Genomic DNA, 121,933 nt, shown 5'->3' on the forward strand with positions numbered 1-121,933 from the left:
GCCTGGCAAGGAAATGTTGATGTGATTGTATGGCATTTGGTTTTATCGTAAGCCCCAAATGCCAACACCTGGCAAGGCAATGTTGATGTGATTGTATGGCATTTGGTTTTATCGTAAGCCCCAAATGCCAACGCCTGGCAAGGCAATGTTTATGTGATTGTATGGCATTTTGTTATTATTGTCAAGCCCCAAATGCAAACACCTGGCAAGGTAATGTTGATGTGATTGTATAGCATTTGTTTTTATTGTTAAGCCCCAAATGCAAACACCTGGCAAGGTAATGTTGATGTGATTGTATGGCATTTGGTTTTATTGTAAGCCCCAAATGCAAACGCCTGGCAAGGTAATGTTGATGTGATTGTATAGCATTTGGTTTTATTGTAAGCCCCAATTGCAAACACCTGGCAAGGTAATGTTGATGTGATTGTATGGCATTTGGTTTTATCGTAAGCCCCAAATGCCAACACCTGGCAAGGCAATGTTGATGTGATTGTATAGCATTTGGTTTTATAGTTAAGCCCCAAATGTCAACGCCTGGCAAGGCAATGTTGATGTGATTGTATGGCATTTGGTTTTATCGTAAGCCCCAAATGCCAACGCCTGGCAAGGCAATGTTTATGTGATTGTATGGCATTTTGTTATTATTGTCAAGCCCCAAATGCAAACACCTGGCAAGGTAATGTTGATGTGATTGTATAGCATTTGTTTTTATTGTTAAGCCCCAAATGCAAACACCTGGCAAGGTAATGTTGATGTGATTGTATGGCATTTGGTTTTATTGTAAGCCCCAAATGCAAACGCCTGGCAAGGTAATGTTGATGTGATTGTATAGCATTTGGTTTTATTGTAAGCCCCAAATGCAAACACCTGGCAAGGTAATGTTGATGTGATTGTATGGCATTTGGTTTTATCGTAAGCCCCAAATACAAACACCTGGCAAGGCAATGTTGATGTGATTGTATGGCATTTGTTTTTATTGTTAAGCCCCAAATGCAAACGCCTGGCAAGGTAATGTTGATGTGATTGTATGGCATTTGTTTTTATTGTTAAGCCCCAAATGCAAACACCTGGCAAGGTAATGTTGATGTGATTGTATGGCATTTGTTTTTATTGTTAAGCCCCAAATGCAAACACCTGGCAAGGTAATGTTGATGTGATTGTATGGCATTTGGTTTTATCGTAAGCCCCAAATGCAAACACCTGGCAAGGTAATGTTGATGTGATTGTATGGCATTTGGTTTTATCGTAAGCGCCAAATGCAAACACCTGGCAAGGTAATGTTGATGTGATTGTATAGCATTTGGTTTTATCGTAAGCCCCAAATGCAAACGCCTGGCAAGGTAATGTCGATGTGATTGTATAGCATTTTGTTTTTATTGTAAGCCCCAAATGCAAACGCCTGGCAAGGCAATGTTGATGTGATTGTATAGCATTTTGTTTTTATTGTAAGCCCCAAATGCAAACACCTGGCAAGGTAATGTTGATGTGATTGTATAGCATTTTGTTTTTATTGTAAGCCCCAAATGCAAACACCTGGCAAGGTAATGTTGATGTGATTGTATGGCATTTGGTTTTATCGTAAGCCCCAAATGCAAACACCTGGCAAGGTAATGTTGATGTGATTGTATGGCATTTGGTTTTTATTGTAAGCCCCAAATACAAACACCTGGCAAGGTAATGTTGATGTGATTGTATGGCATTTGGTTTTATTGTAAGCCCCAAATGCAAACGCCTGGCAAGGCAATGTTGATGTGATTGTATGGCATTTTGTTTTTATTGTAAGCCCCAAATACAAACACCTGGCAAGGTGATGTTGATGTGATTGTATAGCATTTTGTTTTTATTGTAAGCGCAAAATGCAAACGCCTGGCAAGGTAATGTTGATGTGATTGTATGGCATTTGGTTTTATTGTAAGCCCCAAATGCAAACGCCTGGCAAGGTAATGTTGATGTGATTGTATGGCATTTGGTTTTTATTGTAAGCCCCAAATACAAACACCTGGCAAGGTAATGTTGATGTGATTGTATGGCATTTGGTTTTTATTGTAAGCCCCAAATGCAAACGCCTGGCAAGGTAATGTTGATGTGATTGTATGGCATTTGGTTTTATTGTAAGCCCCAAATGCAAACACCTGGCAAGGTAATGTTGATGTGATTGTATAGCATTTTGTTTTTATTGTTAAGTCCCAAATGCAAACACCTGGCAAGGTAATGTTGATGTGATTGTATGGCATTCGGTTTTTATTGTAAGCCCCAAATGCAAACGCCTGGCAAGGTAATGTTGATGTGATTGTATGGCATTTGGTTTTATTGTAAGCCCCAAATGCAAACGCCTGGCAAGGCAAGGCAATGTTGATGTGATTGTATAGCATTTTGTTTTTATTGTAAGCCCCAAATGCAAACGCCTGGCAAGGTAATGTTGATGTGATTGTATAGCATTTTGTTTTTATTGTAAGCCCCAAATGCAAACGCCTGGCAAGGTAATGTTGATGTGATTGTATAGCATTTGGTTTTATTGTAAGCCCCAAATGCAAACACCTGGCAAGGTAATGTTGATGTGATTGTATGGCACTTGGTTTTATTGTAAGCCCCAAATGCAAACGCCTGGCAAGGAAATGTTGATGTGATTGTATGGCATTTGGTTTTATCGTAAGCCCCAAATGCCAACACCTGGCAAGGCAATGTTGATGTGATTGTATGGCATTTGGTTTTATCGTAAGCCCCAAATGCCAACGCCTGGCAAGGCAATGTTTATGTGATTGTATGGCATTTTGTTATTATTGTCAAGCCCCAAATGCAAACACCTGGCAAGGTAATGTTGATGTGATTGTATAGCATTTGTTTTTATTGTTAAGCCCCAAATGCAAACACCTGGCAAGGTAATGTTGATGTGATTGTATGGCATTTGGTTTTATTGTAAGCCCCAAATGCAAACGCCTGGCAAGGTAATGTTGATGTGATTGTATTGCATTTGGTTTTATTGTAAGCCCCAATTGCAAACACCTGGCAAGGTAATGTTGATGTGATTGTATGGCATTTGGTTTTATCGTAAGCCCCAAATGCCAACACCTGGCAAGGCAATGTTGATGTGATTGTATAGCATTTGGTTTTATAGTTAAGCCCCAAATGTCAACGCCTGGCAAGGCAATGTTGATGTGATTGTATGGCATTTGGTTTTATCGTAAGCCCCAAATGCCAACGCCTGGCAAGGCAATGTTTATGTGATTGTATGGCATTTTGTTATTATTGTCAAGCCCCAAATGCAAACACCTGGCAAGGTAATGTTGATGTGATTGTATAGCATTTGTTTTTATTGTTAAGCCCCAAATGCAAACACCTGGCAAGGTAATGTTGATGTGATTGTATGGCATTTGGTTTTATTGTAAGCCCCAAATGCAAACGCCTGGCAAGGTAATGTTGATGTGATTGTATAGCATTTGGTTTTATTGTAAGCCCCAAATGCAAACACCTGGCAAGGTAATGTTGATGTGATTGTATGGCATTTGGTTTTATCGTAAGCCCCAAATACAAACACCTGGCAAGGCAATGTTGATGTGATTGTATGGCATTTGTTTTTATTGTTAAGCCCCAAATGCAAACGCCTGGCAAGGTAATGTTGATGTGATTGTATGGCATTTGTTTTTATTGTTAAGCCCCAAATGCAAACACCTGGCAAGGTAATGTTGATGTGATTGTATGGCATTTGGTTTTATCGTAAGCCCCAAATGCAAACACCTGGCAAGGTAATGTTGATGTGATTGTATGGCATTTGGTTTTATCGTAAGCGCCAAATGCAAACACCTGGCAAGGTAATGTTGATGTGATTGTATAGCATTTGGTTTTATCGTAAGCCCCAAATGCAAACGCCTGGCAAGGTAATGTCGATGTGATTGTATAGCATTTTGTTTTTATTGTAAGCCCCAAATGCAAACGCCTGGCAAGGCAATGTTGATGTGATTGTATAGCATTTTGTTTTTATTGTAAGCCCCAAATGCAAACACCTGGCAAGGTAATGTTGATGTGATTGTATAGCATTTTGTTTTTATTGTAAGCCCCAAATGCAAACACCTGGCAAGGTAATGTTGATGTGATTGTATGGCATTTGGTTTTATCGTAAGCCCCAAATGCAAACACCTGGCAAGGTAATGTTGATGTGATTGTATGGCATTTGGTTTTATTGTAAGCCCCAAATACAAACGCCTGGCAAGGTAATGTTGATGTGATTGTATGGCATTTGGTTTTATTGTAAGCCCCAAATACAAACGCCTGGCAAGGTAATGTTGATGTGATTGTATAGCATTTTGTTTTTATTGTTAAGCCCCAAATGCAAACACATGGCAAGGTAATGTTGATGTGATTGTATAGCATTTGGTTTTATTGTAAGCCCCAAATGCAAACACCTGGCAAGGTAATGTTGATGTGATTGTATGGCATTTGGTTTTATTGTAAGCCCCAAATGCAAACACCTGCCAAGGTAATGTTGATGTGATTGTATAGCATTTGGTTTTTATTGTTGAGTCCCAAATGCAAACACCTGGCAAGGTAATGTTGATGTGATTGTATAGCATTTTGTTTTTATTGTTATGTCCCAAATGCAAACACCTGGCAAGGTAATGTTGATGTGATTGTATGACATTTTGTTTTTATTGTAAGGCCCAAATACAAACGCCTGGCAAGGCAATGTTGATGTGATTGTATGACATTTTGTTTTATTGTTAAGCCCCAAATGCAAACGCCTGGCAAGGTGATGTTGATGGGATTGTATAGCATTTTGTTTTTATTGTAAGCCCCAAATGCAAACGCCTGGCAAGGCAATGTTGATGTGATTGTATAGCATTTTGTTTTTATTGTAAGCCCCAAATGCAAACACCTGGCAAGGTAATGTTGATGTGATTGTATAGCATTTTGTTTTTATCGTAAGCCCCAAATGCAAACACCTGGCAAGGTAATGTTGATGTGATTGTATGGCATTTGGTTTTATCGTAAGCCCCAAATGCAAACACCTGGCAAGGTAATGTTGATGTGATTGTATGGCATTTGGTTTTATTGTAAGCCCCAAATACAAACGCCTGGCAAGGTAATGTTGATGTGATTGTATGGCATTTGGTTTTATTGTAAGCCCCAAATACAAACGCCTGGCAAGGTAATGTTGATGTGATTGTATAGCATTTTGTTTTTATTGTTAAGCCCCAAATGCAAACACCTGGCAAGGTAATGTTGATGTGATTGTATAGCATTTGGTTTTATTGTAAGCCCCAAATGCAAACGCCTGGCAAGGTAATGTTGATGTGATTGTATGGCATTTGGTTTTATTGTAAGCCCCAAATGCAAACACCTGCCAAGGTAATGTTGATGTGATTGTATAGCATTTGGTTTTTATTGTTGAGTCCCAAATGCAAACACCTGGCAAGGTAATGTTGATGTGATTGTATAGCATTTTGTTTTTATTGTTATGTCCCAAATGCAAACACCTGGCAGGGTAATGTTGATGTGATTGTATGACATTTTGTTTTTATTGTAAGGCCCAAATACAAACGCCTGGCAAGGCAATGTTGATGTGATTGTATGACATTTTGTTTTATTGTTAAGCCCCAAATGCAAACGCCTGGCAAGGTGATGTTGATGTGATTGTATAGCATTTGGTTTTATCGTACGCCCCAAATGCAAACACCTGGCAAGGCAATGTTGATGTGATTGTATAGCATTTGGTTTTATCGTAAGCCCCAAATACAAACGCCTGGCAAGGCAATGTTGATGTGATTGTATGACATTTTGTTTTTATTGTTAAGTCCCAAATGCAAACGCCTGGCAAGGCAATGTTGATGTGATTGTATAGCATTTGGTTTTATCGTAAGCCCCAAATGCCAACGCCTGGCAAGGTAATGTTGATATGATTGTATAGCATTTGGTTTTATCGTAAGCCCCAAATGCAAACGCCTGGCAAGGCAATGTTGATGTGATTGTATAGCATTTGGTTTTATCGTAAACCCCAAATGCCAACGCCTGGCAAGGTAATGTTGATGTGATTGTATAGCATTTGACTTTATCGTAAGCCCCAAATGCCAACGCCTGGCAAGGTAATGTTGATGTGATTGTATAGCATTTGGTTTTATCGTAAGCCCCAAATGCAAACGCCTGGCAAGGCAATGTTGATGTGATTGTATAGCATTTGGTTTTATCGTAAGCCCCAAATGCAAACGCCTGGCAAGGCAATGTTGATGTGATTGTATAGCATTTGGTTTTATTGTAAGTCCCAAATGCAAACGCCTGGCAAGGTAATGTATATGTGATTGTATAGCATTTGGTTTTATCGTAAGCCCCAAATGCAAACGCCTGGCAAGGCAATGTTGATGTGATTGTATAGCATTTGGTTTTATTGTAAGCCCCAAATGCCAACGCCTGGCAAGGCAATGTTGATGTGATTGTATAGCATTTGGTTTTATCGTAAGCCCCAAATGCAAACGCCTGGCAAGGCAATGTTGATGTGATTGTATAGCATTTGGTTTTATTGTAAGCCCCAAATGCAAACGCCTGGCAAGGCAATGTTGATGTGATTGTATAGCATTTGGTTTTATCGTAAGCCCCAAATGCAAACGCCTGGCAAGGCAATGTTGATGTGATTGTATGGCATTTGGTTTTATCGTAAGCCCCAAATGCAAACACCTGGCAAGGTAATGTTGATGTGATTGTATGGCATTTGGTTTTATTGTAAGCCCCAAATACAAACGCCTGGCAAGGTAATGTTGATGTGATTGTATGGCATTTGGTTTTATTGTAAGCCCCAAATACAAACGCCTGGCAAGGTAATGTTGATGTGATTGTATAGCATTTTGTTTTTATTGTTAAGCCCCAAATGCAAACACCTGGCAAGGTAATGTTGATGTGATTGTATAGCATTTGGTTTTATTGTAAGCCCCAAATGCAAACGCCTGGCAAGGTAATGTTGATGTGATTGTATGGCATTTGGTTTTATTGTAAGCCCCAAATGCAAACACCTGCCAAGGTAATGTTGATGTGATTGTATAGCATTTGGTTTTTATTGTTGAGTCCCAAATGCAAACACCTGGCAAGGTAATGTTGATGTGATTGTATAGCATTTTGTTTTTATTGTTATGTCCCAAATGCAAACACCTGGCAAGGTAATGTTGATGTGATTGTATGACATTTTGTTTTTATTGTAAGGCCCAAATACAAACGCCTGGCAAGGCAATGTTGATGTGATTGTATGACATTTTGTTTTATTGTTAAGCCCCAAATGCAAACGCCTGGCAAGGTGATGTTGATGTGATTGTATAGCATTTGGTTTTATCGTACGCCCCAAATGCAAACACCTGGCAAGGCAATGTTGATGTGATTGTATAGCATTTGGTTTTATCGTAAGCCCCAAATACAAACGCCTGGCAAGGCAATGTTGATGTGATTGTATGACATTTTGTTTTTATTGTTAAGTCCCAAATGCAAACGCCTGGCAAGGCAATGTTGATGTGATTGTATAGCATTTGGTTTTATCGTAAGCCCCAAATGCCAACGCCTGGCAAGGTAATGTTGATATGATTGTATAGCATTTGGTTTTATCGTAAGCCCCAAATGCAAACGCCTGGCAAGGCAATGTTGATGTGATTGTATAGCATTTGGTTTTATCGTAAACCCCAAATGCCAACGCCTGGCAAGGTAATGTTGATGTGATTGTATAGCATTTGACTTTATCGTAAGCCCCAAATGCCAACGCCTGGCAAGGTAATGTTGATGTGATTGTATAGCATTTGGTTTTATCGTAAGCCCCAAATGCAAACGCCTAGCAAGGCAATGTTGATGTGATTGTATAGCATTTGGTTTTATCGTAAGCCCCAAATGCAAACGCCTGGCAAGGCAATGTTGATGTGATTGTATAGCATTTGGTTTTATTGTAAGTCCCAAATGCAAACGCCTGGCAAGGTAATGTATATGTGATTGTATAGCATTTGGTTTTATCGTAAGCCCCAAATGCAAACGCCTGGCAAGGCAATGTTGATGTGATTGTATAGCATTTGGTTTTATTGTAAGCCCCAAATGCCAACGCCTGGCAAGGCAATGTTGATGTGATTGTATAGCATTTGGTTTTATTGTAAGCCCCAAATGCAAACGCCTGGCAAGGCAATGTTGATGTGATTGTATAGCATTTGGTTTTATTGTAAGCCCCAAATGCAAACGCCTGGCAAGGCAATGTTGATGTGATTGTATAGCATTTGGTTTTATTGTAAGCCCCAAATGCAAACGCCTGGCAAGGTAATGTATATGTGATTGTATAGCATTTGGTTTTATCGTAAGCCCCAAATGCAAACGCCTGGCAAGGCAATGTTGATGTGATTGTATAGCATTTGGTTTTATTGTATGCCCCAAATGCAAACGCCTGGCAAGGCAATGTTGATGTGATTGTATAGCATTTGGTTTTATCGTAAGCCCCAAATGCAAACGCCTGGCAAGGTGATGTTGATGTGATTGTATAGCATTTGGTTTTATCGTAAGCCCCAAATACAAACGCCTGGCAAGGCAATGTTGATGTGATTGTATAGCATTTGGTTTTATCGTAAGCCCCAAATGCAAACGCCTGGCAAGGTGATGTTGATGTGATTGTATAGCATTTGGTTTTATCGTAAGCCCCAAATGCAAACGCCTGGAAAGGCAATGTTGATGTGATTGTATGACATTTTGGTTTTATCGTACGCCCCAAATACAAACGCCTGGCAAGGCAATGTTGATGTGATTGTATAGCATTTTGTTTTATTGTTAAGCCCCAAATGCAAACGCCTGGCAAGGTAATGTTGATGTGATTGTATGGCATTTGGTTTTATCGTAAGCCCCAAATGCAAACACCTGGCAAGGCAATGTTGATGTGATTGTATGGCATTTGGTTTTATTGTAAGCCCCAAATACAAACGCCTGGCAAGGCAATGTTGATGCGATTGTATGACATTTTGGTTTTATCGTAAGCCCCAAATGCAAACGCCTGGCAAGGTGATGTTGATGTGATTGTATAGCATTTGGTTTTATCGTAAGCCCCAAATGCAAACGCCTGGCAAGGTGATGTTGATGTGATTGTATGACATTTGGTTTTATCGTAAGCCCCAAATACAAACGCCTGGCAAGGCAATGTTGATGTGATTGTATGACATTTGGTTTTATCGTAAGCCCCAAATACAAACGCCTGGCAAGGCATTGTTGATGTGATTGTATGACATTTGGTTTTATCGTTAAGCCCCAAATACAAACGCCTGGCAAGGTGATGTTGATGTGATTGTATAGCATTTGGTTTTATTGTAAGCCCCAAATACAAACGCCTGGCAAGGCAATGTTGATGTGATTGTATGACATTTGATTTTATCGTACGCCCCAAATACAAACGCCTGGCAAGGCAATGTTGATGTGATTGTATAGCATTTTGGTTTTATCGTACGCCCCAAATACAAACGCCTGGCAAGGCAATGTTGATGTGATTGTATGACATTTTGGTTTTATCGTAAGCCCCAAATACAAACGCCTGGCAAGGCAATGTTGATGTGATTGTATGACATTTGGTTTTATCGTTAAGCCCCAAATGCAAACGCCTGGCAAGGTGATGTTGATGTGATTGTATAGCATTTGGTTTTATCGTAAGCCCCAAATGCAAACGCCTGGCAAGGTGATGTTGATGTGATTGTATGACATTTGGTTTTATCGTAAGCCCCAAATACAAACGCCTGGCAAGGCAATGTTGATGTGATTGTATGACATTTGGTTTTATTGTAAGCCCCAAATACAAACGCCTGGCAAGGCATTGTTGATGTGATTGTATGACATTTGGTTTTATCGTTAAGCCCCAAATACAAACGCCTGGCAAGGTGATGTTGATGTGATTGTATAGCATTTGGTTTTATCGTAAGCCCCAAATACAAACGCCTGGCAAGGCAATGTTGATGTGATTGTATGACATTTGGTTTTATCGTAAGCCCCAAATACAAACGCCTGGCAAGGTAATGTTGATGTGATTGTATAGCATTTGGTTTTATTGTAAGCCCCAAATGCCAACGCCTGGCAAGGCAATGTTGATGTGATTGTATGACGTTTGGTTTTATCGTTAAGCCCCAAATACAAACGCCTGGCAAGGTGATGTTGACGTGATTGTATAGCATTTGGTTTTATTGTAAGCCCCAAATACAAACGCCTGGCAAGGTGATGTTGATGTGATTGTATAGCATTTTGTTTTTATTGTAAGCCCCAAATACAAACGCCTGGCAAGGCAATGTTGATGTGATTGTATGACATTTGGTTTTATCGTTAAGCCCCAAATACAAACGCCTGGCAAGGTGATGTTGATGTGATTGTATAGCATTTTGTTTTTATTGTAAGCCCCAAATGCAAACGCCTGGCAAGGCAATGTTGATGTGATTGTATGACATTTTGGTTTTATCGTAAGCTCCAAATGCAAACGCCTGGCAAGGTGATGTTGATGTGATTGTATAGCATTTGGTTTTATCGTAAGCCCCAAATGCAAACGCCTGGCAAGGCAATGTTGATGTGATTGTATGACATTTGGTTTTATCATAAGCCCCAAATACAAACGCCTGACTAGGCAATGTTGATGATACAACTAGACAACAGAAAGCTGTTTCTGTATTTAATCGCATGCCATGTACATTCAAGATTCCTGGCATTGAGTTTTCGTAAGAAAATAATTATGTTGTCTATTATCATGAGACTCTGAATAATATACTAGTGAATCGGTCTGGAGCGGACAGGACAGTCTATGCACGAGAGTTCTCATGGTAATGTACTGAAGTTGTAGAGACAGCCAATCAGGAAAGACACAGAATTCTGTGACATCTACGTATTTACATAGAATTCATCAGACTGTTCTAGAGTGCACTGGGAAGAACACTCTGACAGGCTATTTCATAACTAGTAACTGGCACAAACTCATAACTTTTTTTTTTTAATTTGCCAATTTTAGTCAGACCCTGTGAGGTACAAGAAACAATACAAAGACCAAACTGATTTGTGCATGCAATGTATACGTCTTCCTGGCTCCCATACTGCACCTGTGACAAAAAAAACTTCATGGCCTTGCAACATTCTAAGTTCATGATCGGTTTTATTGCTGACCCACAGTAACAACTTTATTTCACATTCTAGTCATGTGATGTGATCACTAAGATACAACTCACACTGTTACTGTACAGTTAAGTGCAAGCGTAACTAAACATTAAACTAGGATTAGTTGGCTCAATTTGCTTTCAAAATCATATATAAATTGCACAAAGCAATCTATCTAATATAAGTCTTGTATTATTTAACACAGGGAAATACTACAAGTAATAAGTTGAATACTGTTTTTAGGAAAAACATTACAGCCAAATCAAGAATTAATATTACATTCTCATTGTACCGCAGGTCATACAATTTCACCAAATGAAATAGTGGTGATTCGATTTACTTTCTTGACAACTATTAACATTTTAGGAAAACCATCGCAACGGTTAATTGCAACAAGGAAAGATGCATCTGTTCCAATTGTAACAGAAATAACTAAAAGGACATCATATTTAAGAGAGAAGGTGGTAGTTTATTTAACATTTAAAAGTAAATTGACCTTAATACCTCACAGTAAACTTACATGATTAAATATATAAAGGGTAACAAAATACATGATTTCATGATTCCCAGCTTTGCTTTTAAATTCACAACCCCACTGTTTTGAACAGCAAAATTACAGACTGGTTTGGTATCTGTTTCTGAAGATTATTACAGGATTACAACCAAGTCAAAGCATTTTTTATGAGCATGTGCCGTTCAGCTAAATATGTGAACTTGCCAGCATTACGTGTTCACTAGACACACCAGCGACTGTGATCTGATGTTTTAGACTGCCTCAGTAAATACATTTTGTTTGAATAACTTGCCAATCATCATATCACAATTTATTCGATTGAATAAATAAATTGAAAGGCAATTGCTTATTTTATTTATATGCAATGTGTCCCTCAGAATTACTTTGATGTCTCCTGTTGAGGTTTGTTTTACACCTTGTTCTAGTAGAGCATTGATCTTGAGATGTGCATAACAAACCAGTCAGCATCTTAACTTAACTTGGGATGTTGTCATTCTGCTGCTGCGATATGTCAATGAAAGTAAAAGCAGATAAACTATATATCAATTTTAAAAGGTGTTGGATCATTAACCTGAACATAATTTGTGAAAAATATACTTTAATTCACTCTACTCATTGCGTATACTGTAATCTTTTGAATGTCATAGGTTTTGCCACCAACATTTTAGTGTCATATTTTGCACATTTTTGAACTAGATTGACATACCAACAGTATGCCTTGATTAAAACTTTTGAAAACAAATCTGAAAACCATTTTGAAGGTTAAAGGTGACAAATGTTGACCTTGGCATTCAAAAAGTTAACTGGAATGATTTAGCCATATTTTTTTTCCAATAATTAAAGATATATAGAAACCCATATCAAACTCACTTAGATGTATATGTATATAGATATAGATATAAAGTGTACAGTACAGTACAGTGCAAGCAAAACATTACATGAAGCAAGTTTTCAACAGACCTCGAGCTAGCTTAGATTTCTTTCTATACACTACCATATCTAAAAACTAACTGTAAATATTGTAAGTTTTCATGAAAAATGCGAGGAAAGACGAGTGCCAACACAGAGTAGAAAGTTGCACTCAGACTGCACTGTATGTTCTAAGATAGACATTCTATTGAAAAGTCATTGAACATTGAAACTATTTACATAAAATGATAAAAACAATTTTGGGCAAACTCTTCACCTCGAGCTCAAAAATCAGTGCCCTTTTTACCTCCATTACTTAAATGGTGAAAAACTAATATATGATACAAGTTTTGAGCTGGCTGCTTTAGTGTAAAATGCACAAGACAGTGTTAATTAGACGCATAACTCCCCTATTTGGACAATGACATATTTTTTGTTATGCAAATTTATCTGTATCATTTGTAATATTCTTAGGCCAGACAAAAAAAAATCTTGTTTTTTTTTTGCAAAAAAGTAAATCCTTCTAATATTGCAAACAGCATCAGCTACAGTCAAGCGTTCTGATTTTTTTGGAAAACCAAAATGTGATTTAGAAGGTTTAATCTAATGAACAAGGAAATGTTTTTTTTGTCTGACTTTATTTACAAGCGAGTCAAACAATTAAATTCCTCAGTACTGTGCTAAAGATATGTCACATGCTGCCTGATTCAAAACATAATTTGTACCAATTCATATCGCCAGCAAATTGAAAATTACTGTTCATTTTTTTTTTACAATTTCATGATTTTCACTGATGAAAATGTTTTTGTTTTAAAGTTAGTTTTGCAAGCGTTGTTCTTGACATTCACTGTTCCACTTGTGTGCAATGACACTTTCTGAAACTATGTTGTCTATATTTGCAAATTCCAGATTACGGTAAAATACTTTATTTTAGCTAGAATTAATTTTTGCTGAAAATACATTTTGGATGTTTTGTATGGAATTTATTTTCACTGATTTTTGATAAGTTGAATGTCAAATATAGGAGAAAAGGTATATTCACATTTTATTTTCACTGAATCATTCCTTTAGCGAAAATTAATTCCAAGTGAAAATAAAGTATTCTACTGTATTAAAATACAACAGAAATGGACAGAATACTTTTGAGTGAAGCAAAGCAAACAGCGCCATCTAGTGTTCCATGTCAGCCATAGAGGGCAGTAGACAGTCATTTTGAGATGAATTTAAACATTAGCAACATCAATATATCACTCATTAGAAAACTAAGACAAAAATTATCACACAATTTTTTGTTATATATATCTTAAATATGAATTATGTTCTCATAATGCTGCAATTGACAAGTTGTACATGGTATTAATATGGTATTAATATGTCTGATTATGTCAGCAACTTGGCTTGTTCGCAGTTGGTTCATGAAAAGCACAGCAACTTAAAAACAACTGTGTCAGGATTTCTTGGTGTTTCAAGGTAAATATTTACCTGCCATGCAGTGGTGTCTTAGATTGATATTTGGAGGATGATTTCAGTGATTCCTGCATGACTGGCTACAAATGAGACAGCGTATTCAGACAAAAGCATACCATGTGACACTGATACCAGCAAGGCGTATATTAAATCTCACTGAACACAGCAACATTTCAATAACGCAAATTTGTTAAATCATCATTTCGAGTCAAAATGCTTTCATTGATTTTTTTTTCATTGTTGCAAGAGTAATACAATTAGAATCATAATTTTATCTATGTTATAGTTAGGTTTTTTTCTAGAAATAACATTTTAAGAGGGAGCACACCTCTGTTACTATTGGTAACACTCAACAATAATCTCCTGGCTGTTCCAGGTTTTGTAAGAGGGGGGAGGGCAAGGGGGATAGCTGGTACAGGTTACAGGAAATTAAAAAAAGCATTTTACAGAAAATAAAATATAAGGTTCATTTACAGTAAAAAATAAGTTTTTACACTTTACAGATAAAGCTAATTCCTAATTACATTTCACATTTTTATAATATATTTGATAATTTGTGTCTAAGAAACAAAATTGGAAATTGCGTACGAATTACGACATTTAATGTGAAAATGCTTTATACGCTTACAAAAAATAAGATCGTTGTACAAATTACGAACAAATAAAATAGCTGATTACATTTTACACCTTGTCCATGTCTACGAATTTACAATTCTTAGTTATTTGAATTACAATATTACGAAAATAAAAACAATTGATTACAGGTTATGAAAATACTTCTTGCCTCTGCTAAGAGGGCGCTGTGCCCGGTATGAGGGCGCTGCACCCCTGTTACTCTGTCTCAAAGAACCTGTTATAGCATTGCAAACATGAAACATTTGTATCTAATACTGTAAAATACTTTATTTTTGATTGGAATTAATTTTCGATGAACGAATGATTCAGTGAAAATAATATCCAGCGAATACGGGTATACCCTTTTTCCTATATTTTACATTCAACTCATCAAAAATCAGTGAAAATTAATTCCATACAAAACACCCAAAAAGTCTTTTCAGCGAAAATTAATTCCAGCTAAAATAAAATATTGTACAGTAGATTTATGATAGTTCATAGTTAACATATTTATAATTACATCTATTGTAGAAATAGAAATAAGAAGCTGAGTACAAATGTACTGCTTTCATAGTCCAGTTGAAAATGTTCAGTTACATATGCAACATTGCCACACAAACACGACAAATTTTGTCACAATCAATTTTGATTGTTGACCTTTTCACCACCAGATTTTCTTGCCCAAATTATTCTGCACTTTTTTTTTTATATTCTTCAATATTTTTTGGAAATGAACCCTAATTTTGGAGCCAACAGACAAAATTTTAGTCAATTTTCAGTTTTTACTCAAAAAAGTTAGCTATTGTTGTTCCAATCTTCGCAAGGAAAGTGCAGACTATAAATAGGACTATTTTGTCAATTTGTGATGAAAAGAGGGAACAGGTGGTGATATGAACATATCCAGCAGTCTAGTTGAATAATACTTTTTTCCGCAAAGTAAACTGCGGAGCCGGCATCTGTTTGTAGTTTTCATCACCTTTTTCAGCGACACCCTTGTTGACGAGGATCAATATATCCAGGAGATGTTTGGTTGAAGCGTATTTCTCCAGGCTTTCAACGAGCTTACTGATGTACCAGGATCCCCTTGATGGATCCGGATCACGGTATGCCTCATACCCAGGCACGGTGCAAAAACCATATAGGAAATCTGCTTCATTAGGAATCGATGGTAATGATTCGTCGCTGCTCTGCAGACTATGCTGTATTGGAGCCGAGGAATACTGGAAAGGTATGGCGTCTCTTTGTGGGGTACTACTCGGCTGTGCAATTCCTTGTTGTGACTGCTCCCCTTGACAAGCTTGAATGAAGAACATCTTTGGTTTTCCTACACAGTAGAAATTGATCAAATGAAAGTATATATTTTTAATAACTTTTAATTCCTTGTTATGAGCTGGGTCTATTATTATATCCACCTCAATTCTAGACACCCTATCCTAGTTCTTACAGCTTATTAGGATAATGGTTTAGTCTACAGTGATCACCTTTATATAAACACCACCTGCCTATAGTGACTACCTTTATATAAAGACTCCCTGCCTATAGTAACCACCTTTATATAAAGACTCCCTGCCTATAGTGACCACCTTTATATAAAGACCACCTGTCTATAGCGACCACCTCCATATAAAGACCACCTGCATATAGTGATCATCTCTATATAAAGACCACCTGTATACAGTGATCACCTCTATATAAAAGACCTGCCTATAGTAATCACCTCTATATAAAGACCACCTGCCTATAGTGACCACCTCTATATAAAGACCACCTGCATATAGTGATCACCTCTATATAAAGACCACCTGTATACAGTGATCACCTCCATATAAAGACCACCTGCATATAGTGATCATCTTTATATAAAGACCACCTGCCTATAGTGACCACCTGTATATAAAGACCACATACTTATAGTGACCACCTGTATATAAAGACCACATGCCTATAGTGACCACCTGTATATAAAGACCACCTGTCTATAGTGACCACATGCCTATAGTGACCACGTGTATATAAAGACCACATGCCTATAGTGACCACCTGTATATAAAAACCACATGCCTACAGTGACCACCTCTATATAAAGACCACCTGTCTAGAGTGACCACCTTTATATAAAGACCACCTGTCTACAGTGATCACCTCTATATAAAGACCACCTGTATACAGTGATCACCTATATATAAAGACCACCTGCATATAGTGATCACCTGTATATAGTGACCACCTCTATATAAAGACCACCTCCCTAGTGACCACCTCTATATAAAGACCACCTGTATACAGCGATCACCTCTATATAAAGACCACCTGTATACAGTGATCACCTATATATAAAGACCACCTGCATATAGTGATCACCTGTATATAGTGACCACCTCTATATAAAAGACCTGCATATAGTGATCACCTCTATATAAAAGACCTGCCTATAGTAATCACCTCTATATAAAGACCACCTGCCTATAGTGACCACCTCTATATAAAGACCACCTGCATATAGTGATCACCTCTATATAAAGACCACCTGTATACAGTGATCACCTCCATATAAAGACCACCTGCATATAGTGATCATCTCTATATAAAGACCACCTGTATACAGTGATCACCTCTATATAAAGACCACCTGTATACAGTAATCACCTCTATATAAAGACCACCTGCATATAGTGATCACCTATATATAAAGACCACCTGCATATAGTGATCACCTGTATATAGTGACCACCTCTATATAAAAGACCTGCATATAGTGATCACCTCTATATAAAGACCACCTGTATACAGTGATCACCTCTATATAAAGACCACCTGCATATAGTGATCACCTCTATATAAAGACCACTTGTATACAGTGATCACTGATACGTTTTTGCAGTATGTGGAACTTCACCGCTAACCTACAACCCGTTAACTTGTGCATCTCCCTCTTTATTCTGATACGCGAATTTTCACGTAATTAAGTTTACTTCGTAGCAACGAGCTACAAAATATAGTCACATAAAATTCTATTTTTTGCGTGAAAACCGATCTCCCAAGTAGTCAACAAGCTGACTCGACTTGAATTTAGGGATTTCATTTTGACTCAGGATCCCTACAAAATTAACCCTGTTAGAGGGCATACGAGTGAATATGTTCTTATAGCATGTACACCTGAAATACTTACCAACCAGACCTTTACAATATTTAGGAGTGAAGGGCTTAGCGAGCTCCTGCAGCGTAATTGTAACACCATCACATCCACAGACTTTACCCAGTGTACCATGCGAGAGAATGCATACTATGAGGCAAGAGAATTGGCGATGGTCCATCAACCTGGTGGACCACAAGACATCTAACATGTCAGCGGCATTTAGGTCCTCATGTGGTAACACCATAAGGTCTAGCTTTTTCCACAGCGCACTTAGTTTAGCTGTAACAAGGTCAGAGGTCACACAGTCAGATGTATACTTCTCTCATGAATTGATGACTTATTGTTACCTATTTCTTTTAATAATAAAGATAATTTATTGCATCCTTAGAAATACAGTGTTTCCATCAGTTTATAGCAACAAAAGTAAGATATTAAAAAATAATATCTTTTAATAAGACTAATGAATCTTGAGACGTTAAGAAAAATTGTGTGATTAGTGTTTTTATTTTGCAGGCAGCACCCCTCCCTTCAAACAGCAACAATTCCAGCTAAGTTGGTTAGATTGAACCTCAGACTAGTAATACAACAGACTCGCAACGCGGCGTTTTCTTTTGAAGTAATGCGTGCCACGTTTGTTTAGATTATCAGTTCTTATCGTACCAAGTAAACGTTGCTGACTAACAAGATTTTCATTAGATCTCACAAAATAACGCGAGATCTATTCATATTACATTCAACTATAGCGATGCATCGCGAGACATAAAGACAGGAAGTGGCATAGATGACAGTAGTTGTCAGTGAACTTCGAAAATGGCATTTACGGAAAAATTTGACAAATCTGAGGACGATAATTACGAGTGGGAAGCTATTTTAGGAGAACATTTTGACGAAGATAAGTTGGTTAGGTTGAACCATGATCTTAATTTAGCTAAAGTGCCAACAATCTCATTGTGAAAATATACTTTATTTTAAATTAAATCTTGAATTAGCGAAATTACAGATTAGCTAAATTAGCTAAAATGACATGCTAGCTAAAAAGACACGTTTTACAGTATGTTCTGCACCTAGGCCTATTGCTGTTGAGAAAATCTGTGTTGAAATTTTCAGGGGAAAGATTATGCTCACATTAATACCCTTGATAACTAAAGTGAGCACACTAAAGTTTTTAGTATAACTTTTTTATATTGTATATTTAATATATTTGGGCTGTTATATTGGACAGCCTTTATAAGGTCCTCTGATGCATTGTTATTATTCACACAAAGACAAAATATTTTAAACTAATATTCACAAATTGTGTGAGTCAGTAAAAATCATATTCCTAGTTCATACCCACCATAGACTCCGGTCAGTCAAAATGACTATTTTGAACTGTAGGCATTAATCAGCGATTCTGCCGGTGACGGAGAGATAGAATCCAGGTCAGGGGAAGCCCCATGACCTCAAGATTCTTTTACCCCTTACGTCACGAACCCACAAGACCGAGGCCACCTGGCAACGCCACAGGTAGCCGTCCATCACTCTGGTTCCTTTCTCTCCGCCTCGAGGACTTAGACCAACGCGACGGAAAGAGTGGGGAGGTTGGGGGGGGACCCGGAGTCTATGGTGGGTATGAACTATGTGAATAGGCGGGTTCGAAGAACCCTCGCCTAAATTCACTACGTTCAATTACCCACCATAGACTCCGGTCAGTCAAAATGACTATTTTGAACTGTAGGCAGAGTCAGACACCGATAGGTGGCGGGTTTTTCCGAGCAAACAGAAAAAAGGATGATGAAAGACTTTCCCCCAGTCCGGGATGAAAAACAAACCCAAAGACCTAAGTTAAGACCCAAGAAGGGTGGTGTCTTACCTTGCCTGTGCTGTCCCAGAAGCAAGAAGCCAATGCTGCTGTGGTGACAGGGTTCGGTGTGCCCGAGAAAGCTAGACCCAAGCCGAACTCGGGGTGATAAGCTTGAAGTAGGACCGAAACAGTTCGCATGAGGGCGTAGGTCGACAGAAGCGAAACCTGGGAGCTTCCAGGAAGTGCTAGTGGAACAGACAATCTGCCCGCAAAAATGCAGAGACTGACTTATCGCCTATGCGCAGAGGCCCCTGCAGTCGTTCGGGCTGGGTCAGCAAACAAGGCCTGACCCGCTACGACGGGGCCTAACCTGAAGAGACCCTGCTCAATAGATTGGGTGTCTCCTAGGTAGTAGTTGATGAAGACGTTCTGCGTTCTCCAGAAGCCTGCCCTCAGAATGTGTTTGAGGGGGGGCACCTGACGCTAGCGCTAGTGAGTTAGCAATCGCACAGACCTCATGTTCTTGTACTTGGTGTCTCTGCAAGGTCTGTGTTGAGGAGGATAGTGTATTATAGACCTCCAGTACAGTCGCAGTAATCCACCTGGGGATGGAAGTCGGAGAAACCGGCTTATCCCGCTTGTCAGGGCCGTAACACAAAAACATGTGTTTGGTTCCCCATCTAGAAAACCTGGTACAGTTCTCGTAGCAACTCAGCGCTCGGACCGGGCAGAGAAGCAACTCCTCCTGATTTTCCGGACTGACAATATTTGCCAGCCGGGGGATGACGATCGGTTGAGTATCGTGTCCTGGGATTTGGTTCTTGGCGAGAACCCGATTCGTGTCTTAGTACAACTTGATCGCCCATAAAAGCGGCACAACCATCCGCAAAGGATAGTGCGCGCCTAGCTTTGACCGGCGCCTACCTGAGGCGAGGGCCAGTAGGAAGACTATTTTCCACCTCAAAAAATTGAGTGGTGCTGATTGGAGAGGCTCAAAAGGCGGTTTGCTTAAAGTGGATAACACAGCCGACAAGTCCCAGTTGGCAGTTCCCTTGCATGGGGTCTCAGCGTCTGGAAAGCAGTAAATAGTCTCCTAATAGTAGGACAATCGGTTAGTCTTGTTCCCGTACGTTTGAATGGTGGGGCACAAGGCCGACCTGTAGCCAACGATCGCTGCGTAGGACAAACCCACTTCGTCAAACAGGTGGACGAAGGAGCCTGCTACCTGGCCAATAGAGGGATGGTATCGATCAATCTCCCTTCTGCTACACTAACCAGTGTATGCTCGCAGCCTAGAAATCTAGGCTGCATTGGTGGAATCCCAGTTCGCTCTGGCCAGGACGTTGGCAGCCCGCTCAGATAAAGCTTTCGTATGGGCGGGTCTAATGAGAGCCTCTATGCGGGTAAGTGATACCCGCTGGGCTCGTGGTAGTGCGCCGTCTGGTTGGGACGGCATGTCCGGTAAGTCCGGAAGCACTGCTGGTGTTTCGACTATCGTTTCCGACAGAAGTGGAAACTAGGCCCTGTTCGGCCAATTGGGTGCAACCAATGATAATATGCAGGTGTGCACCTGTTGAAGTCTTCTCCGGTGCCCGGTGGACTAGCGGGAAGGGAGGAAAAGCGTACACAACTAAGTGGATCCGGGGGGTAGCAAAGCGACCCTGGCCCAGGCTCCTGGAGTCAGCAGGAGTGTTACGTACGTCGAGAGCTAGGTGTTCTGGGGTGCGGCAAATGGTCTAACCTTGGACCGTCCACAGCCGAAACAGCCTGGAGGCTACCCACTGGGGTATCAGCCACTCCGTGTTCTGGAGACGGAGTCGCCCTGAAAGGGCGTCGCCAGACTGTTCCTCACCCCTGGAAGGTGGTGTGCGGTTAGCTCCCCATTGTATTCCAGGCACCAAAGGAGGATTTTGCTCTGCTAGGACTGACAACGATGGGGAATGCATCCCCCCTCCTTCTTGAAGGAGACCACCGCTGCGTTGTCTGTGCGGAGCAGGACTCTGTGGTCTCGAACTACGGGTAGAAAGCGTGGTAGTGCTAATTGTACACTGCTCACAGTTCGAGCCGGTTGATATGGTGGTCCCAAAACTATGCGGGAGCCATATCCTTGGGCTTGTTCGTCCAATAGATGCGCTCCCCAACCCTGGGGGGAGGCATTTGTTACCAGAGTCATACCTGCAGCGAGCGGGTCCAAGGGGCCCCTCTGCCCGAGGTTGGTCAGTGACGACCACCAGGGCAGGGCTTCCTTCACTTGGTCCGAGATCGAAACCCGCCTATCTAGTTCCCATAGAAGAGCTCGGGCGGCTGCGTAGTGCGGCCTGGGGAACGACCCTTCGAACCGAGGTCATCATTCCGATGATCCGCATTAGTTCACGGAGGGACACCGAGGGAACGCTGACTAGGCATTCGGCTAGGCTGCTTAGCGCTAAGTAATATGCTTGAAATAGCTAAGCCAAGCTTACCTCTGTGTCAAAACTCCATGCCCAGGGACACCAACTGCGCGTTGGCTCGAGGTGGGACTTGTCGATTTACTAACGAGCCCGGCTGGTGAAGTAAATCCTGTGTTAGCCTGATGCGTTTGGCTATTACCCCTTGCCCGGGTTGTTGGTAACCAGTAGTCTGGGTACGGATTGAGGTGTACCGACATCTGGTGAAGCAGCAGCACTACCTGTTTCATCCCTCTGGTGAAACACGTAGGGCGCTGTGCCTAACCCGAACGGAGGGGGGGCACCGAAGTTTGAATACTTGGCCCAGCTGGGCGATTCGAAGGAGATGGCAACTCGCTAGGTGCATCGGTACGTGCAGGTAGGCCCCGCTTAAATCTAGCGGGGCTAGCCAGTCAAAACGGTGGATGGAGAGAAGAACCCTGTATGGGGTTTGCATGTGGAACCGATCGAGGGGCACGTACTGATTCAGTCTGTCTAGGTCCAAAACTGGACGCCTGCCACTTGTAGATTTGGTACTACGAACACATTTGGGTAGAAGCCTGGACTTAGTTCCGGCTGATGTACCCTGTGTATGGCGTCTTTCCCCAGCAAACTGCTACTTCCTGTCTGATTGCTTCCGCCTTGCGGGAGTCCCCTGGCAGTGCCCAACAGAGGAGACACTGACGGGGGGAAGTGGAGATTTCAGCGGTATGCCGTAAATGGATGTCACCACCTGGGAAGGTCTAGGGGTTGGTCACCCGCCGTCTCCAAACCGGACTACACCAGCGCAGTCTGTGTACGACAGGGATGTGTGGCCATGTGTTCGGCAGTTGCAAGGGGGGAGGGTGCTCCCTTCCCCCATGAGGCGAGTTCCCCAAGGCCTGAAGTAGTCACTAAGTTGTGACCTGGCCACTCACCGAACACGTGCCTGTCTCCCCCGGTTGCAGAGGTGAGCGTCAAACATGCTTCCCCTGCTGCCGGGTAGACATCCGCCCAGAGAGGGTGAGGAGCCACCACCTGGCTCTTACCTCCCTGGGGGCATGCCACTACCCTTCCCTCCCATGGAAGGGTATAAGCGCTTGCCTCCTGGCAGACTCTTGCTAGCGGGCAACGCCCTAGGGCGTTGTGTTTTCTGTGCTTGGGGTGCCCTCCGCTTGCCCATGGCAGGACCAACTGGCTAGCGGATTCAATCTGAACCCTCTGATTCATTGCACTCCGAAGCTCCAAGACTGTACCCGCCATTCCCTGAACAAAGAGGGTGGAGGGTATCCAGTCTGCGTCACTGAGGTGGGGACGTACCCCGGCTCAGCTTGTCGGCGAAAACACATGCGTCTAAGGCCGCGTCTCGTAGCACAGTAGTGGCCCTGGCCAAGCGAGCCAGGCAACACTAGGGGGTGTCGCACGTAGATGTGCGGTGGCCCACCAGTAAAAATGTCGCCTGGTCTAGGAGGCTGGTGCGTTCTGCCTCCAAGGTCACCAGAGTGCTGGGCACGCATAATAATGCGCTCAAGCAACTCTGCCCTCAGGGCTAGATGGGTCGTCCTCAATTGGCAAAGACACCCATGGAACGCGGCTATCCCCTTTGTCCGGTTTGCCAAATTCATGGTACCGGGGTCTGGGGAAGGAGCCTTGGAATCCGGTTGGGGGTGTTTTGGTCTCATCCCACGCTATGGGGTCTGATCCCGAAATACACCGACCGGGTAGCGTTTGGTCCAGTGGGAAATGTTGCCTAACGTTATCCCCACCCGGGGGCCTTAAGCATTACATCCTTCGCGGCTGACCAACGCTACCCATCAACACTGTTTGCATGCTCTGCGCCCCACTCCGCACTCAGACGGACAGGGGAGAGATGTGCCGACGGGGTTGCTTTGGATCCCGACGCCTGTGATCCCATAAGCGTTGAAGCAACCTTAGGTGGTCGCTTTAGGATCAAGGGTGGGGGTATATACATTGTATCACTGGGATCGATGATACTCCGCCTCACCCCAAAAGCGTGGCTCACCGAGTCATATAGATGGAAGACTCTGAGGGACCGCCCGGAGTACCGGCTGTATCCAACGCGAGTGAACTGCGTCTCCTCTAACTTAAAATATGTGAGAGGGAGCGTGTTCGACTGTGCGTCTCATGACAGGGTCGGTTCCCTCTGGGGACGCCCGTGGGCCGGTAAGAAAGGAGTCAAAACCCACAGCGGGGACCGGACACAAGAATAAATTTGTTACCGTTGTACCGTTACCGCGTGACGAACCCTAGCTGGCTGAAAGTGGGGGGGGGGGTCAACACGTGCCCTGCCCTGAAAGCCCTGCCCCGAGATCGGAGACTTGGCTGCCAGCACCCCATTGGCATTCAGTGCCCGCGGATCCAGAGAAGGACCGGTGCAATTAGCCTGAGCCTTGGCCACCCCCCAAAAATAGTGGGAGAGCCGTGACTGGGAACGGGGGTTCCCCGGAAGAGACGTGTTTGAATGCAAACATGCTTTCGTGTCTCTTCCTGCTTGCCCACCGAGGGGACACAGTGGAGACAGCTCGCTCCGACTGCGTCTGATCTACCCGGCCTGCCAGGGACGCAGTTGCCCCGACAGTCCTTCGACCAAAGCCCTCAACTCGGAGGCAAACCCGGTGCCGTGCGAGGAAGGGTCCACAAAGAGACCCGCAACGGGCCCCATAGGAGGAAAGCCTCCAGGGGCACAGCCTCGCTGCAGCCGGTAAAATCGGGTAAACCACCGCCTGAAAAAAACAGACTGTGAGGATGCCCTCCGATCAGCGGAGGAGACCGAGAAAAATATCGGTACCTCCACCGTCGGGCCTCTTACTCGACGTCCCGGTACATGAAGTACCGGTAGCCGAGCGTGAGGACTTTCCACTCATGGAAAACACGCAACTCACTTTAACCGATTTGTTTACTGAACGCGCGACCTTGCTGTGACGCGGTCATGCAGTCTCAGTGATCTTGATGGCTCTGAAAGAAAATCTCAGGCCTCAGAACTCCAGTGAAAAAAACACGCTTTCACGCAAAAAAAACGAAACCCGCACGTAGCTACGACAAAGTATCTCGAATGCGGTTTCTATGCTGGTAAATTCTGAATATAACCACTGCACGGTCGACTCGAAACACGAGGAGACCGGAAAGAAAAACGGCAGCGAGCCCTGGTGCTGTCATTACACCTAAATATTGCTAAATACATTAAAAATAAAAGACGACATGCATGAGGGAAACAAATTACAGTTGTAAAGGGTGCCGCCATGAAATCAACATGTGACTACATAGTGGCGCCGGATTTGATTTCTTTGCTGTGAAAAATACTACACACAAAGGGGAAAACGACACGAGGGTAAAAAAAGACAAGGAAAACTTATCCTACCAGCTACCATGTCGGATGCCGAGCAGCGGCAACAACCCAAGCTATAAATCCGGACAGGAAAAAAAAGCAGGCGATCCAGCAGAGCTCGCTAAATTTCATCTCCACTCGAGGCGGAGAGAAATTAAGAGTGATGGAGGCTACCTGTGGCGTTGCCAGGTGGCCTCGGTCACGTGGGTTCGTGACGTAAGGGGTAAAAGAATCTTGAGGTCATGGGGCTTCCCCTGACCTGGATTCTATCTCTCCGTCACCGGCAGAATCGCTGATTAATGCCTACAGTTCAAAATAGTCATTTTGACTGACCGGAGTCTATGGTGGGTAATTGAACGTAGTGAATTAACATGCTAGCTAAAAAGACATGTTTTATAGTATAACAACTTTTCACTGAGTCCTTCACTTTTAGTTTGACATCTCCTGTTGAGGTTCGTTGGTTTGACATAACTTGTTCTAATCATCTTGAGACGTGCATAGCAAACTTAGCTGGCATTGTTGCTGTATTGCTGTTTTGACTGATATATATATTCTCTTGTATTATTGCTATACATGTCTACACATCTAGACTTTTATCAGTGACATGTTTTAAAAAAAAAATCGTAGTCTTAAAATCATAGTTTTTGAATCCGAATATTGTAACACAAAGTGATTCAAATTTTGTGAGAAAATAATTCCATATTTTGGACTTAAAATTATTCAATTTTGCAAACTGTAAATTGACACAAAAATGTTGAGTAAAAACAAAACACCAAAAAAAAAAAAAAAAAACGAGAAAATAAATTGATAAATGTAATAATTAAATGAGAAATACCTGCATCAGTGTCAGTGCCTGCTCTGTCTGGTAGCTTTACACTCGAAGGAATGGCTGGGTTTCGATAAAATGTCTTGTTATTGAAAATCAAAGCTATACCACGAGGTTTCGTTGTCATCGGGTAGCAGTCGTAATCATCCATGTCCGCTAATGTGTTGGTATCGGGCATTTCAATATGTACATTTCGTCGTGGCATTTCAAGCCTACTATTTCCAACTGCAACAACTTGATGGCGCTCCAAATAATTACGAATATTTTGCAGACCACTTTCGCAGACGTATCCAGGAGGATCTGCTAGTGGATTGTCTCGACATTCGAAAGACTTCAACTTATCAAGCTTAGTGAACAAAGTCGAGGGTAATCGCTCAAGTTTATTTCTCTCTATGTTCAAAAACTCTAAGCAAACCAGCTTATCAATCTCATCGGGGATATCGCAAATCAAGTTATCATTAACTTTAAGAACGATCAGCTTTTCCAGCTTACCAACACTACATGGCAAAACTTTGATTCTGTTCCAGCCTAAAAACAGTTCTTGGAGGTGTAGCATTTTCGTCACTTCTTCCGGAAAGCTTTCAAACTTGTTATTAGAGAGCACAAGCCTCTTCAAATTCAAGAATTCTACACTCGATGGGAGACTATCTAACAAGTTATTAGACATGTCTAAAATCTGTAAATTTGTTATCTGACAAAGCACAAGGGGGAAAACATTAAAGGAATTATTGTTCAGGTACAGCTCACTCAACTTTTTATGTCGGGTAAAAGTGTGAGGTAAATACGTAAACTTGTTGTGCCACAACCACAGTCTTTGACATTTTTTTCTTCGACAAACATCATCAGGGATGATTCTAAGTCCTGAATTCATAAACTCGGTGGGATATGACATAATTACTATTTAATTCACTCAAAATACAAAACAAAAAATTGTATAATTAAGCAATAATTCAAAAACTAACTGAGATACACTGCAAACAGTGATTTGAACATGCCACCTAACTATATAACAAGTCTATTTGTCTTACTTCTGTCTAAGAAATGAACTAAGTAATTGACAACTAAGAAATGAACTACCATGAAATGGACAAGAAAGAAAGACTGCTTAGTTACTATTTTTAGATTCCTTTTAAGGAGTGTCTTTTAGATTTCAATAGTTTTATTCTTATGACTATACTTTTGAAGAAAATATCGTGGAGGTCTTTTTAAAAACATGATGTTATTTAAATAATTTTTACTTGACCTAAGCACAAAGATATCTGGTTTAAATTCAAACTCTTTTAAATTACAATATTATTGCAATAATTTTAAGCTCAAAAAAGCTTATTCAGATAAGAATACATGCACTATTATATACAACGCAATTCAGAGATATAAAGAACAGAAACTTTGCATTCAACTAAATAATTAGAGTTTTAAAATTTAATTAATTCATGATCAGAACACCAGTCAAAGATCATATTAATAATAATTAAATTTCCAGAATTTTAGTGATGTAGGATCAGGAAATTTTGAATAAAATTTGAATAATTGGCTCAGCAACCACACTGATTGGATATGCAAGAGGAAACAGTCAAATCTCTGTTATGTCACACTTGACACAATAATCGACTCTTTGCTGGAATGTCCTGTGGAGAAAAAACAGAAAAAAAAGAAAAGAGTTAAAAAACAGCGACAAACTTCTAAGGATACCAAGTTATTCTCTGGGCGGACATCCAGGCATTTTCACCACTACCATCACGGTGAAAACAAAAGCCGAAAACTCTCAGATATGGTACTTTGGGATGGTTGTTGAAACTCCTCTGAACAGTGTAACAAGATTAGCCCTGCGTGTGCAACATATATCAATTTGGTTGTTCAGAATTACTTCAAAGTTGAGTTTGTGTTGTTTTCTTGAATTTAGCTATTTTCACCGGCTCTTTGACCAGCGTTTTACAGCAGCTCGCGCAGTGCCCATAGAAATACATGGTACGGTGATGCGCGTCTTAGTAACGTGGAACGTCTTGTGACGTAGCTCTGTCCCCGAAGATTGTAATGATCAACATGTAATCATAATAATATTATTGCAGCCATATCACCTTGGTGATGACAGGTTTACAATAAACATACCATAGTTGTCTTGGTAAGTGCCCATGCCCAGGCAAACGCCCACCCATTGATTTTCATACATTAAAGAAATTGAGGTCATGGAGTCTTTTTCTACACTAAAAAATAACAATCAAATAAAGCTTATAAAGAACTCCCATCTACTGAGATTATTGGAAACACATTAAAAATTAATTCAAAATTACTTGTACTTGAGATATTGATGGTAATTAATATTGATATTGATCAGGTAATTAATATGAACAGATTTGGGTGTAAAACTAATAAGGACCGCACAATATAACAGGCCATCTATGTACCAAGTTTCAAATGCTATTAGAACCAAGAAATTATGAATTATTATGTTAATTAGAGAATTAATATGAACAGATTTTAACCCAAAACTAATCAGGTTTGTATACATTGTCCTAGAGCATCTATGTACCAAGTTTCATTAAAATAGAATAATTAGTACTTGTACATTAGAGTCATTGACAATGAAACCAATGTTGCAATATTGTAGCAACCCGTACCTTGGAGAGTGGTTGAAAGCATGTTGTTTTGGCTTTATAAAATATTTGGTAGCAGCTTGCGAATCCATAACTGGGACCAGCAATTTTGCAATGTCTACTGATCTACCGACCCTGTAGTAAGTCTTAACTCCACAATTAGACTAACTAAAGTACACTTAAGTTAATAAATATATTCACACGTCAAAATCCTTGACAGAATAATAACATCGCCAATATTCAAGAAAGAACATAACTTCTGTGAATTTAGCATGAGCATATCCCAAAACTGTGTTTACATCTTTAAAGTGACCCGACTTGTAGCTAAAACCTAATTGTGAAAATTTGTGGTATATAAATACTAATTAAGACAGTTTGCACATCTAGAAACAGCTTAAAACGGGATACACAATTTGGCGCAATCATGCCGTATTAAATGAGTAGTATTTATCTACATTCATTGTGATTTTCAGAGCGTTCGGTGTCTTGCATAGCATGAAAACCATATATTGATTTCCATATATGCCGAAAACATCGATCAAAACCATAGCTCAAAAATACTATTTACAACCGTTTTTAAATTTTTTATTATAACACTTGCAACTATCCACAAGTCATATATATATATATAATAATTAAATCATAATGTTTTATTTGCTGTAAAATTGACAAACTTTTTGTAGTAATGAATAATTCATGTACTTAAGGTAGCGAGAAGGGAAATTTTCACTTTTTTCTTGATTTTTCATAAATTGATAAAACGGTTACTTTAGACCTTGATACATCACCCCAGGTTTACAAAAGATCGAAATTGCGAAATAACGTTGCTCAAATTAGTGTTTTAAAACACTAGCAGAAAAGACTACAACTGCCGTTTCGTGGATATTTGCATAGTGTTTATCTTTGGAAGGAATTAAATGATAACATCTTATCCTTATACTCTGTTGTTGACGATTCTGATATAACGGGTGATAAGCTTCCAGTTGCAAACAATGCGTGTTTATCTAACGTCCATTGTCAGCATTATTGTCAGTCGAGACTTCGTCGGAGAAACATGGTCATACAGTACTCATTTCGCCCAACCTTCCGCTTTTACATCGACCGCTTATCGCTTAATTTCCGACCACGCGGTCTTGTCCGACCGGAAACCGACCGCATTTTAATCACGTTTTTTTTTTCGCTCGCTCGCTCATTGAAAACATTGACCGCTCGCCCAAACACTGAAAACTGGCACATGGGTGGTCGAAATGGTGGTTTTGATAGTAAAGTGTGAACATACAACTAGTATTAACTATTATTACATTCTGAACGACACTTCAAATCTAATAGCTGTATTACACTTGTATCGTGAAAGCAACTGAACTGGGACTTCTTGTTACGTGTTTTGGGTGCTTGTTCTAGATGTAATATTTTTATTTTTATTTTAATGAGACAGTTACGTGAAAAAAAGCCTAGGTAACTCCTTTTGACAGAGCAGAGAAACGAGGAAATGTTAGTGATTAATTCCAAAAATAACGATATCGAATCCACATCGGTCCACGTCTGGTAAAATTTGACATTCAATTTTTAAAATTAAGTCACGATCATTGAATGAGCTCGGTCTATACCGTATACGTACCGCAAAAGTGTTCCCACAAAAAATATTTTCGGCTAAAAACGGCCACATGCCCTGAAAAAATCGAACAGAGCTTGACATGTATGAATAATTTATTGGGCTTAAATGAAAAACGTGTCAAATTTAGTTATAGCCATAACTATTTGGTGGCCAGTCGATGAACAATTCAAAGTCCTTCAGGGCTGAAAATCATCGACGCTACTCTGGTTTACTTCATTTCACAACTTGCAGAGAAAACTGATTCGCGTGAGCTCTAATGTATCTTAGCCTAGTATTTTCTTTTTGAACTAAGGTCAAATTCCATCAGTTTGTCAAAATATATGTTTTTCAGCTAATAATTTTGAAGCCTGTCACAGCACAAACAACTATGTGAATCGACGCTGGTGATTGGATTGTACGACGACCCTTCAATTAGCGTCAAATATGCTTTGTTACAACATCATTGATTGGCTGAGAGTCACCTGATCGGAGTACGAACTGGGTCACAGAACCATATTTGTCCGTATTATCAACAGAACTTTGCAAAATAACCACACCCACATTTTCAATCCTTTTTAGCGCGGAAGTTGCCAACAAATGTAAAAAAAATCGTGAATTTCATGGATTTGAATAAAATAAAGCAAGCGATTGATAAGAATGATTATTAATATTTCCCCCGATGCTCTTCGAATTTTTATTTTTTTTATTTCAAGGTAAGAAATGGCTAGCTGAAGTTGCATCGTCTTCAATGCGGTTGTTTCACCGCGAACAACTCTAGCTCTGTTTTGGGCATGGTTTAGTTTTGCGATGTAAAATAAAATATATATTAAAATAATAATACTTGATTAATTATTTGGGGTTTCAGCCCACAAATTACGGACATGATCTCCATGAATTACGGTCAATGTTTGTCTTCTCTCGGCTGATTGTCACGGTGTTGATCGACGCCCTTCCTAAACTCAGTATGGAGAAACCAACGGGGATCGACATTCCAAACAATCAAAATTATCAACGAAAGACGAGATTTTTCTAGATATTTACAAACATACTGTCATGACAAACATATGTAAAATTAACAAATACACAAAGAGGTGTAATATTAGGTTTTATTTTAGGCTTAGAAATATTTTCTCTCACTCAGCCCATGCATGTAACTGCCATTTAGCTTTACGGTCCTTCAGCATCGGGGGAAAACAACAATAATTATACAAAACACATTGCGAAGACTCAACAATCAGGAAAGAAACCCCAGACAACCCTGTCATACTTGTGTTGAAATACATTTTGTATTTCACGTCAGAATATTGTTTAAAATAAAATATTCAGTCCAAGCCAAATCGAGGTCAAAGGGTCAGGTTGCGTGCATATAATTATATATAGTTAAAACAAAAAGTATTTGAACTTTTGTCAGCTGTTCAACATCTATAAAAACCAGAAAGACAATTATAAGACAATGTGAACCTCGGAAATTATTCTGTTAGTCCGAATTTTAAATGCGCGCGAGCGAGCAGGTGGGCGGTGATATTTCGGGGTTTGCGCGGTCGAAACAAAAACGAAAATTGTCCGGTCGAATTCAACAAGCGAGAGAAAAAAGCTGATTGGAAAGCGGAAGCGGGCGGGAGGTTGTGCGAAAGGAGTACTGTAACTTTGCACAACTTTCTTTTAAATCGTTTTATTTTCCAAGTCAATATTCTATTTTACTAATACATTTTTTTTCTAACGCAATGGCGAAGAAAAGAAAGAAAGCGTTGACAAACGAGGCAAAGAAAAATCTGCCACTCAGTGTCGCACTCTGACACAGCAATTTTTTTTCAAACATCGGCCATTTTATTTCACAATGAAAACCGTTTTATTAGATGTCTTATCTGAGACACTTGAAGGATTAGCTTGTTTGTAAACTGTCAGCGTGTACAGTGGGACAGTAATGTTTGTCAGAGGATTATCCCTCGTTGTTCGTTTGCATAACAATGGAAAATCCGAACGTTCCTGGAGTACGGACTCAAATGCCAGCAGTTTTCTTCATTTTTCGCGCTCGAGCTTGAAATTATTCATTATCTGACACTCTTTATGAGTTCTATGATATCAGTGGTTAATATGTTTGGCCATTTTTAGTGTATATTTATAATAATGCAGCAAATCTACAGTGTTTTATTAACCAAAACTGTTTTTCGCGTTTTTCTCGAGTTGAAGTTTTGATCGAGAACGACTCATTGGGACCGCCGCCAAATCAAGTGCGTTCGGACTAGGACATTCAAACTCGCAGTTATCGTTCAAAAGATAATGACGGTGCGAAATATGTCTGGGTTTTTAAAGAAAATGCTTTGTCACAGAATAATAGTCTGTTAAAGGTGCCAAGTATGAAATAATTTGGGGACAAAAAAAACAAACCTGCATAGAAATCGGAATAATAGGTCTTTTGATTATCGGAGACGCATTTCAATGGAGTTGATTACGGACAATGCATAACTTAAATTTCACCAGGAAATTCCGCAGTGTGCTCTCGCAATCGCGTACTTAGTCATTTTTACAAGGTTCGCCATTTTTGATGTCACGTGATAATTATGTAAACAATGTCTGTCCAGTTTGTGCGAACTTGCACCTCTATACTCAGTCTTTTGATATATATAACCTAAATTACTGTTCTGAACGAGACAACAGATAGAGAATGTTTTATTTAAAAACGTCACAAAACCTTCTCGCTACCTTAAGGTAGCGAGACTATTATTTGTGTTGAAAATTACGATTTTCACATTTATTTATTAATTGATGAAATGCACCATAAACTTTCATATGATAAAGTCAATATAACATAGAATGTCATGTAAGTTGGTTAAAATATAGATTTTCTGAAGGGAAGCAAGGCAGCCTCAGTAGTGTTTTCCAAAATCAACAACACAGGTTTAATCTGTGTGCCTATAAGTTTCAAAGATAAACTCAAGACAAAGCAATGTTAGGATGTGTTATCAGTAGCTATCTGACACACAATGAGTGTTTCCAAACATTTGAGTGGTTTGTCTCTGCCCCTGTTTGTTTCACAGATTAGTCATTTGCATATGAATGTGTCAGACACAAGGTCACACAGCCACTGAAAAAAAATCATTGATTTTGGTGTTTTCATATGCCGAATTTATCCAATTATAGCTATCCCATTCCTTTATTTTTTGGTTTCCAATAGCCTTACACATTTGGATGTCCCTACACATGGTAAAACAGACCTTGATGGGAAAACAAATTGATTGTGCCGATAAACAAGCTTGAAAATCTTTGCTGTTACTTCATGGACGTTTTCTAGAAGTTTATGTTTTTCAAAATACAAGGTCTTTAACAAAAAATAACGTATACTTATTGTCGTCGGATTAACACCAAATTTTCACAGCTTTAAGGTGACAATGAGAGGAACTTGAATGTGTCCAGACAAACTATTTCATCGATTATTTACCAACGAGTTGTGGTTTGAGTTGAGGGCAATGCGACTAAAACAGTAATTGAAATTCAGGACACTATTTTTTAAAACGCGTTGCTTGAATAAAACTAACCAGACACATTCAATTTACCAGACTATTGAACAACTAGGAAAAGTGAAAAAAATACTTCTTATCGCCAGCATAAATGCGTAATTATTTTTTTTACAGAAAAAGTAATTTTTCACCTTTGATTGAATAACGCGTCGTAGATTGGAGATACGGACATGCAACATACACTTGTGAAAAGCTTGAAGTCTGGCGATTCTAAAAATATATACTTTCCCAGGTCTATTTGTAGTCATTTAGTCACAATTAGAAGATGAAAACAAGTATGCAAATAATAGTCCCGCTACCTTAAATGAGGACATAAAGTAACCAATCGCGTCATGCAACTCACTGATGTAAACAATGTATTTAATTAACACTTTGCATACACATCGCACGGGACCCATATTGAACACGTCTCAACGACTGTGAGCGCTTTATCAATTTCCTTCAGATAACTTCAGGAAAAGCGGCCATCTTGCCTCAACAATACGAAGCATGATCCAGGTGAACGACGATTGCCATTCCGATACTCTGTGATGTCACAGTGATTTTATAAAAAAAAAACACGCCGAAGCTGTGTAACCATGAATGAGACACAACGACAGTCCATTTTTTAATGGACTATCGATAATTATATGTTGTCAGTCAGTACGAAAATTAACAACGAACAAAGGAACACTACATCGTGAAGAAGACTGGCAAGAGCAACACTGACAACTTATATAGAACTCCCGATCTACTGCAGCTTTGCAAAATAGACGATCATCAAGCAGTCTTTGAAATTCAATATACCTTATTTATCTGCCGCAATTTACCATAAATCGATGTATTTGCCCGTGTTAACAAATAAATCCATTCGTTCGACAAACTCCGCAAGTGAGAAGGCGTCCTTGAGCAGCGGTGAATGTTTAGGGGGTTTCCCGGAATTCGTAAAGCATCATGGGGGATGTGGGTTTACAACGATTTTTACACTAAACCCGTTTATTTGATAATTTGACGTTTTAAACTGCTTAGAACATAATTTAGTAGTGACTGACTTGAAGTGTACGACATCATACAAATCTTTTAATAAATCGAAGTGAAGCTATTTTTAGTAACACAAAATATTAACAAGCTAGGGGTTATGCTGCGTCTTTATACATACTTAAAGGGTCAAACAAAACGAGAAGATGGCTGCACGACTTCCAGCTCGAAGACCCAGCGAAAGTGGGTCAACAGTCCGAAAGAATGAGACAAATCTGCAAGTATTGATGAATATGGGATTTCCTAAACACAGAGTGTAAGTGTGCCTTTTATTCTAAATATTTCGCTGTATTTCGAAGGAAATGTAGTCTGCCAAAACCGCACCCCATACAACCAGGAAGTGACATTCACATCTGAGAGCACACTCAGTGACTCACTTGCTTTCTCGTTCTACGGAAACTGTTGTTTTTATCTTTCAACGTAAAACCCCTCGCCAACCAACACATTTTTGCTTTCCAGAGTTATGTGGGCTGTCATGTCACGTGAGTATCAGTTGACAGCGAAAAACTCATCAACATGTTTGTTTACAATCTCCGTGCACTGTAACACTAACATCAGCGAATCGGGAGTCATAGTTAGTACCTACAGTTTTGCATCTATTAAGTTTAATACAATCATATCATGATATTTAATGTTTAAGTTTCATAAGCTCAGAATGATTAATTACTAAATATTATCGCCAGTTAATTTGTTTTTGGGGAATGTCATGGTCATAAATCAGTCGGTTGTCAGGAAGTTTCTAAGTTAACAAGTCTTCAAAAGTGTGTCGTGAGATTGAGTCACGTATGTTCACCATGTGACCGGTGAGTCGTGATTCCACAGTGAATATTAATATTTACACTTACAACTGTGTATATAGAAGTGAAGTAAAATATTATAAAACAGTTTAACAGGATCAAACCTTTTGTAAACTTTAGCATTCCTCGTTTTATCTTTTGACGTGCGTAACACTGTAATGCAGTTTTATTTTTCTCAGCAAGAGTAGTAAATGTAAATGTACATAGTCCCTACAAAACTGAAAAGCCTATTAGTCCCCATGTACCATATATATATATATATATATATATATATATATATATATATATATATATATATATATATATATATATATATATTTATCATTATAATGCTACTTTTTGCAATTTAATGTACTGCACTGATGATACTGTATTTCCCACTGTTTGAAGAATTGTGAATAAATTTGAGGGATCAATCACCTATCTAGTTACCAACCCCATCAATATCTGGGCATATTTGGATCAATTTTGGTACATAGGAGTACCTTGGAGTAATGTGCGAGCATGATTAGTTTTAGAGCCATGACTGTGCATATTAAGTAGTTAATTTGCATATTGTCTCATATTTGCATATTTCTGTCTGTGTGCTTAGCATCTGCTGACTGATAATTCAACCTCTAATGCTCCTTCACTAACTGTTGGTAATTTTCATTTTCTAGATATTTTTTATAAAACAACAATGATTGCATATATTCTGTATTCACAAGTAAGCATGAGTTTAACTTTGATTATATATGTATAAGAACAATAGATGCAATTTCTTATTTACATGTACTTTTATCAGAGATCTTCTTCTCCATATCTTTTTAATAATAATAATAACTTTATTGCCTCCACGTAAAAAAAAAAAAATTACATAGTATAGTACAGCAAAAAGAGTTTTAAAATAATAACAAGATATATGTAAAAATATTATAACAAAAACAAAAGAACGTAACTAGTATTTAGATATTAAATAAATCTTTGTGTTGTGTAAATATATTAAAATGCCAAGTTTTATTAATTATGCCAGGATCTTTGTTTGAGATTATATATATATTTTATGACCATCCTTGAAAGTGGTCATGATAGGGTGCTTAGTTCCTCTTTCTATCTGTCTGCATGGGTGCTGCATATTAAAGTTAATGTTCATCTAAACAACACAACACTTGTCCTAGAATGTCAACAGCCCTTGGACCTAATGTAATTGTGTATCTTAGACATTCAAATTATATAAGCAAATATATGCAAATTACGGCAGCCAATTCCTTATTGGTGAGGTTATTTACTTGTTCTTTCATCAGAGCAATTGATGGCGAAACAATTATCACAATTGATTTGGAATACACTCTAAACTCACCAAAATTTTAAAAATCTAAACAAAAAGGTCCAATTTTATAGGTTAATGTCTCCGCTGACGAACAGATCTCTCTCCTCTATGTAGTTTGCGATAATGTCTCGCTGATATTCTTTGCAAAAAATGTCATGTTTTATAATGCAATCATTAAGAAAACTGCTATTACGATTGAATAATTCATTTGTTGTTGAAAGTGTCACGATCGCGTATCGTACAGTCAAAACAAACTTTGCGCAAGTCAAGGGTGACCCTACTATGGCGACTCCTGACCCTTTTCACGATTGGCCACGATAAAATGAACACGAAAGTTTAAGGTTTGCCATAATAATTGTAACATAACACTACAACCCATTATGGAGAACTTACTGTAAAACCATTTATTTTTAATTTCACTAAACATAATTACTAATTTGATGTTTTGAACAATTTCACTGGATTTAAAATTCACAAACTTGACAGAGAAACAATGAGTTCTATTGTTATTTTACATGTTCATGTGGATTTAAATTAGCAAATTTTACTTATCAGCAAAAATAACAACATTATAAACCTGTGAATTTACAGTATCTAAAGAATGACTACATAATCCCCAGGATTACATCTCTGAATCATGATTGAAAAATGTAATAATGAATCACCCGCCTATTATTTGCTATATACGAAGGTTACTGGAAATATTAATTTGCTGTGCTAGCACATTATATACACCATTGTCTGCCTTGAAATGACGTTTAATGATTTTGTGAAAGATGTTTTGATTTGGGTAAAAATCTGTGATTGATAGCCATTTTGAAGATGCTGGTTGTTTAAAACACACCTTCATGTTACCGTTAAATCTTACTTAACTAGTAAACTAATATCAAAGTTGTATTTTCAAATATTCGTCATCGTACATGTGTATTACAACAGTACTGTTTTGTATATTGAAAATATCACAGGGCATGTGATATGCCTACTGAAATCTGGTGCCATCTTTCCGTTTATATCCCTGGTTTAATACATTTACCGAAAGACAATTCAATGTTGACTCACTTTTCTGGGAAATTTTGAACAGCTTCCATGCTTTATCAAGTTGGTCTATATTTTTACCCCTTTTTTGCCAAAATGAAAGTATTTTTCCCCCTGTTTTGCCAAAAACAGTATCAAAACTTATAAAAAACATAATGAACACATACTAACAAGAGTAAAATTTTAAAACCGGCTAGCCTCAAACTTCAAACAGAGCAAAAAACCGTCTACATGCATGTAATTTTAGACTTATTTTTTAATAAATCTAGCTGTTGTAAAAACTCACAAAAAAGATTTTTGTCCGTTTCACCCAGTCCCAAACTGTACATGTATGCAACTATGAACATTGACAATAATTTAAGGCCATGATTATGATTATGTGGAGATTCCATCCACAAAAAGTCCAAAATAACACAAACAGGAAACATATCTACCCCTAATAAACTAGGGTTATTTTGTGACCTGGTCACTTAACGTTGTATATGAGGGTGCTTTGTTTCCTAAGGCTTGGGTAGTACGGGACAGAATGTCAGAATTCCCGCGAATTGTGGAAATATGTGCTTGTCTAAATGTTGTAATTACCGGTATCTCCGATTCCAATTGAATTATTTTATTGAATTTTAATTGCCAGTGATTTTTAATAATGGGTTGAGGTGTGAATTCACTTGTGTTTGAAATTGATATTGGCCACAGTAATTCGAAACAAAAGTGTATCTCTAGCAGTTATAAAATATTTCCGACAATTCGTGCGATTTCATCGTAATCGTCACAAGTGTGTTTTTTTAATTTCAAATTGAGGGCTGTGCAACTAAAAGATTAAAAAAAAAAAATTATAAATTCAGTGCACCGGTAAACTACAGGAAAAGAAACACTTAATAACTTGCCATGGAACTGAAACTTTTTGAATAATAAAAAAATTGAAAAATCTCGACTTGTCTTGATTATGGAGTAAAATGTGTTGTCACAAAGTGGTAATAATTAAACTGAGAAGGTCATGTGACCTTGTTCTGTTAACAAGGAAGAGCATAATTGCCCTCCACTTGCAGTCAGTTGTTGATCAGTCTGATACAGACATCGTTTCAGTACGGAGTGAATTCCTGTTCTTATATGCTGTTACTTGAGTGGCTTCCATTCACTGATGATGAGTACGATTCACAATATCAAGGCATTGTAAGTCTACTCCTATTTATTTAATAATTTTGGTGCAATTTTTTGTCTATTTTTAATTGTTTTTGATAATTTTGAACCAAATTGACATAATTAGGTCTAAGTCAAAATTAAACTGCTATCTGAATTGACATGTCAACTGTTCCTGTCTTTCCAACAATCTATATGATTTTTCCCCCAAAAATGTTGATCGTAATTTGTACAAGGTTTGAACTTAGAATCTCAAAGGTACCCAGTGTCACAATGAAAAGTTTTATAAGTTATTTTATTTTCACTTGGAATTTAATATTTATGCTAATTTTGCTAAAAGGATTAATCAGTGAAAATAAAAATCTACTTTTTTCCTAATGTTTTACTTTCAACTCAACTAAATTCATAAATAAAATAGCAAAAATGTCTTTTCATCAAAAATTGTATTTTTGTGTTTTATAGTATTTTGAAGGATGCAAATAGATAGGGCATGCAGAAAATTGCTTTTGATGTGTATTTCAGCAAATATGAAATTATGTCTATGTTTTGTTGAGTTGAAAAAGAAGTTAAACAAAAATATTTTAAAATGTCATCGATCGGGTAAAGGAGCTTTAACTGTTCAAACTGTTCATGTCCAGTACATAGTGTATTTTGGAGTACTTGAACTACGAATACCTTACTATTCTGTGTAATATAAGCCTGTATGGTATAAACGTTACCCTAATATTTTGCTAAAATCCAATTGAAAAATAATGAATTATTGGTGAACCCAGAAGTATCCCTTCAATTAAGGTGTACAACTTTTGTTTGCCATTCATCACCGTGCAAACATTTGAGATATGAGGAAATCTCTTTATCACGTACCTCCCAAATATTAACCTTGAAAAATTAGATAATTAGTATGGTCACCACAACTTTTTTGATAGCAAATAAAAAAATGGAAATTTGGATAATTATTTTTGGAGTCAGCAGAAGATTAACTATGATGATCGTTGTGATATTTTGAGTGTTTTTTTTTTTATGTCTACAAAGGATATTTAATTTTTAACCAAACTCATGTCACTATTCACTTTTGACATTTTGGCAATTGAAATGCTGCTCATTCAAGCCATAAGTTATAGAAAATACATACAAACAAACAAACAAATGCACAAAAAGTTTTAACAAAATTGAAAGATGATGGATTAATAAGATTAACTTGCAGTTGAGTCAGAGTGGTATATACATGGTAGAATTTGATACATCTATGTTAAAAAAAGTCTGTCAACAAATAAGCTGCTCTCTGATTGGTCTGATTGTTAGGTGTTTGGTTTGTGTAGCCAATCAGGAACACTTTAGTAGCTTCACGTTGAATCCTAATTCAGGTTGGCAGCCAATGATGTAATGTAAAGATTGCCCACTCTTACAGTGTTGTGGTTTCAGGTTTTTTTCTTATTTCCTGTAAAATACTTTATTTTAGCTGGAATTAATTTTCGCTGAAAAGACTTTTTGGGTGTTTTGTACAGAATTTATTTTCACTGATTTTTAACGAGTTGAATGAAAAATATAGGATAAAAGGTATATTTGCTGTATTTTATTTTCACTGAATCATACCTTCAGCGAAAATAGCGAAAATTATTCCAAGTGAAAATAAAGTATTTTACAGTAGTCGTGATTATCCACACCAATGAACAGATTATCAGTCCTCTATAGTAACATGTGAAACTTTTTTATGACTTGATTTTGATTGGCATCTAATTTGTTTGGCTTTTATTAGCTCCGCTGTCGACTTTGTCGAGCGGAGCTTATCATATGAGTGATTGTCCGTCGTCGTCGTCCGTGTCAATGTTTTACTTTTTCGACTTCTTCTTGAAAACTACAAGCCTGAATGCTTTGATACTTGGTGTATATGTACCTTGGGTAGACCTCTCTTAGGTTTGTTCATTTCATGTTGATATCTTCAATTCTCTAATTTTGGTGAATATTTTTATTCATTTTTGGTAAAAAGTGATATTTTCGACTTCTTGTTAAAAACAGCAAGTGCAATTGCATTGATATTACATATATAGGTACTACATGTGGACCTCTCTCAGATTTGTTCATTTTGTAACGATATCTTTAATTCTCTAATTTTGGTGAATATTTTTGTCATTTTTGGTAAAAAGTGATATTTTCGACTTCTTGTTAAAAACCAAAAGTTCAATTGCTTTGATATTACATATATAGATACTACATGTAGACCTTTCTTAGATTTGTTCATTTTGTGATGATATCTTCAATTCTCTAATTTTGGTAAATATTTTGGTCATTTTTGGTAGAAAGTGATATTTTCAACTTCTTGTTAAAAACTGTAAGTCCGATTGCTTTGATACTATACATATTGTTCATTTTCTAATGATGTCTTCAGTTCTTTAATTGAAATGTGCATTGCTAACAGCAGAGCTATCTCAGCCGATAGGCTGCTTGTGCTATTACTAGTAGTCTGTTTCACATATTTTATTGTTCTGGTTTTGTGCATTGTTGGAGATAATGTAAATAAAAACTGATTCCTGTTTTTATCGCACAAATTGATACTGTAATGGAATTCCACCACAAGCAAACTACTAGTATATATTAACACATATATGTTTTTTGTTTTTCCCAAAACAGAACTAAAATAAATACATAAAAAATTAGAACTTCAAATCATACTTGATTCATTCTACTGTAAAATATTGTGATAGTGTTACATATAGATCAAAACTTGGGAGATTAAAACTTAACGTAGTGACTTTTTTTCTGACGGGTCTTTTTACTAACTCTAACTTGTTATGGCTATTTAGTGGCTCTGTGCATCTTTGTTGTTACTCGAAACAGCAATTTTTTTTATTCGGGCTTGCAACATATTCAACATTTGACAACATATTTATTGAAAAAATACTAAATACCAGTATGATTCCATATTTGTGCGATAGTCTTACTGAATCTAAATGAATGATGTTTGTTTTTTGCTTTTTAGTCCCTGTTCGGACGTAGTCCGAAAACGGGGACTAATGGTTTGCCCTGTGTGAGTCCGTGCGTCCGTGATCACCTGTATCTCGAACATGCATGGACCGATTAAGTTCAAACTTCACTCATACATCATACATTATATGGGACATATGCACATGCATTTTTTTCATAATTCGATTAACGATAGCCGAATAGCGGCCATTTTAAGGCCGAAAATGCATCAAAATCGCACATTTTCACCATTCCAGACCCGGATCTCAGTTATGCATGGACAGATTTTGTTCAAATTTGGTACATACATTAAACATAATAGGACCTTGATACGCGTCTTTTTTTTTTTTTTTTTTTGGATCGGGTTTAAAATGGCCGACTGGCAGCCATTTTGTTTTAAAGAATTCAGTTCTGGATCAGTATCTGAGACATGTCTGGATTGATCGAGTTCAAACTTCACACACACAAGTTACATCATGTCACAAATATGTATGTGCATTTGTTTCATGATTTGTCTTCACAACTGCTGAGGAGACAAAACCCCATACCAGGAAGTGATGAAAAGTTATCACGACACAGCTCTTGTGTGGTTGCACAATTACAATACAGAGTGACACTGGATGACGTTTCTATTGTTGTATGTTGTACAGTGTTACTGTAATCATAGAGTTAATAAAGAAGACTGTATTATATAGACATGTTTGCCCGCAAAACATTTTTTTTTCTCACGATACATTATACTCACAAGATATCAAATACAAAAATTTAAACAAGCATAAAACCAGATAGTTAGGTTATCTATTAACATTGCCTTTTTCATAGTTAAACCTAAAAAAATGGTTTTGCTTCTTATTAACATAGTGTCAAAATTTCGAAAGTGTCAAAACATTGCCAAAATATCACTTACTATTCCCAAAATGTCACATGATATTCTCAAAATGTCGCTTAATTAATATTCCCAAAATGTCACATACTATTCCTGAAATGTCACTCACTATTGCAAAAATGCACATGCAATTCCCAAAATATGTCACTCACTATTACCAAAATGTCACATACAATTCCCAAAATATGTCACTTACTATTCCCAAAATGTCACATACTATTCCCAAAATGTCACATACTATTCCCAAAATATCACTTACTATTCCCAAAATGTCACACGATATTCTCAAAATGTCGCTTAATATTCCCAAAATGTCACATACTATTCCTGAAATGTCACTCACTATTGCAAAAATGCACATACAATTCCCAAAATATGTCACTCACTATTACCAAAATGTCACATACAATTCCCAAAATATGTCACTTACTATTCCCAAAATGTCACATACTATTCCCAAAATGTCACATACTATTCCCAAAATATCACTTACTATTCCCAAAATGTCACACGATATTCTCAAAATGTCGCTTAATATTCCCAAAATGTCACATACTATTCCTGAAATGTCACTCACTATTGCCAAAATGTCACATACAATTCCCAAAATATGTCACTCACTATTGCCAAAATGTCACATCCAATTCCCAAAATATGTCACTTACTATCCCCAAAATGTTGCATACTATTCCCAAAATGTCACATACTATTCCCAAAATGTCACATACAATTTCCAAAATGTTGCATACAATTCCCAAAATGTTGCATACTATTCCCAAAATGTCACATACAATTCCAAAAATGTTGCATACAATTCCCAAAATGTCACATACTATTCCCAAAATGTCAATTACTATTCCCAAAATGTCACTTACTATTCCCAAAATGTCACATACTATTCCCAAAATGTCACATACTATTCCCAAAATATCACTTACTATTCCCAAAATGTCACATGATATTCTCAAAATGTCGCTTAATATTCCCAAAATGTCACATACTATTCCCAAAATGTCACATACTATTGCCAAAATGTCACATACAATTCCCAAAATGTCACATACTATTCCCAAAATGTCACATACTATTCCCAAAATGTCACTTACTATCCCAAAATGTCACATACTATTACCAAAATGTCACATACAATTCCCAAAATGTCACATACAATTCCAAAAATGTTGCATACTATTCCCAAAATGTCACATACTATTCCCAAAATGTCGCATACTATTCCCAAAATGTCACATACTATTCCCAAAATATGTCACTTACTATTCCCAAAATGTAACATACTATTCCCAAAATATGTCACTTACTATTCCCAAAATGTCACTTACTATTCCCAAAATGTCACTTACTATTCCCAAAATGTCACATACTATTCCCAAAATGTCACATACTATTCCCAAAATGTCATTTACTATTCCCAAAATGTCACATACAATTCCCAAAATGTCACTTACTATTCCCAAAATGTCACATACAATTCCCAAAATGTTGCATACTATTCCCAAAATGTCACATGCTATTCCCAAAATGTTGCATACTATTTCCAAAATGTCACATACAATTCCCAAAATGTCACATACAATTCCCAAAATGTTACATACTATTCCCAAAATGTCACATTCTATTCCCAAAATGTTGCATACAATTCCCAAAATGTTGCATTCTATTCCCAAAATGTCACATACAATTCCCAAAATGTTGCATACTATTTCCAAAATGTCACATACAATTCCCAAAATGTCACATACAATTCCCAAAATGTTACGTACTATTCCCAAAATGTCACATTCTATTCCCAAAATGTTGCATACAATTCCCAAAATGTCACATACTATTCCCAAAATGTCACATACTATTCCCAAAATGTCACTCACTATTCCCATAATGTCACATACAATTCCCAAAATGTCACATACAATTCCCAAAATGTTGCATACTATTGCCAAAATGTCACATACTAGTGCCAAAATGTCACATACAATTCCCAAAATGTCACATACTATTCCCAAAATGTCACATACAATTCCCAAAATGTCACATACAATTCCCAAAATGTTGCATACTATTCCCAAAATGTCACATACTATTCCCAAAATGTCACAAACAATTCCCAAAATGTCGCATACTATTCCCAAAATGTCACTTACTATTCCCAAAATGTCACATACTATTCCCAAAATGTCACATGCTATCCCCAAAATGTTGCATACTATTTCCAAAATGTCACATACAATTCCCAAAATGTCACATACAGTTCCCAAAATGTTACATATGATTCCCAAAATGTCACATTCTATTCCCAAAATGTTGCATACAATTCCCAAAATGTTGCATTCTATTCCCAAAATGTCACATACAATTCCCAAAATGTTGCATACAATTCCCAAAATGTCACATACTATTCCCAAAATGTCACATACAATTCCCAAAATTTCACATACACCCAAAATGTCACATACAATTCCCAAAATGTTGCATACTATTCCCAAAATGTCACATACAATTCCCAAAATGTCACATACTATTCCCAAAATGTCACATACAATTCCCAAAATGTCACATACAATTCCCAAAATGTCACATACTATTCCCAAAATGTCACATACAATTCCCAAAATGTTGCATACTATTCCCAAAATGTCACATACAACTCCCAAAATGTCACATACTATTCCCAAAATGTCACATACTATTTCCAAAATGTCACATACAATTCCCAAAATGTTGCATACTATTCCCAAAATGTCACATACAATTCCCAAAATGTCACATACTATTCCCAAAATGTTGCATACTATTCCCATAATGTCACATACAATTCCCAAAATGTCATACTATTCCCAAAATGTTACATACAATTCCCAAAATGTTGCATACTATTCCCAAAATGTCACATACAATTCCCAAAATGTCACATACTATTCCCAAAATGTCACATACTATTCCCAAAATGTCACATACAATTCCCAAAATGTTGTATACTATTCCCAAAATGTTGCATACTATTCCCAAAATGTCACATACAATTCCCAAAATGTCACATACTATTCCCTAAATGTCACATACTATTCCCGAAATGTCACATACTATTCCCAAAATGTCACATACAATTCCCAAAATGTCACATACAATTCCCAAAATGTCACATACTATTCCCAAAATGTCACATACTATTCCCAAAATGTCACATACTATTTCCAAAATGTCACATACAATTCCCAAAATGTTGCATACTATTCCCAAATTGTCACATACAATTCCCAAAATGTCACATACTATTCCCAAAATGTTGCATACTATTCCCATAATGTCACATACAATTCCCAAAATGTCATACTATTCCCAAAATGTTACATACAATTCCCAAAATGTTGCATACTATTCCCAAAATGTCACATACAATTCCCAAAATGTCACATACTATTCCCAAAATGTCACATACTATTCCCAAAATGTCACATACAATTCCCAAAATGTTGTATACTATTCCCAAAATGTTGCATACTATTCCCAAAATGTCACATACTATTCCCAAAATGTCACATACTATTCCCTAAATGTCACATACTATTCCCGAAATGTCACATACTATTCCCAAAATGTCACATACAATTCCCAAAATGTCACATACAATTCCCAAAATGTCACATACTATTCCCAAAATGTCACTTACTATTCCCGAAATGTCACATACTATTCCCAAAATGTCACATACAATTCCCAAAATGTCACCTACTATTCCCAAAATGTCACATAAATTCCCAAAATGTTTGATACTATTCCCAAAATGTTGGATACTATTCCCAAAATGTCACATACTATTGCCAAAATGTCACATACAATTCCCAAAATGTTGCATACTATTCGCAAAATGTCACATACAATTCCCAAAATGTTGCATACTATTCCCAAAATGTCGCATACTATTCCCAAAATGTCACATACAATTCCCAAAATGTCACATACAATTCCCAAAATGTCACATACTATTCCCAAAATGTCACATACAATTCCCAAAATGTTGCATACTATTTGCAAAATGTCTCATGCTATTCCCAAAATATGTTACATACAATTCCCAAAATGTCACATACTATTCCCAAAATGTCACATACAATTCCCAAAATGTCACATACAATTCCCAAAATGTTGCATACTATTTGCAAAATGTCACATACTATTCCCAAAATATGTCACATACTATTCCCAAAATATGTCACTTACTATTCCCAAAATGTCACATACTATTCCTAAAATGTCACTTACTATTCCCAAAATGTCACATACAATTCCCAAAATGTCACGTACTATTCCCAAAATGTTACTATTCCCAAAATGTCACATACAATTCCCATAATGTTGTATACTATTCCCAAAATGTTGCATACAATTCCAAAAATGTTGCATACTATTCCCAAAATGTCACATACTATTCCCAAAATGTCGCATACTATTCCCAAAATGTCACATACTATTCCCAAAATATGTCACTTACTATTCCCAAAATGTAACATACTATTCCCAAAATATGTCACTTACTATTCACAAAATGTCACTTACTATTCCCAAAATGTCACTTACTATTCCCAAAATGTCACATACTATTCCCAAAATGTCACATACTATTCCCAAAATGTCATTTACTATTCCCAAAATGTCACATACAATTCCCAAAATGTCACTTTCTATTCCCAAAATGTCACATACAATTCCCAAAATGTTGCATACTATTCCCAAAATGTCACATGCTATTCCCAAAATGTTGCATACTATTTCCAAAATGTCACATACAATTCCCAAAATGTCACATACAATTCCCAATATGTTACATACTATTCCCAAAATGTCACATTCTATTCCCAAAATGTTGCATACAATTCCCAAAATGTTGCATTCTATTCCCAAAATGTCACATACAATTCCCAAAATGTTGCATACTATTTCCAAAATGTCACATACAATTCCCAAAATGTCACATACAATTCCCAAAATGTTACGTACTATTCCCAAAATGTCACATACTATTCCCAAAATGTCACTTACTATTCCCAAAATGTCACATACAATTCCCAAAATGTTACATACTATTCCCAAAATGTTGCATACTGTTTCTAAAATGTCGCATACAATTCCCAAAATGTCACATACTATTCCCAAAATGTCACATACTATTCCCGAAATGTCACATACTATTCCCAAAATGTCACATACAATTCCCAAAATGTCACATACAATTCCCAAAATGTCACATACTATTCCCGAAATGTCACTTACTATTCCCGAAATGTCACATACTATTCCCAAAATGTCACATACAATTCCCAAAATGTCACCTACTATTCCCAAAATGTCACATAAATTCCCAAAATGTTTGATACTATTCCCAAAATGTTGGATACTATTCCCAAAATGTCACATACTATTGCCAAAATGTCACATACAATTCCCAAAATGTTGCATACTATTCGCAAAATGTCACATACAATTCCCAAAATGTTGCATACTATTCCCAAAATGTCGCATACTATTCCCAAAATGTCACATACAATTCCCAAAATGTCACATACAATTCCCAAAATGTCACATACTATTCCCAAAATGTCACATACAATTCCCAAAATGTTGCATACTATTTGCAAAATGTCTCATGCTATTCCCAAAATATGTTACATACAATTCCCAAAATGTCACATACTATTCCCAAAATGTCACATACAATTCCCAAAATGTCACATACAATTCCCAAAATGTTGCATACTATTTGCAAAATGTCACATACTATTCCCAAAATATGTCACATACTATTCCCAAAATATGTCACTTACTATTCCCAAAATGTCACATACTATTCCTAAAATGTCACTTACTATTCCCAAAATGTCACATACAATTCCCAAAATGTCACGTACTATTCCCAAAATGTTACATATTATTCCCAAAATGTCACATACAATTCCCATAATGTTGTATACTATTCCCAAAATGTTGCATACAATTCCAAAAATGTTGCATACTATTCCCAAAATGTCACATACTATTCCCAAAATGTCGCATACTATTCCCAAAACGTCACATACTATTCCCAAAAAATGTTGCATACTATTCCCAAAATATGTCACTTACTATTCCCAAAATGTCACTTACTATTCCCAAAATGTCACATACTATTCCCAAAATGTCACATACTATTCCCAAAATGTCATTTACTATTCCCAAAATGTCACTTACTATTCCCAAAATGTCACATACAATTCCCAAAATGTTGCATAATATTCCCAAAATGTCACATGCTATTCCCAAAATGTTGCATACTATTTCCAAAATGTCACATACAATTCCCAAAATGTCACATACAATTCCCAAAATGTTACATACTATTCCCAAAATGTCACATTCTATTCCCAAAATGTTGCATACAATTCCCAAAATGTTGCATTCTATTCCCAAAATGTCACATACAATTCCCAAAATGTTGCATACTATTTCCAAAATGTCACATACAATTCCCAAAATGTCACATACAATTCCCAAAATGTTACGTACTATTCCCAAAATGTCACATTCTATTCCCAAAATGTTGCATACAATTCCCAAAATGTCACATACTATTCCCAAAATGTCACATACTATTCCCAAAATGTCACTCACTATTCCCATAATGTCACTCACTATTCCCATAATGTCACATACAATTCCCAAAATGTCACATACAATTCCCAAAATGTTGCATACTATTGCCAAAATGTCACATACTAGTGCCAAAATGTCACATACAATTCCCAAAATGTCACATACTATTCCCAAAATGTCACATGCAATTCCCAAAATGTCACATACAATTCCCAAAATGTTGCATACTATTCCCAAAATGTCACAAACAATTCCCAAAATGTCGCATACTATTCCCAAAATGTCACTTACTATTCCCAAAATGTCACACACTATTCCCAAAATGTCACATGCTATCCCCAAAATGTTGCATACTATTTCCAAAATGTCACATACAATTCCCAAAATGTCACATACAGTTCCCAAAATGTTACATACGATTCCCAAAATGTCACATTCTATTCCCAAAATGTTGCATACAATTCCCAAAATGTTGCATTCTATTCCCAAAATGTCACATACAATTCCCAAAATGTTGCATACAATTCCCAAAATGTCGCATACTATTCCCAAAATGTCACATACAATTCCCAAAATTTCACATACTATACCCAAAATGTGACATACAATTCCCAAAATGTTGCATACTATTCCCAAAATGTCACATACAATTCCCAAAATGTCACATACTATTCCCAAAATGTCACATACAATTCCCAAAATGTCACATACTATTCCCAAAATGTCACATACAATTCCCAAAATGTTGCATACTATTCCCAAAATGTCACATACAACTCCCAAAATGTCACATACTATTCCCAAAATGTCACATTCTATTCCCAAAATGTCACATACAATTCCCAAAATGTCACATACAATTCCCAAAATGTCACATACTATTCCCAAAATGTCACATACTATTCCCAAAATGTCACATACAATTCCCAAAATGTCACATACTATTCCCAAAATGTTGCATACTATTCCCATAATGTCACATACAATTCCCAAAATGTCACATACTATTCCCAAAATGTTACATACTATTCCCAAAATGTCACATACAACTCCCAAAATGTCACATACTATTCCCAAAATGTCACATTCTATTCCCAAAATGTCACATACAATTCCCAAAATGTCACATACAATTCCCAAAATGTCACATACTATTCCCAAAATGTCACATACTATTCCCAAAATGTCACATACAATTCCCAAAATGTCACATACTATTCCCAAAATGTTGCATACTATTCCCATAATGTCACATACAATTCCCAAAATGTCACATACTATTCCCAAAATGTTACATACTATTCCCAAAATGTCACATACTATTCCCAAAATGTTGCATACTATTCCCATAATGTCACATACAATTCCCAAAATGTCACATACTATTCCCAAAATGTCACATACTATTCCCAAAATGTCACATACAATTCCCAAAATGTCACATACTATTCCCAAAATGTTGCATACTATTCCCAAAATGTCACATACTATTCCCTAAATGTCACATACTATTCCCAAAATGTCACATACAATTCCCAAAATGTCACATACAATTCCCAAAATGTCACATACTATTCCCAAAATGTCACATACTATTCCCAAAATGTCACTTACTATTCCCAAAATGTCACATACAATTCCCAAAATGTTACATACTATTCCCAAAATGTTGCATACTATTTCCAAAATGTCACATACAATTCCCAAAATGTCACATACAATTCCCAAAATGTTACATACTATTCCCAAAATGTTGCATACTATTTCCAAAATGTCACATACAATTCCCAAAATGTCACATACTATTCCCAAAATGTCACATACTATTCCCGAAATGTCACATACAATTCCCAAAATGTCACATACAATTCCCAAAATGTCACATACTATTCCCGAAATGTCACTTACTATTCCCAAAATGTCACATACTATTCCCAAAATGTCACATACAATTCCCAAAATGTCACCTACTATTCCCAAAATGTCACATAAATTCCCAAAATGTTTGATACTATTCCCAAAATGTTGGATACTATTCCCAAAATGTCACATACTATTGCCAAAATGTCACATATAATTCCCAAAATGTTGCATACTATTCGCAAAATGTCACATACAATTCCCAAAATGTTGCATACTATTCCCAAAATGTCGCATACTATTCCCAAAATGTCACATACAATTCCCAAAATGTCACATACAATTCCCAAAATGTCACATACTATTCCCAAAATGTCACATACAATTCCCAAAATGTTGCATACTATTTGCAAAATGTCTCATGCTATTCCCAAAATATGTTACATACAATTCCCAAAATGTCACATACTATTCCCAAAATGTCACATACAATTCCCAAAATGTCACATACAATTCCCAAAATGTTGCATACTATTTGCAAAATGTCACATACTATTCCCAAAATATGTCACATACTATTCCCAAAATATGTCACTTACTATTCCCAAAATGTCACATATTATTCCCAAAATGTCACTTACTATTCCCAAAATGTCACATACAATTCCCAAAATGTCACGTACTATTCCCAAAATGTCACATACTATTCCCAAAATGTCACTTACTATTCCCAAAATGTCACATACAATTCCCAAAATGTCACTTACTATTCCCAAAATGTCACATACAATTCCCAAAATGTTGCATACTATTCCCAAAATTTCACATGCTATTCCCAAAATGTTGCATACTATTTCCAAAATGTCACATACAATTCCCAAAATGTCACATACAATTCCCAAAATGTTACATACTATTCCCAAAATGTCACATTCTATTCCCAAAATGTTGCATACAATTCCCAAAATGTTGCATTCTATTCCCAAAATGTCACATACAATTCCCAAAATGTTGCATACAATTCCCAAAATGTCACATACTATTCCCAAAATGTCACATACTATTCCCAAAATGTCACATACAATTCCCAAAATGTTGCATACTATTCACAAAATGTCACATACTATTCCCAACATGTCACATACTATTCCCAAAATGTCACATACAATTCCCAAAATGTCACATACTATTCCCAAAATGTTGCATACTATTCCCATAATGTCACATACAATTCCCAAAATGTCACATTCTATTCCCAAAATGTTACATACTATTCCCAAAATGTCACATACAATTCCCAAAATGTCACATACAATTCCCAAAATGTTACATACTATTCCCAAAATGTCACATACAATTCCCATAATGTTGTATACTATTCCCAAAATGTTGCATACTATTCACAAAATGTCACATACTATTCCCAAAATGTCACATACTATTCCCAAAATGTCATACTATTCCCTAAATGTCACATACTATTCCCAAAATGTCACATACAATTCCCAAAATGTCACATACTATTCCCAAAATGTCACATACAATTCCCAAAATGTTGCATACTATTTGCAAAATGTCACATACTATTCCGAAAATATGTTACATGCAATTCCCAAAATGTCACATACTATTCCCAAAATATGTCACTTACTATTCCCAAAATGTCACATAGTATTCCCAAAATTCACTTACTATTCACAAAATGGCACATACTATTGCCAAAATGTCACATACTATTCCCTAAATATGTCACATACTATTCCCAAAATATGTCACTTACTATTCCCAAAATATGTCACATACTATTCCCAAAATGTCACTTACTATTCCCAAAATGTCACATACAATTCCCAAAATGTTGCATACTATTCACAAAATGTCACATACTATTCCCAAAATGTCACATACTATTCCCAAAATATGTCACATACTATTCCCAAAATATGTCACTTACTATTCCCAAAATATGTCACATACTATTCCCAAAATTGCACTTACTATTCCCAAAATGTCACATACAATTCCCAAAATGTTGCATACTATTCACAAAATGTCACATACTATTCCCAAAATGTCACATACTATTCCCAAAATGTCACATAGTATTCCTAAAATGTCACTTATTATCCCCAAAATGTCACTTACTATCCCAAAATGTCACATACTATTACCAAAATGTCACATACTATTCACAAAATGTCACATACTATTCCCAAAATGTCACATACTATTCTCAAAATGTCACATAGTATTCCCAAAATTCACTTACTATCCCCAAAAATGTCACATACTATCCAAAAATGTCACATACTATTCCCAAAACATTATTTCAAATATATCCAAGATGAACATTAAATAGTGCAATTCTAACTAATCTAACTAATCTAATCAGTTTTTTTTTTCTGTAGTGAGAAAGCATTGGCTGCAACAGGAGACAGGGGAGTACAGTTGGCATCGGACTGGTAAGTTGTGTACTCCATTCTATTTATGATGTTTATACATGGATTTGACAAGCAATGCATACATTGCTACATATAGTGCTATAAAATTCTTTATTTTAAATATAGTTTATTTTCGATTGGAATTTATTTTTACTAAGATAATTCAGTGAAAATAAATCCAGTGAATATACCTTCTTTTCCTCTATTGTACATTCAACAGATCACAAATCAGTGAAAATAAATTCCATTCAAAACAACCAAAAAATCCTTTCCAGTGAAAGTTAATTCCAGCTAAAATAAAATATTTTACAGTGATATACTGTAAAACATGTCTTTTTCGCGAACATGTCTTTTTCGCGAATTTAGCGAGAGAACTGATTCGTTAATTCAAGATGTCGCTAATGACTTTACTCTATATCAATTCAAAATGGCTGCCAAACAAAGAAATCAACAATGACAAGAGAGATTCGTTAAATCAACATTTCGCTATTACGTCATTTTACCACAATTTGCTAAAATTACATGCTGCTTTTTCAACATGTTTCACAGTACAGTGTTTTACAATATCTTTGTAATGAATTTGGTTATTGATATACAGTCAAAACTATGTTAGTGACCTGGCTAAATTTACAGTCTCTATATGCTATACTGATCACCTCTATACAAAGACCACCTGCATATAGTGATCACCTCTATACAAAGACCACCTGCCAATAAAGACCATCTTTATATAAAGTTTACCTTGCTAAAGTGACCATTTCTGTATAAAGACTTATTTTATGTGACCAATGTTTACAGTTTAAAATAATAAAATTACAATTTTGTTGATAATGCATTTTTAGAATCCAAATTGTTTGACTTGATTTTCAATAACTCCAATGAATGTATCTGGTACATCAATACCATCTCCTTATTTTCTGGACAAATATGTCAAATGTAGTGATTATTAAATAATCCAATCACTATAAAGATTCAATGAAGTCAATGGAGGGGTCGCTATACGCAGGTTTGACTACATCTTCCTGATCCAACAGCTTGATGTACATTGCTGAGAACTGAGCAAGTTGATGGTATTTAGTACACCTCTCGATCATTGAAATATCAGGTGATCATTTAATATTTGGTATTTCTATTTCCTGATGAGGACAAAAGGTGAATGCCATGCGTTAAAAGTTTGGATTTATGGCATGCTGTAACCTATGTCTTTATAGTACTGTAAAATGACTAATTTTCACTGGGTTTAAATTTCGCTGATTTACCATTTCAGTCATATTCAGTGCGTTTTAAATTCACGGTTTTATCATTTAGATAATGTGTTCTATGCTCAATTTTACATATTCACTGGGTTTTAATTTAGCGCATTTACCAGTCAGCGAAATAAGCAAAATTAAAACCCAGTGAATAATTAACCCATATATAAAGACCATTTGCTTATAGTGACCAACTTTGGGCAGTCCCAATACAATTTACATGTAAAGTGACCTGTATATAAAGACCACCTGCCCAATACAATTTACAAGTCTTTATAATACTGTAAAATGACTAATTTTCACTGGGTTTAAATTTCGCTGATTTACCATTTCAGTCATATTTAGTTGGTTTTAAATTCAGCGAAATAAGCAAAATAAGTAAAACCCAGTGAATAATTAATCCCTTTACAGTAACTGCTATATAATAATATATTACTTACTTAGTAAGTATACAATTTGTCTGAATTATCCTGTTTTTAATTCCAATTGAAGTAGTTGCTTTAATAATTAACTTATATGTCACTGATAATAAGTAAATTAGAATGGAATAGTGACGGCAAATATATAAATGACCCACTTTAATGTGAATCAATATTATATAATAATCATGGTCACATGACTTCATTCTAACCAATCAGCATGGTAACTGTGATAATGCATAGCAATGAGCTTGCACACTTGAGGGAGCAGTCTGATTCATTTGAACTTCAAAATGAGTTGAAGCCCGCCTAATTTTATCAGAATAGAATTCACATGTAGGTCATATGAGTACTTCATTTTGAGGAAGTACTTAAAACAAAATAGCAAAGATACTATGGTTAAGATTTAACTATCATATTTATTCTGGATAGTCAAGAATGTCCTTGGGCTTTTTCCTAATAGTGAATATGTAATCAAATTTGGGAAAATATTTTTTTTTGTTCCTGGAATTTATTTTTGCCGACTGGGCAAGGTTAGGTGTTGCCAACAAGTTTTTGGGACAGGAATTTCTTAAACTTTGCTAAAATTTTCTATTGATTTTTTTTTTTAAATTCTGAAAAAAACTTTTGGGCACCTGAATTAGTTTTTATATCACATAATATGAATCTTTAGTGTCCAAACGTTAACTAATCAAAAGTGGCCACAGAAGGGGATTAAATGTTGTAGTTCACACACTAGAATTACCCCCCCCCCCCCAGAAAAATACACATAGATTGCAAGAAATAAATGCTAAAAATGAGAATTCCCAACATCCTAGTGACCTACTAGAATGATGGTTAGTGATGTCAATTTCACTATCTGATTAGGTGATTAGCCGAGCTGTTTCATTCATAATTAGCCAATTACGAACACATTAGAAATGAGGGCGCACTCCATTGACTGGAGTACTCAAAACAAGTGAATCGGAACACATGGGGCCAAAAATCATGTTACAACTCATCCACATACAGACTTATTTGAATCTACATGGAAATATAAACATCTTTGATAACAAAATTACATCGTTCAGCCTTAAAAGCTTTTGTCAGGCATTGATAATTTTGATTCAAATATTCCAATCTTTGGGCGTAATTACAATTTCATTTTTTAATTTTCTGTAGTTAGCATGTATTTTATTTGCTCTATTAGAAGCACATGTATATGAAATATGTTTATGGTAGAAATGATACACAGTTTAATTATCCAGTATATAATACATTTAATGGTTTGTGTATGCTTCTATTAGAGATGCTCGTCTAATAGAGCAAATATGGTACTAATAATAATATGAGGTTATTACGAGGATGCCGTAAAGTATGCACAAAAACAGTACAGCAGGAGTATAGATCGGTGTATAGTATAGTATATTATTATAGATTATAGATTGAAAATCTTTTGCATTTCTGAGACTTAATTTGAACTGAAATGGCTTGCATAATGGCATTTTAGATACAATAGGCATTTTTGAAACTTCAACATTTTTAATATTTTACTTCAAAAATGCTAAACTTGCCTTTCAAAAATGTAAAATGATGGTAACTATACTAACCAGAATGATTTCTATTGACAGGTTACTTTCACATGTGCATGACCCTTTATTAGACCAACACTTGCCAAGAGATTATGTGCTTTATGCTTGCCCATCAGGACAACTTGGACTCCAGCTCCAGGACTTCTGGGAAAAAACACTGGCACAGTGTGGTAGAAATGGTGCACATAATATATTTCCACACGTCACATTATGTTCATTCTTTCTGGTTAGTAAAGCTTATTATTTGTATGGTCAAACCTGTATTAGTAACAACTACTAAATACAATCCACCTGTTAATAGTGACTGATGTAAACTGACCTGTATATAAAGACCACCTGCTAATAGTGACTGATGTAAACTGACCTGTATATAAAGACCACCTGCTTATAGTGACCACCTTTGGGCAGTTCCAATACAATTTACTTGTAAAATGACCTGTATATAAAGACCACTTGCTTATAGTGACCAACTTTGGGCAGTTCCAATACAATTTACATGTAAAGTGACCTGTATATAAAGACCTACTATCTATATTGACCACCTTTGGGCAGTCACAAAGCTATTTACATGTAAACTGACCTATATATAGAGACCACCTGCCTATATTGACCACATTTTGGCAGTTCCAATACAATTTACTTGTAAAATGACCTGTATATAAAGACCACCTGCTTATAGTGGCCAACTTTGGGCACACCCAATACAATTTACATGTAAACTGACCTGTATGTAAAGACCACCTGTCTAATGCGACCACCTTTTGGCAGTCCCAATACAATTTACATGTAAAATGAGCTGTACATAAAGACCACCTGCTTATAGTGACCAATTTTTGGCAGTTCCAATACAATTTACATGTAAACTGACCTGTATATAAAGAGCACCTGTCTAATGTGACCACCTTTTGGCAGTTCCAATACAATTTACATATAAAGTGACCTGTATATAATGACCACCTGTCTATAGTGACCGCCTTCGGGCAGTCCCAATACAATTTACATTTAATGTGACCTGTATATAATGACCACCTGTGTATAGTGACCACCTTTGGGCAGTCCCAATAAAATTTACATATATTCTGACCTGTATATAAAGACCACCTGCCTATAGTGACCGTCTCTGGGCAGTTCCAATACAATTTACATGTAAACTGACCTGTATGTAAATACCTCCTGCCTATAGTGACCGCCTTTGGGCAGTCCTAATGCAATTTACGTATAAACTGACCTGTATATAAAAACCACCTGCCTATAGTGAATACATTTCGGCAGTTCCAATACAATTTACATGTAAAGTGACCTGTATATAAAGACCACCTGCTTATAGTGACCAACTTTGGGCAGTCCCAATACAATTTACATGTAAACTGACCTGTATATAAAGACCACTTGCTTATAGTGACCACCTTTTGGCAGTCCCAATACAATTTATATGTAAAGTGACCTGTATATAAAGACCACCTGTCTAATGTGAACGCCTTTTGGTAGTCCCAATACAATTTACATGTAAACTGACCTCTATATAATGACCACCTGCCTATAGTGACTGCCTTTGGGCAGTCCCAATACAATTTACAATATAAAGTGATCTGTATATAAAGACCACCTGCTTATAGTGACCTCCTTTGGGCAGTCCCAATACAATTTACATGTAAAGTGACCTGTATATAAAGACCACCTGCCTATTGTGACCGCCTTTGGGCAGTCCTAATACAATTTACATGTAAAGTGACCTGTATATAAAGACCACCTTCTTATAGTGACCAACTTTGAGCAGTCCCAATACAATTTATACGTGAAGTGACCTGTATATAAAGACCACCTGCTTATAGTGGCCAACTTTGAGCAGTCCCAATACAATTTATACGTAAAGTGACCTGTATATAAAGACCACCTGTCTAATGTGACTACCTTTGGGCAGTCCCAATACAATTTACATGTAAAGTGACCTGTATATAAAGACCACCTGCCTATTGTGACCGCCTTTGGGCAGTCCTAATACAATTTACATGTAAAGTGACCTGTATATAAAGACCACCTTCTTATAGTGACCAACTTTGAGCAGTCCCAATACAATTTATACGTGAAGTGACCTGTATATAAAGACCACCTTCTTATAGTGACCAACTTTGAGCAGTCCCAATACAATTTATACGTGAAGTGACCTGTATATAAAGACCACCTGCTTATAGTGGCCAACTTTGAGCAGTCCCAATACAATTTATACGTAAAGTGACCTGTATATAAAGACCACCTGTCTAATGTGACTACCTTTGGGCAGTCCCAATACAATTTACATGTAAAGTGACCTGTATATAAAGACCACCTGTCTAATGTGACTACCTTTGGGCAGTCCCAATACAATTTACATGTAAAGTGACCTGTATATAATGGCAGATTTGATACCATTATTGATGTGTGACTGTATTTATTTGTAGAAGTTGTATTCTAACTTACTAGACCTTCAATAACCTTCATTACTTGTTTTTTTATTAAAATCTTTATAGTGCAACGACAACAATGTGGCACACCTAGAACAAGCACTACAGAGAGCAGTTGAAATGAATCAGTCAATCAGTCCGGATACAATCAAATTAGAATACTTCGATTCTCCGAATTATCTGGGCTTGTTCGTTGATGATAAACACACTGCATTCATGAGAAAAGTTTGCCAGGATTTTGCTGTGGAAGCCACTAAATCAGCGAGTAAGTTTGGAATACTGTAGAATACTTTATTTTCGCTTGGAATTTATTTTCGCTATTTTCGCTGAAGGGATGATTCCGTGAAAATAAAATCCAGCGAATATACTATTTTCCCTATATTTCACATTCAACGCATCAAAAATCAGTGAAAATAAATTCCATAAAGAACGCCCCAAAAAAACTTTTCAGCAAAAATTAATTCCAGCGAAAATAAAGTATTCCACAGTATATACAATAGTTTTCATTTTCCACTGTTAGAATTGATGTACTGGGTAAGTAAGGGCCGTATGACTACAAGTCGAAGACAAGTAGTGATAGGGCTCTTATGCCACAAGTATGGTGCTTTCTTCTTCTGAATGAAGAACAGTATGAAGGGTTAATATTATTATCAACGGTCAGCAGGGTTTTTTTTCTTAAGCTGTAATCTTAGGTTAGTAAAGGGGGAAGGTTTATATATTAATTTATATTAATATTTACTTTACTTTACTAAATCAAAGCTTCGCAAACATTTCTTTGTTAAGTCACAATATATTAACTTTTACGTAGATGCACACATTTGATTAGTTTGGGCTAAAAATTTGTGCATATTACTTACCTAATTTGCATAACTGATATCACAAGTTCTAATCACAGCATTTCAATAAAACTTGATACATAGATATCATAGGACAAAGCCTGACTGGTTTCAGGTTAATATTTAAATATTAATTACTCAATTTGCATTAGTAATTACATGTAGTAAATTTTCAGTTTTTGATATTTTAAGTACTAATCATTACATTTCAATGAAACTTGTTACAAAGGTGATTTAGGACTATGCATGCACAGACCTGATTATTTTTGAGTAAAAATCCTATGCCATATTAATTCCCTAATTTGCAAATTTTTTAAAACTTTCCCGTCTTTATCTCAAGTACTAATCATCACATTTCAATGAAACTTGGTGCATATATGTCATAGCACAATGCAAAGACCTGACTAGTTTTAGATTAATAATATTTGCATATTAATTACCTAATTTGCATAATTAATCATTTTTCAGCTTTTCCATCTATATCTCAAGTATTTATCATCTTATATTAAGTATATATCTTGGTACATATATACTCTAAGACAATGCGATGATCTAATTAGTTTTGGGTTTGTATACATCTATAATAAATATCTAATTTGCATAATCATTTGTCATATTTAGGTTTTGACCAATTTTTTAATGATTAATCTTTACATTATAATGAAACTTGGTACATGTGTGCCCTGAAACAATACACAGACCTAAATGTATGCATAATAATTGATTAATTTGCATAATAATTCATTTGGTTCATTGGGGTAATCCACAGCCATGATTAGTTTTATGTTAAAAAACATGCATGTTGATTATCCAGTTATTATTAGTCTATTTCTGATATGTAAAAAAATCAGATTTAAATTGAATTCATCCCAGGGGTGCTCTGGAATTAATTAGACTAGAAATCACGAATGAAAAATAAAATGTATTTGTAAGTATTATAAATTTGTCATGTTGTCCATTTCAAATAGCAGACAAATACTAGTTGCTAAGCTTCTTCTTTTGAAAGTCTCATCTTTTAAAGTTTTGAATTAATTTTAATGTGTCTCCAATACTCTTGGCACACAGGAGTTTTTTTCTAAGCTTACTTTGACTTTTTTTTTGTTTCGAAACAACCCAAAAAACATTCCAGATCGGCCTTTAGACCAGACTTTTATTATCCCTTGTTTCGTGAACCCGCCGAATGAATAGGACCCGAAAATGAAAAAAAAAAAAAAAAAATTATTTCAGCGTAATTTCTTGTGAGTGCAAAAGTGCTGAAAAAAATTATTTTTATTTTCCTTTTTTTTTTTCGCCCGCTGTCTAACAAATCTAAGTTGCATTTTCATACGAGTACCAAGATCAAAGTACCGATGTCTCGCCAAGAAATATACTTTATGCGCGTTGGTTGACGGCGGCATGTTTTGTGGTGACACATCGTGTAAATCTGTCATCAAAAACCGAGGAATCCCTCATTAATTGCCAACCAGGTTATACATGGAATAAAATTTTCTTCTCTCCGATCAATGATCTCACTCACAATTCTTTGAGAATCACACAAATCTGATGGAAAAAAAGAATTAATTTTATTTTTTTTCCGCCCTCCTCAAAATTAATTTACTTATAAGAACTCTAGAAACAAGGAATAAAAAAAGTCTGGCCTTAGAACTGTCGCACAAGCAACCAGAAGCTAATCTATTTTTGTTATGACTTATGACCCATTAATTATATTTTGTATTTTAGAAGCGCAGATTGATCCTCACAAGAAACAGTTACATCTTACCCTTGCATATCAATTTCATGAAAGACATTATAAAGCATTGACATTGTTAGCAAAAGATATCAACCTCAAAACACCTGCTAGGTGGCAATTCAGACTCTATTCTCGTGATCCAAGAACTGTAAAAGCAGAGGTAAGGATTTATCTTGTACCTTTGTCTGACACATCCCATGGGTCATTTATCCAAAATTAGCCCTTCTTATGTGATATTTATTCAATATTAGCCCCTCACCCCATTGGTCATTTATCCAAATATAGCCCTTCTTATGTGATATTTATTCAATATTAGCTCCTCACCCAATGGGTCATTTATCTAAAATTAGCCCTTCTCATGTGATATTTATTCAATATTAGCTCCTCACCCAATAGGTCATTTATCTAAAATTAGCCCTTCTCATGTGATATTTATTCAATATTAGCCCCTCACCCCATGGGTCATTTATCTAAAATTAGCCATTCTTATGTGATATTTATTCAATATTAGCCCCTCACCCCATGGGTCATTTATCTAAAATTAGCCCTTCTCATGTGATATTTATTCAATATTAGCTCCTCACCCCATGGGTCATTTATCCAAAATTAGCCCTTCTCATGTGATATTTATTCAATATTAGCTCCTCACCCCATAGGTCATTTATCTAAAATTTGCCCTTCTTATGTGATATTTATTCAATATTAGCTCCTCACCCCATGGGTCATGTTTCTAAAATTAGCCCTTCTCATGTGATATTTATCAATATTAGCCCCTCACCCAATGGGTCATTTATCCAAAATTTGCCCTTCTTATGTGATATTTATTCAATATTAGCTCCTCGCCCCATTGATCATTTATCCAAAATTAGCCCTTCTCATGTGATATTTATTCAATATTAGCCCCTCACCCAATGGGTCATTTATCCAAAATTAGCCCTTCTTATGTGATATTTATTCAATATTAGCTCCTCACCCCATAGGTCATTTATCCAAAATTAGCCCTTCTCATGTGATATTTATCCAATATTAGCCCCTCACCCCATGGGTCATTTATCCAAATATAGCCCTTCTCATGTGATATTTATTCAATATTAGCCCCTCACCCCATGGGTCATTTATCCAAAATTAGCCCTTCTCATGTGATATTTATTCAATATTAGCCCCTCACCCAATGGGTCATTTATCCAAAATTAGCCCTTCTTATGTGATATTTATTCAATATTAGCTCCTCACCCCATGGGTCATTTATCCAAATATAGCCCTTCTCATGTGATATTTATCCAATATTAGCCCCTCACCCCATGGGTCATTTATCCAAATATAGCCCTTCTCATGTGATATTTATTCAATATTAGCCCCTCACCCCATGGGTCATTTATCCAAAATTAGCCCTTCTCATGTGATATTTATTCAATATTAGCCCCTCACCCAATGGGTCATTTATCCAAAATTAGCCATTCTCATGTGATATTTATTCAATATTAGCTCCTCACCCAATGGGTCATTTATCCAAAATTAGCCCTTCTCATGTGATATTTATTCAATATTAGCTCCTCACCCAATGGGTCATTTATCCAAAATTAGCCCTTCTCATGTGATATTTATTCAATATTAGCTCCTCACCCAATGGGTCATTTATCCAAAATTAGCCATTCTCATGTGATATTTATTCAATATTAGCTCCTCACCCAATGGGTCATTTTTCCAAAATTAGCCCTTCTCATGTGATATTTATTCAATATTAGCTCCTCACCCAATGGGTCATTTATCCAAAATTAGCCCTTCTCATGTGATATTTATTCAATATTAGCTCCTCACCCAATGGGTCATTTATCCAAAATTGGCCCTTCTCATGTGATATTTATCCAATATTAGCTCCTCACCCAATGGGTCATTTATCCAAAATTAGCCCTTCTCATGTGATATTTATTCAATATTAGCCCCTCATCCAATGGGTCATTTATCCAAAATTAGCCATTCTCATGTGATATTTATTCAATATTAGCCCCTCACCCAATGGGTCATTTATCCAAAATTAGCCCTTCTCATGTGATATTTATTCAATATTAGCTCCTCACCCAATGGGTCATTTATCCAAAATTAGCCCTTCTCATGTGATATTTATTCAATATTAGCCCCTCACCCAATGGGTCATTTATCCAAAATTAGCCATTCTCATGTGATATTTATTCAATATTAGCTCCTCACCCAATGGGTCATTTATCCAAAATTAGCCCTTCTCATGTGATATTTATTCAATATTAGCTCCTCACCCAATGGGTCATTTATCCAAAATTAGCCCTTCTCATGTGATATTTATTCAATATTAGCTCCTCACCCAATGGGTCATTTATCCAAAATTAGCCATTCTCATGTGATATTTATTCAATATTAGCTCCTCACCCAATGGGTCATTTTTCCAAAATTAGCCCTTCTCATGTGATATTTATTCAATATTAGCTCCTCACCCAATGGGTCATTTATCCAAAATTAGCCCTTCTCATGTGATATTTATTCAATATTAGCTCCTCACCCAATGGGTCATTTATCCAAAATTGGCCCTTCTCATGTGATATTTATCCAATATTAGCTCCTCACCCAATGGGTCATTTATCCAAAATTAGCCCTTCTCATGTGATATTTATTCAATATTAGCCCCTCATCCAATGGGTCATTTATCCAAAATTAGCCATTCTCATGTGATATTTATTCAATATTAGCTCCTCACCCAATGGGTCATTTATCCAAAATTAGCCCTTCTCATGTGATATTTATTCAATATTAGCTCCTCACCCAATGGGTCATTTATCCAAAATTAGCCCTTCTCATGTGATATTTATTCAATATTAGCTCCTCACCCAATGGGTCATTTATCCAAAATTGGCCCTTCTCATGTGATATTTATCCAATATTAGCTCCTCACCCAATGGGTCATTTATCCAAAATTAGCCCTTCTCATGTGATATTTATTCAATATTAGCTCCTCACCCAATGGGTCATTTATCCAAAATTAGCCCTTCTCATGTGATATTTATTCAATATTAGCTCCTCACCCAATGGGTCATTTATCCAAAATTAGCCATTCTCATGTGATATTTATTCAATATTAGCTCCTCACCCAATGGGTCATTTATCCAAAATTAGCCCTTCTTATGTGATATTTATTCAATATTAGCTCCTCACCCAATGGGTCATTTATCCAAAATTAGCCCTTCTTATGTGATATTTATTCAATATTAGCCCCTCACCCCATGTGACATTGTATTGATTTTGTTTGCCTAACAGTTCTTTGTGATGGTATTAATGAAGTATACAGTATAGTTTGTTTCTCTAGTAGAAACATGCATGAACTAAATATTGATTTATTGTATACTGAATTATTAAACTGAGACCTATTGGAACATAGACATATTCTGTCATTAACGTGAATATGTATACTACCAGTAAAGCAAGGATGATTACTTTGTTGCGGTTCTCATTAAACATAAAAAAACAACACTGTTTATTTTACAGGTACTAAGAGTTCTATACCCACATATGCCAAGAAATTCAGATGAGTTAGAGTTAATAAACGATGATTACATATTTATGTCAAGTGACGAATACACAAACAGCACAGATGGCTGGTTTAAAGGTACATCATGGTTAACAGGATGTTCAGGACTCTTTCCTGGTAACTACACTGAGAAGTCTTCACAGTCGGATACATGGACGTTGCACAGGTAAGATACGTATAGAGAATTTACATCTTATACTGATACTGCTGTCAGAATTATTGAATCGTTAGGGTTGTATAATCTTCATCTCATTTGTTTTATTTTCATGTTATATTACCTAGATATTTTTTGGATATTGGATATAATTATATAGCCTAAATGTACACGCAGTGTCTCCATTATGGACCAGTACTACACTGGACTGACATGGAGTGTTTCCATTATGGACCAGTACTACACTGGACTGACATGGAGTGTCTCCATTATGAACCAGTACTACACTGGACTGACTTGGAGTGTTTTCATTATGGACCAGTACTACAATAGAATAACATGGAGTGTCTCCATTATAGACCAGTACTGCACTGGACTGACATGGAGTTTCTCCATTATGGATCAGTACTACACTGGACTGATATGGAGTGTTTTCATTATGGATCAGTACTACACTGGACTGATATGGAGTGTTTTCATTATAGACCAGTACTACACTGGACTGACATGAAGTGTTTCCATTATGAACCAGTACTGCACTGGACTGACTTGGAGTGTCTCCATTATAGCCCAGTACAACACTGGACTGACATGGAGTGTCTCCATTATGGACCAGTACTACACTGGACTGACATGGAGTTTCTCCATTATAGACCAGTACTGCACTGGACTGACTTGGAGTGTCTCCATTATAGCCCAGTACAACACTGGACTGACATGGAGTGTCTCCATTATGGACCAGTACTACACTGGACTGACTTGGAGTGTCTCCATTATAGACCAGTACAACACTGGACTGACATGGAGTGTCTCCATTATGGGTCAGTACTGCACTGGACTGACATGGAGTGTCTCCATTATAGACCAGTACTACACTGGACTGACATGGAGTTTCTCCATTATGGATCAGTACTACACTGGACTGATATGGAGTGTCTCCATTATGAACCAGTACTACACTGGACTGATATGGAGTGTTTTCATTATGGATCAGTACTACACTGGACTGATATGGAGTGTTTTCATTATGGACCAGTACTACAATAGAATGACATGGAGTGTCTCCATTATAGACCAGTACTGCACTGGACTGACATGGAGTGTCTCCATTATAGACCAGTACAACACTGGACTGACATGGAGTGTCTCTATTATGGATCAGTACTACACTGGACTGACATGGAGTGTCTCCATTATAGTCTAGACCAGTACTACACTGGACTGACATGGAGTGTCTCCATTATAGTCTAGACCAGTACTACACTGGACTGACATGGAGTTTCTCCATTATGAACCAGTACTACACTGGACTGACATGGAGTTTCTCCATTATGAACCAGTACTACACTGGACTGATATGGAGTGTTTTCATTATGGATCAGTACTACATTGGACTGATATGGAGTGTTTTCATTATGGACCAGTACTGCAATATAATGACATGGAGTGTCTCCATTATAGACCAGTACAACACTGGACTGACATGGAGTGTCTCCATTATGGGTCAGTACTACACTGGACTGACATGGAGTGTCTCCATTATAGACCAGTACTACACTGGACTGACATGGAGTTTCTCCATTATGGATCAGTACTACACTGGACTGATATGGAGTGTCTCCATTATGAACCAGTACTACACTGGACTGATATGGAGTGTTTTCATTATGGATCAGTACTACACTGGACTGATATGGAGTGTTTTCATTATGGATCAGTACTACACTGGACTGATATGGAGTGTTTTCATTATGGACCAGTACTACAATAGAATGGCATGGAGTGTCTCCATTATAGACCAGTACTGCACTGGACTGACATGGAGTGTCTCCATTATAGACCAGTACAACACTGGACTGACATGGAGTGTCTCCATTATGGATCAGTACTACACTGGACTGACATGGAGTGTCTCCATTATGGAACAGTACTACACTGAACTGATATGGAGTGTTTTCATTATGGATCAGTACTACACTGGACTGATATGGAGTGTTTTCATTATGGACCAGTACTACAATAGAATGACATGGAGTGTCTCCATTATAGACCAGTACTACACTGGACTGACATGGAGTGTCTCCATTATAGACCAATACTACACTGGACTGACATGGAGTGGCTCCATTATAGACCAGTACTACACTGGACTGACATGGGGTGTATCCATTATGGACCAGTACTACACTGGACTGACATAGTGTCTCCATTATGGACCAGTACTACACTGGACTGACATGGGGTGTCTTCATTATGGTCCAGTACTACGCTGGACTGACATGGGGTGTCTCCATTATGGACCAGTACTACACTGGACTGACATGGAGTGTCTCCATTATGGACCAGTACTACACTGGACTGACATGGAGTGTGTCCATTATGGATCAGTACTACATTGGACTGACATGGAGTGTGTCCATTATGGACCAGTACTACACTGGACTGATATGGAGTGTGTCCATTATGGACCAGTACTACTCTGGACTGACATGGAGTGTGTCCATTATGGATCAGTACTACACTGGACTGACATGGAGTGCCTCCATTATGGACCAGTACTACACTGGACTGACATGGAGTGTGTCCATTATGGACCAGTACTACACTGAACTGACATGGAGTGCCTCCATTATGGACCAGTACTACACTGGATTGACATGGAGTGCCTCCATTATGGACCAGTACTACACTGGACTGACATGGAGTGCCTCCATTATGGACCAGTACTACACTGGACTGACATGGAGTGTGTCCATTATGACCAGTACTGCACTGGACTGATATGGAGTGTGTCCATTATGGACCAGTACTACTCTGGACTGACATGGAGTGTGTCCATTATGGATCAGTACTACACTGGACTGACATGGAGTGCCTCCATTATGGACCAGTACTACACTGGACTGACATGGAGTGTGTCCATTATGGACCAGTACTACACTGAACTGACATGGAGTGCCTCCATTATGGACCAGTACTACACTGGATTGACATGGAGTGCCTCCATTATGGACCAGTACTACACTGGACTGACATGGAGTGCCTCCATTATGGACCAGTACTACACTGGACTGACATGGAGTGTGTCCATTATGACCAGTACTGCACTGGACTGACATGGAGTGCCTCCATTATGGACCAGTACTACACTGGACTGACATGGAGTGCCTCCATTATGGACCAGTACTACACTGGACTGATATGGAGTGTGTCCATTATGGACCAGTACTACACTGGACTGACTGGAGTGCAATTATAAAATGCTATCAACATGTAGAGAACAGAACTAGTTTTTGCAATGTTCATCTGCTGAAATGAAGGTACATCAAATGGGTGTTGTTGTCTAACTCACTAAAATGTCATTTATTACATCTAACTTTTAGCTCCGCTGTCGACTTTGTCGAGCGGAGCTTATCATATGAGTGATTGTCCGTCGTCGTCCGTGTCAATGTTTTACTTTTTCGACTTCTTCTTGAAAACTACAAGCCTGAATGCTTTGATACTTGGTGTATATGTACCTTGGGTAGACCTCTCTCAGATTTGTTCATTTTGTAATAATATCTTTAATTCTCTAATTTTGGTGAAAATTGTTGTCATTTTTGGTAAAAAGTGATATTTTCAACTTCTTGTTAAAAACCGTAAGTCCAATTGCTTTGATATTACATATATAGGTACTACATGTGGACCTCTCTCAGATTTGTTCATTTTGTAATGATATCTTTAATTCTTTAATTTTGGTGAATATTTTTGTCATTTTTGGTAAAAAGTGATCTTTTCGACTTCTTGTTAAAAACGGTAAGTCCAATTGCTTTGATATTACATATATAGAAAATATATGTGGACCTCTCTCAGATTTGTTCATTTTGTAATGATATCTTCAATTCTCTAATTTTGCTTAATATTTTTGTCATTTTTGGTAAAAAGTGATATTTTCGACTTCTTGTTGAAAACCGCAAGTCTGATTGTTTTTATATTACATATATAGGTACTACATGTGGACCTCTTTCAGATTTGTTAATTCCGTGGCGATATCTTCAATTATCTAATTTTGATGATTATTTTTGTCATTGTTGGTGAAAAGTGATATTTTTGAATTCTTGTTGAAAACAGCAAGTCCCATTGCTTTTGATACTAGACATATTGTTCATTTTTTAATGATGTCTTCTGTTCTTTAATTGAAATGTACATTGCTAACAGCGGAGCTATCTCAGCCGACTGGCTGCTTGTTTATAGTATCATGTGTTTTTATTGTTCTTCAGATTCCTGCCTCTCACATGTACAAAATCACATGCTACAAACCAAACAAATCAATCATCAAGTAATCACATAGAAGATGCTCCGTTTGGCTCGGATGAATCAAGGGGTAGTAAATATGTATCTTCAGAAGGATTATTTAAACAAAATGAACCAATATATGCAAAAGTAAGACTTTTGATCACTTTCTCATGTCATATATCAGTTCTGTGAATTTTTAATGATCTGTGTTTTCATTTTTTTTAGCTCCACTGTCGACCTTGTCGAGCGGAGCTAATCATATGAGTGATTGTCCGTCGACGTCCGTCGTTCGTGTCAACTTTTTACCTTTTTGACTGAATGGGTTGATACTTGGTGTACATGTACCTTGGGTAGACCTCTATTAGATTTGTTCATTTCATGATGATATCTTCAATTCTCTAATTTTGGTGAATATTTTTGTCATTTTTGGTAAAAAGTGATATTTTCAACTTCTTGTTAGAAACCGTAAGTCCAATTGCTTTGATATTACATATATAGATGCTACACGTACATGTTGACCTTTCTGAGATTTGTTCATTTCGTGATGATATCTTTAATTCTCTAATTTTGATTAATATTTTTGCAATTTTTGGTAAAAAGTGATATTTTGACTTCTCGTTATTGTTCAAAAACCATGTCAACACTCATTTGAAAGTTTTAATTTTCTCTTATACAGGGTAAACTACGTCGCCAACATTTACACGTTCCAGGTTATTGACGTTACACTTTCCTTTGTTTACATTGTATGCAGAAGTGCCATAGTGCGTGGTAGAATCTTATAACTCACACAAAAGTTAGCGTAGCACAAAACATTTTTCATTATCATTTTATAATCTCTCCATAAATTATTTTAATAATAATAAAAAGTAGAAAGAAGATGTACATAAATGTATGATATTATTGTTATCACAAGAATACCACTAAGTATACAAGAAGGCAGTATCGGTTAGTTGCTATGATCACCATTCTGGTTTTCTGCCTACTTTATAGTATTCCCTGTGATAACTCCATAATACCTCTAATATATTCCTAGCTCTGTAACCGTTGGTACTAAGCACTAGAATAATTTTTATTATATTATACTTTGGTTGTCTTCTTTTTGACCCCATCGTTCAATATGCAAATGGAAGTTATAAAATTTTCTTTTTTTTTTGTCTCTTTGGATATAATTATAAGGTTATACACAAAATACCAGAGTTTACATCTGAGTGTATTAAATGCTAGTGTATTGTACAGTATCTTTGATGTACGATGCAATAATACGATGGACATAAATTTGTTTATTTTGTGAACAATTCTGTTATTATCAAGTAGAACCATGCCCTTAAATTTATCCACCCTTGCCTGTATATACTCATGGGGACTATGTATTTTATGCCAATAGGTAAATAAACAAAAGAAAGTGAATGCTGTAAGCACTTCTGAACCAACAAAGACAGAACCAAGGAACTTGTTTTTATTTCGTCATGCAGAACGAGTTGATGTGACATTCGGTCAGCAATGGCTGCAACTCTGTTTTGATGGAACAGGTACGTTATGTACTGTACTCTAATTTCACAAGAAATCAATTTTTCACAGTAAATATTTCACTGAAGTAACAATAAGCCATGTTGTCAGATTTTTTTTAAATCATAACAATTTAAGGTTTTAAATGTCAGTGTTAATATTTAAGTGCCATTTTTGCTCCCACCTAACGTTTTGTCAAATTTTTAATAACTCTTCTATAATTTGACAATTTTAGACCAAATTGACACAATTTTCTATTGCCGAAAAATCCTACCCCAAAATATTTAGCCTTCAAAAAACGTTTGTTAGTCACTGTCTGATGTAGTCTGAAACGTACTGTAAGATTCTTTATTTTAGCTCGAATTCATTGTTTCTGAAATGACATTTTGACTGTTTTGTTCGGAATTTATTTTTACTGATTTCAGATGAAATAAATACAGAAAGAAAAGCTATATTCACTGGATTTTATTTTCATTGAATCATCTTTCAGTAAAAATAAACTATTTTACACTGACGGGTTACTGACTCTATTTCATACAAAGGCAAGACATGAAGTTGTTCATATGCATATCAATTTTTTTGTTTCTATCAAATTTTCATTTGTATCCCAAATGTGTAATTCAGGCAAATACTAACAGGGACTATGTCATCAACAATGACTTGTATCTTTCATAGATGTTCGTCACTTTCCCAAATGTATAATTCAGGCAAATACTAACAGGGACTATGTCATCAACAATGACTTGTATCTTTCATAGATGTTCGTCACTTTCTTTTAATTAGGTAAATATATAAGGAAGAATTTAAACATGCCACAAACAGTGCCTAATAGACAAGGTGGTGTTAAGTCCTTCAGTCGGGATTCCCCCATAACAGAGATTGGTTTGTTCCAAGCAAGACTAACAGGTAATTTAATTATGTTGTAATTATCTCTTGTTCCTCTTGCATTGTTTATATGCGAGATTGGTTGTTATGAACCACACCACTCTTAGATAAATTAGGCATTGTATTCCTGCTAGGAAGTTGAGCCAAAATTGAAATTCAAATTTGGGTAAAAAATAATAATGTTCGCACACCCAATTAACATGATGACTGACACAAAGACATTAAATGCAAATAGAAACCAGGATGTGGTTGAAAGGGAGTAAGCACGAAGACTTGTTTTTGCGTTTTGCATCATGTCCATGCTTTCAAATACCATATACCGTATTTATCCGGGTATAAGCCCAGGGTCCTGAACATGGAAAATTGCCAAAAATAGGGGTGGGCGAAAACGAAACGAAAATTCACGAAAATTGACAACACGCAGATTAAACTGCGACAGGGAATAGAACGGCAAATGAAAACATGCAACGGAAATAAATGAATAATATGCAACATTAGAACTAAAACAAAACTAATGTATTGCTTATAAATGTGACAAACAAACCAGAAATAATAAAAATCGACAGTGAGAAATCATTTGAATTAGAATTTTCCCGCCAACAAACACGCCCAATAAGCGTGAACTCAAAATGAATTAAAATGTCAAGGGTTAAACTGCGTAAAATGATTTCCGGTCTCGACAAATTACGAATCAACTGTCATACAAGATGAATAATAATTTACAAATTTACACAGTAAAAATTAAAAAAATTCATAGCTGTTTGAAAAAGCTTCTCTTTATTTGTATGTTCATTGCCATCTTTGTCAAACTCAAAACGCTCAAAGTCCAGGTCGGCGTCACTGTAGCTGTCGAACAAAATCCCTACAACTTCTTCCTGAAGTTCGTCGATATCGTCCCAAACAATTTGGACTTAGCACTTTTAATCCACGGATTTCGCAGTCTGTCAGTTTGGCACTTATCATTCATGTCTAATCACAATAAAAAGACAAGAAAAATGAGGTCGCTCTGCTGCGATGGCACACGATGCTTTTGTTTACAGTTTGGCAATCATCTTTGACCTTCATGCATCTGCTTTACTGATTGGCTAAGAATGACATTACTAATAGTATTTCATCATAAAGGTCAAATCGTGACATTGCTTTCTTATCATACTCGATGCTTGTCAATCATGGTGAAAGTTATCATTCAGCAAGTTCCGGCGGTTGGAATGTCTCACTATATGGATATTGCGGTGGGCTTGATAGGAAGTTTTTTTTTATCCAATGACAGAAGAATATTTTTCATGACAGAAATGCAATAGCGGTAGATGGTAAAAAAATTGGCAGTCTTCGACGTGACATTGCAAAATTGCAGGCCCCAGTTATGGATTCCCTGAATGCGAAATACCTATTTTGCTGTCACAGCTATTTCGCGTTTGCCCCTTATTGTATGCAATTAACAATTATATTTAATGAATTTTTATAAGCATTACAACAGACTTAAAGAAAGTCGACTGTTAATACAACCACAGTCAACGAATAAAAAATAATTTTTTGTGTAGAAAAAGCCCCCCTGGGCGTGTGCTCGGATATGACCTCAACTTCTTTATTGTGTCAAGGGGGGGGGGGCATTTGCCTCGGCATTAAAATTACACGTATTCAAAAACCATATCTCAAATCCAGGTTACTGCCCCAAAGACAAGGTTGGTTGTTTTTAAGCAATATGAGCCACATATAGACCATGAGCTACTAAACCTGAGCTCTTCAGTTGTACCATGTGTGTCTTATTTTGTAGGTGAGGCAATGAAGGAGGAAGGCATCAAGATAACACATGTGTTTTCATCACCGGCACTTCGATGTGTACAGACGGCGGATGCCATTCTTCAAGGTAAGAATAAACGGACATATGCAAGTCATGTGATGCTAATAATGGATGGTGATAGAAGGAACCATGATATGAGTTGTTCCTATCTGCTGCATGCATGTCGTAAAACTGAGATGTCACATTTTCAAAGATATCCACTGAAGTGTACAGAATCTTTCTTTCATGTTTTGTCTTTGGAAGGACCCAAAGCTAGCAAGCAGATCTGTAGTTGAACTCTTTGCATGTTGATCTGAGTGAGAAATAAATAGAATTGAACTGATTGAGTCACTTTGCTTTCAGGAATGAGTGCTGAGAGCTCGCTTAAAATTCGAGTAGATCCTGGTCTGTTTGAGTGGTTGGCATGGAGTCCAGTTGGAGTCCCTAGTTGGATGACTCCTGCTGAGATGGCTGCCTTTGGACTTAGAGTCGATATAGATTACAAGCCTTTTGTTGCTGCAAAGCTGTTGGATCCGAAAGAGAAATGTGACCATTATTACAGACGAAGTCACACATTTACACAGAATGTTTTAAAACTTTGTGAGCATACGGGTAAGTGTGAAGTTTTAAAACAGTTTGAACAAACTAGAAAAAAACATCTGAAAAACATGATATATAGTAGATAATATTTGGTAATCGTGTCAGACTGAAACTGTTGTAGACATGTACATCATCTAATATGCCTAGCAACATGACTTCCAAAATTAATAAACAAATAAATTGTATTTACAAGGGGAATAAATATTCTTATTATACATCTGTCACCATAACGACATAAGTTACAGCGTGCCGTAATTTTGTGGTATTTTTACGGGTATTTACATCCTACCATATAAGGAAATGCGAATTCTAAATATGGAATGATTACGCACAACCAACGTTCTGTGATGTCCCCCCCCCCACCCAGAATAGAAAATTTAGTTCATTTATTTAAAAAAGTAAGAAGGATTATTAAAATGTTGTATTTATATTTTTCTAGGTGGTCATATTATGATGGTGGGACATGCAGGTACATTGGATGGATGTGGTAGGCAGTTACAAGGTCTATCACCGAGAAACCCAGCTGACTTTACAGGAATTGTACAAAAGGTAGATTTGAACCACCTCCTCCATTTGTAGCCTCACAAGGTCGATGATAATTACTGTGCCCCACTATGATCTCATTGAGAGAGAGGGGATAAGAAAGAGAGTCACAGGACTGTTTTTTTTTCCCCTCTCATGGCCATCTTTTCTCCCATCTTCCCGTTCACTGCTCCCCTGACCATGGTATTTAAAACAGTAGACTTGATGAATGGAAAAAATGGGACACCATTTGATGAGCAAAAAAAAAACAAGTCTTGTGGCTGTCCCACTGAGGCTGTCCCACTGTGGCTGTCCCATCAGCTTCTCAGCAGGCATTTGTGTATTTCTCAAGTCAAAGGATCCGGTAAATTTTGTGGCTGTATTTCATTTCAAATTTTTAACCTTTTCACTACCAAACTTTCTCGTCCAAATTTCTCTGCACTTTTTCTTTATATTCTTCAATATTTTTGAATATCAACCCTAATTTGGGAGTCCGCAGATAAAATTTGAGTCAAATTTCAGTTTTTACTCAAAAAATTTGGCTATTTTTGTCTCAAAATTCTGAAGGAAAGTGCAGACTATAAACAGAACTATTTTGTGAATTTGTGATGAAAAGAAAGAACTGGCAGTGAAAAGGTTGAAATCTTTACAAAATTTAATTCGCTTGAATAAATTCAAATTGTAAAACATATTAGCATAAAAAATAAACTGATTTATATTGTTATAAGGTTTTAGTAGAATATTAGATGTGTGTATGTCTTTTGGAAAACAAAAAGTATTTATTTTATGTTTCCAGGTTCCATATTGCGGTGTGTGTACCCTGGAAGAGATCAAGACAGCTGGTATATGGGATTTGGTCCAAACTCCTTTTCCTACGCTAACTCATGGTCCAAACCCAAGGTTTGACTGGCGCATACTCCAGAACTGATTCAACAACCTTGGAGTCAATGCAAAGCTTCTTACAGGTTTACGCCTGATTGGATACTCAACCCTAATGTCTAACATTCAGACCAATCAGAGGGCAGCTTGCTGATTGACAGGTTTTTTGATGATATCAAATTTTGAGTTGTATATGTGCTTTGACTCAACTGCAACTTTGCAGAGGTTTTACCCATAATCCTTTGCTTGAGAATCAAGATGGCTGATTACATAATACCGATGAAAAATTGAATATCTAGAGAATGAAAACTGATATATAAAAAAAACTGTAAATTGCATTCTCCTACATTTGTGGAGCTTTTTCTTTAGGGGTCATTATGTTGTTTGGACTGATGTTTCCTTTAATAAATATATACAACACTGTTTTTATGTAGTGCAATGGACAGAACAAGAAAATCATGCAGCAGTCACTTTAACAAATGATCTGACAAATGTCTCATTCTGGCACGTACTGTTCACAAACTCAATACAAGGGTGTAGATGTTTTATTTTGATAAGTACTGTTCATACCATTTGGCAGCATCTAGTTGTTGCCATGGTTTTACTAGATTTAGATATCTACCGACAAGGTTTCAACAGTTTTACTGTGGTTCTTTTAAAACAATTCAAGACATAGAATGTCACTTGTGAAACTCACTACATTTTAATAAGCAAAATGTAAACTAAATATATAGGACGTGTAGCCATGGAGACCATAATTCATGTTGGGGAGTGCAAATGAATGTGAGAGGTCTATGTGAAAATTCCTATCATGGTTTTATGGTAATTGAATGCACTGATTATTAATGCAGACTTTACATGTTTTTTCCAAAGTTGCATTAGTGAATAAGTCTGCCAGTGGTGTTGACCTCTCCATTGAGTGTGTGGCACTGGATTAAGTTGATTCACTTCGGCTGTCGAACCTCTGATAGGATTTGAACTTTGCCATCCGTGATTGAAAACAGCCTCCGTTTTTACAATGTTACTATTTTTAACATTTTTAATTTTAATAGTTTATTAATATTTGTATAGATTTCTATTTTTTTACTTGCATAGTATCTTTATGTTTAGTGTAAAGTTGTATGTAGCATTGTGATAAGAGGCATGTTTTCAGTGGAAATTAAATTCAGCTGCAATTAAGTAATCACAGTTTTGTAGATGTTAATTATCGGTAATGAAAAAAATATTGGGGCTTATAGATAGAGTTCCGTCCATTTGTCCATTGCATTATCATAGTACTGTAAAGAGCTTTATTTTCGCTTGGAATTAATTTTTAAATTTTCGCTGAAGGAAATTCAGTGAAAATAAAATTCAGTGAATGTACCTTTTTTCCTATATTTTACATACAACTCGCAAAAATCAGTGAAAATAAATTCCATACAAAACACCCAAAAGGTCTCTTCAGCGAAAATTAATTCCAGCTAAAATAAGGTATTTTACAGTATATAGTTGATACATAATGGTCACACATATGCTGCTATTTATTTATTTTTTTATCGGATTTAAAATGGCAGCCATATTTGCCTACATTTTATATGTGTAGAGCATTAATTCCATGTTACCTGGGTTGTTTCTTTGCTAACCTGGCTTTTTTTTTTTTTAATAGTCGCCATTTTTTACGTCAAAAATACATATTTTTGGCACATGATCACATCTTGAATTTTGCTGTGGTTTTATCTAACACGTTAAGTTGTCTTGCAGTTTACAACATTTAGTTCACAGAACTTGTACAAAAGGGAACACATGAAAGCTGAATATTCATGTGTTATTACAAGTACAAGAAGTGAAGGGACCGGGGCATTCTCAATTATCCCCTGATTGATTTATAACACAATTTGTAACAGTGTCTGATCTTGCATTTATTTTCATAACAACATGGGATTTTTCCAAGTTTATTTTATTGTATGGTGCTGTGCACCTATGAATTGTTTTCTATGTTGCACCAAAGTTCTTTTTTAAATCACAGTTTAAAATATTAACATTTTGCCAAAAAAAAAATAATCAGTACAGTATCGTAAATTGCATTATTTAAACAATAACAAATGATGTGCCAACCCATAATGAGCGAAGTTTTACAGTCACTGGTCTCTGAACATAATCTTATATGACAAAATAGAATAAGAAAGGAATTAGTTTTATTCAATTAAATATTACTGTACATTTATTAAATCATTTACATTGCGAATGGACGAGTGACTGATGTGGTTTAGTGGTCATCACTCCTTGTATTTTCATAAAATGATGTCATCAATTATTTTATTTCAATACAAGTAATGTCATTCTTTGCATTTCAATACAAGTGATGTCATCGTTCTTTGTGTTTTAGTGCTGTTGATGTCATCATTCTTTGCATTTCAATACAAGTGATGTAATCATTTTTTGTGCTCCAATACAAGTGATGTCATCATTCTCTGTATTTTAGTGCTGCTGATGTCATCATTCTTTGCATTTCTATACAAGTGATGTCATCATTCTTTGTGCATGCATAATGTGAGTACCTCTATGTCAGCAGGTTTTCAATAATAAAATAATGATAATTTGAGATATTAATTTAAAGTTCTGATTACAATTTTCAATGTGCAGTCATATACCTCTTACATACACAAACTGAATAATGTATCTTAGACTGGCTAAATGGTATGCATATAAGCTGCTTCGTCTACATAACACAGTCTATAGTTCATGAATATTATGTATGTAATTATGTAAATTAACATGAATAACTATTATCCTATATACAATAATTTAATAAATTGTATATTTTCTATGATTGAAAATTTGCAGTCAAATTTGATAACAGTATGTACCTTTTGTTTCATAGATTTGATATATTTACTTACTTACTTACTAAAAAAAAACCTACAGGTTATGTCATTCATTATCATGACATTCAATTTTGCCTGAGGGATTAAGCACCCAAAACCCAGGAAAAAGTAGAACCACTGTATATATCATTTTTTTTATCTTCATTTAGTTTTGAAATACATTATGCTGAAATTTCTCCTGTAGATTATGTCTGTCTTCTTCTCCCCCAAGTTTCCGATGGTACCCCATGCCATCATTACCAATTGTGCAGTATCATTTACAAAGTTAAATATGTCATATTTTTTAATGTAATTTTGTAGAAACTTTCAAAACATATAGGATCACTATTTTTCAGGTAATTTCGTTACTTTTTGGGATAGAAATATCTTACCAAAATCATTATTAGTGATCTATTATACACTCATATAATTATAGTGTAATTTAGAGGTGACCAAAGCGATGACCTTCCCTATTATGTTCTAGTGTCTGAATACTCAGACAGCTGATGTGTACAAGTGATAGTAATTTAAATAAATGTTATTTATTTACTGATATTTAATATATGGAGGCAGCCATTTTGAATACCACTTGAAACTAAATTAAGTGGATGGCTGCTATATACTGTGGAATACTTTATTTTCGCTGGAATTTATTTTCGTGTTTTGTATGGAATTTATTTTCACTGATTTTTGATGAGTTTAATGTGAAATATAGGAAAAAAAGTATATTCACTGGATTTTATTTTCATGGAATCATCCCTTTAGCAAAATTGGCGAAAATATATTCTGGCGAAAATAAAGTATTCTACAGTAGTGTGATACATGTAGTATTATTGGTAAGCTAATGGTGGTGAGTGATATGCATCCAGCAATAAAGTTTTATCAAATAGCCTGGTCACCAAAAAAAAAAACTTTTTTGTAATTTAATTTAATTTTGAGAAGAAAAACTAACACTTGATCTGAACTAAATGCAGACATACAAAAACAAAATAAATCCCCACGGGAAATATATGCAAATATTAGTAAGTATTTCTACACTTTTTCAGTACATAGAAAATAACAGTGTATATCTATATTACTTTATGTCAAAATAAAAAAAAATGTTTATTGCATATTACTTGTTTTTTTAGTTTAGTTTGGATTGGATTAATTGGTACTGAATAATTACCCTGTGGTTTGTGGCCCTCTATGGTAGAACTGGATAATTACCCTGTGGGTTGTGGCCCTCTATGGTAGAACTGAATAATTACCCTGTGGTTTTTGGCCCTCTATGGTAGAACTGGATAATTACCCTGCGGTTTGTGGCCCTCTATGGTAGAACTGGATAGTTACCTTGTGGTTTGTGGCCCTCTATGGTAGAACTGGATAATTACCCTGTGGGTTGTGGCCCTCTATGGTAGAACTGGATAGTTACCCTGTGGGTTGTGGCCCTCTATGGTAGAACTGGATAGTTACCTTGTGGTTTGTGGCCCTCTATGGTAGAACTGGATAGTTACCCTGTGGTTTGTGGCCCTCTATGGTAGAACTGGATAGTTACCCTGTGGTTTTTGGCCCTCTATGGTAGAACTGGATAGTTACCCTGTGGGTTGTGGCCCTCTATGGTAGAACTGGATAGTTACCCTGTGGTTTGTGGCCCTCTATGGTAGAACTGGATAGTTACCCTGTGGTTTGTGGCCCTCTATGGTAGAACTGGATAGTTACCCTGTTGGTTGTGGCCCTCTATGGTAGAACTGGATAATTACCCTGCTGGTTGTGGCCCTCTATGGTAGAACTGGATAGTTACCCTGTGGTTTTTGGCCCTCTATGGTAGAACTGGATAATTACCCTGTTGGTTGTGGCCCTCTATGGTAGAACTGGATAATTACCCTGTGGGTTGTGGCCCTCTATGGTAGAACTGTATAGTTACCCTGTGGTTTTTGGCCCTCTATGGTAGAACTGTATAGTTACCCTGTGGTTTTTGGCCCTCTATAGTAGAACTGTATAGTTACCCTGTGGTTTGTGGCCCTCTATGGTAGAACTGGATACTAGTAATTACCCTGTTGGTTGTGGCCCTCTATGGTAGAACTGGATAATTACCCTGTGGGTTGTGGCCCTCTATGGTAGAACTGGATAATTACCCTATGTTTTTGTTCCTGTATGGTAGAACTGGATGATTACCCTGTGCTTTTTAACACTTTATGATAGAACTGGATAATTACCCTCTGTTTTTGTTCCTCTATGGTAGAACTGGATGATTACCCTGTGCTTTTTGACGCTTTATGGTAGAACTGGATAATTACCTTGTGGGTGGTGGCCCTCTATGGTAGAACTGGATAATTACCTTGTGGGTTGTGGCCCTCTATGGTAGAACTGGATAATTACCCAGTGTTTTTGTTCCTGTATGGTAGAACTGGATAATTACCCTATGTTTTTGTTCCTCTATGGTAGAACTGGATAATTACCCTGTGGTTTGTGCCTCTCTATGGTAGAACTGGATAATTACCTTGTGGTTTTTGACACTCTATGGTAGAACTGGATAATTACCCTGTGGTTTGTGGCCCTCTATGGTAGAACTGGATAATTACCCAGTGTTTTTGTTCCTGTATGGTAGAACTGGATAATTACCCTATGTTTTTGTTCCTCTATGGTAGAACAGGATAATTACCCTGTGGATTGTGGCCCTCTATGGTATAACCGGCTATTTACCCTGCGTTTTTGGCCCTCTATGGTAGAACTGAATAATTACCATGTGGTTTTTGGCCCTCTATGGTAGAACTGGATAATTATCCTGTGGTTTTTGGCCCTCTATGGTAGAACTGGATAATTACCCTGTGGTTTTTGGCCCTCTATGGTAGAACTGGATAATTACCCTGTGGTTTTTGGCCCTCTATGGTAGAACTGGATAATTAATTGGCTGGTAGGATAAGCTTTTCCTATTTTTATCCCTGTGTCAATTTTTTCACAACACAGAAAATAAAACCCGGCAACATGTTAACCACGTCGTTGGTTTTTTCTGCGCCATCTTTTCCAACTGTGTTTTATGCTTTACCAGTGTATTTAGAAATGGATAGATGTAATGACAGCACCAGAGGCTCGCCGCCGTTTTTGTCTCCTCGTTTTTCGAGGCGACTGCAGTGGTTGTAATCAGAATTTACCAACATAGCAGTACCACTGAAATATTTGACATGGAAAACAGTATTCCTACTCTCGCCACAGGTAGGCTTCGTTTTGAGTTAGGGGTCTTGTTCTTTTCGTACGGTTGTACCGCCTTTATGAACAATCAAGTTGTGCTAAAGACACAAATCGGGTTTCTCGCAAAGATTCAAATCTTAGGGCATGATCTACAGCCGATCGTCATCCCCCATTTGGCCATTATTGTCGGCCCGGAGGGGTCGAGGCAAAGCCACAAGCACATGTTTATGTGTTATGGCCAGGGTGAGCAGGGTAGACCAGCCTCCCTGACTTCTATTTCTAGGTGGATTACTTCGACACTGTTTGAGGTTTACGGTCTATTGGCATCAAGTACGAGAGCATGAGATTCGTGCTTTTGTGTCAGGTGCCCCCTCGAACACGTGCTCACGGCTGGCTTCTGGAGAATGCAAAACGTCTTTATCAATTATTACCTGAGAGACCTGCAATCAATTGAGGAAGGTCTTTTTAGGGTGGGTCCCATCATTGCGTGTCAGACTTTGATTGTTGATCCAGCCCGGACGGCCGCAGGCCACCCTGCACATAAGCGATAGAGTAGTCTCGGCTACAGATTTTTGCAGACAAGTTTATCTTGTCAGCGCTCCTGGGACATTTCCAGGTCTTCGTTTTTGGCCTATGCCCTTATGCAGAACTAAATAGGGCATATTCAGAAGGCCGCTTGGGAGATAACCTCCTGTATGGAAGAACGCAAACGTCGTGGCCGTCTGTAAAATCATCAATTATTGTCTTCTGTGCAGATCGCGCTTAATTGTAACCCAGGCGAGATAAAACTACACACAGGCTACTTCTCTCCATTAGAATAATTTGTACGGAACGTTATAAATAGTAATTCGATATAGTTTAAAGGTAAAATGACTCTGATTGGATAACGTTCTTGTCTGTTATTTTGCTAAAAACTAGTATGAAAACACACTAGTTCCTGCTTTCACCACGGTGGGCGCGGTAAACACGTCCAGTCTGGGTGATTTCGCGGTTACAGGGGATTTCGCGTTAACACATTCATTTCGCTATTTTTTTTATTTAATTTTAAATTTAAATGAAAATAAATCGCCAGACTGTGCCAGTCTAGGAAGAAGTCATTACCACAATATTCATTAGAATTCTCAGCATCTGAGTGCTGTTCTATGAAACCTAAAATGTGCTGATTGTAATGGCAGGTAAGTAAGTAGACTGGCAAAGTCGGAAACTTCTTTTTTGTTTTACAAAAAGAAATTATTAATTGTTTTAGTCCCTTTAGCGTGAGCGCGAAAACTAAGCTGACCGCTGAAGAAATCCCGACTGAACGCATTTTCGGACATTTGACTGCTATTATTTATTCATGATGTCATTGTTTATTCATGAGTGGGTTTGTGCATGGAGGTATGGTTTGTGAAAGTAAACGTGACGTTGTAAAGATTGATTCGATTCGATCGCAGAGATGGATACTTTAACTTTATTTAAGCGTAACGGCGATACTTGCATCCATGTTTACTAAAAACAAGTCTATTTAAATGTCCAATGTATATAAGCATTTCGCTCCGGTTTTCACTCCAACGCAGGGGGTCGCCTGCAGATGCGCCCAGTCGGGATTTCTTTCGCAGTCACGCTAGTTTTTGCGATCACGTTAAAAAGATTAAATTGACACCTGCGATAAGTCGCGCAAAGGTAAAAACTCGTACTCGTGATGTTATTACAAGAACGCATTGGGTTGTGGAGAGAATCAAAGTTTACCAACACGAATGTCGCACATGTGCCGCACCACCGCCCTAATACTAATTTGTTTGCTAATGTTCTGTCGGCATTGCTGATGTTGTCATAGCTTTAAAAGTGGGCGTGGTTTCGGGTCTAACGGTGGGCTCGGCACGTCAACACTTTAACGGGACAAGCTGTTCGACAGTGAGCAAATTGATTGTAACTTTTTTATGTTCAAATACTTGTAGAGGTTATTAGTAGTGTGGTAGTATTATGCTCGCATGGCGTTTCACGTCACTCTACGTGCGACGAAATTGTTACATTGATTGCGTCGTCGGAGTCTGTAAACATGCTATTCTGGCATTTCTGAAGCCGGACTCTACGAGCACAAAATATCACTAGCATCATCATTCCGCTCAAAAGGTAACCATCCAATAACATCACATCCAGTACACATGTACATCTAGATATAACTGTGTCTATTTATTTATGTCCACTTTATTCACATGTTTGTGGAATCAATACATTTCATAAGATATCTATGTTTATGCAATGCTTTAGTTACAAAATAGAAGTTTGAACGCAAGTTTGCAATCTCCAAACCCAAAGTATTGTTGATATCATGTCGGAATCTTCATATATTTGCATATGGCATCGAGCGATCTGGAATTTGCCCAACGCGTCTATATTCGTGCTATTTGCTCAAAAAACAATCACAGACAGGCAGAATATTTTAAACAATTATTACTAATGAAGAGTAAGAACCAAATATTATTTTTGTAGCATTGTTTTTTTATGCTAAATGATATAACTTATCTAACTAGTATCATTCAACGAATATCATCCATATCTATTATTTAATGAATTGTTTTAAAACAAATGAAACGCCATTCTTTAGTTAAACAGTCTTGCCATCTTGGCGGATGGATCAGGGTGTAGTCCTAAACTTAGATAAAAAAACATGGCATTTTAAGATTGAAAATGACGTCAGATTGCAAATGTACCAAGTTTTACATATAGAAGAATAATAAGCAGCATGCTAATTTCGTTGTTGGCCAAGAATTTGTGACCTTTCAGCTGAGGTCATATAACGTTTACAATGAAAGTTTTTTTGAATCAATTACTCGCCGTTTCTAGCTATATATATATATATATTTTTTTTATTTCAGTTTCTGCAACCTCGAAATGCGTTGGCGATTGATAAAATGGGCCGCAGTGTTTATAATGATGTGCGCACTGTTTATATTGACCTTCTGGTACTACCAGGATATTGTGATGACAAATACCGAAAATGGTGCGATAATAAAAGCATCTGCGGATATTGCAATGACTGTAACGCTAACTACTGAGATAACAACATCTCCAAATATCGCAATGCCTGTAATTCAAACTACTGAGATGACTGCATCATTTGATATTGGGTCGACAGCAGATACACGAATGACTGCACTGAAACAAGTCCCGTCAATTCACGTGTTAATAAATGCTAGAATGCGTACAGGATCATCTTTGACTGGCCGTTATTTTTCGAAACGTCCTGATACGATGTTTCTTTACGAACCGGAACTCACTTTACGGTACAACATGTCTCTACGTTACGATTTGTTTAACGACAGTGCAGCACAAATAGAGGACATCCAAACCCCGTTCTACGAATTGATTGGAGGGTTCTTTGATTGCGAGTATACTAGACGCCCGGAGCTGTTTCATTTCATGGAAGGAAATGACTGGGCAAAATCAAAGAATGGTCTTGCTCACCTTCAAGGCGCTGATTATAATGCTAAACAAATATCTAAAAAATGCAAGACAAAGACTCATCGTGTGGTGAAGACGGTGCGGATAAATGATATTTCCAAAGGCTTGGAAATATTAAAACAGTACAACGTGAAAGTCATTCAAGTTGTTAGAGATCCCCGGGGAATGATAAACTCGAGAATAAAGTTTGAAAACTTAGATTCGCAAGAAAAAAAGGGGCTAAGCATGAGAAAAATCAGTGAGGCTAGTAAAAATTACTGTATATGGTTAAACACAAATATAAATGCTGTTCTGGACGGTCCGGAATGGTTAAAGAAAAACTATATGATCGTGCGATACGAGGACCTGAGTACAAAACCGCGCCAAATCGTACCGAAGATGTACGAATTTGTAGGTTTGCCATCGAATGATACAATTATAAAGAGCGAGAGATTAGGCACAGGACATACAGATGCATGGCGGTACAGTTTACCTTTCAACCAAACACACATTGCGCAAAATAACTGTCCTGACGACATATTTGAAAAGCTAGGCTATGTGAAAGTTCAGAATGAAATCCAACAACGTAATGATTCATTGTCGCTTGTGACGTCACCACATATCAGTAAACTGATCAGCCTGGCTTAGAAAAAAATACGATATTATGTAATTGTTCACGAAAGATATTGGTAAAAGTGTACGTGTATGTTTAACTAAAGTCATTGACCTGCTTTCCAAATAAAGTACTCATAAACTGGCATGGCGTCGTTTCACGAGTCAGTTTCCTCATCAACACAATGAGCAACACTAGTGGGTGGGGTGGATGAATTACAGTTCGTCACTCAAACTTGGTCTATTGTATGATACAAATACCCTATATAAGTAATAGAGAATGTTCTGTAAATTTCAAAATATTTCATTTCATTCATTTCATAGTAACCTATGTAGAAGTGTGTAAAATACTCGGAATACATCAAATTCCACGTTGCCAAGCATCACTCAGTTGACCAATGTGGTTTTACTATTTATCACATTTTCGCAGCTGTTACAAATACAAATATTTGCCTCGTGAGTAGCTTAAATTTAATTAACAGATTAGCCCCTCGTTATTATGGATTATCTTCATATATATCGTCTTATTTATGAATCTGACGTTATTTGGGCGCCATTGTATCACAAACAACGAAACACAGTATACTTGGTTCATTTGCGACATATAAAAACTGTTAATGGAACTACACGACTTTTTTCCATCTTTGCATCAAGACGTGTTTCCAACTTACAGAAAATCTGTGAAAAGGCTCTCTTACAAAAATTAAAGTTACAATTGCAACAAACAAAATGAGTCTAGAACATCGCATATTATAAGAAATAAATAACACTCAACGGGATAGGCCACAAAACTGAAAATATTACTAATTATCACCAACTCACAGCTGAGTCCCGGTCTCAAACTTAATGTATAGCGCACACAAATTACCTAAAGACTACTAATACATGTTATATTATACCAGCATTTCATTTGCGTGAATATTTTCTGATTGGCTGATTGGACGATATCTAAGCTTGACAAATACTTGCAACATCACAGTTTATCCAGGAAGGGTGAGAAGTGTGATGTTTTAGGAAAAGCTGAAAAATATGATATGCAGAAAAAAAAGTAGCAGAGCACATTCAGAGATAACAGGCCATCGATAGATATACAACACACCAGGGAGAAGAGCAGGAAAATGGAGACAAGTCACATCAACTTTATCTATAGTAAACTAAGTAATAGACAACATAAATCAAAAGCTATTTCGGGAAAGGAGGATGGGGTCACTGTGTTTACATATGAAGAAAGGACCTGTTCTTTTTGTAAACATTCAATTATTTGGATTTAAATACCTTATACAAGTCTGGCATGTATAAATAGCGGAAACGCTACCAACGTCCATGATTTGCAAATAAAGTTAAAGTCGTCGATTATTTATACACTTTGATATACACTAACAAGATTTGATATGTCATTATTTATTAATAATGAAAAATGGTTAATACTTTTATAATAAGCTAAAGCCATAAAAAACACAATATATAAAAGCACACCCGGCACCCCATAAGTCGCATAGTGAATAACCTTGCAAAAGGTTAAATCCTTCTGCTATGGAGGAAGTCCGCAATAAAAAAAAAAACGACCACCGGGTATTTTACATTTTTAAATATTCAAAAGAAAAGCATTACAAGAAGAACTCTTCAGAAACGCATCAAAATATGTTTTCTTCTTGCATGCAGATCCTCAATGTTTAAATTTCATTTATTTTCTTTATTGCATGGTAATCAAAACTGTGACTTTGTTAGTTGCACCATTAAGGTTTGTTAAACATGCTGTGGTTTGAAGTAAGAGTTCAATGTTTGCATAAATCTATATATTTCTATCGTTGATGGCACTCTTTTTTTGGGAAAATCACATTTAGTTTCCTTAGCTGGTTATACATATGGCGAATGAACCAACAATATTGTGTTTTGTCGGTAGTGATTACAACGGCACTTAAATAATGTCAGATTCATAAATGTAAAAATAATCCATGACAACGAGACACAATTCCGTTTGAGCTACTCACATATTTAAATATCACAAATATTTCCACGGAGCAAATATTTGTATTTGCAACAGCAGCGATTGAAAACGTGATGAATAATGGGCACTTGTTTATGAAGAATTCTCTATTATGCAGTTTTCCCGGGTTTTGTACACACACAGTTCACTAAAAAAGAAATCATAATTCGGATCATGTTTGTATTTGTAATAATATATAAACTAAGTTTGAGTGACAAATGGTAGTTTATCTGTTAAAACCAATGATTGTGTTAATATTGTTAAATCGTTACATCTGTGGTTGCAGTGGTGAACAGAGTTAAAGCTGTATACGATCACAGTGATAACCTGTGTTCAAGTAGTTGTCACCGTGGTAGCAACGATGGCTGTTCCCGTATGTTCCATATTTGTTAATCGCATTGACTGAAATATGCATTATGGTACACTTCACCATGTTCGTTACCTAGTTCTGGTACGATATACTAAATAGAGATCCCGCGTTACGAGTGAGCGTATAACAGTGTGTGCACGTATGCTGAAATGAATGATTTGAAAACAACATTAAATATAGAAACTGTACAGGTAGTAAATATATATAAATGAATTCTACCTAGAGTACTTTCCTTTTTTTTGACTATTACAAATATAGTTCATCAGAACTCGTCGGGTCCGTAACCCCTGTAAATATAATATCTGTATATATAATCACACCAATCTTCCACCTGACCCATATGCGGCAGTTGATTTATACATTGTACTTCATGAAAACCGATTTGTACATATATGGACTCGTACACTGATTGAGAATTGTATTGGACTCTACAGTCCATTATATTCTTTCATTGAGTTACGAGGTGAACATTATCGTCATTTCAAGTCATTTGTATTTTAAATATGCACAAAACAGACCGATGACACTACATGTTCCATCTAACGGCAGCGTACTACAAGGGACTATAACATTATTTCTCTTTCATGTCTGATGTTATTTAGCTAGAATTTTGTTCAAACATGCTTATTATGTTTTCTGTTACAATTAGCTAAAAATCTCAGTTTCCTTGAGATAAGGCAGTTCGATATTTTTTGAGGTTCATCCCCACGTGCCGCCCCATCTGAAATATGATTGGCCAATACATCCTATGACATCATTAAGTAACAATCACCAGCGTTGATGGGTTGGGTTTTGTAGAGATATTTGATTCGTAATAAGTTGACAGTTATTGGCATAGCGAACTTGCTGATTTGTCTGTTTCAAAATCTCAAAACTTAGGGAAATTAATATTAAATATATATATGAGTGGCATAAGCAACTGTAACTTGTTGCATGAACATTCTGAATTACTGTTACGTTCAAAAACATCAATATGGTACTCGACTCAGTTTTTTTTTACCCGGAAAAGTTCTGAAGCGTATACATAGTAATAAATAGAAATACAGCTGCAAGCAGCGATTACCGGCTTTCGATGCTATGTCTGCTTTAGCACCGAATTGCATTTATGCAACATAGTTATGACATTACACTTCTGTAATATCTAGGGTAATGGAGACATGTACTGTGAACCGTTTACTATATACACTGTAGGCAAATTGATCACAATTTATGTTGATCTAGTCACAGCATGGTGAACTGAACACACTATATGGCAAACAGGTTACATTTAATGAGTTCTATGACCAAACAGAATGTATATGGTCACCGATTATGGTGGCAAATTCTCCTTTGGATTGCCATCAATATAGCATTAGTTCCATGTCTGTACATGTAATAGTGCTTGATATATTACAGATATGCTGTTTTAATGAGATCTATGACCATATATGGACAACAAATATGTTGGCCAATTTTCTTGCCCATTGCCTTCAATATAGCGTTAGTTCTATGTTTGTACATGCAATAGTGTTTGAGATAATAGAGACATGCATATTTAATGAGTTCTATGACCATATATGGTCAACAAATATGTTGGCCAATTCTTTTGCCCATTGCCTTCAATATAGCGTTAGTTCCATGTTTGTACTTGCAATAGTGTTTGAGATATCAGATACATGCATATTTAATGAAGTCACATGACCATATATGGTCATCTAATATGTTAGTAACATCTCTTGTCGTATAACTTCAATATTGCACTGGTTTGATATTCCTATCTGTAACAGTGCTTGAGATATTACGGTTTGCATACTTAATGAGGTCACATGAACATATATGGTCATCTAATATGTAACTCACATCTCGTGTCCCATAGCTTCAATATTGCACTGGTTGCATGTCCCTGTCTGCAACAGTGCTTGAGATGTTACACTTATGCATATTTAATGAGGTCACATGACCATATATGGTCATCCGATATGTAACTAACATCTCTTGACCCATAGCTTCAATATTGCACTGGTTACATGTACCTATCTGCAATAGTCCTTGTGATATTCAAGACAGAATGTTTAGAGCCCTCCCCCCTTTCCCATGATGTTTTGCATAATTTGAGAAAAAAATGTGAAAAAACATTCTAAAATCGTTTTCTGAAAAACGGCTCATCGCCTGGAGAAGCCGTTTGGAAAAATAAATACTATGGTACCCGATCTTTCAAACCTATGCAGGGTTAGTTGACTAGTAAAAATTAATGCAAATGAGATGCAAAACAAAATTTCAGAAAATTCTAGCAAAAAAAGTCACGTGACCGCTAAAGTTTTTTTTAATGAAATTTGTAGCGCTTGTACCACTGCTACTACCATAAAAAACTGGGAGCACTCAGACCCTCAGAAAAGTGTGTAATTCGGCATTGAAAATTTCGCCCTCAATCCAAGATGGCGGCACATCGGAAACTTTGACGTTTTAGAAAATTGCATATAGACTGTGTCTGTAAAGTATCAGGTCAAGTGGGCAACCCGTCTTCGAGAAGAAGAGTTTTAAAAAAAAGGTAGAATAAGCATAATAATAAACATTACAATAACAAATGCTTTCGATGCTGAAGAGCATCAAAAACCTAATAATCAAGCGCGGTCACTCACAGGGGACTGTATTCGGGACCTGTTGTAAACATTACACTGCACTCCAAATATAATATTACACTGTTACTCATCAAATCAAATAAAAGTGCCATTATCGAAAGATCAATTCGTATCAGCCTCTAAAAATGTGCACACTATCCTGCATAATCATGACAAACGAACACTCAAATAATCTTCGGCTATTGCGTAATACTTTTATATTCTTGGGGACATTTTGGAAGTTAAAAAATAATGTCACGTTCCTTTTTATTTCACTTCTCTGTGCAAAAAAATCATCTTTTTCAACTGGTAATGCACTTTTCTCAGCAGTATTATACAGTTCTTCTAGCTTTTCCTTTTATATCTATAAATGTTCACATCGCTATCTTTTGCATGACTATTGTTCCGTTTGACTTTTTTATTTCTGTCTTACCCTCACCCGTTGCTTGGTCATGCGCAGATAGAATTACACCGCGTCGGTCGTTAATTCGGGAACTGGGAATTATTCATATTTATGTGAATGAATCGTATCCTCTCTGGGATATCTATGTGATAATACAATAAAGTTACCACATGACTCATGAAATAAGGGTCAACAATGCCATCACATTGTGTGCTTACTTGTGGCAATACACGGCTGACAACACGCATATTGAGATTATTTACCGAAATCTATATGCATGTATATGCAGCACCGCCTAACATATGCCTGAGAGACTCGGTTTAAAGGCGAATGTGTATTTTCAGTACACTATGTCTTGCTAGACACTTACTGTATAATATATATTGTACTCACAGAAATATGAACATAATAAACAGGATGCACTGACAGGATGTTGATCAATGAAATGAGCAACAACCATATCATGAAGGTATATGACATCATTTGAGTTGAATGATTACTAACGAGAACATTTTTGTTTCGAGGCAATACATAATTGTGTTAAAATAACTTTATCATGAATAGGGTTTATAGTTTAAATAATGATTGAACTTTCTACTTCTAAATGAACAGTAAAAGTAATAAAATAATTACACAATATACAGGTCTTGTAACACACTGTTTATTAATATCATCATTTAATATATCAATCTAAATGATCTCTAAGAAAGTATGGAAATACAACTGTAATATATAATGTGTACAACATAAAAAACAACTAATACTTTTGTACCAGAAGACTTAGCAGTTTGAAATATTTAACATTGACAACAAAAGATTAGAAAATAACACCATTATTGAATTCCATTGAAGCAATTCTTCCAATTGGTAATTATATACTCATTGCTATGCAATCATGACATGACATTGGACAGGGGGTTCTTTCAAGACAATAGTACTGGAAATGAAATACACGTACATTAGAATATCAAATTAAAACTCTTGGCTTTAATATCTCTCAAAACAATTACAAGAAATACAACAAAAAAATACAATGAATAAATTCACTAAAATACGGATTGCCTAGGGAATGTACATTGATGATAACTCACAGTTCCAGGATGTAGAGATTGGTGACAGTCAATGGCTTCTGAAATACAATGACGAAGAAATACAGGAGTTTTGCTAGCAGATGAACATTGGTATTCTGGAGGGCACCACTGATAGCAGGAGAATGTCTCAGAGAATGATGATTGCAGCCTGTATCACTTGTTTCACAATATTGCAGCAGCAACACACTGGGTACTCAGTTGAAATAGTGGATCAGAATGTGATCTTGCTAGCAGCTGTCTCACGTAGGCAAGTCAGTAAATCGTAAACATCATTTGTTATGTAAATCAACTGGTAGATTACAAATGTCCTTCCAGAGTTGTAACAAGTATGACCTGTCAATCACCTTTATGAAAGTTATCAGACGGCAATGCACATCATTTATTCCCATGATTCCATGCACACTTCGCGGCGATGAGCAGTATGCATGCTGGCTACAGTAAACAAATGAGCAAACTCTTCACTCTCCACTCTTTGCTTCACTCTCCGTTCTACAGTAAAATACATTTAGTAAGCCACAAATTGGAAGATCAAGTTGAGTTATCGCCTGCTATGCGAATTCACATCTGCGATTGCAAAATTGCTTAGCGTGTTGGTGAGATTATAAGCTCAGTTTTATTATTAGCGTATACTTTTATTTTTTCCAAGGATTTTTTTCTGCATATGGCCCCAATCAATCCTGTTTGATGAGATAGTTATTTAGTTTTCTAATTTGACTGATTATTCCATGACAGCAAATGTAAATCGTTCATTTTACACAGACAGTCAACATATGATCTAAACTGTGTAAGGTAAAATAAACAAGTCATTTTTGGGGACGAAGCAGCTTGTGAGAGTCATATTCACAGTTCTTTCTAGAGCGATGTGGTTTACTATATTCAATAAATATTGTCATAGACATTAACTACATCACATAGAGTAAATAAATATTTCTGGATGTATTCTGTTCTACTCTAACTCTAAACCTGGTCTCTGTACGTTCGGATGACTTCCATTGTGTCTTACATGTTACTCCATGCAATTTACCTTACGTGGATGTGCCGCCCTTGATGTTTTTTTCAGCCATCTGGTCTTAAAGGGATCCTATGATTTCAGGGATTTGGTCTAATTGGGGTCCGCAATGACTGATTGCCAAATAGACATGGGGCTAATAAAGGGTTTATTTTTCAAACACTATTTTAACTTTATTACATTTCGTGTAATTTTCAAAATCTTTTTGATAAACATTTCATGCCGCGTATGTCTCATTTGACCTTTCATTGCGTTTAATATTTCTATTTTGGTCTAAAATGTGCTCTGGGTTTTGCAGTGCTGGCTACACACCTATACCATATTGGAAGCCAATCCCCCGGCTGTGCAGTAACAAAAAATATGTGCGCTGACATTGTTACAATCTAAGTGGTACAAAGTGACAACGAGGTCACGTTCACATGTAACTTTAAACTCGTATTGTTTATATATAACACCATCGACTCAAGGGAAAACTCGCAAAGTGGCTTGAATTTTTGCGACTCATAGGAACAATCCTCCAGGGATACTCATACATACCTCCTAAGCCACAACATTGACTTCAAAGCCACAATATTGACTTGACAGCAACCTGTTGATGTAGGCATTTTTCAATACTGCTAGTTGTCTATTTTGACCGCACACATCAAAGCATGTGCCCACTTACAATCATGGTATTAATGCATGTTCATTTGACCAGGTCATATACCGTACCGGTAGTTATAATACAACATTGTGTTACAATTGACTTCAAAGCTTACACTGATATCTTTGATTTGTAGTAATATTTGTAAAATTATTTCTTGCAGGAAAGATTCTAAGGAGCTTGGTGAGAACTGAAAGAAATGTGTTCCAATTTAAGTCATTCACATGACATATGCATCAGTGATTAAGAGGTTAACATTACTGGGAGACAAAGCTGAACTTCGAATGGCAAAGGGTAAAGCAGTGAGTATCATCAACTATAAAGATGTCTTTAAATTGCTCAAATCTGGGTTTCCCCAGCTGCAATGTCAAGCTGTAAACTTGGCCAGAGGAATCCAAACAAGGAATTACTTGATGAATACATTACAGGAAATTATGCCAATGTATATTCTAACACTCACTCTCCCCCTTTTGTCTTACTGGTCCAATTTTAGCACACACACTCTGATGACACACTTTATGTCCTACTATTCTAATAAAACCTGACACGTGCTTCCTGATGACACCCACATCTCCTGTCCCACTGGATTAATAAAGCCTGACACGTGCTTCTTGAAGACACCCACTCCTTCTGTCATACGGATTTAATAAAGCCTTATACGCGCTCCCCGATGACACCTGCCACTTCTGTCCCACTGTTCTAATAAAGCCTAACACTTGCTCCCTGACGACATCCACCTCTCCTGTCCCACTGAGTTAATAAAGCCTTGAACGCAATCCCTCATGAAACTCACCCCTCTTGTCCTACTGTTTTATTAATGCCTTAAACGCAATCCCTGATGACACCCATCCCGTTTGTCCTACTGATTTGATAAAGCCTTGAACGCAATCGCTGATGACACCCACCTCTCCTATTCTACTGTTCTAATAAATCCTAACACGTGCTCCCTGACGACACCCACCTCTCCTGTTCCACTGAGTTAATAAAGCCTTGAACGCAATCCCTGATGACACCAACTCTTCTGTCCCGCTGATGAATAACGCCTTAAACGCAATCCCTGATGACACCAACCCTTCTGTCCCACTGATTAATAACGCCTTAAACGCAATCCTAGATGACACCCACCCCTTTTGTCCTACTGATTTGATAAAGCCTTAAACGCAATCCCTTATGACACCAACCCTTCTGTCCCACTGATTGATAACGCCTTAAACGCAATCCTAGATGACACCCACCCCTTTTGTCCTACTGTTCTAATAAAGCCTAACACGTGCTCCCTGACGACACACACCTCTCCTGTCCCACTGAGTTAATAAAGCCTTGAACGCAATCCCTGATGACACCAACCCTTCTGTCCCACTGATTAATAACGCCTTAAATGCAATCCTAGATGACACCAACCCTTCTGTCCCACTGATTTGATAACGCCTTAAATGCAATCCCTGATGACAAGCTCCTCTCCTATCCAACTGATCTAATACAGCCTGACACGTGCTTCTTGATGACACCCACCCCTCCTGTTCTACTGATCTAGTAAATCCTGACACGCACTCCCTGAAATTTTGAACACATTTTCTTATACCATAATTCTGTCATACTGAAAAAAGTCTAAACCCTGCTGCTTGCATTATGAATTGTGTGATCTTGCATTCTGTTACAGGGTCCTGATGTCACAGACAGTAGCAATTTTATACCTAGCAGCTGGGATGAAATAAATAGAGCAAATAGAATGTTTCCAGGTATAATTATATTATGTTATCACTAGATTAAGTTTATTATAGTTCCTAACATACATTAGACATTTTAGCTCCGCTGCCATCAAAGATGACTAAGCTGAATTCGAGGATTGGCCAAACCTGTCGCCGTCCGTACATCGTCCGTCATTTTTTCATTCAAACGACTTCAAACCATTAGCTGGATTGCCTTGCTATTCATACCACACTTACCTGAGATGGTCCTCTGTCAGATTTATTCATTTCCTCGCATCACATGCAACACAACTAGTCATAGTGCTTGGAAATTTGACGTGAATGTTGTTGACATGAATTACACTCAGGCATATGATTTTCATGGCACCAAATGCAAGTGTCTATTTTTAGTGCATTTTTATTAATTTTTATTGCTCATTTTTGTGCATTTTCAACTTCTTCTCTAAAACAGCCTGCCACATTGCTTTGAAGTTCATAACGTAGACTCATGGACTGGTTCTCTCTCAAGTTTAATTGGTGAAAATATCTTGATTTTTGTGGTTATGTTTTTTTTGGATTGTTTTCACTCTCCCATACGTTGCACATGGGCTATGTATAATGCATGGACTCCAGTAGACAACTGTATCAGTTTGAAGCTTTCTCAGTACAAATTGTCCCGGAAAATGAACTGGATAGGCCAATGTTTTTCAGAAATGCTCACTTCAAGGTTTATACGTTTCTGCTTTTATATGGGTGATACTGAACAGTGGGAGTGGGAGGGACTAAACACCTCCCTAAAATCTTCAAGGCTGGGTTGTGGTCATTCCAAGAGTCCAGATAAGGGACATCTCATTGTCACATGTCAATTTGTCATACTGTCAAACTGTGTCGTTCTCAATTCAGTCACATGTACAGTTAAACCAAATAAAGCAAAAATATATTCTGGTAATAGTGACAACTTCAGGTTTCAGCTTTAATTTCCTGTACACCCACATCATCAATTTTACATATCCATACACTAAACGATTTCCCTTATGGGATATGCCTTTCCAGTAACCATTGCCACAATTACTAAACTGTCATAGGTTCCACTTCTCCTATCCACATAGTAACTGACACTGCCCTCTACACTTGTCAACTACAGCGGAGCTCCACCAACCGCAAGGTTACTTGTTTGTTATTTTGCCAAAATTCTGGCTCTGTTGTGAGTATTCTAGCCTGATGGTACAATATGGCAGTGGTTTCTATCACACAGTTTGAGCCAGGTGGCTTATGAGTACCAGCTAAAAATATGCAGTGCCTTTATTGCTTGAGGTTGAGCTACACAAACTGTAAGGCATCATGTCAATCTTGTTTTTAGTCACCATATGAATTGAAGTTGAAAATGTGTTATCTTATGCCTGCTTTGTCAGTTTTTGTTCAAATTGGTACATAGATTATACATGTTAGAATACATGTCTATGATTATTTGTTTCGTGATCGGATCAAAGGTGGCCGACTGGCAGCAATTTTGTTTCCCACCAACTGACATACTACAGTAAAGAATACTGGTCTTATTATCCTATCCTATTATCCTAATTATCATTCTCCATCACGTCAGTCCATCTAGAGCAACAGAACACAGCATATTTAACATAACTATTTGTTGGGTGCCCACTGAAGCATGAAGCCTGCTGAGATACCCATTGTTTATAACTTGCTGACTGAGACTAAACCTTTTTTCCTCTTGTTCTTGAACCAATGTCTAACCCCATTGATCAATGGTCAATCACAGACAAATAGTCAGGACACATAATTCTGTTAATTTCCACCATGTCATGCCATGTACAAACTGTTGCCAGGGAATCTATTAAAAAAAGAATGTTGAGTAATTCTGATTAATGTTTCACGAACTGTTCTTATTACCAAAGACTTCAGGCAAGTTAAGGGCAGTGATGGACCTCTATCCTCCGAAGTATTAATTTTGTTAAGCTACACTTATTCAATATAGTTTCGCCTCAGTACATAAGACACTGCGATTTTCTAGTGATGTTGAATCTGCAGAATGCCTAATTATACACTCCAATGGGAGTAGTGTTCAAAAGAACAGTATATCAGCTCAAATGTTTGTCATTCAGCCTCTGTTCGTCTCCATTGGTGTTGACAGAGGTCTGTCTGCACGGCTGTGATAATTACACATCTAGGGAATGTTTGTGCACCCTTACATCGAGCATCTACTATACACACTTTAGTTTGGGAAATCTCGCTTAACACTGAATTCTGGTTTACCTAGGAATGGGAATACACATGTATTTCATAAAATCATCACAACAAGATTACTGTGGAAACTAAACAGTGCATAGCATAGGCCACCGATGATCGTCCTCCACTATACTCGTCTCTGGGCCTTCCTTCTCTGGTCGTTCCAGCTGTTACTGATGCTCCTCATCTCTTCCTCAGTGTCCCTTCTCCAGCTGTTCCTAGGCATTTCCCTTTTTCGCTTGCCCTGTGGGTTCCAGGTTAGGGCTTGATGTGTGATGCTCGTTGGTGGCTTTCTGAGTGTGTTTCCTATCTGGGACCATTTTTACTTGAGGATCAGCTTTTCACTAGTTCTTGTCCTGCTTTTCCCCACGGCTCCAGGTTGCTGATCTTGTCTGACCACTCGATCTTAATGATCCTCCTCAGACAAGTGTTAATGAAGGTTTGTATCTTTTGCTGTGTTGCATTTGTTGTTCCCCAGGTCTCAAATCTGTAGAGCAGTACTGATTTGACATTATATTTGAAGATGCAGAGTTTCGTAGGTGTACGTATTACCCTGGAAGCCCAGACATTCCTCAGCATGGTGAAAGCTACCCTTACTTTCTCTATCCTGGCTGTAACATCTTAAGCCGTGCCCCCTTGTTGGTCTACCACACTTCCCAGGTATACAAATGACTCTGTCTTCTTCACTTCTTCCCCTCCAAATGTCACTAGTGTACTGTTTGTAGTGTTGATTTCCATGAGTTCAGTCTTCTTTCTACTGATCTTGAGTCCTGTGCTGATTGACGTTGTGTCCAGTTGAGCTGTTTTATCCTGCATCTGTTTGTGGTTGTGTGAGAGAAGTGCCAGGTCAGCGGTAAAGTCTGGTTTCTCTAGCTGTGTCCAGAGTGTCCGCTGGATCCCATTGTCCCTTTCATAGTTGTCCTCATGATCCTGTCGATAACCAGGAGAAAAAGAAACGGTAACAGTAAGCATCTCTGCCTCACTCTTGTCTTCACTACAAAACTTTCTGTCAGCTGTCCTGTGTATGCTACCCTGCACTTCATGTCCTTGTACGTGCTCTGGATTAGTGATATGAACTTCTGTGGTATCCCATTATGTCTTAGCATCTTCCACAAGATGGCTCTGTCTATGCTGTCAAAGGCCTTCTCATAGTCTATGAAGTTGATGTATAGAAGAGAGTTTCATTCCAGTGACTGTTCTAGTATATATTTCCTTAAACTCACTGAATATTCGCTATAAATGTGTTTTTGCAATCAATTCACCATTACCACCTCTCGTATAGGTAGGACATGTGATCGTCAATTTTACTTGGTAGTGGTTTTTTGGGCTATTTTTGTCCTTTGACTGCTTTAATTTGTAGAAAATCAGTTAGTGAGTATTCTATTTCATTTCCTTTGTATATATTTGTTTTGCTGCATTTTCTGTGCCTTTTTGTTTTAGTGTGTCGTGAACAGTGACCGCCAAGATGGCCGCCACTAAAAACACGCATCGTAATGCACACCCTGTTGTAAATAGATTGACTCGCAACCATGACACCATATGCGAGAACGTGGACGGTATTTCAGTGGAAATCTACGTTGAGGCAGTGTCCGGGTGGTTGGTGACAAAATGATTGTTACAGTGTCCCGAACGAACAGAACAATGGTTGTTTTTGTAAGGGCACTGTTTCATGCGTTTGTTTGGTTGCTGTTAATGGCATTAATATTGGGGGTGAAATGACCACTGTTAGCCTATGGTTAGAGCTATCCACAAAACTGGTTTTATCCAATGTTCCCCCTTTTTCCAGTCAGAATTGCCCAAGCGCCAATGACAATTAAACAAATGATATGCAAATTGACACATGTGCCAGTGAAGCCAATGACAGTGATACACCTGAAAACACTCATGGTCCAATCAAAACACCAGATTATGAAACCGAATTCCCAGCACTTAACAGTGCGCAAGTAACAGTGCAAGTGGCCTTAAACCTCACAGGCTTCATCGCTTACTGTCAAATGATGATAAAAAGTAATAATAAAATAAAAATTACACAGACAAAGCTATTGATAAACAGATGATATATTTCAGATAATGTGTTTAATTTTACTATGGTAGAGAGGATACTACCCCTTCTTCGAATCCTGGTACCACACAGAATGGGGCTAACGCTGATGAGGGTCTTCCTAGCTTTTCACCTACTCCAGATTCATTCAATTCACCTGCTTCTCCCATTTCATCTCCCACTCCAAGACCAACCCCCGTTTTTTCCTTCTGGTTTATCTGATGTATTTGACACACGACCCACTCCGTAATCATTACTCCTTAATCTTTGGATAACACTGATTTTGTTGGGGCTGACATATTTGTAGATTCAATTTCTGAGCCTAAAACTATGGTAGAAAACCATCACACCTGCATAGAGCCATTGTAATATAGTATTCAAACAAGGGATACTGGAGCCCACTCACTGTACAGGTCTAAGCTGACACACTCAATAATGCAATGTTGCAGTACAAGTAAAACGAACATTATCTGCGCTCCACTCTTAAAAAGCTTTTACCATTGTCTGATCATATATTTGTGACATTGACTTTACGCAATACAAATTTCTCAATGCGTTAATGTATGATGGCGTGTCCAATGAGCAGTTCAAAATGACCTCATACCTTTTTACAGTGCTGCGCCTAATGTCTAATGTTAAATGGTGATCAACTTTCGTGCTGCTGCATTAGCATTAATAATCCAGTATTTTTCTTTCAGTTCTGAACGCATGTAAATTCTACCCATGTGTCGACTACTATCGCGTATCTCTCGCAAAATAAGCTTATATACGTGGGCATCCTTTGGCAAGATATCTGGAATTGCTGCTACGTTGAGGCGTCCACCTATACGCAGGATACCATCTTTATCTAGAATTCGGTATTACTTGCAAATACAGCTTGTCTTGGTCTTTCTTTGGTTTTGCTTGCCTTCAAGAGCATCAATCTCATCTGCAAATGATTCCAGCTAAACAATGTTGATTGTTCTTCTTCCTTTAAGTCTTTGATGGTAAGTTCTTGAGCACGCAGCACATATGACTTCGCACCTCTGTTCCTTTCTTTCATCAGTGTTTTAATCTTCAAAATCCAGGGTACAGTTTTCGTCAGCCAGTATTAACTTGAGTAATGTCCGAATAACCTGGATATGGGATTCTGTTAATCAAAGGTAGGTGTAAAATAAACAGCTGCAATCTTCTTTATTTCAGGGTCCTCGGGTTGCAATTGAGTATCATAAGGATGACATTGCTATGCCTCAGGCCCTCTGATCCATCTAGCATCTAGTTTGATCTCTTGAGCATTCATCAGCTGGATTGAGACTGCTCTTAACATATACCCCGTTACTCGGTTTGGACCCTTCATGTATTACAGATTGTTAACCAACAAATGTATGAAAACGTTCTGTCTTGTTATTGGTGTAACACAGAACAGATTGACGATGTCTCACTTTGATTAGATTGTCCATGTCCCTTTGTAACATCTTTTTTTTTCAATCGTACAGAATGGTCCCTGAAGTCAATTTCAAACACGGGATAGTTATATTCTGTAGTGGGTTCTCCCTAGCCTTTGCTGAAAACAGCGCACAATGAATTTCGTCTTCTGGTTAATATTTTCTCTCTAATGTCCCTTCTGAAGCAAAGAATGTCTTCCTTTATATTCCACTGCAGGCCTAGTGCATGGTCTGTAGAAAGCTATATGGAGAATGAACGGTAACAAATAGTCAGAAATATATATTTACTCTACGCAATGTTTGTGAATATATTTACCCGACTTGAACTTGCCCTCTCACAAGTTGCACCATCGCCATAAATGACTTGTTTATTTTACTTTACACAGTTTAGATCAGTAACTATACACATAAACAATAAGCAAGCATGTTGGTATCTGTGTACAATGGAAGATTTACATGTGTCATCATCGCCGGGACAACGTAGTTCAACAATACGAGGATGGCAAATATATATGATACGTAACAGGTTATGTATTACCTTCGTTATTAGTTCTGTCGTTACGGAATGCCTGCGATCATGCTCAGATTATGGACGTCCATGCTCAGATCAATATGTTATGGAAGTAGGCCTGACTGGATCGTTATACACATTGACGCTTCGGGCGATTAGTGTTATTATCTTAAATAAAATAAATTGCGAGGGTTTCTGCAAACATAAACTATGCACGTGACCCGAAAATACAACTTGAATTTTTAAAATCACGCCCGGATTCTTATATTTGTAATGATTCCGATTGTAGTGCAGTTCGCCGGTGATTGCGGTGCAGTTCGCCTGCAGACTGTACGCCACGTGGGATTCGACAAACGCGCTGTAATTTGTTGGATATTTCCATGTTTAATAATGTGCTGTACACATTTGATGATGGTCAATTTTAATGAAGTAAAGCTATTCAAACGCAATATTTCTAGGTCAAAGATCGGCCTTTTCATGTGAGCTACGAAATAAAGGAATTCGAGTTCAAAATCAAATTAAAACCTATTAATGCTATGTATTTCGCATTTTCATTGTGATGAACCAGATTATATGAAACAAGTACGCTATCTGCGATGGCGCATGTCAACCAAGACGCCTAGGAACGAGCAGTCACCAGGTATATGCTATAAATACAAGTAATCGAATGATGCTCTCAATATGGTATATGGTATATGTTGAAATAATAGCAAATAGAGACTTAAAGTACACACTGTAAACTAACCATGAATGTAAATTACGTTAGTTTGGCGCTATTGTTGAAGACAATTACTTGATTGTTGTAAACGCAACAGTTGTCATTATAAGCTCGCATTATTGTATTTAAGATGATAACCACAGTTACGGAGTTGCAATTATCTATATTTAATTCATCGTATGTTTACTTTTGTACGTTTGTCCTGAAGTTGTCATGTCGTTCCCATTCTTTGAATTCCGATACAATACTTTTGCAAAGTATCGAGTGACAGTAAATTTCTGCGGTTTAAATGCGAATTACATTATAAGTCGTTCTTATTACATCTCCGCCAGTATGATAGAACTATTAATTACAAGCCTAGTGTATTTTGGTCGCTTTCCACCATCTGTTTTAAGATACACATGCCATGTAGTTTAAATAGCAATTATCATAACCACGATATCATATAATACTAAGGCTTCATTTTAACATAGTATTGGCAAAAACGTTCTATGTGAATCTTTCTACAGTTAAAACATTTCATTTTTATTGATAAAGTTCCTGTTGCTTAATTTGAAAAGAAGTGTTTCATGTGCTGTCGTATTGTTTCATAATCTTTTTCATAGAATAAATTATTGTTGATTACACTAATCTTTATTAATGATGGCGAATATGAACCAGCTGTTTCTTCTTTTTGAAGTACCAGATGAACAGCTTATCGCCCAGCATTGTTGTATTTGCATGTGTTCATTCTGTAATACTCAGTTCTGAGAAAGGTCTAGATAATACCTGACACCCATATCCGATATTTGATATATGCTTAATACAACAGATCAGCATTCGAGTTGCGAAGTTCTATTGTCAAATGTTGGCAATGTTGATTTTGTTAAGATTCTTTCCGTGTCCTGCCTATATCATGTCATAACAGGTATAATTACATAGAAATATGTCATCACGCTTAATTAAGCCTTCGCTTATAAATTGTTAAGATATCCGCTCTGACTTATCAATCTGTTGGGTTCGTGACATTAATAATTTAATTTGGCAAGCTGGTTAAGAGTGAGTCAATTGAGTGTACTGTGTGCATTGTTCACTCGACATTAATATATTTAAATGATGAATGTGGTCGTAATGCTTATTTGGAGTTTCATGTCATTATATCACTGGGGAAATTGCTGGGATTTCAGTCTTTACTCCGAGAGAACGCGGTGACTCTACAACCCAGCATTTCTGGAGCCAAACTCTACCAGAACAATATTCTACTGACAATATAGGAAGTAACAATGAACACGTCTAGTTAGAATACTGAGTCTACTTATATGTTATATATTTGCTGATTAGAAAATTGCTTGCCATACGTTGCCTTGCTACATGTAACCTGTTGGATTCAATTTGTAAGATGTCCATGTGTTATTCAAAGCTCGATTACGCGATGATACGCCGAATCTACAGATAATAATGTCAGAACTAAATTCTATATGTTTTATGCGTGATTGACTGTTCCTGGCGCCAGCAACACATTCAAGTGTATGTGTTTATTGCAACGTAATAGAAAGTTTTTTCTAAAATTTATGAATTTATACGTATAATGAGAATCAGCTGCCTCTTTTTTTTTGAATAACATACACACACATTTCCTGCGTTGTTCTATTTGCATATGCATTCAAGTTATAATAACACCCACAATTTATTGTGCTGGCGACCCAGAGCTATGCACTTACAATTGAATACACATTATACAACATTAAATAGCAAATATGTCGAATTACACAATTGTATCAAGCTGCATCCTGATTCATTGTTCATCTAATGATTTGTCATCTCATTTCAAAGTTGTACACGTCTTCCATCAGCTGGGTCTTTATTAAATTTAACTTTTTTTATTTCAGTGTGTCAAGAGTAGCATTATGATACATCGCCTGGTGAAACGGGGTGCGGTGTTTATACTACTGTACGCACTCTACTTATCAGTAAAGTGGAGCAATTCATTATCATGCAAAGTATCGAGTGACAGTAAATTTCTGCGGTTTAAATGCGAATTACATTATAAGTCGTTCTTATTACATCTCCGCCAGTATGATAGAACTATTAATTACAAGCCTAGTGTATTTTGGTCGCTTTCCACCATCTGTTTTAAGATACACATGCCATGTAGTTTAAATAGCAATTATCATAACCACGATATCATATAATACTAAGGCTTCATTTTAACATAGTATTGGCAAAAACGTTCTATGTGAATCTTTCTACAGTTAAAACATTTCATTTTTATTGATAAAGTTCCTGTTGCTTAATTTGAAAAGAAGTGTTTCATGTGCTGTCGTATTGTTTCATAATCTTTTTCATAGAATAAATTATTGTTGATTACACTAATCTTTATTAATGATGGCGAATATGAACCAGCTGTTTCTTCTTTTTGAAGTACCAGATGAACAGCTTATCGCCCAGCATTGTTGTATTTGCATGTGTTCATTCTGTAATACTCAGTTCTGAGAAAGGTCTAGATAATACCTGACACCCATATCCGATATTTGATATATGCTTAATACAACAGATCAGCATTCGAGTTGCGAAGTTCTATTGTCAAATGTTGGCAATGTTGATTTTGTTAAGATTCTTTCCGTGTCCTGTCTATATCATGTCATAACAGGTATAATTACATAGAAATATGTCATCACGCTTAAGCCTTCGCTTATAAATTGTTAAGATATCCGCCCTGACTTGTCAATCTGTTGGGTTCGTGACATTAATAATTTAATTTGGCAAGCTGGTTAAGAGTGAGTCAATTGAGTGTACTGTGTGCATTGTTCACTCGACATTAATATATTTAAATGATGAATGTGGTCGTAATGCTTATTTGGAGTTTCATGTCATTATATCACTGGGGAAATTGCTGGGATTTCAGTCTTTACTCCGAGAGAACGCGGTGACTCTACAACCCAGCATTTCTGGAGCCAAACTCTACCAGAACAATATTCTACTGACAATATAGGAGGTAACAATGAACACGTCTAGTTAGAATACTGAGTCTACTTATATGTTATATATTTGCTGATTAGAAAATTGCTTGCCATACGTTGCCTTGCTACATGTAACCTGTTGGATTCAATTTGTAAGATGTCCATGTGTTATTCAAAGCTCGATTACGCGACGATACGCCGAATCTACAGATTATAATGTCAGAACTAAATTCTATATGTTTTATGCGTGATTGACTGTTCCTGGCGCCAGCAACACATTCAAGTGTATGTGTTTATTCCAACGTAATACAAAGTGTTTTCTAAAATTTATGAATTTATACGTATAATGAGAATCAGCTACCTCTTTTTTTTTGAATAACATACACACACATTTCCTGCGTTGTTCTATTTGCATATACATTCAAGTTATAATAACACCCACAATTTATTGTGCTGGCGACCCAGAGCTATGCACTTACAATTGAATACACATTATACAACATTAAATAGCAAATATGTCGAATTACACAATAGTATCAAGCTGCATTCTGGTTCATTGTTCATCTAATGATTTGTCATCTCATTTCAAAGTTGTACACGTCTTCCATCAGCTGGGTCTATGTTAAATTTAACTTTTTTTATTTCAGTGTGTCAAGAGTAGCATTATGATACATCGCCTGGTGAAACGGGGTGCGGTGTTTATACTACTGTACGCACTCTATTCATCAGTAAAGTGGAGCAATTCATTATCTAAGGATGTGACAATGAATGTGTCTATGACTGCACGGAAGATTGAATTGAAACAAGACCAACCCATCACTGTATTAATAAATGCTAGAATGCGCACAGGATCATCTTTGATTGGACGTTATTTGTCGAACAACCCTGACAGCATGTACCTATACGAACCGGAACTCGCTTTACGATACAACACTTCTCTTCACTACAATGTATTTAACGACAGTGCAGCACACCTAGAGAAACTTCAAAATCCATTCTACGAAATTATTGAGGGATTCTTTGATTGCGATTATGCAAGAAGACCTGAACTGCTACCTTTTATGAACGAGAGAGATTGGCTGAAATCATATAATGGCTTTGCTCTCCTGAAAGGGTCCCAGTTTAATGCTAAGCGACTCAATGAAATATGCAAGACAAAAAGGCACCGTGTGGTAAAGACGGTGCGAATAAATGATATTTCAAAAGGTTTGAGTACGTTAAAAAAGTACGATGTGAAAGTTATCCAGGTTGTTAGGGATCCCCGCGGAATGATTAACTCGAGAATAAACTTTGAGAAACAACATTTGCAACCACGAGACAAACGAGATCTAATCGTGAGGAAAGCCAGTGATGCTTGTAGAGACTACTGCATATGGCTAAAAACAAACATAGACTCTGTCCTTAATGGACCGAAGTGGTTGAAGGAACACTATTTGATCGTGCGATATGAGGATCTGATTGAAAGACCGCGAAAACTTGTACCGAATATGCACCACTTTATTAGTATACCTACAAACATGACAGACGCCATTTTAAGCAGCCAGACATTACGACCAGACAGTGCATTTGCATGGCGACACAGTCTACCATATTACCAAACACGTACTGCGCAGAATAACTGCCCTGACGAAATATTTGAAACGCTAGGTTATGTGAAAGTTCAGAATGAAAACCAGCAACGTAATGTGTCATTCTCCCTTTCGACGTCACCAAATATCAGTAAACTAACCTCCCTGGCTTAGAAACACCACAAAGTATAATGCTAATAATTATTTGAGTCATAAAACAGATAGTTGTATATCACGTGTTAGTTGAACCAAAGGCTATTGACCTTATTCCTAATAATATGTTCAATTTGTTTGTTCATTTTAAATTACGCAGCAGCATGGCGCCACATCATTCATTCCTTCAAACGTGCATTGTATTTATGTATCAATATACAGGCAGCGAATGATCACAATACCAAACCTACAGTATTCCTCATGTGACGGATACTGGTTTGGATATAGGATGGAAAAAGTTGACACTCATTGGTTTATTAAACAGGAAAAGATGTAAATATTTTATTGGTGTCTCCAGGTAAACAATAGTAATAGATTATACTTCTGTTAATACATCGGCTAGTCCCAGTTTTGCGTTTTGCTCCAAATGTAACTACCTTATTATTATTAGTCACAAATTGTTATTAATTTATTTTTAATCTCGGACTACGAATAGTTTATGGGGTACTTTGTTGAAACACTGTTATATCAAATGTATAAGTTATACAAATCATTGTGATGAACATGTATTTAATTTGTATAAGGGTATTCTATATACACTACAGATGATATTTAATACTTGCACGTCTATTTTCTGCTCTTTAATAATAAAAATGTGTTTCAGTATATAGAATATGCACGATTCTAACTTGTCCTAGTACGCTTATTATAATACGAAGTTTAATAATATGATATTTGAAATGACAATATATTGTCAATGGTATGTAATGTTTACTTTCTTTTGCATAAGTTAAACTCTATTTGTAGTATGAATGAGACTTGTATTCGTCGAATAAGTTTAAAATAGTAGGTTTAGTAATAAAATACCATAATATATAATATTTTATTGCAAGACTGATATATAAAATATAAAATATAAGATCCTGGATTGTAAAATCAGAAGATGTGATGATAGTGACACTGTAAACTGATGCTAATATTTAATATGTACATTGGCGATGCAGAAGTGTCAAATGAAGTGACCTGATTATAGCGCTAGCATAGATCACCCTAAATAAATATCACAATGCCATATAAAAAGGAACTACTCATAGGTTACGTACAGTGTCAAGAAAGGAACATAAAAAACGATCAGAAACTGTATAAACCGGGTGTACCCAAGTTATGTGCTGAGCGTTCTCAATGTGTAATGTGTGTAATCGATCTTGACAACAGGTTGTCACATCTAATGCAAGTACTATCAATATATGTGTAGCAGTCAATAAAAATGTTAAACAATTCTAAACGTCATTTATTGCAATATAGTCTTCGTTAGTGTTACAATCAGCAGTCAATTCAGCTCATAGCAGTGACTCTAAAAAACAATGTTACACAATCCATGAAAATGAGTAAAACCTCGAACACTAGAACAGGAATTGAATGATGTGGTTACAAATAGGGGGAGAAAACTGGCTGCCCATCAAGAAAATAATGACATGACACAATGGCAGATCAAATGACACAACAACTTTTATTTGGGGAGTAGATGTAGCTAAACAGGGTGAACTGACTGGAGAAGTAAAAACTATGAATCTGATCATCAATGATTTAAACAATCAACCCAATGACACATAGCTAAAATGCACTTGACTCACTTGAGATACATTGTTTGTTTTCATACTGAACTTTCACATAATCTTTCGTTTCAAATATGTCGTCAATAAAGTTATTATGCGCAGTACGTGTTTGGTAATATGGTAGACTGTGTCGCCATGAAAATGCACAGTCTGGTCTTAATGTCTGGTTGCTTAAAATAGCGTCTTTTATGTTTGTAGATATACCAATAAAGTGGTGCATCTTCGGTACAAGTTCTCGCGGCCTTTCAATCAGATCCTCGTATCACACGATCACATTCAGGACAGAGTCTATGTTTGTTTTTAGCCATATGCAAGCATCACTGGCTTTTCTCACATATGTATCTCGTATTTCTTGTGGTTGCAACTCTTGTTTTTCAAAGCTTATTCTCGAGGTAATCATTTGAATAACTTTCACATCGTAATTTTTTAACGTACTCAAACCCTTTGAAGTATCATTTATCCGCACCATCTATCTTGCATATTTCATTTAGTCTATTGGCATCAAACTGAGGTCCTTTGAGGAGAGCAACGCCATTATATAATTTCAGCCAATCTTTCTCGTTCATAAAAGTTGGCAGTTCAGATTGCCTTGTATAATCGCAATCAAAGAAGCCCTCATTAACTTTGCTGTTGTTCGACAAATAACGTCCAATCAAAGATGATCCTATGCGAATTCTAGCATTCATTAATACGGTGATGGGTTGGTCATGTTTCAATTCAATTTTCCGTGCGGTCATACCCTGGCATGATGAATTGCTCCACGTAACTGATGAGTAGAGTGCGTACAGTAGTATGAATACTGCACCCCATTTCACCAAGCGATGTCCCATAATGCTACTCTTGAAACACTAAGATATAACAAGAAATAATACAGGATATTGTGTTGTAGTGGTTGTATGTACCATATGCAAATACAACAAAGGATAATATGAATGTACGTCAGTGTGATATTTCAAAAGAGGAGGCAGCAGCTATATATATAGTTTTGATATATATAAATATAGCATATTAATAAGGTTATTACGAGGATACCTCTAAGTATGCACTCAGACAGTACACCGTCGCAGGAATTACGTAGGAATAAATAAATACACTTGGATGTGCGGCTGGCGCTAGGGATAGTCAACCATACTTAAAAACATATACAATTTAGTTCTGAAATTAGTGTTAGCAGATTCGGCGTATCGTCGCGTAATCGAGCTTTGAATAACACATGGACATCTTACAAATTGAATCCAGCAGATTACATATAGCAAGGCAATGTACAGCAAGCAACTCTCTCATCAGCAAATACATAACATATAAGTAGACTCAGTATTCTAACTAGACGTGTGTATGTATAAATGTTGGTGCATTGTTACCTCCTATATTGTCAGTAAACTATTGTGTTGGTAAAGTTTGACTTCAGAAATGCTGGGTAGTAGAGTCACCGCCTTCGCTCCAGTAAAGACTGAAATCCCTCAATAGAGGTAGCAATTTCCCCCAGTGTTGAATGACATGGAACTCCACATAAGCATTACGACCACATTCATCATTTAAATATACAAAATGTAGTAATCTCGAGTCAACAATGCACACAACACACTCAATTGACTCACTCTTAACCAGCTTGCCAAATTAAAATATTGATGTCACGAACTTAACAGATTGACAACTCAGGGCGGATTTATTTACAATATATAAAGGAAGGCTTAAACGTGATGACAACTTTATGTGTTATTAAATCTGTTATGAAATGATAGACATGACTCAGAAACAATCTTAACAAAATTAAAATATATTTTTTGACAATATCATTTCGCAACTCGAATGCGTGATCTGTTGTATTAACCATATATTAAATATTGAATATGGGTGTCATGTATCATCGCGAAATTTCTCAGAACTGAGTATTAGAAAGAGAATTGTATTGATCAGATGCGAATACAAAAATGCTGGGCGATAAGCTGTTCATGTGGTAATTCAAAAAGACGAAACAGCTTGTTCATATTCACCATCATTAATAATGATTATTGTGATCATCAATACTTTTGTATATATAAAATATGCCGCAGAACATGAATCACTTTTCTAAATTTAGCAACAGCAACTATAGCATTAAAAATGAAATGTTTGAACTGTAGACAGATTTTATTAGGACGTTTCTGACAATGGTATTTTTAATAAAAGCTTCAGTGTCATCTTATATCGTGGTTATGATAATTGCTATTTAAACTACATGGCATGTGTAACTGAATACAGATGGTGGAAAGCGACCAAAATACACTAGGCTTGTAATGAGATGTAATGAGAAGTTAGATCATACTTGCAGAGATCTAATAACAATGACATATAATGCAATTCACATTTAAACGCAGAATTGTACTGTCACAACTGAATCAATCACATCTTAAGCACCCTCAGTGTCCTATATTACTTTGCAACAGTATTGTATCTGAATTCAAAGAATAGGATCGACTTGACAACTTCAGGACAAACTTACAAAAGTAAACATACAATGAATTAAGTATAGATAATTGTAATTCGTATAGTCTATTTACTTTCAAAGCCATAAGTGTGATTATGATTTAAATACAATGATGTTGAAGCCGTGCTTATAATGTGCTAGCCACAACAGTTGCTATTATCGAATTGTACGATGATGAAATAAAATTGAAATCAAGCAATTGTTTTTAACAATGGTGCCAAACTGTCGTAATTTACATTTATGGTTAATTTACAGTGTGTATTTTAGGTTTCAATATATACCAACTGATATTGAAAGCATCATTCGATTACTTGTATTTATAGTATTTATCACGGTACGAGGTGTCTCGATGTAATTATGAAAAATGAACATGTGAACAAGTGAATCACAGTCGCCGGTTACCTGGGACTCACGGGGTGACCAACACCGCTGGTTGCGCGCCATAGCTTGACACTCATCAGGGCCATTCATACACTCACAACTACTTAGTCCTGTGATTTCAGTTATTATTTTTAATTTAATTTAATTTAATTCATTATTTAGTATGTTCTTGAATGGACTATAAAGTGAGTTGTGTTCAACAGGATGGTTCTTGGATGGAATGCTAAATGTGCAATAGTGCAAAATCAGACGATATAATAGGTTCAATTACCTAAGTTAAGTAACTTTAATTCATCCAATCGATCTGAAAATTTAACCGGAATTATAAACAAATGACAAATAAAGTAATCGTATATTTAGGCATGCCCATTAGTTTATTGTTTATGAATTTTTGCATTACTGTAAATTGCATAATACAGTAATGCAATCCTTCTTTATTAATTTATATGTGCACTTGTTGATAAAAGTTCGTATGTCGCATGCGTAAGAGTAAATTGCATATCACAGTAATGCAACCCTTTTGTATTAGTTTATATGGGCACTTGTGGATAAAAGTCCGTCGACAATCATCCTGATCAGTGAGGTTATATTACGTTAAAAAAATCGTGATACATTGATTCAAAACGCAACAATTGGATCTTGGGCTTGGGTCTAAAACGAGTAAAAAAATACATTGTTTATAGGTAACTAAGAGACGTGCTGCATGGCAACTGCTGCGCTGTAAATGCTTGATCGCAGTAAGTAAAGAAAGTGGTGACATATAAAATAAATATGCACTCCCTACTAAAATGTACACACATTATACCAGTAAATATTTAGACAAGATAAAGAAAATTCAAATTACACAGAAAATGCATTCTGCGTGTAGTTAAAAAAAGTCTTTGGCAGCATGGGTAAATCATAGTCCAATATACATAAAATTGTTCACCATGTTTCTATGTATAACTTGTGTGTAAATTACAGAATCCCGACTACATGCATATTACATATTTCCAACTGATTTGCATATGCTCATTTGCTTATAAAACTACACACCTACATTAGAGTACAATGTAATATTACAATCATATGTATGCTAGGGAACGCCAAAGACGAGAATTTTGAAATTGAACAAAAAAACACATATTTCGCTTCTCTATTGCTTCGATATCTTAGACCCTTTCTATTTTAATACTTAAAGTAATCATTTAAGTCACACGAATTGGAGAGTGAGTGCCGAAATTTATTCTTGATCGGATGACATTGCACAACCCTATGATTGTTTGCGAGCATTCGACCTAATAAATAGTGGTGACGCAGTTAAACATATGTTTTGTGTGAGAAAAAACTGCTAAAGAACATTTTCAAAGGAATGCACATTAAACGCATTATTATATTAAAAATTATTCTTTAGCAATTTTCTAATTATTCAGAATAATTTACCCCGCTACATGTATTTGCACAACATTTTTTGATACTTTACCATAAAAACAATAGTAAATCTATGAAAAAATTATCATGAATGAATAGATGAGTGACCCTGATTTTATGTACAAGGTACTTCGCTGACGAATATTTACATTGTTTAACAACATACATGTGATATGACCATAAGCAGTACTCGAATTTCAGTTATCACTTAAGCGAACTTCGAATTACTTCGAATGCAAACATATTATAAAAAATATTAAACAAATTCGTGACTGCTTCGAGTAGTCGTTTTTCTCCGCCCAGGCGTAACCAGTAGTTGCTCGCCACGATTATTATATTTTAATGCAGGTCTTTATTGATCGAGTAATAGTCATTCTAGGCACATACTACAGACTCGTGAACGCTGTTTTTACAATTTTAAATAATCCCCTTCCCACAGCGCACCATTTTCAACTTTTGGCACCAGCGACAAAATGGAAACTGATTTCATACTGTCTGCTGAAATAATAAAAGTAGAAAAACTTGGAAATTTACCAAAAACGCGTGTCCCAATTTGTTAGTCTCATTTAGTTAGGCATTACAGTAGATAGTTTAAAAAGTTTTTCCACCGTACATCAAGGTTATATATATATATGTAATTTATTGGTATGGTTTGATGGTAGTGATTAGATTAGCTTTTTTTCTCTTCCAAACAGAAACAGTTCATAACATCTTAGCCTTTGATTATAACTGCATATCATTTGATTTACCCATTATGTAACCCGCTAAGCAATCATCTTTTTAAAACAAGTCCTTATGTTACATTATCACTGGCTTGAATAAAGTAACACAATTTATAATATTTAATTAGGATTCAGCTCCAATGCATATCATGACATGACACATAAAATCTGTACATCACACATTACTTGTTATACACTCCTTGCATAATTTGTGTTTTCTGTAGATATTTTTTTTAAACTCAAGTCAGGGCTTTTAACTTATTTGGTAATTAACCTCAGGTTTGCCATTCAGAAAGCGGTTATAGGCATTCAACTCAGTAATCAATGATGACGTCAATTAATTACAAACTGATTTAATCAAGATTGACATATTCCTGTCTGTTGTGACCTGGCTTCGGTCGTACAACTGAGTTGCACTTCTAACTCGATGAAGACAATATCAATGGATATGCAAACAGGGTCTACAAAGACGAACAAATATGTTCATTATTATCTAACCCTCGATTGACTTTGTGTCGATTCTATATATATGTAAGTACGTAGTAACGTGTTCGTGTAACGTTGTCGCGTGGGTGTGACCACCGTCATCATGACGCATACACCGTCACATTCAGTTTAACTGATATAGAATGGATGGAAAGCCAGGGGATGTTCTGTTTCCAGTGTTGATATTCGTTTGCCGACAGAAATGATTTTTCCCGAAATGTCTAATTGGCTCTTATATGTTGCATCAGCGTTGTTGCTCCTAGTTTCATCTACCGCGGTAGGTGAGTAACTATACTATGTTCAGCTCTTTGTTCATGTGTTGATTCCCCTAGTACATTAACACAAGACATACTTTCACACAAAGCTACATTTATTCTGGTAGGTTCTCTCGATCCTACTGTTTTGTACAGGTTCATTCATACTCACAATAAAATCTGAGCCAATGGTTACTCCGATCTGTTTCTACATTATAAACCGAGTTGCCTTTTTCCAAACAGGTTATTCGATGTCTGCTTTTCCAAATGTTTTTCACGCACAAGGAACACATTATTTGAACATTAATTTTACCCCGCTTCTTCCAGTAAAAAAACACTGGATCACTCGTAATAAAAACGTGTATCTCCCTCCCCCGCAGTGTCACAATTTTGTAAACACGAGACCTGTTAAATACTGCTATATTAAATGGAGTAGATCATTTCGAAACATTGAATATATGCGTATCAAATAATCCGCTTTATTCTTTAAGCTTTATGTTTGTGTTTGTTACGGAAGTTATGCTGGTATGTAATGGGCGTGGATCATATGACATCATGTTTAGATGTCTTTTAATAACGTTGAAATGACAGATCTCTCGAAAAGCTATGACGTTGTCGAGTAATATCTATCATGCTGCATTATGGTTCACTCCTCCAACTACAATACCACTTTTAAATAATTGTGACCAATCCCAAATGTTGCAAAATTGTTCACACAATTACACTCGAGTGTGTGCGTACACACTCATTAAATGAAATATTGTATTAATTATCGCCAACACACTCAAGCCTTGGTACACATCCGGTGAAAATGTATGCTAATTAACTAAGAGCAGTAACTATTAAACTGTGAATTGACGTGGACAGGTTAACACGACTTGATATCACAGATGAATTAAACCCCGGCGTAGACACGAGAACTGAATAAGTGCATTACTCAGTCTTCAACAAATTAAAACGTGTTAATGCATTAGGAACTAGTGTTTGAAATGGTTGATTTAAGATTGAATATGGGTTTAATACATTAATGCCAAACAATTATACCGAATGAATGGAATGAATATTAAGTGTAGGTGTAATTCACAGCTTTTCAATAATCTCAAATAAACGGAGAACTATGTTTTACAGTAGAATCGTGTTGAAACGTTATTGTCGTACACTAATTTCAGTAGTGTTTGCTAATCGATCATTAAAGATAAAAGTATTTTCCTGCATGATAATTACCAAAATGTTTTTGTTTCATTTTGTTGCAGTCGAAAAGAGAAACAAACTTCCAACTAATCTTCCCAATACTTATGTACTCTTTTTTGTTCTAGAATCTGGCGGTGCTGGTGGTGACACCCACGCACTTCTAATCAATACCCTTTTGAGCAACTATTCTAAATACACTCGACCAGTGATAAACGCAACAACTACAACAGTTGTGTCCCATCGTATACTGCCTATACAAATACTTGATGTGGTAAGTTTATGATGATTGGTTGGTCTGTTCAGGTTGGCAGGCACATGCTGATTGACCACGTGGTTCAATGAACATATTAAATTAAAAAAAAAGAAAGAATCGAAAAGTACTTCTGAGTGTTCCAGCAATTTGGTTTAATAACCTACGTGTCATATAGCTGAACCTGCCAGCAATCCATTAATTTGGTCACTTGGTCATCGTGAATTTATAAATAATCGCATGTACTAAATTTGTAGGCATATGTATGCTTAATGTGTGCCGCAATGTTGGATTTTTAACAAACTGGAAGAGCGCCATTTTTGCCCTTTTAGTCCCACTTTTTTTGTAAAGCTATGAAGATTTGTTTTGTTTTGGAAAGGAGGTGACAATCATAGTTCACAATCATTGAGTTCACCACTTTGTTTGGCATTGATTAGGACTGAATAGATTGTTCACAAAAAGATTCCTTGTAGCTAAATCAATGATAAGACTGCATCCTCTGTTGGCCTTTATTTAAGACTGAGCACAACTACATCTTAGCATTAAATTGTCTTTTATCAGGACGAGAAGAATCAAATTATAACGCTAAAGGTTTGGTTGGCACTGGTAAGTTTATTTTGCTTACATTGGTATAACATCATCACATATGTAACTGTGCTGACATATTCTTTAATCATTTGAATCTATTATATGATAATCGCCAGAATGCACGTGATTAACCATCGTAATCGTTCGACTAATCATTGGATAAATACATTATATACAAGTATACAATTCCAGAAAAAAACATTTTGCGATAGTTTTTTATAATATGCAAACAAAGAAGAGTTTGTAATTTGGCCGCTGGTCATATTTTCATATAGATCATTGATTGATTTGTAATTGCTGCAGTATGGCAATGTAATATGTCCCAATACGATTCTTATCAACTAGTATAACATATGTTTAGTGCTCGAGGGAACTCTTGTATACTACTTTTTATTACATCAAGTCTGTGAACAACCACAAGGGGGTACTATGTGGATAATCTTCTTAAATAATTACATTTATCAGAGATGGTATGACGAATTTCTTACATGGAATCCATCTGACTTTGGAGGCATTAATGTAGTCAACATTCCAGTTGATCTGATATGGCAACCAGACATATACTTATATGGAAGGTACGTGACAGTAATAATAGTTATTCAGGCTGAATATATTATATTTATATTTTTACATTACTTTGAATAGTTTCAAATTATAATGAGTTTGTGCCAGAAACACTTGAGAAACCATGTCTATATAAAATGTTGCCATGTTGGTCGATTATATTTTTGGTTTTAGCTATGATTTTATCTATCGGTTATGGTTAGGCATAACTAACAATATCTACTGGTGATCAGTATAACCCGTGTTTACAGTTGAATCAAAACTAATATACAAATATTTGATACGTTGGAAAAAGCTAATAACAAGCACGCTGTTAGCGTTAGGTAGCCAATCACGCACAATCTTTGAAGTATTTTTGCATTGACTCCGTATTTATTGTTTATCTGCAGTACATCTAAAGACTTCGTTAGACATCTTGACACCGATGTCCAAATATACCCAGATGGTTTAATAATTGCACCTCAACCTGTTATTTACAAATCAACATGTGAAATAGATGCTACGTTTTTCCCGTTCGACCAACAAGAATGTTATCTGAAGTTTGGGTCATGGACGTATGATGGATTTCGAATTGATCTTGATATTTACCCTAATTCAGGGAAACTCGACAATTATATTGCAAACGGCGAGTGGCATTTATTTGAAATACCAATTGTTAAACACGTGGCGTTCTATATTTGTTGCATCGAGCCCTACCCGGATATAACATATACATTGTTCTTTCAACGCCGGTCTCTCTTCTACTTTTACACACTGGTCATACCAGCCATTCTTCTTTTCGTACTGGTCCTCGTTGGCTTCTACCTACCATCGAACTGTGGTGAAAGGATGACGCTGTTTGTTACAAGTATGTTAGCTCTGATAGTGTTCCTAACTTTGGTCAGTGAATACATGCCACCGACATCGAATTCGACGCCGTACTTACGTAAGTAGTCTACAATGAAACTAAACACCACAAAACAAATTGGAATATTAGCCCATATTACCTTCTTCACCATTTTTTAGAAAGTATATGAATAAATAAAGAACGTACACTGTGTGTGATGTAGATCGTCTTTGAATTATGAAAATTATAAACATCTTTATTGAAGCTATCCTATAATTCATCATTAATAAAACGGTAATTAAAATTATCCTGCGTTGTTTCAACAGAACGCTACCTGTTATCCATGATTGGCTTTGTATCAGCAGCGTCGGTTCTGACGGGAATTAACATCAACATACACTTCCAGGCACCCGGATGTCCACCAATTCCCCGATGGCTGCAAAACGTGGCGTTCAATTATTTGGCCGTGATTGCGTGCATGCGTGGAAGAGTGAAAACGTATTTGAAGCATCAGATTGAAGCTATGTCTGAAAATGAATATTCAGGCAACAAAGAAATAGAAGCAAGTCATGGTACTATAGACGATGCAGAACATGTTCGTCAGAAGTCACTAATTCTACAAGCGGACAATATATCGTATAATTATCGTGTCCAGGGTTGGCAATTATTAGCTCAAATTCTAGATAGAATATTGTTGATATGTTTTCTTTTGGCATTCGTTAGTATTTCCGTAGGAATGTTTACTTTTCTGTATACGCAAAAGAAGGGTCCGTCACATGCCATTAATATATAAAGATGTTCACTCGAAGGTATCAACATATAAATTCTAGTATGACATAAATGTTGTTGTTCGAAAGATACTTCCATATCAGTTCTACATATAATACACATCTTTGGCAGTGCATATATTTATTTTTGTAAACAAACCTGTATTGTGCTGAATGAATCTATAATCATTAATTACTGCGTAAATTATTGCCATGAAAAATCCATACAAAACATGATATGTTTACCTGGTTGTTATTAGTGCGTATACAATAAGATTTATCAGTATAGACACTTAAATGTATTATTATTATTATTATTATTATTACAAATTCATTTAAAAAATGAAAACAAAACAACAACAAAATATCAAAATTTTCATGTTTTGGTTCCCTAACGCCACGCTACACTAGAATTATAATGAATACACAAAAATGTTGCTGTACGTTCGTTGATTCAATCGTATATACTTTTTGAAACTAAATTGTCTAGATACTATAACTGGAAAATTATGAGTTTTATTTTGTGCCTTCTTGATGTTCAATGTTCAATTGGTTAAATAGTATTAGTTACAATTGACGATGTGTCACCATATTTAAAGTAAATATTATCTTTAAAAAAGCACTGGGGTATATATCATAAAATCAATTTGGTTTAGCTACATAGTTTGTATCACAATGTATGATGTATAATTTGACAATGATCACTTAAATTGAATTATTATTTCACTATAGCTATTTCAATTCATGTATGTACAATCTACCTAAGATGTGTTGTCACGTAGATGTTGATATAAAGTTATCAATTAAAGTGAAAATATTGTGTAATTGTTCTACTATGCTAAAAAAAACAACTATCGAAAATAAATTAGGTAAATGTTGTAACCTCAATAATAATACGAGATAATATTGCAGTGTGTTACAACCAGTGCCAAACATTACAATTTTCTTAATTTACCTGAAAAAAAAATATTCCGCAAAACTCATTCTTACAAATAGTGACACGTCAATAACACGTTGTTCTGCGATTCATTGTGACGGAGTCATGGTCTTAGAATTTCATGTTCGTTCATAGTTTGTCAACGCCAAAACTGAAATTACTTTTTGTATGTAGGCATTTGTGGCTTTCATCTGGCATTTGCATACAATATCCATTAACCGAAGACATTTACTAACAGTTTTCCCAGCATTTAAGCAAGAAGTCATATTTACATCACATGTTGAAATTCACGGAAAATGCACAGTATGGTAGAAGAAACACAATGTTACTATGTTTAGCCGTGTTGGGACAGCTATTAAGAAGAATGAATAAAATTATCACAATTCCTTATGACTTCAATAACGTTCTATTAACTTTATCATATTGTAGGTTATGTGTTGACATTTTTAAGGATTCGCTCATTAAATATTAGCTAAGAGTTTAATATTTAACATTACATATTCAATCGTATAATTATATGTAATTCGTCATTGACAATTAATTGATAAATTAGTATCTTATGTAAAAAGTAGTTGTAGTACATTTCTTATGTGTATGGACAGAGACCTCTCGATATGTAAAGTATATAGATTTCGTACACAAACCTACGATCTTTTTGTTATTTTAAAAGTAACATGATGTGTAATCAAAATTATAAATCCATTCAATAATTGTAATTGTTGACGTTATGGTTTAAATATATTCCTCTATGTTATAGACATAGATCATTTCATATGTGGGATTATTATCTATGATTATCAGAAATATACATATAATCAAATAAATATGTGATATAACATACTAGTTAGTTTCCTCTACATGTTAAACTTTGTAATGAAAATTACATTTTTAAGACTTCTGTTTTACTGTTATAGCAAACAGTGATGGCAAACATAAATGTATATGTCATTGCAACTACATGGTTTTACATTTACTTGCTGGAATAAAAATAAAAAACATAACCAAACGCATTTTGTAATTCACTTGTTTATATTCATAATGCACCGTACGGAGCATTCAACTAGTGTTTACAGTAGAACATTTACGTAACGCCCAAAAGTCCTGCCTTGGGTATACGAATAACAACGCCGATTTACAATATCACTATGTATCATGAACGCAAATATATGGACAAAGTCAGCCTACACAATGTCGAGTAGTCGCTATTTTGTTATGATCGATCACGTGATGGGAACCGTATGACATTTGACGCATCCTATTTTGGGAATAGGCACAATAAAATTGCCAGTGAAAAGCCGGAAAGAAGGACTTAGCCTCTAAGGCTGGCACTATTTCAATAAACGACGCCCTTTTGAGAATTTGACGCAACTCCATTTTTTTTTATTTGCAAGTGTTTTAGAACATTGCACATCCACTTTTTAAACACATTCATATATGCGAATAAAATGCAAGTAAAATATATCGCAATAACACACGTGCTACATTATCAGAATATGGCAGGTTATAACGCATTCCATGTCTACAGATGTGTGCATATTATATATGTTGTTTATTTATGAAACTGATCTTTCCCGACAACTCAATATTTACTAATTTATGTAAAAACTCTATGCTGCCTCCAAATCACAAAAATAATTAAAACAAATAATCAACTAGGCCACCGAAATCATCTCTATGCACTATTAGGAACATAGTGATATTTAAGTTGATGTAATATATAACTGTATTTTCAAGTGAT

General features: G+C 36.5%; 5 protein-coding genes across 5 annotated transcripts; 4 read left to right on the forward strand and 1 right to left on the reverse strand.

Moving 5' to 3' along the window:
• Window positions 1–11,557: 11,557 nt before the first annotated feature.
• LOC102805384 (caspase-7-like) lies at window positions 11,558–34,712 on the reverse strand. The gene is made up of 4 exons (XM_085499148.1): window positions 34,603–34,712; window positions 26,120–27,738; window positions 17,784–18,029; window positions 11,558–15,938 (listed from the first exon to the last, which is right to left on the reverse strand). The coding sequence occupies exons 2-4, from the start codon at window positions 27,000–27,002 to the stop codon at window positions 15,523–15,525; spliced, it is 1,545 nt and encodes a 514-aa protein (XP_085355274.1). The 5' UTR covers window positions 27,003–27,738; window positions 34,603–34,712; the 3' UTR covers window positions 11,558–15,522.
• A 250-nt stretch (window positions 34,713–34,962) lies between these two features.
• LOC102804181 (ubiquitin-associated and SH3 domain-containing protein B-like) lies at window positions 34,963–79,351 on the forward strand. The gene is made up of 13 exons (XM_085499149.1): window positions 34,963–35,089; window positions 53,869–53,922; window positions 57,181–57,367; window positions 59,649–59,847; window positions 62,138–62,307; window positions 65,661–65,869; window positions 70,117–70,279; window positions 71,517–71,661; window positions 72,422–72,544; window positions 74,298–74,390; window positions 74,667–74,915; window positions 75,343–75,452; window positions 76,222–79,351. Exons 1-13 carry the CDS (start codon window positions 34,980–34,982, stop codon window positions 76,351–76,353), a joined length of 1,944 nt encoding a protein of 647 aa, XP_085355275.1. The 5' UTR covers window positions 34,963–34,979; the 3' UTR covers window positions 76,354–79,351.
• A 2,770-nt stretch (window positions 79,352–82,121) lies between these two features.
• Window positions 82,122–86,499, forward strand: LOC144359588 (carbohydrate sulfotransferase 1-like). The gene is made up of 2 exons (XM_078012709.2): window positions 82,122–82,342; window positions 85,177–86,499. The coding sequence occupies exon 2, from the start codon at window positions 85,193–85,195 to the stop codon at window positions 86,387–86,389; it is 1,197 nt and encodes a 398-aa protein (XP_077868835.2). The 5' UTR covers window positions 82,122–82,342; window positions 85,177–85,192; the 3' UTR covers window positions 86,390–86,499.
• A 20,280-nt stretch (window positions 86,500–106,779) lies between these two features.
• Window positions 106,780–107,757, forward strand: LOC102804296 (carbohydrate sulfotransferase 1-like). Its single transcript, XM_006821541.2, has one exon. It carries the CDS (start codon window positions 106,780–106,782, stop codon window positions 107,755–107,757), a length of 978 nt encoding a protein of 325 aa, XP_006821604.2.
• Window positions 107,758–115,035: 7,278 nt separating this feature from the next.
• LOC100373583 (neuronal acetylcholine receptor subunit alpha-9-like) lies at window positions 115,036–121,058 on the forward strand. Its single transcript, XM_002738799.2, has 6 exons — window positions 115,036–115,099; window positions 116,389–116,534; window positions 117,075–117,119; window positions 117,567–117,676; window positions 118,055–118,590; window positions 118,818–121,058. Exons 1-6 carry the CDS (start codon window positions 115,036–115,038, stop codon window positions 119,282–119,284), a joined length of 1,368 nt encoding a protein of 455 aa, XP_002738845.2. The 3' UTR covers window positions 119,285–121,058.
• Window positions 121,059–121,933: the final 875 nt, after the last annotated feature.

This window comes from Saccoglossus kowalevskii, chromosome 5 (genome assembly GCF_978046115.1).
Source record: "Saccoglossus kowalevskii chromosome 5, keSacKowa6.1, whole genome shotgun sequence".
Taxonomy (NCBI): domain Eukaryota; kingdom Metazoa; phylum Hemichordata; class Enteropneusta; family Harrimaniidae; genus Saccoglossus; species Saccoglossus kowalevskii.

Bases quoted from the DNA above. Each gene is read 5' to 3' on its own strand.
- LOC102805384 (XM_085499148.1), bottom strand. From the start codon at position 27,002: ATGTCATATCCCACCGAGTTTATGAATTCAGGACTTAGAATCATCCCT. The intron at 18,030-26,119 runs GTATTTCTCATT...ACCTTGTTACAG, and splicing joins AGGCACTGACACTGATGCAG to CTAAACTAAGTGCGCTGTGG. The intron at 15,939-17,783 runs GTAAGTATTTCA...TCTACTGTGTAG, and splicing joins ATATTGTAAAGGTCTGGTTG to GAAAACCAAAGATGTTCTTC.
- LOC102804181 (XM_085499149.1), top strand. From the start codon at position 34,980: ATGGCTGCACGACTTCCAGCTCGAAGACCCAGCGAAAGTGGGTCAACA. The intron at 53,923-57,180 runs GTAAGTTGTGTA...TTCTATTGACAG, and splicing joins GTACAGTTGGCATCGGACTG to GTTACTTTCACATGTGCATG. The intron at 72,545-74,297 runs GTAATTTAATTA...CTTATTTTGTAG, and splicing joins GTTCCAAGCAAGACTAACAG to GTGAGGCAATGAAGGAGGAA.
- LOC144359588 (XM_078012709.2), top strand. From the start codon at position 85,193: ATGCGTTGGCGATTGATAAAATGGGCCGCAGTGTTTATAATGATGTGC.
- LOC102804296 (XM_006821541.2), top strand. From the start codon at position 106,780: ATGAATGTGTCTATGACTGCACGGAAGATTGAATTGAAACAAGACCAA.
- LOC100373583 (XM_002738799.2), top strand. From the start codon at position 115,036: ATGTCTAATTGGCTCTTATATGTTGCATCAGCGTTGTTGCTCCTAGTT. The intron at 117,677-118,054 runs GTACGTGACAGT...GTTTATCTGCAG, and splicing joins GACATATACTTATATGGAAG to TACATCTAAAGACTTCGTTA. The intron at 118,591-118,817 runs GTAAGTAGTCTA...TTGTTTCAACAG, and splicing joins GAATTCGACGCCGTACTTAC to AACGCTACCTGTTATCCATG.